At 41.3% G+C, this 136,286-nt stretch overlaps 7 protein-coding genes, 2 long non-coding RNA genes and 2 pseudogenes across 13 annotated transcripts; 5 read left to right on the top strand and 6 right to left on the bottom strand.

Moving 5' to 3' along the window:
• The first annotated feature begins 23,860 nt into the window (after positions 1 to 23,860).
• Positions 23,861 to 24,927, top strand: LOC116928396. The gene is made up of 3 exons (XM_032935474.2): positions 23,861 to 24,244; positions 24,306 to 24,518; positions 24,605 to 24,927. Exons 1-3 carry the CDS (start codon positions 23,907 to 23,909, stop codon positions 24,750 to 24,752), a joined length of 699 nt encoding a protein of 232 aa, XP_032791365.1. The 5' UTR covers positions 23,861 to 23,906; the 3' UTR covers positions 24,753 to 24,927.
• Positions 24,928 to 25,526: 599 nt separating this feature from the next.
• Positions 25,527 to 26,650, bottom strand: LOC123475235. Its single transcript, XM_045177649.1, has 3 exons — positions 26,207 to 26,650; positions 25,933 to 26,145; positions 25,527 to 25,846 (listed from the first exon to the last, which is right to left on the bottom strand). Exons 1-3 carry the CDS (start codon positions 26,542 to 26,544, stop codon positions 25,699 to 25,701), a joined length of 699 nt encoding a protein of 232 aa, XP_045033584.1. The 5' UTR covers positions 26,545 to 26,650; the 3' UTR covers positions 25,527 to 25,698.
• A 19,463-nt stretch (positions 26,651 to 46,113) lies between these two features.
• LOC116929664 lies at positions 46,114 to 47,671 on the top strand. 2 transcript variants are annotated; one of them, XM_045177617.1, is made up of 4 exons: positions 46,114 to 46,453; positions 46,518 to 46,947; positions 47,010 to 47,223; positions 47,300 to 47,671. In XM_045177617.1, exons 1-4 carry the CDS (start codon positions 46,361 to 46,363, stop codon positions 47,553 to 47,555), a joined length of 993 nt encoding a protein of 330 aa, XP_045033552.1. In that variant the 5' UTR covers positions 46,114 to 46,360; the 3' UTR covers positions 47,556 to 47,671. The 2 variants fall into 2 exon arrangements, with proteins under 2 accessions (XP_045033552.1, XP_045033554.1); XM_045177619.1 differs by having other exon boundaries at positions 47,295 to 47,671.
• A 16,723-nt stretch (positions 47,672 to 64,394) lies between these two features.
• Positions 64,395 to 65,283, top strand: LOC123475256. 2 transcript variants are annotated; one of them, XM_045177687.1, is made up of 3 exons: positions 64,395 to 64,559; positions 64,622 to 64,835; positions 64,912 to 65,283. In XM_045177687.1, exons 1-3 carry the CDS (start codon positions 64,487 to 64,489, stop codon positions 65,165 to 65,167), a joined length of 543 nt encoding a protein of 180 aa, XP_045033622.1. In that variant the 5' UTR covers positions 64,395 to 64,486; the 3' UTR covers positions 65,168 to 65,283. The 2 variants fall into 2 exon arrangements, with proteins under 2 accessions (XP_045033622.1, XP_045033623.1); XM_045177688.1 differs by having other exon boundaries at positions 64,907 to 65,283.
• Positions 65,284 to 71,758: 6,475 nt separating this feature from the next.
• Positions 71,759 to 75,251, bottom strand: LOC116929665 (NADH-ubiquinone oxidoreductase 49 kDa subunit). 2 transcript variants are annotated; one of them, XM_045177538.1, is made up of 9 exons: positions 75,200 to 75,251; positions 74,120 to 74,372; positions 73,720 to 73,945; positions 73,453 to 73,654; positions 73,184 to 73,371; positions 72,840 to 73,123; positions 72,422 to 72,648; positions 71,975 to 72,115; positions 71,759 to 71,915 (listed from the first exon to the last, which is right to left on the bottom strand). In XM_045177538.1, exons 1-9 carry the CDS (start codon positions 75,234 to 75,236, stop codon positions 71,878 to 71,880), a joined length of 1,596 nt encoding a protein of 531 aa, XP_045033473.1. In that variant the 5' UTR covers positions 75,237 to 75,251; the 3' UTR covers positions 71,759 to 71,877. The 2 variants fall into 2 exon arrangements, with proteins under 2 accessions (XP_045033473.1, XP_045033474.1); XM_045177539.1 differs by having other exon boundaries at positions 74,120 to 74,318.
• A 17,754-nt stretch (positions 75,252 to 93,005) lies between these two features.
• Positions 93,006 to 94,591, bottom strand: LOC116928711 (annotated as a pseudogene).
• Positions 94,592 to 101,514: 6,923 nt separating this feature from the next.
• LOC116928712 lies at positions 101,515 to 103,232 on the bottom strand (annotated as a pseudogene).
• An 8,206-nt stretch (positions 103,233 to 111,438) lies between these two features.
• On the top strand, positions 111,439 to 113,726 carry LOC116929405 (galactoside alpha-(1,2)-fucosyltransferase 2). The gene is made up of 4 exons (XM_032936620.2): positions 111,439 to 112,169; positions 112,237 to 113,008; positions 113,078 to 113,102; positions 113,169 to 113,726. Exons 2-4 carry the CDS (start codon positions 112,250 to 112,252, stop codon positions 113,561 to 113,563), a joined length of 1,179 nt encoding a protein of 392 aa, XP_032792511.1. The 5' UTR covers positions 111,439 to 112,169; positions 112,237 to 112,249; the 3' UTR covers positions 113,564 to 113,726.
• Positions 113,727 to 114,149: 423 nt separating this feature from the next.
• LOC116929404 (spondin-2) lies at positions 114,150 to 118,090 on the bottom strand. Its single transcript, XM_032936619.2, has 6 exons — positions 117,694 to 118,090; positions 116,751 to 116,962; positions 116,553 to 116,657; positions 116,240 to 116,419; positions 115,355 to 115,706; positions 114,150 to 114,989 (listed from the first exon to the last, which is right to left on the bottom strand). Exons 1-6 carry the CDS (start codon positions 117,947 to 117,949, stop codon positions 114,793 to 114,795), a joined length of 1,302 nt encoding a protein of 433 aa, XP_032792510.1. The 5' UTR covers positions 117,950 to 118,090; the 3' UTR covers positions 114,150 to 114,792.
• A 3,507-nt stretch (positions 118,091 to 121,597) lies between these two features.
• On the bottom strand, positions 121,598 to 126,865 carry LOC116928502. Of its 2 annotated transcripts, none has more exons than XR_006650284.1 (4): positions 124,337 to 126,865; positions 122,622 to 124,252; positions 122,212 to 122,360; positions 121,598 to 122,155 (listed from the first exon to the last, which is right to left on the bottom strand). It is a non-coding gene; the product is annotated as an uncharacterized LOC116928502 (long non-coding RNA). The 2 variants fall into 2 exon arrangements; XR_006650283.1 differs by having other exon boundaries at positions 121,605 to 122,155; positions 122,622 to 124,843; positions 124,931 to 126,865.
• A 5,312-nt stretch (positions 126,866 to 132,177) lies between these two features.
• Positions 132,178 to 132,702, top strand: LOC123475319. Its single transcript, XR_006650362.1, has 2 exons — positions 132,178 to 132,474; positions 132,541 to 132,702. It is a non-coding gene; the product is annotated as an uncharacterized LOC123475319 (long non-coding RNA).
• Positions 132,703 to 136,286: the final 3,584 nt, after the last annotated feature.

Here is a 136,286-nt window from a genome sequence, read left to right as displayed (position 1 = left end):
TGCCGAGTTCGTTTTCCAGATACCCCTCACAGCGAACGCTTGCAGCACTTGCATCTCCACCATGTAACAGATTCACTGGACAAAAAGGATTTATTCAGTCATAGACAGCTTACACGACACACACACACAGCATTACACAGTGACAGCACTAACAGCAATAACCACTAGTCTGAATCACTACATTGGACTGCCCCTCTGGCCGGCCATAGATGGGCTTTTGAGTCCTCTGGCATCCGGCCAGAGTGGCAAAGTCCATTGACATCGAACATTTGCATCTCTTAGCACCCACGCTCTTCAATCCACATATCGTAGGGTATACACCAATAAGGTCTATGGAATTTGAAAAACTTAATAGTTCAGTAGGAGGAAACTGTTATACTTTAAGTGATTCCACCAAATTAATCAATAAGTGTATACCGATGGCAAGTTCCTACTGGTATTCCTCGGAAGTCTTGTGTTCAATATTGTAGTAATGTTCAAAAACTTTTTTCTCAGTGTCATCGTGTATTACCTTGTGATAAGTTATGAAAAATATAAAGTGTATTAGTTTATGTGAAACAAATAAACAGAATGATGTACAAAAAGTTAACACGTGTTTATCTTACCAGTCCTCCAAAAACGAAAACCAAATGAAATTTTTTGTCTCCCCTGGGTGTTGTGGGAAAGCCTTCAGTTCTTCGACCCCAGTTGCTTAAACCACACCATTGACCATTGGTTGTATGTGACATCCTCCCCTGTTGCTTAGTTTCTTGGATTAGGATGGGATTGGTTGTTGGAATTTTCAGTTTCTGTATTAATTATAATCTTGGTTGGGGTCAGTATTAGTCAAACCGTGTGATTGGCTGCGGGGGGCGGCGACTACGAAAAATAGGGTTTAAACCCCCTCGGCTCAGTTAACGTCTTTTTTCCTAACCCCTTTTTTCCGCACTCCCAGTGGATAAAACTGTATATTGTGGCTACTGGAAGGCTAAACAGTGTATGAGGGGATAGCAGCCGACGGGCTACAATATAAGCTGGATCAAAAGACATACACTGAGAGTTGGCTGTCTGACAGAGGTAGCAAGCTAGGCGACGAGCTGACGGGCTAACCGGTAGAGATAGGTTGAGGGTCTATGGGCAAAGAAAGCTTGGATTTTGAAGGAAAGGAACTGTATTGAAGTTGACGAAAGAAATAGCTGGTGGGTCGACTGGCAGATACAGCTTGGGTTTTGGCGGACAGTTTGCGACGCCGGACAAATACAAATAGGTGGTTGACGGGCGAAGATGGTGAGCGATTTGGCAGAGTCAGAGTGGGAGTGACGGGCAGAGATAGTATTGGAACCGACGGACATTTGTACAAAGAGATAATCCGCCATCCTTTAAGCAGTTTTTCGGCTCCTCCACGTTTTTGGCTCCGGTCCTGGATGGGAACAATCCTACTAGTTTAGCCCGTAAAAAACACTCTTTGCCACCTTCCTTCCGACAATGCATGGACCTAAGCTTATAAGTGTTTCTTTATAAATTATTAAAATGACATGTGGTTCACGAATAGTTACTTAAATTGTTTAAAGGCAATTACTGTTGCATTGTTTCTCATGACAAACAAGACCCAAGCACTGTACGAATGCTGCCTCTGTCGCTTATTGGAGGTTTGCCAACAGGACACTGGAAGAGTTCCAGAGCCTACCCTTCTCATCAGCGATTATGAGCTAGCAATTCTGCAATCCTTGTCGGCCGTGTTTCCAACTGGAAGGGCGCGTGGCTGCTACCACCATTCCTGGATGGTAAGTCCTAAAATGAATCTTACATATAGTAACGAAGTCACAACAATTCCAAATGAAGTTAACATGTCAAAAGAATCTTGTTGAATAAGATATTTTCCGTTCCGTCCTATTATTAGCTGCCTCTCAATATTATAAACTTGTCACTTATTTCATCTTATGGCTTGATAATGATGCATAGACAACTTAATTATGAACATTTACCTGAATTTAAACAAAAAAACCAGATGCAATGAAATTCACAATCATTGGGCAAACATTTTTTAAATTCCACTTCCTACTAATTTTTTAAGCACTTCCACATTTCTTTCAATTTAAGTCCAAATATAGATATGCCTGTTACCTAGGGATAGCACAAGCATACAGGACGAACGAGTAGATCAAATGCCTGGTAAAAATGGCGATTGCACTTGCCCTTCTCCCCTCTAATGAAGCCTTGAATGGCTATTAGGTGGTAGCTATAATTCCTTCGATTTCAAACTATAAGACTAATGATTCTTGGAGAATCGACCCGCCTTACCCTTTTTTAAAGTCTGGATCGAAAAAATAGGTGAAGGTGAACGAATAAGTTATAGCCATGGTCGTCTCTGGTGCGAGCGTTAGCGCAGTCCGATTGAGCGTTGTGCGTAAGTTTTTAAATCCAAGCCGCAAGACGAAGAAAACAAAGCTCAGAGACGTCGACAGTTAGGTAGTACGCGTTGAGGGATGTTTGCCACTTAGCGTGAAATGGGGTGGTAAACTTGTAAAAATTAGTCGTGTAATTGTCTGTCGTCTCAGAGAGTGAGGACGTTTCAGAATTTGGTGCAACTTTACTCTCAGAGGATCATTTTTCCAAGCTTGCTCAACAAATCCAAATAGGGGAGAAACTCAGCCGTAACGAGCGCGTAAAACTCGTTGAGTTGCTTGAGCGTCGACTAAAGTGTTTTCCGGCGTAATAAAGAGCCATTGGACTCACGACCGATGTCGTACACCACATTGACACGGGGGATGCTCGCCCGATCAAATCTGTGCCATACCGACTGTCCGCTTTTGAACGTCAAATTATTGCCGACAAGGTCGAAGAAATGTAAGAAGACGGGATTATTGAAGAATCGTATAGTCCGTGGATTTCACCAGTGGTGTTGATTCGGAAGGCGAAATCTGGAGACTATCGATTTTGTGTCGATTTTCGTCGCTTGAACGCAGTGACAAAACGTGATGTTTATCCGTTGCCACGGATCGACGATGTTTTAGACCGATTGGTGGTGCTCAGTTTTTTTCGTGTCTTGATTTGGCCAGCGGATATTGGCAGATATTGTTAGCAGTAGAAGACCGTGAGAAAACCGCTTTCGTGACGCAAATTTGACTATGAATGTCGATAAATGCGTTTTTAGCGCCACTATGGTGTCTCATTTGGGACATGTAACTGATGCGGAAGGTATTCGCCCGGAGACTGAAAAGGTGCGTGCCCTTACAACAATGCCGAAAACCAATCTGAAATCCTTACGTGGCTTTTTTGGCCTTGCATCGTATTACCGACGTTTTATTCCAGATTTTGCACCACTAGCGCACCCTTTACACTTACTCTTGAAAAAAAAACGCTGGGTGGAAATCGACAGAACGTCAAGAAGGCGCAAAGAACAGGATAATCGAGCGTTTGACCTCGGCTCCCGTTCTGGCTCATCTCGACGACGCTCTGAAAGTTACCATTCAGACGAACGCAAGTCAAATCAGCCTCGTGGGAGTTTTGTCACAGAATTTTGGTGAGGGGCATAGTACTGTCTCTTTTATTAGCCGGAAGTTGAGCGATACGGAGACGCGCTATCACGCAAATAAGCTGGAGTGCTTGGCAGTCGTGTGGGTGCTTAAGAAATTCCGTACTTACATTTATGGTCGGCATTTTGTTGTAAAGACGGATAGTTCCTCCATGAAGGGAAATGGTGGGGAAAAAAAGAATTGAAGGGCAAATTTTCCAGGTGGGTGCTTGATCTCCAAGAATTTAATTTCACTATTGAGCACGTGAAAGGAGTGGATAATTAAGTGGCAGACGCCTTGTCTCGGAATCCTGCCGAAGCGAGGGCTGAAAGTCGCGATTCACTGACAAAGGAAACGTGCTGTGTTGCCTTAAATTTGCCTGAAACAGGCTTTGAATCAAATGAGATCGCCCTCTTGCAACAACAAGACGGCCCACTCCAACCAATTTTTGTATCTTTGAATTCCCCAGTCCCAAACAATATGTCTTTACGATTTGTCATTGAGGGTAAAGTTTTGTATAAAAAAAAGCATTCGAGTAGAAAATTTCTTTTAGTTGTTCCCTCCATCCTCCGTCGTAAAGTCCTTGAATCGTGCCATGATTTTTCCTCATCTGGGCACCAGGGAGTAGAGAAAACTTTATATAGGGTAAAAAGTAGATTTTGGTGGCCACGGCTGGGCAGAAGTGTAAAAGTGTTCGTTCAATCTTGTCTCTTTTGTCAAAAACACAAGCATGCTATTGGTCACGTGGTTGGTAAGCTCCTCCCCATTGAGCCACCGTCATCTCCATTTCATCTCATTGGCGTCGACCATTTAGGCCCATTTAAGATGACTTCTACAGGATTTCACTACATCATCGTCGCGTTCGACTACTTAATGAAGTGAATCGAGGTACAGCCTATTCCGGATCCGTCATCTAAATTTGCCACTGCTTTCTTGGAGCTAAACGTGCTCTTCCGCCATGGAACACCTCAGCGCCTAATACACGTCGGCACGGGCACGGCATTCACGTCGAACTTGTTTTCCTATTGGACCAAAAGATGGAACATAGACCACTTGTTTGCGACTGCAGAGCATCCGGAAACTAATGGGCTGGTTGAACGGGTGAACAGGACTTTGACACTTGCCTTTTGTGCCTTTATTAATATGACCTATGATGACTGGGACTCTCTCCGCATCTCTCCGCAGCCGCTTTTGCCATTAACACTGCTAGACAAGCCACGACTGAAATAACTCCATTTGAACTGGTGCACGGTCTTACCCCGGTCCTGTTTATTGAGAACCTGTTTCCCTGGCGTGTTGAAGAAAAGGAATCGCATTCTCGATTTTTGACGCATGTCGAGGGTTTAAGGATGGCAGCGCGTATACAGATCTTTAGGAAGCAGCGCATAGCAAAAGAACGCGTCCATAAACGAAGGAAAGTGGACACTGAGCTCCTCCCGGGCGATCTTGTTCTTGTTCGCCGAAAGCTCCATAAAAAGAACCTTACAAAAAAGTTGTTGCCGAATTTTATCGGACCGCTCCAAGTGGTTAAAAAGGTGTGTCTGACAACATATTTGGTGGAAGATCTGCCCGCGCTCCGGAAGAAAAATTCACAATGGTGGTTTAACGCGCACGTGTGTCAGATTCGACGTTTTCATGGCCGGTCGGATCTTGAGTGGGATTACTCGAAAGACGTGGTGGTAGACGAATCTTAGTCATCTTCGTCTTCATCGAGTGAAGTAAATTCATCCGAATCGGAGGATGAGCCAACGGAAATCCCACAAATAGTTACGCTTTTGCCCGTTACGAGAGATGGACGACCAACAAGACAGCCGGTGTGGATGAGGTACTATTGCAAATGACCTTACACGCACTTCTTTCACTATTCATTTTATTGTTTTTATTTATTGTTTTCATTATTGTTTGTTTTTTATTATTATTATTTAGCTGTGTTTTGTTTTGCCGTGTCTGGTTTCCTTTTGTTTTTGTTGTTCTCTTTCTCTTCATACGTGTGCGTGTAACTAGCTAGTATAATTAAATTTTTTTTTCTTCTTTTCGGAGGAGGGGTGGTAATTTTAGGGATGCGACCCGAGAGAGGGTATAGTATTTTGAATGGATAGAAAAGAGGGAAATTTCGAAGTTCTTTGTTTGTTTTTTTTTATGTCAGCTGGGTTCATCTGTTTTTCGTCTTTTTTTTGTTTGTTTTGCTTGGCTTGTTTGGCGAACTTCGGGTCAGGAAGGGCTGAATGTTACGCGTATAACCTTTTATGTGTGCTACTCGGTAGATGTCAGGTCGATAGGTAGCCGGGATTCACCTGTCTGGCAGTAATGCTGGGCAGTTATTTCATGGATCTGGCTACCGAGTAGACCTAAAGAAGAAGCTTCGCTAATAGCCGGCTACTCTTCGCGTATTGTAAACTCGCCCCTATTGCGTTTCTGGAATAAATTGTCCTCTGGGGCTCACATTCGTGCGAATCCCGGCTTATTCGGCTCAACAAGTGCAACAAAGGTGTGCGATTACGCAAAAATACAGTCTTTTGTTTTTTCTTAAAATTATTATGGTGTTTCTTTCTCAGAAACAATATTGCCTTGGGATATCCCACTAAAATTGTTATTTAGACAAATTTTTCAGATCACCAGTGAAACTCCACAACAAAAATGGCTGCCAAGAGGTTAAATCAAGCAACGTTGGCGGTAACCATAGAAGTTTTGGAGAAAAAACTTCAAAAAAGGCCTGAAAAATTATGAAGACGCAGCTTCTGGAAACAGATTGCAGGAAGCTGAAACTGCATTTGAACTAGCCGATGACAGAATGAAAAGGCTCATCAAGAATTACGAAACAATCATCCCTATATTGGATGTCCGCAAAGATCAACAGAAGTACAGTATCCTGCACAAAAAGGTGAACACCGATTTATTTTGAAAAAGCCATCTGTGGGTAGAAAATATTAATAGTTTACCTTTTTAAGGAGAGGTAGGGTGGTTTTGGCGCAAAATCATCATAAAGGGGGTTGGGTAATGTCAGTCCAGACATTTTTTTTTGCCCTAGGTATTAAATGTCTGGAAAAAAGTGTAGACTGTATCATCGGTAGACTCCCCTACCCCCCGGCTAAGTAGAAAAATTTTTGCAATACAAAATAGAGTTTTTTCGTTACTCGTTATTGTCATTATCGGGTCGGGTAATCGGGTAGCATATGGAAACACATAATTATTTTTATAAGTATGCTAACTATTTATTATTATATTGTTAGTGGTTTATTGGATACGTTTCCGTCGGTGAAGTGGGAGTTCCGCGTTCAATGCTTGCTTGCGTTAATAGTATTCAGAGCAAATCTTACTAATGAATATAATTAAATAGAATTAGGATGAGATACTATAATATTTAAAATTTTGAAAAAAGTATTTATATACGTTTAATGATTATTTAATTCGTAAACAATTACCCTTTTTTCATGAACGCAACAAATTTATAAACATTTATCTCATCTAAGTCTAGAACGCGGATCTCCCGCGTCGCCGAGGGAAACGTATCCAACTAGCCACTAACAATTTGATAACTAACAGCTAGCATACTGATAAAATAATTTTGTGTTTCCATATGCTACCCGATTACCCGACCCGATAATGACAATAACAAGTAATGGAAAGACTCTATTTTGTATTGCAAAACTAGTTCTACTTAGCCGGGGGGTAAGGGAGTCTACCGATGATACAGTCTACACTTTTCCAGACATTTAATACCTAGGACAAAAAAAAGGTGTCTGGACTGATATTAACCAACCCCCCTTATAATGATTTTGCGCCAAAATTGCCCTACCTCTCCTTAAAAAGGCAAATTATTAATATTTTCTACCCACAGATAGCTTTTTCGAAACAAATCGGTGTTCACCTTTTTGTGCAGGATACTCTACCTGGTGCAGCATGAAGAGTTCGCTGACCATTTCCACAAAATAAGCATCGACTGGAAGAAAAAGAAACCAGTAGACAAAAAAACAAGTATGGGAAACCCCAAACTTCAAGTTGCAGCTCCAAGTGAAAGCAATACACCTCCAAGTACTACCGTTACTCCACCGATGAATACGATGCAACTACAAATACCTTTCAAGCCCGATGAACATTGCACATCTGTTACCACGGATAGAAATCACCAAATTTGATGGGGATCTCTACCAAGTGGAACGATTGGTGGGCAATTTTTCGCACACTGATCCACGAGAATCCGTCAATGAGACCGATTGAGAAGTTTAGCATACTGAAGTTGCATTTAACGGAGGACACGGCTGGTGCGATATCGTACTTGGAACTGACAGATAACAAATATAACAAGGCAATAGATATTTTGACTGGGAAGTACAACAAGCCGAGATCGGTAAAAGCAGAAAATTATATTGCCATAACAGAACTTCCAAGAGTAGAACGTCAAGACGACTTAAAAGGACTACGGAAACTACATGACAAGGCAGTGGGCCATGCTTTGAACCTCGGCAGTTTAGACCAACCCACAGCTCAGAATGAAGCAATTATTGAGATCTTGACAAGAAAACTCCAATTGAACTATTGACCAATTGAACTAAAATCCCGATGGCATGGAGAAACAAGGCAGTTCCACAAGACATTAAGAGATTTTTTTACCTTCATCGACTCAATAGCTGAAGATTGGGAGTATGCTTACTCAACCGAGAAGCAAGAAAAGAAGAAATCAAAACCAGAAAAAAGCGAAAAGACGCAAAGAGTAACATTTTCCACCACACCTACGGCAGCTGAACGAGCAGTCACAGGCACTGCTACAGAATATCCTAAAGACAGGAAACAGAATACTGCGGTCAAAAGAAGATGTTTATTCTGCAATGATAAACATTCCCCGGCAAAATGTGATATCACCCTAGAGAAGAAACTTGAGCAAATCAAGAAAGAAAAAGGTGTTGGAAATGGCTGGGGCAAAATCATCAGGTGAGAGAGTGTTGGAGTACAAGCAAGTGCTACAAGTGAGGACAAGGTCACCACACTTCTATCTGCAACAAGGCAGTTAAGCCGAAATCGGTGACAGCAACTGTGGCAGCGTCTTCAATGTTAAAAGTAGCAGATGGCCCTCCTCTCTCAATCGAAGCACGTCTATTTGGTGGCGTATAGGGGAGACCGGATCCACCTTAGACGCCGTACCAGGTAAGACGGCGTTAAATATGCAGGTCAACGTAGAAAAAAAAATATTTCGACACATATATATTGTGAAGAATTTAATTCTGTAATTAACTGTTAAATTTTAAATCATGACATTTCACATTTTCATAGATTTTTTTGGGAAATAAAAAAACGTCCCAAAAATGCGTAACTTTTTTCCTCGTTGTTTTTGATTTTTTCCCGAAATCTTTAGCCCCCTAAAAAGTTTTCTCTAATGAAATCATAGCTAATTCATCCTTTTATAAGACTAAAAAAAACGAAATATTTTTAAATTTTAAAATTAGCGATGCAATACGTAAAAATATGAAATCCCTTTTAGGGGGGTGAATCTGAACATGGACGTTGGGTGATGTTGGACGAAAAGGGGGCGTATCAAGGGTGCAGCCTATTTTTGGCACGAAAAACTCAAACTTGAAACCGAAAGGTCACCCGTAGTTTCTCTTGTAGTTCTTATTCAAGTAATTACGATAAGACAGAATTTAGGTTTAATTCTTTAATAACCAGATCACAAATCTTTGTTTTAACATTTACCATTACGGTAACTCACAAGGTAACATTACATTTCCGTGAAAAACTCAGTTTTAACATTTCAATAAAATAGAACATTGACTGGATTAGAATTGAGGTAGATTTGAGGGAAACTACACTTTTTAAAGAGAGACCCGCACACGTGGGCTAAACAAGAGAATTCTACCTACGTCTCTGAGAAATGAATTAAATTATCACGAAGGTACGTTTGATTCCAAAATGTTTTGAGAAATTTTTAATTTAAGCATTGTTTATTATTTTTCGACGAATAATGCGGCCAGCTCTAGTGCGACAAGGAGGAGTAGTTGGCAGATGTTGTCCATTTACTTCCTCCTCCTCATCCACCAGCCGAACCGTTTCCACATCAAAACCTGCGACACTCTCTCTCTCTGTAGTGGAGTTCTCTTTCTCAGAAGTTTTCTTTTTTTTTCTTGCTTTCATTTTTCCTGGGGCATTTAAAGAACGTTTCGCCAGCATCTTTTCCTGTTTTTCCTTCTTTTTCATTTCTTGATCTTTCTATTTTTGGTGCTCTAGTTCAATCTTGTTTTTTTCTGGTGTGTCGGTGAGAACTTTTGCGCTGCCGGCGCGACTATTTCTTTTTGGCCGAGACAAATTTTGAATATACTGCGACACTTGCGGCAATGGCCTTATATCAACTGGACTAACATGAGATTTAATTACCCCATCAGTGGTTGAAGTCGAAGTTGTTGAAGTCAGTGAAGTTCCGCTGTTTTCTTTCACTAGTGGAGAAATTGCATAAATTGATTCAATCAAATCCGCGATTGTTGAACTGAAAAAAAGATTTTTAACATTTTCTGTAACATTCACACTTCCAGCTTCATCAGTTGGTGGACACGAAATAACAACGTCTGCAGAAAGTGGAGTGTTCGACAGCAAGGTGTCCATAGTATTTTCCGTTGCTTGATCATTTTCTGGTAACGAATTATCCAAAGTGATTGGGTCTATATTAAACAAATTAAATAGTTTGTTAAACAACAGTGACCAAAAATTTAAATTTACTTGGCCGTTCTGTAACAAATGAAGGAGCATATCTTGCTTCTTTAATTGCATTTCTGTTCATGGGGAAAATACCAGTTGCTTGGAATCCGGAAATTATGTTACTTGGAGTAAAAGTAGAAACAAATGGGCAACTGGCTAGTTTTGCAACCTCCTTATTTGAAATTCATCCACCGGGATTGGAATGCAACCATTCATTTTCGGCTTTTTCCAAATGCTTTTTTATACGGACCAAATACAGTGACATCGAGTGGCTGCAGAGCGTGCAAGCAATGGGGAGGAAAGGTGAATAAAACAATACCGTTTTCCTTAGCCTGGTATCAAGATGACTGCAGTGATTGACTAACGTCAGCAAAATGGGGTTCTCCTTTGAGCACTTAACAAAACTATGAAAGTGTTGAAGGCACTTTAAAAAATTCGATCCGGTCATCCAGCCAGAATCGTGGGCGAACCTGAGACATCCTGTAGGGCCATCCTCATACAAAGAACGAACTAACTTCTTCCTAGGAAAAATGGAAACTGGTGGCACCATACCACCGGCAGCATTTATAAAGGCCAACATGGTAACATTTACCACTCTTTCTGCTGAGACCGTTTGTTGAACCTGAAGTACAACTTTTTTTGTTATTTCTTGTAAAAAGAAACTATAACACGAACTGTTACCTGTTTAGTCCCCTTTTCAGCGATAATATTAGGCGGTTGCATCACCGTCAGGTAGCTGGTTTCGTCACAGTTCCAAACTTGATGTGCAGAGAATTTGTACCTGGTCATCACATCTGACAACTTGGCGTAGTAAGAAGAAACTACTGGTTTTGTTAACGACAGAAGTCGTTAGGAATTAATGTTAATTTAATTTTCGTTTTGTATGTCTGTGTGTGTATGTGCGTGTGTGTGTAATATCGTGTCATTGCTGAGGGGCAGACAAGTCTGAACTTGTCTGACCTTGGCTAAACTAATACCCTTTGGTTTTGCTATAGGTTACCCTCCCTTACACTTCCGCCACCCCATTTACACCTAAAGCTAAATGTTCGCACGCCCTTCTTTTGTTTTACCCTTTTTCTGCATTTCCGCCGTAGTCGAAGACGGGGGGAGATGCGGCAACGAGGTCACTCTGATTCGTTTTCGTCGTCACTGCAGTCGCAACCTGTCGCTCCAATTTTCGGTGTTGTAACTACGTTCGTGTTTAATACATTCGCAGCGTGGCCCTTTTGGCCACTGAGTTAACCACATTTTCGTCTCGCTTATTTCGGTGGTTAACATTTTGGTGCATCGACCGGAAAACTTCATTGTTCGTGTTTATCTTCGCCATAGCCTGTCCATCCACGTGTTCATTCATCCCTGGGTATCCCAGCTCATCATTTTGAACACTTCAATCAGGACGTAAGCATTGTTAGCTGGCATAGTTTTGTCCGATCTATAGTGGTTTGTCAATTCTTGTCAGTATTTGCATACTTCGTCCTATTTACCATCGTCGATACCTTTACAGGGCCGTCGATTGTTCATTCCGTTTTCGCCCGTCTTTAATATTTTCAATCGTCGATACCTTTACAGGGCCGTCGATTGTTAATTCCGTTTTCGTCCGTCATATTTTGAATCGTCGAAACCTTTACAGGGCCGTCGAATGTTAATTCCGTTGTTGTCCGTCATATTTTCAATCGTCGATACCTTTACATGGCCGTCGATTGTTAATTCTGTTTTCGCCCGTCTTTAATATTTTCAATCGTCGATACCTTTACAGGGCCGTCGATTGTTAATTCCGTCTCCGCCCGTCTTCCATATTTTCAATCGTCGATACCTTTACAGGGCCGTCGATTGTTATTTTTCATCCGTCATATTTTTCAATCGTAAATACATTTACAGGGCCGTCGATTGTTCATTTCGTTTTCGTCTGTCTCTTGCCTATACAATCGTCGATACCTTAACAGGGCCGTCGATTGTTCATTTCGTTTTTCGTTTGTGCACATTTACAATCGTCGATACCTTTACAGGGCTGCCGATTGTTCATTTCGTTTTCGCTTGTGCACATTCACAATCGTCGATACCTTTACAGGGCCGTCGATTGTTCGTTCCGTTTTCGTCCGTCTCTCTAATTTTCAATCGTCGAAACCTTTACAGGGCCGTCGATTGTTAATTTTATTTCGCCCGTCATTCTTATTTTCAATCGTCGATACCTTTACAGGGCCATCGATTGTCAATTAAATCTTCGTCCGTCGTTTTTATTTTAATCGTCGATACCTTTACAGGGCCGTCGATTGTTAATTACCTTTTCGTCCGTCTCGTATCGACGATACCTTTACAGGGCCGTCGATTGTTACTTATTGACTCTCTATTGGTATACAATCAGTAAAACAGCTTCATCATTCCGCGAAAGAAGAACACTCCGGCAGCTAAGCTAAGGAGAAAGCTGACCCGTAAAGGTTTTCGGCAGAAACCATACCGTTTCCAGCATATCAAGGATTTGGAACCTGCATATCGAGAGACTGCAAGCGAGACAACTGCAAGACTCATCGCCCAACGGAGACCAACAGAAGACATGCAAGCTGTTATTCTTCCTGCTCCGCGTAACTAAACTTTAAGGTTTATTTATATACAGTTTTTCCTGGCAACTTTAGTTGTTTAGAGTGGTCCACACCGGACCTGCTTCCTCGGATTCAAACTGCACAGAAAGTAGCGGAATTTATTCTAAACTTACCGTCAGTTTCAGACAGCCAGCCCAGTCAATTACGTCCGCCACTGGAGCCGATCTCACAGCCACAAGCTATAGATCCTACTCCACGTCGCATACGGCTGGATTATTTTCGTTCCGCAGGTGGAATAGATACTGTCACACCACCACAACCACCGGAGGCTTTGAGAGCTGCTTTAGTTAAATCTGCTCAGTCACGCCGGAAGACTCGACCACGGCTAGCGGATTTTGTTTCTCCGCCGTCGCCAAAGAAACCTCGTTTCTATCGGCCATACAGTCAACGACCAGTCGAGCAGCTTCCGGATCCACCTACTCCTCCAGGAATTCCAGAGTCTGAGCCGGACGATTTCGTCCCTAATCTTGCCGATTGTGAAGTAAGAAGCGTAGTTGGCGAAATTGAGGTAGAACCTGCGCATGTTAAACCAGAACAACCTGCTAAGAGTTGGAGAATCCGAAACACAAGGGCCCAGATCGTACGTACCGTAACCTCAAGTAAGCTTTTCGGGAATTCTGCCCAACAGCCTCAAAGGAAATAATTCATTTGAATATTTTATGTTAATTCCCGTGCCGGTTTAACAATATAAAAGTGAAATTGAATTCCATCGCTTCAACTTGTCTTATTATAACGAATAAAGCGAGATCGTCAATTAGAAGAAACTTTAAGTTTACAGCAAGCTTATTTACCTAGCGAAATGGCTCAACCACGGACACGTGATAGCAGTACAGCTAGTATGCCCAATATTGGTATTCCGTGCCGTCGGAACAACAACGATACAGGAGTTGGAAGCAAAAGTGGCTCAACAGAATCCAGCAATCTAGTATCCCTTACACCACAAGAACGACTTCGAGCAATTGAGGTGGCACGTGTCGAACGAGACACATTAGTCGTTTTCCTTGAGCAACAGTGTCGTGAGATAGAGCAGCTGATTAGTAACCATGGCGCCGTTCCATACTAAACCATCTTAAGACACAGATCCATATTCGTTTGGATCATGTGTGAGATGCTCATTTCTTGTACAATGAAAGATTATGGGAAGCCAAGAATCCGATGACAGATGCCTATAATTATATTATAGGTATAGAGATTCGTGTCCGAGGAGTATCACAACAGGTAGATCATTACCTTGATGATCGACGTAACTCGCCAGCTTCTACTGCCAGTCGTGCTACTCGGAGCCAAGCTGATGAAGAATCTTTCTTCACAATGGATGAATATCGTTACAATTCACGGCCGCAAACGCCTGATCCGATGTTAAGGCAATCAATGGATAGAAATAACGATCGATACAGATTCGATACCTCTCGACCTGTATCAACGATTGGGAGCCCGCCCACGTCTGAGTATAATCCTAGACCCTTAGAGCAATCGGGGAGAGGTGGTCCACCACCTCCTTTAATGCCATCATTCAGCAGCGATGATTGGATTAACAGGCGTACACCGCCACCAAGGGGAGCTTCAGCGGGACTCAGCCCAAATTGGCTAATGAATGCGTTGCCGCAGATAAAGATAACGCCATTCAATGGCGATCCAAAGGAATGGCCAACCTTTATCTCTTCGTTTAGGGACATGATCCATAATGTGGTACCATCAGACGCTCAACGCTATGCTTTCTTAAAGCAGTTGCTCACTACAGAAGTTCGTTCCTACATAGCCGAATACTTGGACAATCCATCCACTTATTATGATGCCTTAGTAGAACTGAAGAAGCGATATGGTCAACCACAAGTGGTTGCTCGGAGCCATTTGATGGCTCTTATGAATCTTCCATCGATCCGAGATGATGATTCAGAGGCACTAGCCAAGCTCAATCAAACTCTTCATGGAGCCATGCATGCCCTGAGGACCGGTGGATATGAGCAAGACTTGGAATCGGGATTGACTCTGGAACACGTCGTGTCCCGTTTACCTCCGTGAATGAGAAGTAGCTGGGGCGTGAAAGTGTATCGGATGACTCCAACACGAGCTACTCTCAAGGATCTAGCAAAAAGGATAGACGAGATGGTGATGGGTGAATTGATGACCAGGCCGTATACTCATAGATCACCAGCTCCACAGAAGGAAAAGAAAGCGGGAAGTGCTAAGCCTTCCACCAAACCAACTCCTCTCTTTGGTAAAGGTCCTGTTGTTTTTCACACCTCCACATCTCCACCAGTCAAGAAACCGCAGCAAAACCCTCCCTCTGAGAATTCATTCGTCATCACTGAAGAAAGGCGTTATTAAGAAGTGCATTTATTGTTATAACGCCCATTCGATAAAAACCTGTTCCACATTCAAAGATCTAGATGTTACAGCTAGAGTGGAGTGGGTAAAAGAGAAACGAACATGTTTTAGGTGTCTGATTGGAACACATCGGGGAACTTAGTGTCCCACCGAAATCATCTGCAACATTGGGAACTGTGGTTAACGACACCACCCTCTATTGCACGGAGCGCCTCGAGTTTATCCCGCGAATGCTTCAACAACTAAAAGCCATCAGCAAAATTGTCTGATGGTCGCGCAATGACCATTAAAAACAGGGATACGGCTATCAACACTTCCCTAGCTATCGTTCCGGTGCTACTGCAAGCTAACGGGATGGAAATAGAAACTTTCGCTTTTCTAGATCCAGGAGCGACCGTTAACTTAATTCAAGAGGATGTAGCTAAACAGCTCAAATGCAAAGGGAATGCAAAGAATGTATCCTTTGGCGCGTTTCACGGCCAAGACCCACAGTTTCAATCAACTACGGTTAGTCTTGTTGAGATTCGATAAACACAAGTATCTCTCAGAGTGACCGCTAGATGGCTGGGACAGACTTCGCCCCATACCTTTTTCTTATGGAGACGACAGTATATTCGACTACCCGTACAGGCCACCATATCTGAATAATGTGCGATATGTATTGTGTGACTATTTGAATCAGTGTTATACCTGTCATTCTTTGCATATCTCCACATGTTGGAATGAAGTTTGTTTGCCTGTTCTCAATATAGAAGCCTTGCCCACGGTACTGATTATCCTTGTATTTTCAACAAGTCTGACTGTTAAGGCTCGGGATAGATCTTTCGAAGCGGATTTAAAACAGGTTTATACTGTGCCGACTCGACTAAAGTTACCATGCCCACCGAAGGAGTTAATGGAGATCCGAAGTCATTACCCTCATCTCAAAGACGTAAAACTGGTTGATGTTGGAGAACCAACCATCCTTGTTGGAGCGGGAAACCAATGACTGCACTTACGTCTCGATGAAAGGCTACCTCCTGTTGGAACCGACGCTCCCTTTGGTTTATTGACGCCATTTGGTTGGACTTGCGTTGGCGATCTAACATTAGGAACGCAGCAACATGATTCAACGGTTTGTCGTTCAAACAAACCCTTACTGACGGTGCAAAAACTCTGCTACCATGTACAAGAATCACCGACGGAAGCATTACTTTTGCGCCAAGTTGAGGAATTGTGGGAAACGGAAAGCGTTCCAATTGTAACTCCAGCTCAACCGCTAGAATCAACCGAGGATAAACTAGCGAGGAAGAAATTCAATGCAACTATTCAATTCGACGGAACTAGGTATGAAGTAGGTCTACCATGGGTTTCAGATGATATCGCATTACCCGAAAATTACAATAGTGTATTGCGTCGACTTTTCTCTATCGAAAACAAATTCGTTCACAATTCTAATTTTGCTGAGAGATACAAAGCCGTAATCGATGACTATGTGGCAAAGGAATTCGCTCGGCCTCTCAAAGAAAGTGAATTGAAGGGCATCTTTGGGAGATATTGTTACCTTCCCCATCATGTAGTCGTAAATCCTCGAAAACCCGAAAAGGTTAGGGTGGTCTTCGACGCTTCGGCAAAGTTTCAAGGAGTTGCACTCAACGAAGTATTGTAAAAGGGTCCCAATCTCATCAATAACATAGGTGCTACCCTTCTACTCTTCAGAGAAAAGCCGGTGTCCCCATCTGGGGATATTCAACAAATGTTTCTTCAAGTTGGCGTGAAGAAAGAAGATTGTTCCGCCCTACGATTTCTATGGCATCCACCTGGCTTTCGAAAAAGACCCACCGTATATGAAATGCAGCAACAAATCTTTGGATCAGTTTCATCCCCTTTCATCTGCTCCCAAGTCCTATGACAAATCGCTGACCTACATCGTGAAGAATTTTCTGAAGCCGCTGAACGAGTCTACAAGAACTTCTATGTAGATAACCTTCTGGATTCTTTTTACACCAAAGAGGAGGCTAGTCGAGCGGTCAAAGATTCTACACTTTCTACAGCATTGCTAAAAAAGGGAGGATTCCATCTGAACCAATGGCTCTCTTCATCTCGACGGGTATTGTCACGTTTACCAGAAGATGATCGTAATCAGCCTCGCCTGAATTTGGATCTAGAGGATTTGCCCACGGAGAGAACCTTAGGTGTTTTATATGACAGCGAAAGTGACAGCTTCATCTTTGATGTTAAAACCGACGTCGAAGTGAGTACTAAGTGTCGGATCTTGAGTGCTGTGTCTACCTTGTATTACCCACTGGGGTTTTTATCCCCAGTGATCCTTAGCGCCAAAAGAATTCTACAAGAATTGTGGCTTGTCGGTGTTGACTGGGATGACCAAGTTCCCGAAGTAATTCAACACCAGTGGAACAAGTGGACTACTAATCTTAGCCAGCTCGAAGCGTTCAAGATCCCACGAGCTTTAACTTCGTCTAGTGACATCCAAGACATTCAGCTGCATGCCTTTTGCGATGCATCCACCGTTGGGTTGGGCTCTGTGGTATATCTACGAGTAACCTATCGCAATAATATTGTCGCTGTAAATTTCGTTACGTCAAAGTCCCGCGTGGCACCCCTTTGTCCGCTGACCGTTCCGAAATTAGAACTCCAAGGAGCAGTTGTGGCACTACGCCTTGTGAAGTTCGTCCAATCGACCCTTCGTATTCCAATCAATCAAATCATCTATTGGTCTGACTCAAAAACTGTCCTTCAGTGGATAGCCTCAAAGACATGTCGCTTTCAGACGTTCGTCGCTAATCGAATATCCCAAATCTTAGAGCATTCTCAACCAACTGAATGGAGACATGTCCCAGGTATCGAAAATCCGGCTGATGAGTGCAGCAGGGGACTTTTTCCTGATGAGATGATGGAGAATTACCGTTGGGTTAATGGCTTTGGTACAAAGCTTTTGGACAAAACGAAGGCCCTTGCCACCTACAATCCTGCCCGTGAGGGCAGCACTGTAAGTGACACTGAATGCAAATTTAAAGCTTTGGCTGAGTATAACACGTAAAAATTTTATGCATTTCATTAATCCTAAATAAAATTCGTTAAATGGCAAGAAATTCATTAATACTACCTATCAAATAATAATATATTCTTACTTCTGTTCTAATGTAAAATTTGTTTCGTTGTTCTAAAAGAAATGAAATACAGAATTTTTTTTTTCACTAAAAAACTTTATTCTTTTTAAACATATATATAGATTTTAAAAATACAAACACAAATACAACCCACTTTAAACCCAAATCAAAAGAAAAAAACAAAAAAAATAAATGTAAATAATGACAACATAGCTAAAAAATCACACAAAATTGGAACGCCCGCCACGGAGACTATGTTGAACGGAAACGAATCGGAATGAGCCATACGCAGAGTGTTCGGAAACAATTCCGTTCCCCACCACTTGGAGGATCCGTTTTTGACCGACAATGGACAATCTAAACGGATCTGTTTCCGTGGACAGATGAAAACTGTGTTGTCATAAACCATCTTGTTCACAACTATCACAAGTCAATTTGAACCTGCTTGACCGTTGACCTGTCAAGGATGAGGATCTATTTTATACTTACACTTTGACGTTCGTCAGAAGATAGGATCTCTAAATTTGGAAGGCCCGTTATTTAACGGCCTATGAATTTTGCTGTAATTGTAAAATTCGTGTAGGCCGCCAGGGGCGCTGCCAAGCAGAGCCTTCTTGGTGGCCGATATCGGCAATAGCCGTTGTTCGAATTTTTTCCCCTGTAGAAGCAGACGCCATTATTGTGTCAAAGTCAGTTCAATAAATCAGTGATAGAACCTGCCTAAGTTTAACCTTCAAAAGTATTTAATCACAGGTATTAACGTAATTATTGTTACAGATTAATATTAATATTTTTCATTTTTTTAGGTAAGTTTTTAATTAAACTTTATCTATATTGTCGCGGGGGAAAAGGGAGATTGGTTATCTCTTCGCAGAGATGAGTCATCCTCTCCTTGGACAACGCTGCGATCGTGGTGAAGAAATTATCGGGAGAAGACCACTCTAAGAAAGATACGCAGATACGCAGTCCGGGAGGGGAGTAATTCGGGCGACGGTATAAAACGCTGCCCCGAATCTGCGTTAGATGAGTCTCCATCGTTATGAGCTCCTGGAGCTGGGCTCCGTTAGAGGAGTTCCCTGGTTTCCCTAGAGTTCTTCAGACGCTTCTCCAATTTTTGGTAATGGTTATCCCCTTTTTGTTCGAGTAAAACCATTGTTTAGATTTAAGTCATCACTTGTTGTTTTCATTTGTGTTTGTTTAAATACAACCAGTGTGACAATATTTCATAAAAAAGTAAGGTTTCCGTCTTTAAGGTTGTCTTCAAGAGTTTGCACAGGAAGCTGATTACAGGTATCTAGCCTTACGAGATGGAACTCCTGTTAGAGATAGAAGACGTCGAGAGTATATTACGCAAGACAGAGAGATAAGGACTCTGCAGATCAATCAACAAAATGGACGGATAACCATCAGAAAGTTACTAATCGCAGCAACCTTCCGCTTCGAGCCCGTCGAAATAGAATTCAGGAGCAAAACGGAGAAGAACTTAACCACCCATTGGACGAATTACGTGCGGCATTCGAGGCTTTGCTGCATATTCCACTTGCAGTCATTAAAGTCCCGGATGTCGGCGTCCAAGAAGATCAAATGGTGGAAATCGAAGTAGTGCTTGCTGCGTAAAAACGTTTGGAAATCGCTGCTGTCGAAGATCCTGTGGTAAATGTTGCAAGGGGTCGTGGAAGAGGATGGCCGCGTGGAAGAGGGCGACCGCAAGTTCGGGGAGCACCAAGACGGGAGGCGAATGAGCAACTGGACATTGTCAATCCTGCAGTAGAGAATAGGCGTGGAAGAAGGGAACTACCCCGTTGGCATCAAGATAGAGCAACCGTACCACGTCAAGGAGCAGCAGTTGAAGGAGGCCCAATGGGTAATCCTGATGCTCTGCTGAATGATAGAGACGTTGCCGGAACACGGCGACAACGGGTTGCACTACCTTATCCACATTTGGAATCCAAAAACTCAGCGGATGAAGACATCATCGTCAGGATTGAAAGATTTTTCGAAGTTGAAAACGCAAATTTCTTGCAACGAAGGGCTAATGTAATGGCAAAGTTAGCTCAATTGCAACAATTAGAACAATTAGAGCCTGCACAACAATTGGAAGAAATCAACGAAGACTTGCCCGTAGTGGATGTTCTGCAACTTCTTGAGAATAATACATTTGAGAATCAAGCATAGTGAATACATATCAATAAAAGAACTATGGCAAAGATAAATTGCAAGAAAAGCACACCGGTTGCTGGCATTTCACGTACTCAAGGCAACTCAGGGCAACTCCTTCAACGTATTCTCGGGGTCATTGTCACAATCCACAAAGAGCACTTAAGCAAACTGACCATGAATCGATAAAAACCGATCTTCGGCCTTATACCGTACAACATGAGATACTCCTAGAAATAGATAGCTCTTGATAAGGGCTATCCATTTCCGTAAAATTTATTTGTTCTGGACCTAAAGTTTGTCCGCAAAATATTATTTAAATTTTATGTATTTCAGGGAGATGGGGACTCCCTGATTCCCCTTCGAACCGCACCGACCTACACACAAAATTGCGAATCGGTTAACTACTGGAGTAACTATTTTTAAAGCAATAATTTTGCACAAATGGGTTGATCTTGTCAAGAGCTATCCACATCTGATATTTCGTTCAATTTAGAATTAATAGTTTACTGATTGTAATAAATTTAATTTCACGACCCGTCAAACCATACCGACAAAATATATCTAATGGGTTTTACTACTTAAGTAACTACTTTTTAAGCAAAAATATTTGTATCGGACTAATGATTTTCCTTATAGAAGCTATTCGAATTGCGTGTACTGGGACAAGGGGAATACCCTATACACGATAAACCGCACCGACCTACCTACCTGAATAATGACCGATCGATTATAACTCAGGTAGGTGGTTATCAAGCGGTTCCCTTCAGTTCAAAATACCCAATGTAAACCATAAGGCCTTGCCCAAACTCGAAAAAGTGTGAGCGAGTGAAGGAAATCAATAAAAATAGTAAATTACAATGTAATACACGAAACGGGTGCAAACAGGGTACAAAATTATTTAATTGGGTTGTGGAAACGGTTACACCCCGTCGGTGTCAATTTAAAATTAACATTAATTTAAATGAAAGCATACCGTTAAGCTATCTAAAAAGTAAAAACAAAATTATAAGGGAAAAAACCATTGTATTGCACGAATAAAAAACAAAGAAAAAAACAATTAACATAAGTAAACGAAACAAATAAAGGCCCCAACCTGCTTCAATCATTCGGCAGCGGCAGTGCTGGTAGATAGGGGAGGGACCATGTTGCACCAATGACGGCCACGCCTAGCTTATGGTTAGAGGGGCCGGAACTCTACCAGGACTTTCTGTCGTACTTTGTCTAGTAGATTTCAGGCACCTGAACGAGATGGAGTTGGTTTTGTTTAGAGGAGGAAAGATGCGCAGCTTCACGATGTAAATAATTCCCCTAGTGTCGTCGAAGCGAATCCTACCACTAGGTATCGGCCCCGATAAGCCATAATCGGGTTAACCGCCCTGCCCCGGAAAAAGGCAATCGGGCTGAATCAGGGTGCCATTTCGTCAGCCGGGGCGGGGCGGGGAAAAAATCGAGGTTAACCCGTTTGCCCCGACGCCATTTGCAAAAATGGCGCCTGAATTCAAACTACGAATTTTGGGTCGTGTTTTTATCGGGGCAACCGGGGCAAACTCCCCGATTTTCATCATTCGATTCCATCGATTATGTTTTTACGTCGATCGATTGATTGCAATCGGGGTTCCATCCCCAATAAGGCACCCCGATACAACCCCGATTGGGATCGGGGTTAAAAATTTTCACCCCGAGCCCTGAACGCCCCTCTTTGAGTCACGAACTTCAAAACCGAATTGGCAAGATGTGCCCCGATTAGGGTCAGGGCCGATTCCTACCTACCACCTTTCTGTGTACCCATGAAAGACGGTAGGGTTCACCCCGACGACCGAGATCAAGTTGTCATAAAGGCCCGTTCACACTAGAGGTTTTTCGGCTAGCCAAAAGACGAAAGACGAAAAAAAGAGCCGAAAAGTGTAAGGAAGGCCTACAAATACATTTAATTAGGATACGCACATTCTTATTATATTATGTTTACTTTCCCTTGGCATATAATTATGTCTATATTTTACTCTCTCGCATCTACTCTTCTTTTGCATATTATTCGAATATTGTAGTTCGCATAGTAACCATTTGTCATAGACATCTTAGCGTTGACCCAATTGAACACCTGCTGTCTGACTCACACGTGCGACGCACATCACGCCACTAAACAAACATCCGTGATTGGTCACACGTGCGATGCATATCACGCCATTAAATAAACATCCGTTTGATTGGTCGCACGCACGACGCCAATCAAGCCATTAAACAAACACCTTCTGATTGGCTGTACGCACGACATAGCGATGCATCAACAGCATTACGCCTCTTTGACGAGATGCGAGGTTTCATGGTGAACCCACAAATCCAAGAAAGATCAGACAACTTGCAGCTCGCTAATCGTTCAGTTGCCTTCAACAACACTAGTTCGACACCTAACTTGCATTGGTGTTTTCTCTTACAAGTGTATCTCCGCCTACCTGTTTCCGTTAGTACCTATCTGAATTGTATTTCCAATCGTCTCCATTTCGTGTCTGAATTCGCCGTATCGCTCGCGCTACTACGGTAAGATCAATTTACGTTGTCTCCATTTACACTTTGTTTCCCTTTAGTTTCTCGTATTCTGATGCGTGTAGTCTCCCTTATATTTTATGGCCTAGTCTAGTAATACACTGCCATTATTGTGGGTAAACGCCTCCGAGTTCCATGTTAGTATATATTTGTCTTAATCCGTAAAGTCATTCACCCGAGAGGGAGGATGCTTTACAAAAGCGAGCCGAAAAGAAAAAAAAAATCGTCTTTCCAAAGTTGAAATTTTCTTAACTTTTCGGCACTGAAAATCGACGGAAAGACGAAAGCTGAAAACTGAACAGCCAATCAGAGCTAGGGCTCGGCCCAGGTTCTTGAAAACCCGGTTTACCCGCGGTTCGTCGACAAAAAAGTCGCCCATGAGCGATCCGGGTAGTCTATTTGCCAAAGTGGGTAGGCTGGGTGGATTTGATGGGCAAACCGGGTATACCCACCGCCATCTTGGAAAATGGCGGCTTGCAAAGCCCCAAGTTAAATTAAAAGGGAGGGTAGCAAACAAAAAATTTTTCTGGCGGGAAATTCAAAGGGCGTCACTTGATTTCAGGGAAAAACTCGGGTAATCGGGTAGAAAATCGGGGATAACCGGGTTTTGAACCCGGGTAATGGAAACGGTTTTCAAAATTGTGTTACCCACATGGTACCCGGGTAGGTAGTGGGCACAAATTCTTAGGAACCGTTACCCACCGGATCAAATTTTTTGCCGAGAAGACCTACCCATTCGCCCAAATACCTACCCATTGGACACGGGGCCGAGCCCTAGTCCTACCCGGATCGCTCATGGGCGACTTTTTTTGAAACAAACCGCGGATAAACCAGGTTTTCGAGAACCGGGGCCGAGCCCATAAAACAAAAGTTAAAATATTTGGCAACTCGCAGTGTTGTTGAAGCAGCCGAAAATATTGGCGGGAGCAAGAGCAAGCGAAGGAAGCCAAACCGATTATTGTTTGGCCAATAAAGTTTTTTTACTGAAAGATATGAACAAATCAATTGATAAAATTGGGGAAGCCATTCATTTGGCGGCTCAGGAAGACTTAGATTCCATGAAAGACGACAGTGATGTGAAAAAGTTTGAGGAACTGATTCAGAAACTCGAGTTGCAACGACGGCTAGTACTAGAAGGCGAGGTGCGAAAACGAAAGCTTGCTAATTTCAAATTGAATGAGAATGTCAATAGTCCTCAAGAATTGGTGGAAAAAACTCAACTCGCTACGGTAAAAAGTGAAGAAAATATGCAGTTGTACATGATTTGTCAAAAGGCTGTTGAAACCTCCCAGTTTAGCCTGACACTTCAGTCAGCTGAAACTCGTGATCTGTGAGTCTCCCTCTTTTTCATTAGTTGGTTTTTTTTAATTTGTATGTACTGTTTGTTATAGGGCTGATGACTATGCTGATGAAGAAATAGCGGGATTATCAGCTGAATACATAAACCTCTGTTTGAGTAACTTGGCAGAATCTCACAAGAATGAAAGACTAGACGAAGAGATAAAGCAAGCTCAAGAAAATATCAATCAACTTAAACCATACATCTTTCCAGGAGAAGCCAACGAAGAAGTTCAGCCTGGATCAAGGGCTAAGGAAATAGCTAAGTACATGAAAATTCTTATTTTGCTCTAGTGCTAAAAGGAAATTTTCACATTTGTTTTATTTTTATTTTTAAATTCTGCATTTGTAGGGTGAAGGCGCGATTGGTTAAGTTGCGTGGCAGGTATAATTTTACCAGATATATCTTACAGCTCCTTTTACTAGCTTCCGAGCAAGATCTTGTCAGTAATCCGAAGTTATTCGATATGTTTGTCAAATGCGGTGAACCATATGACTAATAGTAAATTTAAACATGTTCTAATGTTTTTATAGATATGTAAAACTAAAACTGCTGTGGCTCCCATATCAACTCGTACCCCACCAATTTCACGTGTTTGCCCTTTATACCCACATACTTAACCGCCTTTTCAAAGAAATTGCAACTTGTGAAATACATTTTTTTCGGTGACATTACTAAAGGCTAAAATTTGATACCTTTGGCTTGGGTCATAGATTACACGATTTGAGTACTTCGTGGTAAACGCGTGTAAATAGGCCACGCCCCACGTTACTTTTCGCGAACCTCGCTCCCTCCGAAAGTGCTGCACCAAGCGGATTTTGACTGGGAAGGATACCCTTTTGCATCAGGTCTCCGCTGTCTGAGGGAGAGAGCCTATGCTCACCGTGTAAAATTTCGAGTTCGCGAAAAGTGACGCCAGAAACCAGGAGTAGTCAGACCATGTTATCTATGACTCTGCCTTTGGCTTATCGAGTGTATCTTCCCATATCTCTTTTCAACGACTAGAAGACTACAGTATAAGATTGGCTTAGGTGAGTCGCCCAAAGCCGCCTCAAAAATTTTGGGCCAGTCCGCAGGTGAAAGTCCGCAGTTTCTCCTGTCCGCAGTCCGCGGTCCGCGTCCGCATTTTATCCTGGCCCGATGCAAAAGGGTATCCTTCCCAGTCAAAATCCGCTTGGTGCAGCACTTTCGGAGGGAGCGAGGTTCGCGAAAAGTAACGTGGGGCGTGGCCTATTTACACGCGTTTACCACGAAGTACTCAAATCGTGTAATCTATGACCCAAAAAAATGTATTTCACAAGTTGCAATTTCTTTGAAAAGGCGGTTAAGTATGTGGGTATAAAGGGCAAACACGTGAAATTGGTGGGGTACGAGTTGATATGGGAGCCACAGCAGTTTTAGTTTTACATATCTATAAAAACATTAGAACATGTTTAAATTTACTATTAGTCATATGGTTCACCGCATTTGACAAACATATCGAATAACTTCGGATTACTGACAAGATCTTGCTCGGAAGCTAGTAAAAGGAGCTGTAAGATATATCTGGTAAAATTATACCTGCCACGCAACTTAACCAATCGCGCCTTCACCCTACAAATGCAGAATTTAAAAATAAAAATAAAACAAATGTGAAAATTTCCTTTTAGCACTAGAGCAAAATAAGAATTTTCATGTACTTAGCTATTTCCTTAGCCCTTGATCCAGGCTGAACTTCTTCGTTGGCTTCTCCTGGAAAGATGTATGGTTTAAGTTGATTGATATTTTCTTGAGCTTGCTTTATCTCTTCGTCTAGTCTTTCATTCTTGTGAGATTCTGCCAAGTTACTCAAACAGAGGTTTATGTATTCAGCTGATAATCCCGCTATTTCTTCATCAGCATAGTCATCAGCCCTATAACAAACAGTACATACAAATTAAAAAAAACCAACTAATGAAAAAGAGGGAGACTCACAGATCACGAGTTTCAGCTGACTGAAGTGTCAGGCTAAACTGGGAGGTTTCAACAGCCTTTTGACAAATCATGTACAACTGCATATTTTCTTCACTTTTTACCGTAGCGAGTTGAGTTTTTTCCACCAATTCTTGAGGACTATTGACATTCTCATTCAATTTGAAATTAGCAAGCTTTCGTTTTCGCACCTCGCCTTCTAGTACTAGCCGTCGTTGCAACTCGAGTTTCTGAATCAGTTCCTCAAACTTTTTCACATCACTGTCGTCTTTCATGGAATCTAAGTCTTCCTGAGCCGCCAAATGAATGGCTTCCCCAATTTTATCAATTGATTTGTTCATATCTTTCAGTAAAAAAAACTTTATTGGCCAAACAATAATCGGTTTGGCTTCCTTCGCTTGCTCTTGCTCCCGCCAATATTTTCGGCTGCTTCAACAACACTGCGAGTTGCCAAATATTTTAACTTTTGTTTTATGGGCTCGGCCCCGGTTCTCGAAAACCTGGTTTATCCGCGGTTTGTTTCCAAAAAAAGTCGCCCATGAGCGATCCGGGTAGGACTAGGGCTCGGCCCCGTGTCCAATGGGTAGGTATTTGGGCGAATGGGTAGGTCTTCTCGGCAAAAAAATTTGATCCGGTGGGTAACGGTTCCTAAGAATTTGTGCCCACTACCTACCCGGGTACCATGTGGGTAACACAATTTTGAAAACCGTTTCCATTACCCGGGTTCAAAACCCGGTTATCCCCGATTTTCTACCCGATTACCCGAGTTTTTCCCTGAAATCAAGTGACGCCCTTTGAATTTCCCGCCAGAAAAATTTTTTGTTTGCTACCCTCCCTTTTAATTTAACTTGGGGCTTTGCAAGCCGCCATTTTCCAAGATGGCGGTGGGTATACCCGGTTTGCCCATCAAATCCACCCAGCCTACCCACTTTGGCAAATAGACTACCCGGATCGCTCATGGGCGACTTTTTTTGTCGACGAACCGCGGGTAAACCGGGTTTTCAAGAACCTGGGCCGAGCCCTAGCTCTGATTGGCTGTTCAGTTTTCAGCTTTCGTCTTTCCGTCGATTTTCAGTGCCGAAAAGTTAAGAAAATTTCAACTTTGGAAAGACGATTTTTTTTTTCTTTTCGGCTCGCTTTTGTAAAGCATCCTCCCTCTCGGGTGAATGACTTTACGGATTAAGACAAATATATACTAACATGGAACTCGGAGGCGTTTACCCACAATAATGGCAGTGTATTACTAGACTAGGCCATAAAATATAAGGGAGACTACACGCATCAGAATACGAGAAACTAAAGGGAAACAAAGTGTAAATGGAGACAACGTAAATTGATCTTACCGTAGTAGCGCGAGCGATACGGCCAATTCAGACACGAAATGGAGACGATTGGAAATACAATTCAGATAGGTACTAACGGAAACAGGTAGGCGGAGATACACTTGTAAGAGAAAACACCAATGCAAGTTAGGTGTCGAACTAGTGTTGTTGAAGGCAACTGAACGATTAGCGAGCTGCAAGTTGTCTGATCTTTCTTGGATTTGTGGGTTCACCATGAAACCTCGCATCTCGTCAAAGAGGCGTAATGCTGTTGATGCATCGCTATGTCGTGCGTACAGCCAATCAGAAGGTGTTTGTTTAATGGCTTGATTGGCGTCGTGCGTGCGACCAATCAAACGGATGTTTATTTAATGGCGTGATATGCATCGCACGTGTGACCAATCACGGATGTTTGTTTAGTGGCGTGATGTGCGTCGCACGTGTGAGTCAGACAGCAGGTGTTCAATTGGGTCAACGCTAAGATGTCTATGACAAATGGTTACTATGCGAACTACAATATTCGAATAATATGCAAAAGAAGAGTAGATGCGAGAGAGTAAAATATAGACATAATTATATGCCAAGGGAAAGTAAACATAATATAATAAGAATGTGCGTATCCTAATTAAATGTATTTGTAGGCCTTCCTTACACTTTTCGGCTCTTTTTTTCGTCTTTCGTCTTTCGGCTAGCCGAAAAACCTCTAGTGTGAACGGGCCTTTATGACAACTTGATCTCGGTCGTCGGGGTGAACCCTACCGTCTTTCATGGGTACACAGAAAGGTGGTAGGTAGGAATCGGCCCTGACCCTAATCGGGGCACATCTTGCCAATTCGGTTTTGAAGTTCGTGACTCAAAGAGGGGCGTTCAGGGCTCGGGGTGAAAATTTTTAACCCCGATCCCAATCGGGGTTGTATCGGGGTGCCTTATTGGGGATGGAACCCTGATTGCAATCAATCGATCGACGTAAAAACATAATCGATGGAATCGAATGATGAAAATCGGGGAGTTTGCCCCGGTTGCCCCGATAAAAACACGACCCAAAATTCGTAGTTTGAATTCAGGCGCCATTTTTGCAAATGGCGTCGGGGCAAACGGGTTAACCTCGATTTTTTCCCCGCCCCGCCCCGGCTGACGAAATGGCACCCTGATTCAGCCCGATTGCCTTTTTCCGGGGCAGGGCGGTTAACCCGATTATGGCTTATCGGGGCCGATACCTAGTGGTAGGATTCGCTTCGACGACACTAGGGGGAATTATTTACATCGTGAAGCTGCGCATCTTTCCTCCTCTAAACAAAACCAACTCCATCTCGTTCAGGTGCCTGAAATCTACTAGACAAAGTACGACAGAAAGTCCTGGTAGAGTTCCGGCCCCTCTAACCATAAGCTAGGCGTGGCCGTCATTGGTGCAACATGGTCCCTCCCCTATCTACCAGCACTGCCGCTGCCGAATGATTGAAGCAGGTTGGGGCCTTTATTTGTTTCGTTTACTTATGTTAATTGTTTTTTTTCTTTGTTTTTTATTCGTGCAATACAATGGTTTTTTCCCTTATAATTTTGTTTTTACTTTTTAGATAGCTTAACGGTATGCTTTCATTTAAATTAATGTTAATTTTAAATTGACACCGACGGGGTGTAACCGTTTCCACAACCCAATTAAATAATTTTGTACCCTGTTTGCACCCGTTTCGTGTATTACATTGTAATTTACTATTTTTATTGATTTCCCTTCACTCGCTCACACTTTTTCGAGTTTGGGCAAGGCCTTATGGTTTACATTGGGTATTTTGAACTGAAGGGAACCGCTTGATAACCACCTACCTGAGTTATAATCGATCGGTCATTATTCAGGTAGGTAGGTCGGTGCGGTTTATCGTGTATAGGGTATTCCCCTTGTCCCAGTACACGCAATTCGAATAGCTTCTATAAGGAAAATCATTAGTCCGATACAAATATTTTTGCTTAAAAAGTAGTTACTTAAGTAGTAAAACCCATTAGATATATTTTGTCGGTATGGTTTGACGGGTCGTGAAATTAAATTTATTACAATCAGTAAACTATTAATTCTAAATTGAACGAAATATCAGATGTGGATAGCTCTTGACAAGATCAACCCATTTGTGCAAAATTATTGCTTTAAAAATAGTTACTCCAGTAGTTAACCGATTCGCAATTTTGTGTGTAGGTCGGTGCGGTTCGAAGGGGAATCAGGGAGTCCCCATCTCCCTGAAATACATAAAATTTAAATAATATTTTGCGGACAAACTTTAGGTCCAGAACAAATAAATTTTACGGAAATGGATAGCCCTTATCAAGAGCTATCTATTTCTAGGAGTATCTCATGTTGTACGGTATAAGGCCGAAGATCGGTTTTTATCGATTCATGGTCAGTTTGCTTAAGTGCTCTTTGTGGATTGTGACAATGACCCCGAGAATACGTTGAAGGAGTTGCCCTGAGTTGCCTTGAGTACGTGAAATGCCAGCAACCGGTGTGCTTTTCTTGCAATTTATCTTTGCCATAGTTCTTTTATTGATATGTATTCACTATGCTTGATTCTCAAATGTATTATTCTCAAGAAATTGCAGAACATCCACTACGGGCAAGTCTTCGTTGATTTCTTCCAATTGTTGTGCAGGCTCTAATTGTTCTAATTGTTGCAATTGAGCTAACTTTGCCATTACATTAGCCCTTCGTTGCAAGAAATTTGCGTTTTCAACTTCGAAAAATCTTTCAATCCTGACGATGATGTCTTCATCCGCTGAGTTTTTGGATTCCAAATGTGGATAAGGTAGTGCAACCCGTTGTCGCCGTGTTCCGGCAACGTCTCTATCATTCAGCAGAGCATCAGGATTACCCATTGGGCCTCCTTCAACTGCTGCTCCTTGACGTGGTACGGTTGCTCTATCTTGATGCCAACGGGGTAGTTCCCTTCTTCCACGCCTATTCTCTACTGCAGGATTGACAATGTCCAGTTGCTCATTCGCCTCCCGTCTTGGTGCTCCCCGAACTTGCGGTCGCCCTCTTCCACGCGGCCATCCTCTTCCACGACCCCTTGCAACATTTACCACAGGATCTTCGACAGCAGCGATTTCCAAACGTTTTTACGCAGCAAGGACTACTTCGATTTCCACCATTTGATCTTCTTGGACGCCGACATCCGGGACATTAATGACTGCAAGTGGAATATGCAGCAAAGCCTCGAATGCCGCACGTAATTCGTCCAATGGGTGGTTAAGTTCTTCTCCGTTTTGCTCCTGAATTCTATTTCGACGGGCTCGAAGCGGAAGGTTGCTGCGATTAGTAACTTTCTGATGGTTATCCGTCCATTTTGTTGATTGATCTGCAGAGTCCTTATCTCTCTGTCTTGCGTAATATACTCTCGACGTCTTCTATCTCTAACAGGAGTTCCATCTCGTAAGGCTAGATACCTGTAATCAGCTTCCTGTGCAAACTCTTGAAGACGGAAACCTTACTTTTTTATGAAATATTGTCACACTGGTTGTATTTAAACAAACACAAATGAAAACAACAAGTGATGACTTAAATCTAAACAATGGTTTTACTCGAACAAAAAGGGGATAACCATTACCAAAAATTGGAGAAGCGTCTGAAGAACTCTAGGGAAACCAGGGAACTCCTCTAACGGAGCCCAGCTCCAGGAGCTCATAACGATGGAGACTCATCTAACGCAGATTCGGGGCAGCGTTTTATACCGTCGCCCGAATTACTCCCCTCCCGGACTGCGTATCTGCGTATCTTTCTAAGAGTGGTCTTCTCCCGATAATTTCTTCACCACGATCGCAGCGTTGTCCAAGGAGCGGATGACTCATCTCTGCGAAGAGATAACCAATCTCCCTTTTCCCCCGCGACAATATAGATAAAGTTTAATTAAAAACTTACCTAAAAAAATGAAAAATATTAATATTAATCTGTAACAATAATTACGTTAATACCTGTGATTAAATACTTTTGAAGGTTAAACTTAGGCAGGTTCTATCACTGATTTATTGAACTGACTTTGACACAATAATGGCGTCTGCTTCTACAGGGGAAAAAATTCGAACAACGGCTATTGCCGATATCGGCCACCAAGAAGGCTCTGCTTGGCAGCGCCCCTGGCGGCCTACACGAATTTTACAATTACAGCAAAATTCATAGGCCGTTAAATAACGGGCCTTCCAAATTTAGAGATCCTATCTTCTGACGAACGTCAAAGTGTAAGTATAAAATAGATCCTCATCCTTGACAGGTCAACGGTCAAGCAGGTTCAAATTGACTTGTGATAGTTGTGAACAAGATGGTTTATGACAACACAGTTTTCATCTGTCCACGGAAACAGATCCGTTTAGATTGTCCATTGTCGGTCAAAAACGGATCCTCCAAGTGGTGGGGAACGGAATTGTTTCCGATCACTCTGCGTACGGCTCATTCCGATTCGTTTCCGTTCAACATAGTCTCCGTGGCGGGCGTTCCAATTTTGTGTGATTTTTTAGCTATGTTGTCATTATTTACATTTATTTTTGTTGTTTTTTTCTTTTGATTTGGGTTTAAAGTGGGTTATAATTGTGTTTGTATTTTTAAAATCTATATATATGTTTAAAAAGAATAAAGTTTTTTAGTGAAAAAAAAATGCTGTATTTCATTTCTTTTAGAACAACGAAACAAATTTTACATTAGAACAGAAGTAAGAATATATTATTATTTGATAGGTAGTATTAATGAATTTCTTGCCATTTAACGAATTTTATTTAGGATTAATGAAATGCATAAAATTTTTACGTGTTATACTCAGCCAAAGTTTTAAATTTGCATTCAGTGTCACTTACAGTGCTGCCCTCACGGGCAGGATTGTAGGTGGCAAGGGCCTTCGTTTTGTGTTTATGTTGGAAGTGGCCCTTGCCCCCTTTGTTCAGTATCCATTAAGTAGTAAAGTATCGAGGTAACAAAGTACCCCCAGTCTCTCTCTCTCTCTGTCCCACGTTAGTGGAAATTGTATCTCCCTCATTTCTTCAACACAGAAATAAAGCCGTGTGTTTTTCCCTCAAGTCATTTTCATCCTCATTACATCATCCTCCTCATCTCATTTTCTGTTACAACGTCTCCACTGCACGTGAGCGTTAGTAACATTCAGTGTGTTGGCTGCGTTTTCCATCCACGTTGGGAAGTACACTTTTTTATTAAGAAGGTAATCTATTGTGGCATTGTAAAAAAAATTAACACACTTATCAAACAGGTAACTTATTTCAAAAAATATTAATGTTATAGCCCTGACATCACTCTTTTATTTTCCCTTTTCCAGGTATCGGAATCCCACTAGGTTGACCGGGACAACAACCAACAATTGAATAGTCAATTAGAAAGCAACCTTCTAAGCCTACCATCAATAACTAAGAATAAACCATTAAAGCTAATTAGGTATTTTTCAATAAACAAATGTAATTAAATAATGAAATAATCAAAACAATTCGTTCGTGTCACTCTTCACTCATTGTATTTGCTTTATGTGGTTTCTGAATAAAACACTTGCTGCTTACTCTTTAAAACACATTGAGTTTTTCTTTTAAATGTACTTGTGTTTACATACATTCTTGGTAATTTAAAACGTTGGAATGATAATAAATAAAAGTTAGAATTCAAATTTGAATTACGCGCGTCATCAAAATGGCCGCCGCAATGGATGCCGGAAAGGGGCAAAGAAGGGTAAATTTTATTGGAAATTGTGGTTCTTAAACTATAAAAATCGAAGTAAAATGTCATATCAAAACATGCTAGAGATCATAAAGAATCTAAATAATATATTTTCTGTTTATTTTGTTGTATATTAGTAACCAAACAACGTACCCAAAAATGTCTGTTTTTGGCCCCCCCTCCCCTAAAATGTCATAAAATAAAATAATTCATTACGTTACAAGTTTCAACCTATTTTGGTAAGTTTTACGGCAATCGATAGGTATTTAAAAGGGCTATCTATTTAGTTAATTTAATGAAAAAATATTGAAAATGAAAAAAGTTCTAAGTGAATCAATTTTTTTTCATTTAATCGATCAAGCGCAATATTGGACCTAATTCTTGGCTATACCTAACGGCAAGTATTCCCAGCACACACTGATGTAAGGATGCGAGCTAACTAATAGTTGTCTCGTTTCCATGGCAATTTCTTACATGGTTTTTTCTACATTTTACCATGTGCTTCAATTTGGCCTAAAACTCGATGAAATTGTGCTGTTTGACAATAGGGGGCATTTTTATTTGAAAAGGGTAGTCGGATTTTTTTGGAACATACTGTACATGGAGAGCTTGCCCGATCCGAACACCGTGCGGTGTTCGGATATTTGATGAGTAGCATGCTAGTCACCAAATTTTGTAGGTAAAAAATTTCAAAAAATTTTACTGGATAGCTAATTTTTTTTTAACACTAGAAAATTTTTGTAGTTTTATTTAAATTTTTACTACCCCATTTCCCTATCCGCGCTACACACCATTCGCCATAGGACGCTGGGTTAAATGGCCTTAGCGTTCGGATACTAAGGGCGGGTACTGTAATTCGACACCTACGACGTGGAAATGATCAAGTTAACCATTAGGTATGCCACGTCATCACTCCATTCAGCCAGTTCCTTTGGGACGTCAACTTCAGACATCATGATCAGCAGCACAACTTTGTCGCAAAAAAGGTCTACCCCTTCCGCGATGACCGGCCCTTCCGGACAAGTAAGCCAGCGAGACATATAAATCCAGAAAGAGATGCTGGAGCTGGAAACAAACAAAGATTCATATGGAAGCTAACGCAATGTCAGTCACGGAAACGTTAAGTAAAGCTTTAAAGGTATGGGTGAAAAGCTAAGCAAACTCATTGATAGCTCAAAAACTACGTCTCTTAAAATCGCTGCTATTACTCATCTGGATCGAGACTCATGTTGAACGTTACAGGACATGGATCAAAAGAGCGAAACGGTTAAGTTGAACTTAAACACTCAGATCGAAAGTATTCGAACGGAAATGGGAGTCAGCAAGATTCACCTGAGACAGGAAAAATTCATCGAACAAGAGACACGCATTCCTGTTCGACCACAGACTCCATCAGCTAGACAAGACGTATCCATCCGGTCTGCCTTGGAGTCGCTCCAGGCCAAGGTACTGTATCGGAGAACTCTACTCGATATCGCCACGTCTCCACGGGAGCAGCCTTCGCGACCATTGTCAATCATGCCCTCAGTTTGCGGTCCTTCTCCTGGGGACGATACGTCTTCGGACACGTCCCCTGAGCATCCACCTGCTACCATAGTGCCAATAATTATCCACATTGTGGCTGCTCTAGTCATCCATGTACCCCGAACTTCAAGATACAGCCTTTCGATGAAAATCAAAAGAACTACACTAATTTAAGGCTAAGTTTTAGGCCTTATCCGAGAACGGATACAACGGTTCTCTCACCCTCTTGTTTATGTTGGAGGCGAAGAGAATGAAGAGCTATTGTCAAAGGCATTACGGAGCGTTTTTGATGAATATCTTGCTGATGGACCATGTACTCCGTAGTTTGGGATCGTCTTGACGCAGTCTACGGCCACACCGAAGTCATGGACCAGACCTACCTTGACGACTTACTGCAAATTCCTTCTTTGAAGAGCCAGGATATTGCTAGCCTCAAGATCTTCACTAACCGGTTAAACGGAGCAGCGGTGACGTTTTCCAATCAAGATACGTGCATGAATTTTACAGCCGTACCACACTGATGGCATAGAAGCCGACTCTCACCCGGAGAGTCAAGTTTCACATTAGTGACAGTGAAATTCGAAACCCGAACCTCCGCTAGACACTTAAATTTTTCTATATTTTTCCGGCACCCCAGACAGCACCATCTTAAATTTTTTCACAAATTGCCAAATATTTGTTAATTTTTTTCCAATAAGCGCCACTGCTAAGGGAAATTATAATTTATTACCCTAAAAAAGTAGATGGATAATTTTACAAAAGTATTTCGAAGCGCTGAGAAAATATTTACAGGATTCACAACCAAAACTAAAGCAACCAGAAAAAATCAGAGACATAATTAGTTTTTTCTCAGATACAGCCACAAATTGTCCCAGATAACGAATCCCCTAGCAACATCAACCTACTAACGGACAACGAAGAAGAAGAACAAAAGTACACAACCTCGTTGCTCAGTGGGATAGAATTAGGGAAGAAGAAACAAGGCAGCTAGAAAGCGGCCAATACGAAACACCCCCTTTGGAGATTCTAAGACAAGCTCAAGCACTTATCGCAGAAGATCGGGGCCAGCTGGGAATAGAAAACGAAGCTACAAAACTTTTCTTCGACGAGAATCCTTCAATACTAAAAAGAGACACAACGGGCACACCAAGCTTTAACAAACGATACGCCGATTTACAACTTGAAAACCTACAGTACCCACCAAACGATTAGGTACAAACCCGTTTTTTTAGTGCATTCTTATGGCGCTACGGGTCTTAGGAAAACTTAAATATCTTTTTACCGCTAAGGACTAATTTTTTTTTCCTTTTTCCTCCATCAGAAGAGAAAGTGTTCTTAAAGTTATCTTTACATGAATAAATTGTAGGAGTTGCACCCAGGGCGTTAAACTATCGCTCATATGATTAGGTACACCACCTTTGCCCCCATAAGCGCCATGTTAATACCGGCGTTTCCCAAAATGTAAACAAAATACTTCAAAACTTCTTGTTTTGCAGAGAAAATCATTATTTGTGCCTGCGACATCAGGGGCGCTGGGGTCAATTTCAAGGGCTTAGATTTTTTTCTTTAAACACAGCTAGAGTTTTCGAATGGAAAAATAAAATAAAAAATTATTGTTTATTTTTATCATAAGCAAAATGAATTGATTCTGTTTTGATTCTTGCCGTAATGTATGACAACAATTAAAAGAATGTCTGTGAATTTGTTGGACAGTTGGAGACAGTTGGACAAGTCGTGTTGATTCACGACGACTCCGTCAAAAGAACCAGATGGAAGACCAGGAGAGTAGTGAAACTAAACCCCGGCACAGACGGAAAAGTCAGACGAGTGAATCTGCTGATAGCAGACAAATACATAGGCGTTGGATCGATAGTGATATCAAGGAATTTGAAGTGTTTGTAACCACTCGAATTGCACGCAGGGTAAATCGACAGAGACCACCAAAATATCGGTTCATTTACGACAGGTGAGCTTCCACATGATCAGTTGGATGAGAGTTCAACGGGGAGAGTGTCGGATATTCCGACGAGTGAAGCTCACCGATCGGAAATGGTCGATCAAGACCAAGACATGGAGGAACGGCGTAGATCAAGTGAACAGCCGTAGAAGGGAAATAAGAATCCTACGACCCAGAGAAAAAGTATTAGGCCGATAGGGAGGAAAGAGAAGTCCAATGACGGAAGAATAAAATAACTAACCGAACAAAGATGGACGGAGTCGGTTAGCGTGATATTAGAACTACCAGGCAGATTTTTCATATATGGAAACACCTGTGGAGGCGAACAGAAACGACGAGGAATTGGAGCTGAAACCAAACGGAAGGAGGAGTTCAGCCCGACAGATAGTCAGAAAATTCCGGCCGGACAATCGAAACTCAATTGTCAATTGTTGCCGTTTCAACAACGGTCTACGCAGGTGCCCCCTATACATAAACAATAATTCCGCAGGATGAATTATTGTATCATGACCACGGTGTTGGTTTTCATGTACAAAACAGGACGGTCGTCCTTCGCAATACACGCATTTTCTCACCGAGTATTGTGTCGAGCTGTTGCTTCATCTCTACAGGGTCAGCATGAAAGGGTGGCCACCGTTGAAAGCTATCGTACCACGATTGCAGCTGCTCTACCACACCAGTAAGTGACAGCAGCTGCATAGGCAATAACCCTTCTTCCAACAGGTGGAACTGACCAGTGGGCGACCTTACACCTTGCCCGTGTAAAGCCCGAGACATCCAGGCACCTTCTTACACACGCAGCCGGGCAGTCCACGGGTATCTCTTCTGAGCCAGCAGTAACTCGCACTTCGGAGACAGAAATCCGAAAATAGCCGCTCAACAAAGCTAAATGACTTCAAGCATGCACCAGCCACAGCCTTACTACGGACACCGCCAATCAATGATCAGCGAACTTGACATACAAGTGTTGCAAGTACTACCCTCTATTGTCGCATTTTATAACTATAAATGTTTCCCCTTCTGTATAATTTGTATTACCACCCCTAGATGACTGGTCGATCTGGAGTCAACCATAAGTCTCTCTGAAACTTAGAGAGGGGAGTCGGGATTTGGCCCGATGTCCGACAGGACGTTAAGAGGTGGCTTTGCTTGTAGCTGGCTAGCCTCGCGTAAATCCTTAAGAAGGAGCCTTGTGTAAACTGGCTACCCTGCGCGTATTCTGTTTGTAAATAGTAGTTAAGTATTATTTGGTATGAATGTTTGTTGTAAGCTTTGTGCCAGAGCTTGTGCCAATAAAGAAACTGAAACACAAGCAACACGGCTGCTTACACAAATTAGCGTATTCTCCACAACGGGAAACAACACCGACTTCAACTCTTGGCTAAGGCATTTCGAGAATACCTTAGACATTGGCGATTTCGAAGAATAAAAAAAAAATTTAATGTCTCCGATCTAAACAAGCGGATCCAGCCGGATACTTCATTGAACAGTACCAACTCGATCACACAGTCCAAGCAACCTGCTATAAAACCCTCAATCGAGCTCTCAAAGAACGTTTCATGGGAAAAAACATGAAACACAAATACCGATCCTCTTTCAACAGCTGCAAAAGGGAACCTAGAGAATTCATCAGGAACTTCACACACTGAATCAAAAAACTTGCAAGAAGAGGCTACCCGAACGTAAGCCACGAAGTCATCGAACAATTGGGCAGAGATAAATTCATGAACGGACTAGCTCCTCAGCTTCATGACCGACTGTTCGGCAAGGATTTCCCTTCATTCGACCAGATGATCCAGACAGCAGAATGACACGACTTAGCTCCGGAACTCATAAATTCAAGAGAAAATCCAGGCGCAGGAGACGCATCAGGGCTCCTAGCGAAGAAAGAAGACGGAGCAAAAGACATATCCGACCTCATAAGGGAAGTAATAAGATCAGAACTCACCAAGAATGCCGAGACAAGGAAACCAGAGAGAAGGGGGCAAACGACACGTCCGAAAAATTCTGTACGTACCACAACATGTACGGACACGACACCAATAACTGTGCAGTGGGGCAATATTAGATGAGGCTAGTGTGTGAAATGTACGGAAAAGATATGCGGGGACACAGCCGCAATTCCTGTCGTGCTCCCAGAAACCAACCGCCAGTAGGCCAGCAACCTCCAAACAATCCATTAAACAAACACCGCAATACCCACCACCCCCTGCCAACAATCCTCCAACAAATAACGCCGTTACCGGACAGTTAAACGAGTAGCCACCGATAGACATGTCGGGCCAAACGGTGGAAACGCTCCTAAGCCCCGCCAATACTTGAAAAGTGTGCAAAAGAAAGTCGGACCTCCAAGAATAACTCTAAATGCAGGGGAAGTAACATTCGAAGCCTTTTTCGACAGTGATGCAGAAAGACCTTACTAAACAACAATTTATACTCGGAACTTGGTGAAAACGTAGTTAATTTCTCTTCAGAAGTAGCGGTAGACTTATTCTATATAAATAACAGGCGCTTAAAATCTCAGGGTACAGTAACACTTCAATTTTAATTGTGGACGAAAGTCCCGATCTCCTAATTCAATCGTTCATCGTAGTGGACGGTATTACCGAGAACTGCGTACTAGGTTTAGACGCACTCTACGGTCACAAGTTCATTTTCGACGGCAGTGAGCGGACGATTTATCGGATGAGAATACTGGATCAGCCTACTCACGAGCCCGTTATGATAACTCCGCGCAAAATCACTATTCCTCCATACACAGCCCAAGTGGTGGAGAGCGAACGGGGGGAGGAAGAGCTACCCCCGAACATCGCCTGTTCAGTTATACCCGCTCCAGAACTCCCGAAGGGAGTCCACCTTGACCCCTTTGTTTCGAAGAAACAGGGAAATGGACTATTTCGCATCGTCATCATCAACGAGACAGACACACAAATCACGATACCAGCCTTTCGAGTATTAGGTACAGTAGTCTTCACCGAAGAAAAAACACAACACACAGTTGCTTCCTGCTCATACCAAAACACGTTTGCTTTTAAAACAGAAGATCTTGGAAAGACAGGACTAGTCAAGCACACGATCAACACGCAAGGCAAAGAACCTATCCGCTTGCGGCCCTATCGGAACTCCCCACGACAAAAAGAAGTTGCGAAGGAAATCCTCCAGGAACTACTCAGACACAACATTATACGGTTATCTGTTTCTCCATGGGCAACACCCATAGTTTTGGTACGAAAAAAATCGGGAGAAAAGAGACTGTGCATCGACTGCAGGAAACTAAATGCCAACATTAAAAAAGACTCATTCCCGCTGCCAAAAATCGACGACGTATTAGACCTCCTCCAAGGACAGAAACTATTCTCCACCTTGGATCTCACTTTAGGATACTGGCAAATAGTGATGGATGAACAATCCAAGGAAAAAACTGCTTTTATTGTGGACAATAATTTGTACGAATGGAATAGATTAACATTTGGGCTAACAAACGCCCGAGGAACATTTCAAGTTTTGAGGAATTTTGTGTTAACAAGCGTCCTCGGTAAAAGTTGCCTCGTTTACTTAGACGATATTATATTATTTTCCAAAACCATTGAAGAACACGTTCTACACCTGCGAGAAATTCTCGGACTTTTGGAGAAAGCTAACTTAAAACGAAGTTATCAAAATGCAAATTCTTGCATGATAAGGTACATTATCTTGCCCACATCATATCGACCAAAGGAGTCGCCCCCGATCCAACAATAATTGAAGCGATAGCCAATTAAAAACGCCCACGCACCGTGAGAGAAGTCCAATCATTCCTAGGACTAGCCTCATACTAAGGTTCATCGAAAAATTTTCAACCATTGCACACACCCTGTTATTGCAGTCAAAAGGGAAACCCAAAGATGAGATCAAATGGGGGTCGGAGGAGGAAAAAGCTCTTGAAGTCCTCAGGAAGAGCCTGATAACGCAACCAGTGCTGTCGTACCCGGATTTTGGCAAAAAGTTCATCATCTTCACGAACGATCATGGACTCGGAGCCGTACTATCTCAAGATATCGACGGTAAAGACCATCCAATTGCGTACGACAGCAGACATCTTAAGGACCGTGAAAAAAAAATACTCACGGTAGAAAAAGTAGCAGCAGCCCTGATATTTGGTATAAACGTTTCAAATATTACCTACAAAACAAGCCTTTAGTGATAGTGAGCGACTGCCGGTCACTGCAATGGCTTCAGACCTTCAAGGATGAAACAGGGAGACTAGGCAGATGGGTGGTAATGCTCGGGAACCTAAAATACACGGTACGATATCGCCCAGGACGGGTAAATGAAAACGCAGACTTCATATCACGGATACCAGTGGCAGCCGTACAGCCCAAAGACGCCGATAGTATCATACAAGAACAGAGGAGCGAATCCTTGTGCCAAGACATCCGGTCGTATCGAGAAAACGGGCTTTTATGGGAAGAAAATCGACGACAAATGCCAACGTGAGAAAGATAAATCGAACTATTCAACGTCGAGGATGGCATAATATGCAGTTCGTACATCCCTCACTCCGAAAACAGGCGACCATTTGTTCAAGTAGTGGTACCATTATCCCTACGACAGGCGCTAGTGGAAGAATATCATGACTCGCCACTTTCTAGCCCCCTCGCTTACCAAAGAACCTGCCAGAGGTTACGTGACAAATATTATTGGCTAAGCATGCTGGAAGACGTTAAGGAATCCTGCCAGAAATGTGAAAAAATCGCCCGACAATGACGATCCCACAACAGACCGCTTCTACACTCGCTCCAACCAGCCCAAGCACCTTTTGAAACATCGGGACTAGATTTCCTAGAACCTATTAACCCTACATCCTTCGAAGGAAACAACCTCATACTTGTGATAACGGATTACTTCACCAAGTTGGTGGAAGTCGTGGCGCTTCCAGACCAAACTGCAGCAACAACATTTAAGGCCCTAGTGGAAAAAGTCATTAACTACCATGGCTGTCCTCGGGTAATCATCTCAGATCATGGTACGAATTTTACATCGGAGCTATTCAACGAACTCTGCAAGGCATATCAAACACTTCACCACAACCAAGTATCATCGACAAACCAATGGATTAACCGAACGTTTCAATAAAACCGTCGTGGAAATGCTAAGAAAATACGCCGTATTATATTATATAAGAAACGCCGTATTACCTGAATCATGGGCGAGACGCAGTCATGCCTATCGACCGATGGTTACAGACAACTCCCTCCGATCCTATTACACCGCAAGACTACAAGAGCGGAACCATGAAGCGCCTCTTCAAGGCTTTCTACCTCGTGAAGGAAAACCTAGAAAAAGCAAGAGCACAGCAAAAGGAGCAATACAACAAACGAGTAATGTTCGAATACCAAATAGGGGATAAAGTACTTTGATGTACGAACCGTTAAAACCCGGGACCAGCCGTAAACTAAATCCAAGATACCAAGGCCCCTACCGAGTGACCAAAATTTATCCAAACCACACAGTGGAGATCCAGGCAACACCAGGGACGGCCCGCAGTTTTTAGTTAACACCAACCGAATCAAACAATTGCTGGAAGCTAATCTGGAAGAACGATCCCTGTACCGACTTTGAAAACCTCCGACTAAATCCGGCAAGACAAGTAATTGAAGAAGAAGAGGAAGAGGAGCTCACAACGGTAGAAGACGACATAGTCGAGACTCCTGACTCTCGGGAGGCGTTCTCCCTAGACCTCCCGATAGATGAAAACAAAATGAACATCTCGAACTCATTTTTCGGATTCACGTCGCCAGACCGGGGCGACGACGAGGTGGCACAGCCAGCCAGACCGGAAAGACGCACAGGGCTACGACCATGGTCGTCAAGAAGAAAGCCAAAAATGTATACATGTATACATGTGTAGCATGCCGGAGAAAGAACTGTTAATCATAATCATACAACATGATACTCTCCACCTTACAGTGCTTTTCAGACCCTCGTGTTAGCCGCTTTTTGTGGAATGAGGTTAGCGTTCAACGCTACGACCTGCAATTGCGACAAGGCCATCCATAAAAGATTCCTTCAGTTTAACGACGAAGGCTGCAAACCTAAAATCACTTCAGCGGCCACTGTTAAAGTTTATTGTAGCGTGTTTTCTACACTTCCGGTCACGCAGAGATTTTTAGGACACACATGTACCATGTGGAAGATGAATAAAACGTTTATCACGACTTTTTACAGTGGGACCACGTGAAAGAACACCGCACGCAAATAGACGTTACCGCTGCCGAATGCTGAAGATTGCGTGACTCACGACTGTGTGACAGGCAAGCTATGAACAATTAAGGGTCCAACAAATGGTCCTTGGAAGGCTCGCCCCATGTGCAAGGTTGTTGGCTGCAAACCAGCACGGACTACCTGATAAACTGCAAATAAGAAGAGGTGGTTCTCGAAACAGAATGGTCGGACTGTGTTATCAGCTCTCCTGAGCTGATACATCGAGCGGAGACATTCCTGAATCCGCCAACGGTTCCTTCGTTCACAATCTCGTAACCATAATTTGGGACAATTCGTTGAAATAATCTCAAAAAAGACAAGCCAAGCAAGTTGAAGAAGGACTGGCAATGCTCTACGAAGCAACAGACCCCAAAGTTTTCGAATCCATGATTCTAACAAACAACTAGATTTGGCAGTGAAAAAGGTCAGCGTCGGACTTTGCAAGCCGTATGGATCACGTAGTCTTGGATTTTCACGAACAACTCCAAAAGCCGATGCCAAAATAAGCAATAAAAATATGAACATCTCGACTGTGTTACGTGCCAAAATAGACGCCGTAGAACACATGCAGTACATTCAAGATATTACAGTGGAAATGTCAAATGGACTAACAGAAGAAATTGGAGTACTCTAGTGTAAAATCCACGAGACTGCGCATAAAAATGCTATTACAATGGCTCAGTACAACGGCTTACTAGCCGCCAGTAATCTTAACCTTCCCAATTGCACGAAACTTCAACCAACTGGTACAGACGTTGCAGTGCTTCAGTGCACACCCCAGGTAGTCACCTTTTCAACAGCCATCACCGACTGCGGCCTACAGCCAAAAGTAGGAAACTCTACCATCAGCGTGGAAGGATGGAAGCTAACGGCGCACAGGGATTCCGATTTCGTCAACTTTAACGGCCGCACTCACAGCTACAAGAATGGGACTTGGGAACCCATAGTGCCCTTTGTAGCAATCAAAGGCACCAAACTAATCAACGCCTTATCGTTCGAAGTGGATAATACGCTTGGTATAGTACTCCAACTACATTCCGCGTTAAAATAGAACCCTCTGAGCCCAGCCGAAGCCATGGTTGACATTTTAGCAACGGTCCACGAACACAGCACCAATGACATAAGACTCACTCACCGAGTTAGCAATGTCATACTTAACGCTTACGGCGCACCGCACGTCTCCTTTATGGCAATAGTCGGAAATAGGCCTAGACCCTTCGGCTCCTTAACCGGAATAGGCATCGTCCTAGCCCTAGGATTTCGATTCTGCAGACTAGGGTCCATTCTTTCAAGATTCTTTCCATGCCTGCCCTGTTTATCGACATGCAACCCCTTAGCTGGCTGGCAAGAAAGCCCCAAGAGAAGCGGATATAGAAACCGACGGCCATAGTGCCGCAAACAGTACACCATCGGTTCCAATAAACATCATCAACGTTCCTTCTGCAGTGCAGCGAAGCAACAATTCTGAGACGTCCCGGCCGATAAATAGGACATCAGATAAAAGAGCAGGAACATCAAACCGTCAAGCCGCCCTTCTACTTCAGTGACAATAAACGAGCAACCAAACAAGTAACAAACGAACAAGCAAGAAAAAATCCCCTGTGCAACAGAAAGTTCGGGAAGGAAAAAGACCGTTCTACTGTCCAATACCAGGACAGGTGGCACTAACTGCAGTAGCGGCCATCAGCCACCAGGTGGTGGCACTAGACATTCCAAATACACTAACAAATTTTTTGCTCAACTCGAACTAACAGAAATTTTTTTCATTCAAACTCTAATGTAGGTCTTGCCATTGTTTCCCTTTCCAGGATAGCGCAAAATCATGTAATTCTAGGAATAATTCCGCAATATGTGTTCCCACTTTTCCACCTGTAAGAAGTTCCAATCCGCTCCCTGCGATTTACCCACTCCATATTTGCGACCTATTCCCACGGTGGTAACCTTTTTCCCACGGACGATCTTACCTGGCCATAATCCTCTTCCACCTTACCTTTTTCCCAAGGTGGACCTTCCTTGGCCCTTTTTTCTCACGATCAGCAATTGGCACAGTTTGCAATCGCCCACCCGTTTACCTAACCCCATTCACCCGTTAGCGTTATTTAAACCCCGACCTGTTGTTGGAAAACTCAGTCTAAACCAACCCGAAGCCGCAAGAGGAACCATGGCCAACGCCTACGAAACCTGTCCCGTCTGCAGTAATAATCATATGATTCCTGCCCGTGGTGCCAACCCACCGTATCCAGTTATCAACCCGAGAAGAAAATTTCATATCATCGGACTACCCTCGGCTGGCGCACTCATCAAAAGTTTCGGAACTGCCCGGGCGCCACCCTCGTCTGCATCCGGTTTCACGAAGGTATCACGGAGACGATCATCAAACTTCCACCGGCAAGCGTAATTTATAATCGCCCACGCTAAACGACAGCATCGAACGCCACCACAGCAAGAAAAGGAAGGCGTTAAGCATAGAAAAAGATAAAAATTCGTGGCGCGTTACGGTCACTCCAGAGGCACTTCATCGCCGGCGACGACGACTATCGTGTACAAGAATACGTGCCCACCCGTTACCATGTCAACACTGACTACGCAAAAGAAAACGCCTATGAAGACCGTCTTCCCAGGTACTCCACCCCGTCGCCCGAAGGATACGATCACGCCGACCCTCTGGAAGAATCCATCTGGGAGCCTCCATCATCTCCCATCCAGGCACAAGAAGATGCCCCAGCGCACAACGAGATATAAGTCATCAATATATCTGACTCCCCGAGCGAAACTTGGGGTTATCACTGGCTCGACAGGGACTCCACTCTTCCCCTTAGGCCTGCAACATGATTGCGGACGCAATCTTCCACGGCCGTAAGGTATGTAAGGAATGACCAGCCGCGAACCGCAGCCGATTTCACACCTCCGATGCGCGACCTTGGTTCCCACGGAGAACTTTAACCCGAAAGCCCTCACCTAGTACCTTTTCACACCTTAGTGTTAAATTTACACTAAAATATTTTCTACTTTCCCTTGTGTGTTAAATTCAGTGTTGCCACTTTGCAGGTTTTAACCTGTTCTGCAGGTTTTTTAGGGTCTGGACAAGTTTTCTTTTTAAATCTTGCAGGTTTGCAAGTTTTGGTAGGTTTTGATCACTTTTGCAGGTTTTTCACGGTGTTTTTCAGTTATTTTGTGTCTTTTTTGGAAATTTTTTCAGTTTTTAAGAAAAAAGCGGTGTAAATTAGATGAGTTCACAACGCCACATATAAAAAATTGGAATTAGCCACGTTTACGCCTTGTCGTTTTCGTCTAATCGTCTGCTCTGCTGAACGAAAAAGAAAAAACCATGCTCAAAGCCTCAGATCCTTTATATTTTTTTTAACTATTACTTCGTTTTTGCTCACAATTTTGGTGTTAAACAAAGTAGTTGGCCCCAATTCATGTCTTCTTCGTCCACATCAGATAAGAAATCAGAATCGGAATCCGATGTTCAAGTGGTTGGGAATGGGAGTGGATCAGTCAAGAGAAAACTTGTAAGTCTTATATTTCTACTTATATATTGACATTATTTTCATGATAAATATTTTTTTGATGTAGGTCAAATCTGCCAAATCACGTAAGAAACGAAAGCCCCCTACATTTTTCTTCTCATGGCTGAAGTTGAGAGAGTTCCAGCCATGGCTTGATCACAAATTCAATTCTAGAAAGAAGATTGTGACAGCATATTGCAAGGCGTGTAACAAACACATTCAAAAACACAGTGAACGAGAATCCCATAAAGCTGCAACCCTAGTTTTCTTAGCTGGGGAAGGTGAGAGAGAGAGAGCAAAGCAATTTTTTGGGAAGAGCGAAAGTAAAAAAGTCCTGATCCTCACAGTAAGAATTTGTGCTTATATAGCTGAAAATGATTTTCCCTTGTCCCTTGTTGACAGCTTCCTTGCGTTGTTGAAAAGTATGTTTCCTGATGACAAAGTTTTGTCAAAAGTCAATTTGGGACGTACAAAATGTTCAAACATCATAAGATATGGTAAATATTATGAAAAGTATGCTTTATTTTACCATTCATGTATTAATTTTTGTTCCTCTTAGGCTTTGGAACATATCTAACTGATGCCCTTAAAAAGAGACTATCGGAAACATTTTGGTCATTAGTCATCGATGAAACAACAGACGTTTCAACTGTCAGCCAGCTTGCTGTCATGGTTCATTACTGGGACAAGTGCAAGAAGCGTTTCATCGTTGAACCTTTTGATCTTATTGACTTGATAGATGGTACAGCTAAGGGGATTATTTCTACTCTGATGTAGGCTTTTGAGGAAGCAAATTTTGAAGTTATTTGAAGTTCCTGAACACGTCTTCCTATCTCCTGGTCAGACTAGATGGCTAGCCCTGGAGTATGCCGTTAGCAGAGTTCTCGAACGAATAGACCCTCTACTGGAGTACTACAAAGAAGAAAACAAGAAGGACCCGACAGTATTTTATGATCTCATGATTACAGCAGCAGAAGATCCCTTCACCAAAGTGTATCTTGAGTTCCTTGTGTACGCACTGAATTTTTTCAACGAATTCAACATAACTTTTCAATCGGAGGTTCCACAAGTACATACTTTGAAACAAAATCTTCATGGAAGATAGCTATGTTAATGAGTGTGATCCTATGCAGCTCGATCCTTTTCTCGAAGACCAATTTCTTCCTCTTTCGGATGTTTATTTGGGTAATAAAGTTAGCTTGAAGCATTTGGCTGATTAAATAGGCTATTATTTAATTATATCAATTGGTATTATTATGACCCATGACAACAACGAGTATCTTAGAAATGAAAACAGCATCTCAAGTGAGTAGCCAGCAACGCCAGCAACGCCAACCTGCCCAGTCACCGGTTAATCATCGCCCGGAAAGTCAATCAAACTCTTCTTCTCAAGGAAATTCTCGTTCCAATGGTCCTGGGTCTGCTGGCCTCTTTCGAAATCGAGCCCCTTTAATTCAAGTGAATAATCAACCTGCCACCGCTATAAACAGGTCTGAAATCTTAAGCGTTGACGAGAAAATTTCTACTGTGCAGCGTCGTTGTCGTTTTTTTCGACAGCGATTAAACAGATGCAATCTAGATTCAATTTCGATGATGAAGTTTATGATATCGCAGAGTTTTTTTATCCTGTCAATGCGAGGTCTTGCAAACCTCCTAGTCTCGCATTTTTACGCTTCCCTTTTCTGCGCGACTCCTGTGATATAATTAAAGCCGATGCCGAATGGCGAACTCAAAGGTCCCTTTCTAATAACTTGTTTGGAGCAGAAAGTAACGACGAAATAAAAATCTTACGGTACAAAAGTACTGGGACGTAGTACTAGAAGTCAAAATAGTCCTCGGCGAAGTAAGATTTCCTGAACTAACCAAAGTCATTTCTCTTATCTTTTGTTTGCCAGCCAGCAATCCAACCGCAGAGCGTTTTTTCAGCAGCATGAAAGAAACGAAAAGTTACCGACGAGGTAGAATGAAAAATGACACACTCGTGAGTTGATTGCATATTAAAAAATTGGTTTTTTAATGAAGGAAAAAGCGCACAATTATACATCACACATCACACATCACAATTATATCTTTCCTGACGAACTACTTGAAGTAGTATCAAAAGTCAAATCTAATGCAGTTGTCGATCCTGGTGAAAGAGATGGAGTCAAATAGAAGTCCTTCTCTTCTATCAGAGAATTTCTCTGATAATTTTTCCAATGAAAATTGAAAGTTTTCGTGATGCACAATGTGATTCTCGTTCCATAATATTTAATCAAGTTAACGTTTTCTGTTTGTATTATTCTTATTGATCTCCTATGTTCAACTGTTTCAAAAATTGAAGTACAGATAAAGACTTTAAAAGGTCATTTTCATGAAAATATTACAAATTTTCAGCAAGTTTACAGGTTTAAAAAAAAATCTAGTTTTTAGTAGGGTTTTTAGAAAAATGTGCAAGTTTCCAGCAGGTTTACAGTGATGTGGCAATCAGGTTTTTCAGGTCTTTTGTAAAAAATTCCGAGTTTTCCCAATTTTCGAAGTGGCACCACTGGTTAAATTAACCTGACCTTGTTTTCCCGTATAAAACGTCCCTACAAAACTATACCGGTCTGGTACAATCCCCCCCGCCCGGCCAGAAGGGGGGTCGGGCGGGGGGGATTGCGCGTACCCATGGGAGAGGGGACAGTGAAGGGGGGTTTACCTGAGCCACACCATACGGCCCCATATTTTCCCATTGCCTCGCATGTCAACGGTGGTTTAATGGTTAGCCGGATAGCCGGTGATGCGAAAGTTCCGATGTTCGAATCTCGATCAATTTTAAAATGTACCTAACAGAAAGCTTTCGAATTCTCTCGGCATCCCAAAAGGAGATCATCATTCGATCTTTTCAGTTTATGATTTGCTCGGCGAAAAACAGAAGAAGGATTATAGTTGGACTTGGACTCTGTAAGTCCAGTCATAATCCGCGTAATCAATGATGTCATCAAGTTATAATCTTAATGTATTTAACATAACACCCCTTTCACACTCCCCTCTCCCACGGGAGCTTTTGGCAAGCGCAGTCCCCCGTCCCCTTAACAGTGAGTCATCAACAAAGAAGTTGAGGTACACTTTTCAATCAATTTTTCCGAAATATTCATCTAGACTTTACCGAGATTCGAACCTCGGATCTTTCGCATCACCGGCTATCCGGCTAACCGTTACACCACCGTTGACATGCGAGGCAATGGGAAAATATGGGGCCGTATGGTGTGGCTCAGGTAAACCCCCTTCACTGTCCCCTCTCCCATGGGTACGCGCAATCCCCCCCGCCCGACCCCCCTTCTGGCCGGCTTGGGCAGCGCGTCAGTTCCGTAAAACTTGAAACTTTGTACGCGTTTTACGGACACTCCCGCTCATTTGCCCACCCTAAACCCTATATTAAAAATGATCAGCGTAAAAAGATCTACAACCCTGTATTAATCGTTTTTGGATTAGAGAAAACTTGTCTTGCTAGGGAAGAGCCCCGGTCTTTTTCTGGTGCTCAACTCGGCAAGTCATCTTACATTTTTTAAAGTGTAAGTGTTTGTGTGTTGAATAAACTGTTTTGTTCCCTGACTCGTCGTGTTCTACTCTACCGCCGCTAGTTGTCATTATGCGCACGCTGTAAGTTAAACTAAATCCCTATCTCCAGCTTGTTTATTCTGGAAGCTGACTCTCACCCGGAGAGTCAAGCTTCACAAAATGATGACGTCATTAACCCTCTGTATCAAACGCGTTCAAGAATTGGCAATCGCAGAATAAATCTATGCCCAAAAGAAGAACCTGGAACTACCTTTGAAGTCTAATCTGCGCATTTTCAGGCCATTTCTGGACGAAGTAAGAAAGCTACGCGTAGGCGGACGTATACTGCACGCTCCCGTTGATGACGCAACAAAACATTCCATTCTACTACCAGCCGATCAACTCATGACACATCGGATAGTATGGGATCACCACATGCAGAATCTTAACATCAAAGCGGAAAGATTGTTGACGGACCTACGTACACATTACTGGAGAATTTCTAGACGTAAATCATCAAATCAGTCATCAACAACTGCTGGCCGTGTAAGCGTAGATCATCGAAGCCCATCCCTTCACTCATGGCGTCGTTACCAGTCCATCGGCTAATTCCATATCTTCCAGCTTTCACGTACACGGGAGTCGATTTCTTCGGCCCTCTAACAGTTTGAGTACGTTGAAGAGGACGTAGACATGATAAGCGTCGGTATGCCTGTTCACGTGCTTGACAACGAGAACCGTTCATCTAGAAGTAGCCGAAGGTCTCAGCTTTGAAGAATTTCTTCTCTGTTTTGCTTGATTTGGGAGTCTACCAGGAAAGCCAACGGTTGTTTATAGCGACAACCTAACCAACCTTGTCGCAGGTGAGCAAGAACTTTGCCAGGCTTTAGAAGAATTGATCAACCAGCATCAAGAAATTCAAGCAAAAATGTCCTGCCAGCAAATCGAGTGGCATTTTTCTCCCCCGCATAGACCACATTTTGGTGGAATGTGGAAGAGAATCGTGGAATCTTGTAAAAAATGCTATGAAAATAAGTGTGAGAAATCGTCTAGTCACCGATCAAGTCCTCAGAGCAGTAATTGCCGATGTAGTAGCCCTGTTAAATGGCCAGCCGTTAACGCATCTCAGTATGGATCCTGAAGACCCTGACCGGCTGACACCGAACCAGTTTCTACATGGATGAGCTCGCCCGTATGTTCCCTTAAAACTGGTATAGATGCCGAGAACCTAGACATAACAGCTAAGCAATTTCTTCAAAGTCAAGCAATCCTCGAGCATTTTTGAAACAGATGGCATCGAACCGAATACTTTACGTTGACAGTGGCCATTGGGCAAAGTGATCGAAGTTATCCTAGCGAGTCGAATAATGTTGTTCGAGTGGTAAAAGGCAAGATCAGCAAACACAAAATCCCATTTATTCATCCAGTGACAAAGCTGTGTGTTATGGCTACGGCAAAAGAGCAGGACGTTTACGTGAAAGATGAAAATATTGGGTCGTCGGAGGCATATTCGGTGTTGTAAAGTCATAAAATGTAGTATAAATAGTAAAACCCTGGTATAATTAGTAAAATTGACGTAAAAATCAGTCAGAATAGTAGAATGTAAAATTGGTAAATAGTTAAATGTGAACTTGTACAAAATATGTAAATTCAAAATCATAATGTAAATGTCGTAGAGGTGCGCAGCATGATATTGCAGTATTTGATGCTATTGTATTTTTCAATTTTCAATCAATTTTTCTGAAATATTCATCTATACTTTACCGAGATTCGAACCTCGGATCTTTCTCATCACCGGCTACCTACCTAACCATTGCACCACCGTTAACATGCGAGGAAAAGGGAAAACATGGGGCCCTATGGTGTGGCTGAGGTAAACCCCCCTTCACTGTCCCCTCTCCCATGGGTACGCGCAATCCCCCCCACCCGACCCTTCTTCTGGCCGGCTTGGGCAGCATGTCAGTTCCGTAAAACTCGAAACTTTGTACGCGTTTTACGGACACTCCCGCTCATTTGCACACCCTAAACCGTATATTAAAAATGATCAGCGTAAAAAGATCTACAACCCTGTATTAATCGTTTTTGGATTAGAGAAAACTTGTCTTGCTAGGTAAGTGCCGTGAATAAGGGTGCCAACGGTTTTAACAAACTGAAATTTTCCAGCACCGTACTGAACCGTGGACCGAGGTCAACAGATCCGGAACCGAACCGATCCGCTCAACACGGTAATGGCGGGGTTTAACGGATTGAACAAACGTTCTTTTGTTGAATTCGTGAAACCCGTACCGTGAATCCGTGTTCCGTTTCGCACCGTACCGTTGAAAATTGATGGGAAGGGGTTAAATAGTATAAGCATACATTATTGTTGGCTGCTGGCAGTGTGCATATTGCAGTTTTACAAAAACGACAGTGATAGTGACTTTTTCCCAAGATGCTAAAAGAGAGTTTAGCGAAAACTAAGAAATCGTGTGCGGCTAATTCTATTACCTACAATTTGCCTCGAAAGGCAAAAGGGAAGTCTAGTGAAAAGAAAGTCCTATACTGACAATATTTTGCTGCTTATTTTATTTTATTTTTTATCACCAGTGTTGAACCAATAATACCAGATATTTCTGAGGCAACTGTTGAAGCTACCTGTAGTGTAAATTTTGTTCACGATGGTGTCGAGTCAGTACCAGAAAATATTTCTACTGAAGCCGTTAACCAGATAATTGCCAACGAACCTACGTCTAATTTTGGCTTTCACTCTGGTGATTCGGCGAATACTCCTAGCCCTAATGCTGAAATAGAAGCAGTTATAGACCAGGTAGCTGCTAACTGAGATGAATTTAACACCGAAAACCGGAATGCTATTAGGAATAAACCTGATACATTCGTTTCAGAAGTATCGGACACAGACCTATCGGAATCGGAATCGGTTGCAATCGTTGGCCCGGTTAAAAAAAGTTCAGGTATTAGATTTTCCCAATAGAATGGTTAAAAAAACTAATCCAAGTCTGTTTTTTAATGTAGAAAACGCGGCTGCTTGTTTTTCAAATTACAGAAAAAGGTTCTCTTGGGTGTGGAATTTCAATTTAATTATTTCAAATTTTACGAGCTGGCAAATAAGAACATTTGCCAGCTTTGTTTATTTTAATTTAGGCCTATTAAAATACATGCCTTGCGTGCTAACGTTCCATGATTTTTTAAAAATCAAGCTCCAAACACGATGCAAGTAAAAGCCAAGGCAGTACCACTGCCACGGAGAAACACCTGACTGGAACACGAGGGGCCCATAGTATTCCAAAATGATCGAAAACTTCATTAAAAGGATTTGATTCTACTTTAAGAGCTATATTGGTAATGGTATTATTTTTATTACATTCTGTTAGCTCGGCTTTTATAAAGTGACTTCAAAGCCTTATAGCCAGAGCAATTTAAGGCGATGCATAGCTCATTGGATAGCTATGTCTGAGACTCTTTTTTCGGAAATCGAAAACCATTTTTTCCAGCAAATGATTATGTGTGCCGCAGATCAAAAATTCCGGCTTTTATTTTCCCGCACATCGGTACACTCAGACATCAGCGCACTCCATATATTTAAAAAAAATTGGATAAAAAGAGAAATTCAGGTAGAAACCGCCTTATGAAATTATTCCTGAAAACTAACTAGATTTTTCCTGTCCCAGAAAATTCCGGCTAAACTTTCTTTCACCATGTCTCTTCTAAGTATCAGATGTTTCCTTTCTTGGGAATTACGATACATTGGATCCAGTACGGAAAGATGAATGATCTATGTCTTAGTTTGACTCATTTGAAAGGGCCTCATTAGGGAAAAAATCTTTTCGAAATTTTTTTTGAAGTAGTTGAAAATGATTTTGGTTTGCTGCATAAGGTAAACAGTTTCACGGATTTCAACAGTTCTAATACTCAATGGTTTGATTATTATTGAACTACAGATTATGTCCGTAACCACTGATTCCGCTTCGTCAAACTTTTCTTTTATGCGTCTTCTGAGCGATTATTGGGTTTCCAAGAACATTCATCATATAAATCGTACAGGGTCGCGTATCAGTTGTTTTGCGCATGTACTGGATCTGGCCGTGCAATCCTTTTTAAAAGCAGCCAATACAGAACTTTCAGCAACAGCTGAAGGTTTTGATTTAGAACTAGAAGATGACGCAGAGTTTGTAAATGAGGATATGGTCGCGTCCAAAAATATCATCAGAAAGGTACCTTTTTAACGATTACCAATTCTAAGTCATATATTAAATTCATTAAATTGAACAGCTTCGCAGACTTGTGAATTCTATTAAAAGTTCTGGTCAGCGAAGGGAGCTTTTTGAAGCCAGTTGTGAAGATGTAAATGTCGATCCATTACAATTAATCATCGACTGCCCTACAAGGTGGAATTCGACCTGCACTTTGATGAAAAGAGCCCTAAAGATGAAGCAGGTTTCTTGTGGATAACAGTGTTCCACTAGATTTCGTTCAAATACTTTCCGTTTCTCAGGCAATAAATAGCTTCGTTCAGAAGTCCAATGAGAGTTCCATCAAGAAACTTTCACTTTTAAACCCGGGAATGGGAATTTTTAGCTTGTGTGCATGAATTTTTGAAGGTAACTTCAAATCAAAAACAAATTCCGAGCACAGTTGGCTCGTGATAAAACAACTATAGTTATAATATGCTTTATTTTACAAGGATTACAAAACCACTAGCGAAGCCATGGGAAATACTAGATAACCAACCATTTCCCAAGTTTTGCCGTTTTTTCATCTATTAATTCACAAACATAATGCTTATTTAGGCTGCAAAGCAACGGAAAATCCAAATTTAATTACCCTTGAATCGTCCTTGAAACCTAAAATCCTAATTGAAGCGGTTTTTGAAGCGCGTAAGAAGCTTATGAATTATTTTCACATGGCAAAAAGTTCGGATTCGCTTCATTATGTTTCAAAAAGTATTTATATCCAAAATTAAACAGCAAACCGTTAATGTATTGACGCAGTTATTGTTATCCAATTGTGTAAAATGCAGTCTTAGACCCGAGGTTTAAGCAAGAGTATTTCCGACAGGCAGGATGGACGACAAGAAAAATTTATGAAATGCGTGAGAAGGCTCACAGTCTCTGGCTGTCAGTATACAAACCAATACCTCAAAGAAGCACATATTTAGCAAAATACACCGTGAAAGAATCAAGTATTGCAGATCTTCTCTAGTCTGTTTACTCGTCTGAGGTAATGTCAGATCACTGATTTGGTTGTACTACTCAATTAATTATGTCCTCTTTATTAGACATTTTTGCCGTTACATGATGAGGAAAACAAAAACTCCGATGAGTTCCAATTATACTTAAAAGAGCCAATTGTTCAAGCCCGTGGGTTTACGGACATTATTAATTGGTGGCAGGTTCGTTTGTTAAATCTATCATTTGGGAATCTTTTGTAACATTAAACATTCTAGTCCCAAAACCTGAAGTACCGAAACTTATCAGAAATGGCAATGGACATCTTAGCTATACCTGCAACGTCCGTACCTGTCGAAAGGGAATTTTCCTGCTTAGCCGACATAATAACTCCTAATCGCGCAAATTTAAATCCTGCGACAATCGAGACTTTACATGAGATCAAAGGATATCTGCAATTTGGTAGCGAAAAACTCTTAAAACTTACGTTAATGGATTGATAAAACGAAGGTGTTCGATTGTTTCAATAAAATCCAAACCAAAAATGAGGTTTGCTATTTCTTTGTTTGCTTATTTTTAGGTTATAACTTTCTAATCTTTTTTGATGTCATCATTAGAAATATAAAGAACTACATGTATACTAGCGACCATTTTTTTTTTAGTTAAGTCTCGGTTTGGTTCCGGTTCGGTTCCGGTTCGGTTCGTGTCGCGACGGTTAACTTTAATTTTACAGCCAAACGACCGTGCCGATCGAGTTTCGTTTCATGGTTGAACTGAACTGATGACGGTTCGGTACGGATTGTTTCGTTCCGAACCGTTGGCACCCTTGGTCGTGAAGCTGAGGATTCGGACGCCCTTGCAAGAAATGGTTGGTTGTCAACGCATCGACCTCGGTTGGGTCACTACTGACGGAAGTAAGAGGGCGCGCATTCAGCAGCGATTCTACGCTGGTTATGCCCGTGAAAAGAACTTCAGGAGTGACAATACGCTCGTTCAAGACGGTGCGGATTGCCAGCTTGGCCGACTTTATCATTCGCTCCCACGATCCTCCAAAATGAGGAGAAGCTGGTGGACTGAAACGCCATTCAATGTTGTGTTCAGCCATTCTATTAGCGAGGGCTTCAGGTTTGCATTGGGCTATGGAATCTCGGTTCTCTTGTTCTCCTGCCACTAAGTTGTTCCCGTTGTCACTATAACAAGCGAGCGGGATTCCCCGGTGGTCAGTAAAACGTAAGAATACCATCATAAATGAGTCCAGGTCCATGGAGTCGGTGATTTCGAGGTGCACAGCTCTACAGTCTAAGCAGGTAAACATTACTCCATAACGCTTGAGGATTCGGCGAAACATAGAGACTGGAAGCGGGCCGAAATACAGTGGGTACCGAAAGTATCCGTACGGCTGAGAGGATCAGTAGGGAAAACGCGTTTTTCAAAACGCTCCCATAAATAGAATTCTCGGTGGAATTCAATAAAAAAATTTCGTAAGGTTAATATTAGGGTGGGGTTTCATGTGATTTTTTTTAAAGAATTTTTCAACAATGCGATATGTGGTTTGTATCGCGTTCCAAAAGTATCCGTACGGCCGAGAGGCCTAGTAGGGAATGGGCTTACTTTGGAAGCCTGTTATTCGGTATCTACCTAATATTATAGGGTGGGAAAGTTCTTAAAAAAAAGAGCTGCATTAGCTCTATATGTGATTATCAGAACATATTTTTTGAGTTTCATTTATAGTAATGAAATTCAATATGAAAACACGGATTATAATTTTTCCGTTTTTTCTCCCTCGATTCCCCCTCACCAGTGTTGCCATATCCCAAAATCATTACCCTTTCTCTTTTTTCCTTCCGACGGAAAAAAGATTGCCGTCCCCCCATGAATGCTCGCTAGAGGCGCTACGGAACAGTTTTCTATTGTTAGCAGACTACGAAACTAAAACTTGACGTACGAGTCGTAGACACGTTATTATTTAGCTTTTAGTTCACTTTGTTTTGTTTCGTATTTGTTAACAATTAACATGGCAAGTTTCGTTCCTGTGTTGGACATAGAAACGAAAAGACAGAGGAAAATATTTGCCACAAAGTATCTGCAAATTTACAATGGCAATATGTTGACCAACGCAATGTTTGGCGACGAGCAGCGTTTCGTGTAAGTTTGTTATCTGTTAAATTCTCATCTATTGCTAGTTATGCTTATATTTTGTTCTTTTTGCTTAGCTTCAATGACAGTGGAGAAATTTCTTTGCATTTTGGTTCCCATCGCTCCAACATTTCCAATAGTGTAGCTGTGTGGGGATGTCTTTCATCAGTTTCCAACAACGGACAAAATGTCTTGAAGAAAATTGATGGAAGACTGGACACTAAACAGTACAAGGATATGTTGGATCATTATGTTGTCGAATATTGCAAGAATTACCCGTACATCCATGACCATTTTCCTGTTCACACTTCCCTGACAATCAAGCAGTTCATCTCGTCTAAATCTATTTATGTGTTATGTGATTGGCCAAAACAGTCAGGGGATCTCATGCTCCTCGAAAACGTTTGGATTCATATGGCACAGACATTCAAGGACCGTGATATTGTTGCATTCGATACCGATTCGTTATGGATTGAGTTATCTGCATTGTGGAAGAAACTTTGCGTTGATGGCTACTTCTCAGATGTAATTCAAGGTATGCCACAACGTTTACGTGAAGTAATTGTAAAAGACGGAAATTGGATTCGTAACTATTAGCTCTACGAAGGCAATATTAGTATTTTTCGAGCACATTTTTCCCCGTAAAGTTATTATTGAAAAACAAACTGTTACCTCATACGTTAAAAAGAAAAAGGAAATGTAAGATAGAGTTACAGAAGAATATTTATTGCTTTAGTAAGATGTGTGGCCACCTTTTGCATGAATAACAGCTTTACATCTGTTTTTCATTGAATAAATGTATTTGCGTAGAATTTTTTTTGGAATACTATCCCATGTAGCTTCTAGATTTAACCACATTTTATCTTGGGAATTCCGCTCCGTTTTATTTAGTCTAGTGTCCACGTAATCCCACATTGATTCAATGGGGTTCAAATCGGGACTTTGTGGAGGCCACACCATTCTCACCACATCTCCTACAATTAAGGAAGACAATTTTGAAAATTTATATTATCGAAACTGTCTCAAATGGAACAAAAAAATCTATATAAATTAAATTAATTACACTACCAGATTTCTCTTTTGAGGCCAAGTAGTTCCGACAGAAAAGAGAGGAATGTTTTGGATCGTTGTCTTCTTGGAAAAAAGCCTTTTCCAAGAAGCTTTTTACCTTCTGGAAGAGCTCTATGAACCAAAATGGAGTGGTACACCTTCTTATCCATAATACCCTCAATTCTCTTTAGACGTGTCACCCCATTGACGCAAATGCCGCCCCATATCATAACATTACCACCTCCATGTTTCACGGTTGGGATAAGACAGTTTGATTCGAAGCGTTCATTTTTAAAACGACGTACGTATGTTCGTCTTTTACTTCCAAACAGGTCGAATTTGGATTCGTCAGTAAATAACACTTTCGCCCACTGTTTTTTCTTCCATTTCACATGTTCCTTGGCAAAAAGTAGTCGTTTTTTAATGTTGCGTGGGCTGAGCAAGGGTTTGCGGCACGCTACACGGCCAAGCGTTCCCCATGAATGTAACGCACGATTAACAACAGAACGACTAGCGCTTATTTAGTGGCCGATATTGAATTCCTCTGTTATAACAGACAATGTCTTCCGACGAGATCTTATGGAACATAGTTTCAAGTAACGACTATCCGAAATGTTAATTTTCGTTGGGCGACCACTTCTTTTTAAATTTGCAACACTATTGGTATTTTTATATCGTTTCACTGTATCAGCGACGGTTGATAGTAGTCTTCGAACAAGTGCAGTAATTTTCCGCAACGAATTTTTTTGCTTATGAAGGACTACAATCTCAATTCTTTCTTCCGATGTAAGTTCCCTTTGCTTAGAAGGGAACATTCTGACACTACACCATAAGACACAAAAAACGAATGACACGAAAACCTATTATAGGCCTACCGTATTTCCTTTTCTTGTTTCAAAAAACCAAACCAAAAGAATAACATGAAAATTATTTAAATTAGCAGAAATCAGGATGCTTTCCTATAGAAAAACAAAATTCAAACCTAGCCTCCAAAAAAAATCGATCCGCAGCGCCTCTAGCGAGCATTCATGGGGGGACGGCAATCTTTTTTCCGTCGGAAGGAAAAAAGAGAAAGGGTAATGATTTTGGGATATGGCAACACTGGTGAGGGGGAGTCGAGGGAGAAAAAACGGAAAAATTATAATCCGTGTTTTCATATTGAATTTCATTACTATAAATGAAACTCAAAAAATATGTTCTGATAATCACATATAGAGCTAATGCACCTCTTTTTTTTAAGAACTTTCCCACCCTATAATATTAGGTAGTTACCGAATAACAGGCTTCCAAAGTAAGCCCATTCCCTACTAGGCCTCTCGGCCGTACGGATACTTTTGGAACGCGATACAAACCACATATCGCGTTGTTGAAAAATTCTTTTAAAAAATCACATGAAACCCCACCCTAATATTAACCTTACGAAATTTTTTTATTGAATTCCACCGAGAATTCTATTTATGGGAGCGTTTTGAAAAACGCGTTTTCCCTACTGATCTTCTCAGCCGTACGGATACTTTCGGTACCCACTGTAGTTGATTCCGACGTTAGTGAAAGGCCATTGGTGCGTTTTGAGACGGCTGGCAGGTAGGGGTCCCATCAAAGGAAATTCAGCTGCTACGTCGTCTGCATGAGAAAAATAACCGATGACTCTCCTGATAGTCGCTCTTGGTTGCAGTATATGATAAGTGGCTCTGAGTGAATGCAAGTGACGTTCGGTTTGTTCATGTGTGAGCCGAATATGCAAATCATGAATGATCATAGCGGCCAATTTACTATCTGATGATAAAACAATGGGTGTTTCATGTTCTCGGGGAGCGACGCGTGTTGAATCCGCCCTCCTACACGAATGAAACCTGAAGTGTCGATGAATGAAACTATAAGGTTGAATAAGAGAAAAAATGCGATGGGTTATACGAACACGGAGTGATCTTATCCATTTGGCTTGGGATACTTCTGGGTCATCATCGGGCGGTTCTGGAATTCCGAGAGGCGGTGGCCATGCCAATTCAGGCATCAGCAAGAAGTCGGGACCACGGAACCAACAATGTTGCGGAGTGAAAAATGCTGCTGAAATTCCCCGGGACCCATCATCAGCTGGGTTGAGTTCGCCCGGTATGTGACGCCATTGACCAGCCGAACTAATATCCAAAATTTTAGTTACTCGATGTGCGACGAAGGCGTGATGCTTGAAAGTTTTAGAGTAAAGTTACTGCAACACTGTTTGTGAGTCGCACCAATAAAAGACGGCAGATGCGATGGGACCCAGTTCTTTCACGACAAAGGCACATAGTTGAGCACCGAGCAGGGCGCCAGGAAATTCAAGCCGTGGGATAGATAGTTGCCGAAGTGGGGCGACTCTTGATTTTGCTAAAACTAGCCTAAGACCAAAATGGGAGTGGCCGTACGTAGCACGGAGATACACACAGGCAGCAAAACCAACTTCGGATGCATCAGTGAACACATTAAACTGGAAACTCGTTGGCTTAGATGCTCGGCGAAAACATCGGGGTATTCGTAAGGGTGATAAAGAGGCCAGATCCGAGACCCAAGTTTTCCAAGTAAATAGCAAGGGAGCTGGAAGCGAAGCATCCCAGTCCATTCCGGAACGCCAAATGTCTTGCATTAGTATTTTCGCCACCATGATGATGGGAACTAAAAAACCCATGGGATCAAAAATGGATGCCATTTCTTGCAAGACTTCTCTCTTGGTTTTGACATCTGACCGGGTCGTGTATGTAAAAAGTAAGGTGTCAGTTTGACAATCCCAAAGTAGGCCTAATGTATGCTCAATTGGAAGCGGATCCGCGTTTAGATCTAGTGCTCTTGCGCGATCAGGCTGCTCCACGGATGCGAAAACTGGCCGAGACGACGACAACCATTGTACCATGTTTAATCCCCCATATTTCAACAGATTTGTCACGTCTTGTCGTTGGATGATCGCGTCAGACTCAGTTTCAGCTGAGTCAAGATAGTTGTCCACATATTTTTAAGACCCGGTCCCGGCATTAGGGTATTTTTCTCCAAAATCTTCTGCTGTGCTGGTGGGGTGGACACAGCACCAAACACATGGACCCTCATCTGGAATGTCTGGGGGCTCCCCCCACTGCCGGGTTCTTTCCATAAGAAGCGCAAAAAGGCTTGCTGAGGTTCTGGAACCTGTACCTGGTTGTACATTTTTTTTATGTCTCCCGAAATCGTGATTGGGAACCGCCGCAAACGCAACAACACTCCTATGAGGGGAGTAAGCATGTCTGGCCCTTTGAATAATGGCTCCTTCAATGAGGTGCCACGAAAACAGGCGGACGGATTAAACACAACCCGCACCTTTCCAGGTTTGCTCGCTCTAGTAACGCCATGATGTGGAAGATACCAAGTCGATCCTTCGGATGTAAGTGCTTCTGTTTCCATTGGTTTGGCGTGACCGTCTGAAATATATTCGTTGACAATGGCTGCGTAACTTTTAGTGAACGCTGGGTCCTTCTTGAAGCGTCGTTCTAGCGATAAAAATTGACGAAACGTCACTTCTGCATTTGTTGGGCAATTTCACTTCTGGATGTCTGAACATTAGGCCGATTTCATATCGCTCACCGGTGTGCCTGATAGTATCCTGGAGAATACGGAGAGCCTTTTGAACATCGAGGGATAACTTAGGTACTTGTGATGAGCCGACGCCAAAAGATTCTGTTAACTAGAACCGTTGCACAGCTTCGCTGAGAATTTCGTCGGATTGCTGGCGGGAAATGTGTCCTACAGAGAGTTGAGGTGAAACTTGTGGCTTCAAAAGTGATACTGTGACCGGTCCTGCTATGCTCTATCCAAAGTGAGTGAGTATTCCATCCGGGGCGTGCATACCGTCGGGTGGAATGCGCTGATCTATGACGTCATGAACTCTCATCACGTCTCTTCCAATGAGCGTTGTAACTTTGCTGGCGTCAATAAATGAAATTGGAAACTGGCAACTCCACACCTGAAAGACAATTCCACTGCCACTTTTTTATGGGCCACTCGATCTGCTGCGTGTTGATATTTAAGTCGGGCACGGAAAAGGCGTTGTTGACGGGAAACGAGCGACTCCCGTTTCGAGGCTGAATGTTGAACTTTACTTTCTTTACTTTGATGACCGGGTCTTGTCCATGAAACGTTCCTAGTCTTGTTGTTTCTTCGTTGCCTTTCAAGCCCAGTTGCTCTGCAGCGTTATTTAGTATTAACGATGCTTGGATCCCTGGATCAAGAAAACCGTACGTGTCTAACGTCTTTCCATCGGCTTCGAGTGTGATTGGCACTATTTGTAGCACAGTGCAACTTTGGTCACCTTCGATTGAAACTGTTCCTACGTTTAAGGGAAGCTTGAGTGATTTGAACGGTTGCTTCAGTATAGGCTTCTTTTCTGTAGGTGTCTCGTGGTCCAGTGTTGATACGAGGCATGGTTACTCATGTAATAAGGAATGGTGCGTCTGAGAACAGTTGTTTACTGCACATTTCTTCTTACTTGTGCAATCTCGGCTCATATGTCCTCTGCTTAAGCAGAGCACCTTAAGCAGCACCTTAGGCAGCACCCCTGCTCCCTTACTAAACCGATTCTTTCTTCGGGCGACTTGTCAGCAAACACTTTGCATTGCGCAAGGCGATTATCTTCCTTACAAAGAAGGCAAATGAGTTTTTTTCCTACTCCATGTCCTCGTTTGGCAAGGTGGTTTTCTAGATTCATTGCGCTGACGGCAGCTCCGTGAGGGACTGCGTTGATGGTTGGTGAAAAACCAAATTTGCTGTCTGTCTGCCGGCCCGGTTTCAATCCACTTTTACTCTTAATTGGCGGAATTTGCGTCATATACATCTGGCTGTGCTTGGCCATCATTTCACCTCTGACAAATTTGTTGAGCCACGTTGCGAAGTCTTACAGAGAGAGACAGACGGGGTGCTTCTTCACGATTTGCCACCCCCACCTGCTTTGTACCTCAGATGGTAATTGGTTACGATGAGATCTAAAAGACCGGATGATGCTAATTGATGGTGATAGCCACCGCTCCTGAGTGACGCAACTGCACCGTTTACCGTTTGAGAAAATTTCAACAATGCTATATAGTCGTTGTTGCTGACTCGTGACAGTTGAATAAGAGACTGTATGTACATTCGAGACACAATCTGTGGATGACCATAAGTTGACTCTAGCTCCTGTAAGGCCTGCTGGTACAAAGCCGGATTTGACAAAGAATCACCCAGTCCGTCACGAACTTCTACTGTTAAACAGCGTTTCAACCAGTGTTGCCACTTTGCAGGTTTTAACCTGTTCTGCAGGTTTTTTAGGGTCTGGACAAGTTTTCTTTTAAAATCTTGCAGGTTTGCAAGTTTTGGTAGGTTTTGATCACTTTTGCAGGTTTTTCACAGTGTTTTTCAGTTATTTTGTGTCTTTTTTGGAAATTTTTTCAGTTTTTAAGAAAAAAGCGGTGTAAATTAGATGAGTTCACAACGCCACATATAAAAAATTGGAATTAGCCACGTTTACGCCTTGTCGTTTTCGTCTAATCGTCTGCTCTGCTGAACGAAAAAGAAAAAACCATGCTCAAAGCCTCAGATCCTTTATATTTTTTTTAACTATTACTTCGTTTTTGCTCACAATTTTGGTGTTAAACAAAGTAGTTGGCCCCAATTCATGTCTTCTTCGTCCACATCAGATAAGAAATCAGAATCGGAATCCGATGTTCAAGTGGTTGGGAATGGGAGTGGATCAGTCAAGAGAAAACTTGTAAGTCTTATATTTCTACTTATATATTGACATTATTTTCATGATAAATATTTTTGTGATGTAGGTCAAATCTGCCAAATCACGTAAGAAACGAAAGCCCCCTACATTTTTCTTCTCATGGCTGAAGTTGAGAGAGTTCCAGCCATGGCTTGATCACAAATTCAATTCTAGAAAGAAGATTGTGACAGCATATTGCAAGGCGTGTAACAAACACATTCAAAAACACAGTGAACGAGAATCCCATAAAGCTGCAACCCTAGTTTTCTTAGCTGGGGAAGGTGAGAGAGAGAGAGCAAAGCAATTTTTTGGGAAGAGCGAAAGTAAAAAGTCCTGATCCTCACAGTAAGAATTTGTGCTTATATAGCTGAAAATGATTTTCCCTTGTCCCTTGTTGACAGCTTCCTTGCGTTGTTGAAAAGTATGTTTCCTGATGACAAAGTTTTGTCAAAAGTCAATTTGGGACGTACAAAATGTTCAAACATCATAAGATATGGTAAATATTATGAAAAGTATGCTTTATTTTACCATTCATGTATTAATTTTTGTTCCTCTTAGGCTTTGGAACATATCTAACTGATGCCCTTAAAAAGAGACTATCGGAAACATTTTGGTCATTAGTCATCGATGAAACAACAGACGTTTCAACTGTCAGCCAGCTTGCTGTCATGGTTCATTACTGGGACAAGTGCAAGAAGCGTTTCATCGTTGAACCTTTTGATCTTATTGACTTGATAGATGGTACAGCTAAGGGGATTATTTCTACTCTGATGTAGGCTTTTGAGGAAGCAAATTTTGAAGTTATTTGAAGTTCCTGAACACGTCTTCCTATCTCCTGGTCAGACTAGATGGCTAGCCCTGGAGTATGCCGTTAGCAGAGTTCTCGAACGAATAGACCCTCTACTGGAGTACTACAAAGAAGAAAACAAGAAGGACCCGACAGTATTTTATGATCTCATGATTACAGCAGCAGAAGATCCCTTCACCAAAGTGTATCTTGAGTTCCTTGTGTACGCACTGAATTTTTTCAACGAATTCAACATAACTTTTCAATCGGAGGTTCCACATGTACATACTTTGAAACAAAATCTTCATGGAAGATAGCTATGTTAATGAGTGTGATCCTATGCAGCTCGATCCTTTTCTCGAAGACCAATTTCTTCCTCTTTCGGATGTTTATTTGGGTAATAAAGTTAGCTTGAAGCATTTGGCTGATTAAATAGGCTATTATTTAATTATATCAATTGGTATTATTATGACCCATGACAACAACGAGTATCTTAGAAATGAAAACAGCATCTCAAGTGAGTAGCCAGCAACGCCAGCAACGCCAACCTGCCCAGTCACCGGTTAATCATCGCCCGGAAAGTCAATCAAACTCTTCTTCTCAAGGAAATTCTCGTTCCAATGGTCCTGGGTCTGCTGGCCTCTTTCGAAATCGAGCCCCTTTAATTCAAGTGAATAATCAACCTGCCACCGCTATAAACAGGTCTGAAATCTTAAGCGTTGACGAGAAAATTTCTACTGTGCAGCGTCGTTGTCGTTTTTTTCGACAGCGATTAAACAGATGCAATCTAGATTCAATTTCGATGATGAAGTTTATGATATCGCAGAGTTTTTTTATCCTGTCAATGCGAGGTCTTGCAAACCTCCTAGTCTCGCATTTTTACGCTTCCCTTTTCTGCGCGACTCCTGTGATATAATTAAAGCCGATGCCGAATGGCGAACTCAAAGGTCCCTTTCTAATAACTTGTTTGGAGCAGAAAGTAACGACGAAATAAAAATCTTACGGTACAAAAGTACTGGGACGTAGTACTAGAAGTCAAAATAGTCCTCGGCGAAGTAAGATTTCCTGAACTAACCAAAGTCATTTCTCTTATCTTTTGTTTGCCAGCCAGCAATCCAACCGCAGAGCGTTTTTTCAGCAGCATGAAAGAAACGAAAAGTTACCGACGAGGTAGAATGAAAAATGACACACTCGTGAGTTGATTGCATATTAAAAAATTGGTTTTTTAATGAAGGAAAAAGCGCACAATTATACATCACACATCACACATCACAATTATATCTTTCCTGACGAACTACTTGAAGTAGTATCAAAAGTCAAATCTAATGCAGTTGTCGATCCTGGTGAAAGAGATGGAGTCAAATAGAAGTCCTTCTCTTCTATCAGAGAATTTCTCTGATAATTTTTCCAATGAAAATTGAAAGTTTTCGTGATGCACAATGTGATTCTCGTTCCATAATATTTAATCAAGTTAACGTTTTCTGTTTGTATTATTCTTATTGATCTCCTATGTTCAACTGTTTCAAAAATTGAAGTACAGATAAAGACTTTAAAAGGTCATTTTCATGAAAATATTACAAATTTTCAGCAAGTTTACAGGTTTAAAAAAAAATCTAGTTTTTAGTAGGGTTTTTAGAAAAATGTGCAAGTTTCCAGCAGGTTTACAGTGATGTGGCAATCAGGTTTTTCAGGTCTTTTGTAAAAAATTCCAAGTTTTCCCAATTTTCGAAGTGGCACCACTGGTTTCAACACTGCCATTTTCTGTGTTGTGGTTAGGTCAGCGTTGTGGTGAACTAAATAACGAAAAATAGCAATGAAGTCTTGCCAATTTTTGGGGTCACCGTCAAACGGCTTGAGGTCCATTTTGGGTAATCGAAAAATGGATTGCCACTTTCCGTCATGACTTGATATCTGCATTTGATTGTCTTCATTGTGGCTGAACGACCATTTAGTAGAGTCGATCGCTTTTTCTACTTATAGTACCCACCAAACGATTAGGTACACCCCCGTTTTTTTTTGTGAATTCTTATGGCACTACGGGTCTTAGGAAAACTTGAATATCTTTTTACTGATAAGGAATAAATTTCTTTTTCTTTTTTCCTCTATCAGAAGAGAAAGTGCTCTAAAAGTTATCTCAGCATAAAAAAATTGTAGAAGTTACACCCATAGCGCTAAAGTATCGTTCACATGATTAGGTACACCACTTTTCTCCCCATAAACGCCATGTCCCTGAGGGTATATATGTATATATACTGAAGGACTATAAAAATTTTAGGGTTTGGGGTGTAGGGGGTAGGGTAGTAGTAGTAGATCTCAGAAGGTTTAATGTCCATTATGTATTTCCATATATGTTTCTTCCCTGAATGACCAATCATCCCCAAATTTTGTACAAAATTCTGTCAAAATTTGATACGTGGTATAGTGGTTTTTTCATTTGATTCTATTACAGTTTAAAAAAATTAATTTGCGTAATTGTTACCTAGCTGGTTGCCGAATCCTAGACAGTCAATTCGCTTTTGTTTGCGTAACCTTACAACTGTCAATGCATTGCAGTCAGTGCAGAAGGCTGTATAACAGTCACTAAACAGTAAGTTTTTTCTTTAACAAAATGTTTTAAACAGTAGATTTTTATATATTTTTTTATATTGCAAATTTAAATATATTTAAATATATTTATTTATTTATTATATTAAAAATATTTAAATATAAAAATATGTAAATTAGTTTTTTATAGTTGAATGCCAATTACTCTCTAATTCAAAACTAGTTTATTGGTCCAATAATTGACGCCAATAATTGACGCTTCTGCGAAAAAGCCTAAGTTGAAAGACTTGGCTTGTTATTACCGATTATTTTAATAACGGTGACGTCATGACTCGTAAGTGTGAAAGAAGACAAGACGGAGAACGAAGCAAACACTATTAATTGATTGAAATTTAGAAATCTTGGATCCAAAATCTGTTTATCTTTGGCCCACGTTACATGTCTATAGACAATTTTTTTCAAAAAAATTGCCCGAAGGACATTACCGAAGGAATCTTGTTAATACCGGCGTTTCCAAAAATATAAATAAAATATTTCATAACATGTGAATAGTTCTAGTATCCGACTCTGGATTCCTGGATATAGCTGATGGTGGCCGGTTTATGGTTCTGATGTATTCGTCGATGCGTCCATACATTGTTGCAGTAATGTTTTAAAGTTGAATAATCCAGTCTTCGGATGGCGTCTCGGTCAAATCTTTCGATGAACAGTACATGTTATGAGCTCTCGTGCATTCCTCGAGTTGGTTTGCCAGCTCCTTCCTTAGGAATTTCAGCTGGGTTCTGCTATTTCCTTCGTTCATATAATTCTCAATACGCTTGACGAGTAGCGTAAATCTATTTTTTCCGTATGTGCGGGCTTGCTTTCTGGTTCTTGCCTCAAAAAGAGGTGGGAACTCTTCGTTGTGTTCGGTTTGTATGTCAGAATTCCTACTTGATGGTCTCGCTTCGGCCATGATGTTGAAGGGTTACAGAAGGCTTGTACAATGGGAGGCAGAAACCAGTCCTTGGTGCCGGACCAATGAACTTTTCAGTTTAGGACCATGCACTTTGGACTGTTTGATGTCGGGATAACCTTACCGCAAATGATACCCACCGAATGCTAGAACGACCGTTTCAGAACAGTTCAGACGGATCAGTTTCAAGTTCAACCACGAACTCGTCTTCTTGGTCAGAAGAGACAACGATATTCACCAATTGTTTTGTGTTAGTGATTAGAGCTTTACTGCTTTCAGTTGAAGAGGGACTCAAACAATTCTCTACGGCACTTTTAGTTTTCTGTTGGTTTTTTGCCTGTAAACGAGCTTGAATTTCCCTTCGTTCTTTCAGCTGGGCTTGTCTTAACGCGTCTCTTCTCTGTTTATGTTCTGCGGCCTTTATCGCCCTTCTGGAGAAAAAAAAGAGAAAAAAAAAGAAAAATAGGGATAGGTAAGGCTGACTGTGGTACGGGTAACCACGCGATTTAGTCTGAACACGTCTAGACCTGTTTCAAGTTACATGATGCGCAAAAATCTGTCGATTGTTAGCTAATCAGGGGACACAACGCGACCGCAATACTTGCAACTTCTGTCAGTGAGCGAGAACAACTTTTTTTGTCTAGTTTTTCAAATGCTAAATTAAGTTGACTGTGTGTGGAACACCGCGACAGACATTAATTTCACGGGGGACCACGAGACTGATGACTACCGAACGTGTTACGGTGAGCGTCAACGTCGTCGTTTCCCAAATACTAGAACAATCAAGAAGACAAACAAATGATGTCGCGTGAGACAACACAAATTCAGAACACAACGTGTTCAGCAGAATTACCTAACATCAGCTAAGATGCTCTCGATATCTACGGATATGAGCCGGTTTGCCTAGCTGAACAATGACTGTGACCTAGCCTTTTTTTTTTTATTTTATTTTGCTTTATGGGTTCGTATGCAAGGTCGTTGCACCAAATGTTCGACGCACAATGCGCACGTCGCTAGAGTTTAGATAGATTGCGTACGATCACGTCAACTAGGTTTAATTTTTGATTGTATTTTTGTCGACAAGACAGTAAATTACACTTAGCGAAAAAACATCTTGTTGCCAGCCAGGTGATCTGTAATACACTGTGCCAAAAAAGGGCGACAAAGTAAGTAAGACGGGGAGGTGAGAAGAGAGGACACACTATGGAAGCTTGTTCTGTCACCGAGATGGGAGGTAAGCGATCAGTCACAGATGGGATATTCCGCTTGGTCCAAAAAAGACATAGCAGTGATATCCCTATGACGGCAGAATGCTACCTACATAACACAATGCAGTCCGTCGGATATCCGACAGATGTCGAGGTTGGATGTTGAGTACATCTTTTTTATATCCGCCGGACAGCCCGACATCCGATTTGGATGTTCTACGGATGTAATTTTTAGTGTTTTTGACCGCCCTAAACAGCGCCAAGGTACATTTTAAGGATATCGGAACGTGCTTTCAATTGGCTAAAAATACGACATGTATTGGATCTCTATTCTTGAAAAAAACATTAGGCTATGTCTGGATTCAAACTCGGGTCTCCAGCACTGCAAACGATTATTATTCCACTGCGCCAATCTACAGATATGCTAAATATCATTTTCGAACAATCCAATCGAATAGTTGTAAAACAATTTAGTTTTTTTTTCGATAACAAACCACCAACAAGATTTTAAAAGTCAAGATAATGTTGAACTTAAGGTTAAACGAGAAGTGTATAAATTACAATTCAACAAGTTACGCTAAATATTTTTTAAATTTTAATCTTCAGCCTAATTTATTAAGTTTAAAGTAGTTTTTCATTATTTGAAATTAAAATCCTATCATAAGTATGCTTGCTTAAAATATTATTAAATGCCGAATAATATATATTTTCTTTGCTTCATTACTTTATAGGTTAAGTTAATTTCCAATGGCTTGGTTCCCGTAAGCAAAACGGCAAGCCTGTGCAAACAAACTCACGACTTACATATATTTTATTCGTTATTTTGCAAGAAATTTGAAAATAAACCATTCCGGTAAATAGATAACTACCCCCTTAATTTTTTAACATTTCCCGTAGTAAATACTGGACTTAAAATAAAAATACGTTCTAGGGCAAAATTTGAACACGGTTAAGTCCCCCCCTTATGGAACCAAATTAATTTCGACAATCAATAATGAAACTTTCATAGTCTTATATTTGGTGTATTTTAAAAAATAATAAAGAAGACACGTAGTGCCATAAGAGAGCACGGCGGAAAAACTCGCGTTCGGATACTTGTGCACTGATATGCCGGCCAGCGGCTACAAGTCATAAAAATTTAAAAAAAATTTGTTTAGATACCTTTATCTATTATTAGTTCACAAAATTATTTTCATTGACTTAGGTGGATATTTTAACCCTCTTTTTCTCAATCGCGCTAAGCGCGCTCCGTCATTTGAACCCATGCTAAAATGGTCCGAAAACGCGAAGTGTTCGGATACTTTTGGCACCTACTGTACTTTGACCATCTTGAAAAGACTTTGATTTCTGTCCCAGACGAAAACAAGATTAATGTTGATGAAAGTAATCTAAGTGATCCGGGGAAGAAAAAATGCATTGTTAGAAGAGAGGTAAAATACCCGAATCACATAAAGGACTTTAGCAAATCACACATTTCCGTCATGGTTGCCGGCACAGAAACCAGAGAGCTGTTGCCTGCTTTCGTTCGCTATAAAGAAGACAAAGGCAATATTTTTTTTTTTTTTTCATTTCCCAAGCGTAGCTAGTGACATTTATGTCATCTCATCGTAGTATATTCTGAAAGGGCTGCCCCAACCTATCAAACGCGAAGGTTTTTGTTTTCGTCCTCATTTGAGTGTTTTCAGGGCATAAACATAAATTCAGTCCGAAATTTCTGCATCAACGCATCAGTCGCGTAGCTGGTAACACAAATACAAAAAAAAATCGGAAATCTGTAACGGATTTGTGAGTTATCAGTGTTTTTTCGTCAAAACCGTAATATTTTTGAAGGTCGCATCAACTCAGTATTGCGCTGATTTTTTTTATGAGAGGAATAGTGGCGTGTCAAAGTAGCTACTGTAAAAAAATCTTTGGAAAATTCCTAAACATCATCGACTTATTGAGCAGTTTTATTTTACTCCCAATTCTCATAAGGAATGCACTACTGTGTAAAATAGCCCCATACGGGTTAAACTTTACACACCGATTTTCACATGCTTACAGCTGCAGCCCGGTATCGAGATTGGACAAATGCAGGCGAATTCTTCATCTCTTTTTCTTTAAACCCTTTTTTCCGCTTTACTTCTATTAGAGCAATAAGGGAGTTATGGTAATAAAATACTGCCAAAAATTGGCCTTTTTTCTGTAAAGTAGCCCCACTCAACGGTATTTGGCTTTCCTCATTCCAGCCACTGTGTGTATTACAAACACCTAATTTAACTCGAACTTACATGTACAAGCCCACCCCACAGTTCATCCACTGCACAGGGACAGAAAACATTTAACGATCAATTTCTCCGAAAACCACATCCAATGTTCCTAAAATAAATAGTCAGTAATTAGAAATAAAAGGAACGGTCAGATGTATAAGCACCTACCAATTATAGCAACGATGTCAGCAAGCATGTGATTCCGACCAATTTTTTCTAATGCAGCAAGGTGGGCAAAACCTGGCGCCTTGATTTTACAGCGGTAGGGCCGTGACGAACCGTCAGAAACCAAATACACTCCAAATTCACCTTTAAAAAACAGTTAAATAAATAAACAATAAATTGGGAGTAAGTAAAAAGAAACACGTCGTATGTGTATCGTATGAGAGGATTTACGAATCGCTGAAAAGTTGGTAGGGGGCTGGAAACAGCATATTGGGGAGATCAAAGCTTCATCGCTTTTAACTACAATCCTGTCACAACACGTTTTTCTACCTCTTATTTATAGTTCATAAAAAGACAAATTGGTGGTGCATTTTTATGGTAAATACATCAAGCAGGACAGAATCGTAAAATATTTGGTGTGTGGTTACATCAAAATAAAAGACAAGATACCTTTAGGATTCTCTACAGCTGTGTAAGTTACGCCAGGCGGAACATTGTAGCCCTGAGTAAACAACTTGAAGTGGTGAATAAGGGCTTCCATTGAAGTTTTCATTTCGGAACGTTTCGGTGCCATGATTTTGGCATCATCAACACGGACTTCACCTGCAGGCATTTGATTCAGGCACTGCTCAATTATACGGAGGGATTCCCGCATCTCTTCTACTCTGCACAAGTACCTACGAAAAAGATAAATCAGTTGCCTCTTACAAACTCAGTGATTCTTATTTTTAACTACAGTTAGACCGGCTAGTCTAGTACTAGAACATGCTGGGGTTAGCTACACATTTTTTTAAAGTACGAAATCCAATTAAAGATTTAATGACGTAAGCGACCAATGGAATGGCAGTAATGACTCTTTCAAAATTACCTGTCATAGCAATCCCCTTTGACTCCTACTGGTACGTCGAATTCGACCAAATCGTATGCATCATATGGTTGAGTTTTCCTCAGATCCCATTTTATGCCAGAGCCACGCAACATTACTCCACTAAAACCATAATTCAGGGCGTCTTCGGCGGAAACGATACCAATATCGACTGTCCGCTGTTTCCAAATACGATTGGCAGTCAAAACATCTTCCATTTCATCTATGCGCTCACCGAATTTACTGGAGAATTGGTAAATGTCATCCATTAGACCTAAGGGAAGATCCTGCCGGCATCAAATGATTACATTACTATAATGAATTGTCAGTTTAAAAAACAAATCTACCAGAGAAACACCTCCTGGTCGAATGTATGCAGCATGCATGCGTGCACCAGAGACACGTTCGTAGAATTCCATCATCTTCTCTCGTTCTTCAAACAACCAAAAGAAGGGGGTCAAAGCCCCGATATCCAAGGCATGAGTCCCGATTTGCATCAAGTGATTTAGAATACGCGTTATCTCAGCAAAGAGCACTAAAACGTTAACGTACATTTTTTAAAATCTCCTGGCAATAGTCATAAGAGCTTGATTACATAATTTAAATGCTTGCTTACCTCGGATGTATTTGGCTCTTAAGGGGATTTCAATGTTTAACAATTTCTCAACAGCAAGGGAATAGCATTGTTCATTGCCCATCATAGAAACATAATCCAAGCGATCAAAGTAAGGGAGAGCCTGAGTGTATGTTTTGTACTCAATCAACTTTTCTGTCCCTCTGTGCAGCAAGCCAATATGAGGATCAGCCCTGACTACAGTCTTTCATATAAAATCAACAGTGTGATTAATGATCACATAACCTTTGTTTCACTTGAAAGAATTACTTCTCCATCAAGTTCCAAGACTAAGCGAAGAACACCATGAGCAGCTGGGTGTTGCGGCCCAAAATTGAGGTTGATATTGGTAACTGATTTCTCCACAGGGGGCTCATAGTGATTCATTGGTGGCATTTTCCATGCATTCTTATTCGTATGAGGAATCAAAACTGGTACATCATATTGTTTGTAATATTCCATATCAGGACTCCAAGTTGCTCCATGTCGCCGCTGGCTGCAAAAGAAATTTTACCAATCAATACATATCAGTCATACAACTTTTTAAACTATATGAATGGCATAAAATAGACTGAAATGCATGAAATAATCCTTGAGCACCGACAATGTCTACTAGCACTCGGGAATAATACCAATAGATATTTTGGAAAGATAAAATACTTAGTCATACTTCGCAAAGATTGCAGGAGGACCATGTGGTAAAAAAGACTTCGGAGTAGAAGTAATTAAAGAAACAGTTCCCCTTTTCAGACCTAGTCCAATCGCTGCCGCCATGTTTACTCCGTGTTTATGACGAGGAAGGCAGGAAGGATGAGTTCGACGGGTTAACTGGTTAATCCGTATAATAGTCTCACCATTCTTACGGTTAACTGAAAACGGCAGTTTCGCAGTTAATACATGGACTAAAGCGTGTCGGGTGGGCTCTTTTCACGAATAAAATAAAATATATATCATCAATGCAGATTTAAAAGGCGATTTTAAAAATATAATTTTTTTCTTTATGAAACGTAAATTTAAGGAGATATTTCGAGTTTAATTGTAGAAGAAGGGGAAAAAAAGGGCGGGCCGCCATCTATCAACCAAAAATGCTAAGTGTTCATTGACGAACTGAACTAGAAATTATCGAATGCCATCTATCAACCAAATTTTTTAATTCTTTTAATTACAAAAATGTATAGCTTCCATTTATGTAAATTTTTTTTATTTTAGTGTTAGGGTGCGTTTTATCGTCAACCTGTAGTTGAGCTGCTCAACTTTTTTCGTTGACCATAAAACGGTTTTTACGTTGGTTGAGTAGAACTTTTTGGTTGAACTACGCAGTTAACCATAAAACGAAAATGGATCTCAACATGTGGAAAGCTCCTCCTCCTTTCCCACCCCTTTCAGAAATGCTTAATTGTAAATTTGATAGAAATTTAAAAAAATAGTTGCTTTAGGAAATAACGGTGTCTATAAATTTTTCAAAAATATTTATAATAGTATTACGTCGTTTATTGAAACTTGCTAAAATTTTTAAATATATTGATTAGTGTGGAGTAGCAGACGTAAAACGTCAACATGAAACATTTTTAACAACAAAATGCAGGTGACCCAATTTCTTCAATGTCTATTCAGTAGTTATTTACTTATCTTTAATCTCAAACTTCTGGAATGGTAATAAATGTTAATGAGGAATTATTCCAAAGTTTAACATATTTTTATTTTATATTTTTTTATTTTATATATTTTTATTTTTTATTTAATATTTTACCTCTTGGCCGTAAAACACCATCACACTTTCTATTCATTATGATAAAAAAAAAATTTACAAACGTGTACCACGACCCACGTGCCACGTCCCTATCTAAAGAAAGCCGTCTGCTGTGATGGCTTGAACAAAAAAAAGGTTGCCAGATTAAAGAAAATAAGAATTATTATAAAGTGGGAGGGTCAACCAACTTGAATTTAGTTCAACCACAGTCTGGACTGTGGTTGAACCTTTGTGGTTGAGCTCGCAAAATTTGATCGAGCACAACCTTGGTTGAACTTTTTGTTAACCATAAAACGGAAATCAAGCTCAACTGTGACGAATTGGTTAACGAAAAAATACGGATTGAGCTCAATTTAGGTTCGGGTTGAGCCAAAAAATTGACGATAAAACGCACCCTTACAGTGCCGGCCCAGTTATAGAACCGGCCTGTGCGCGGTTCTATAACTGAATGGTTCTATAACCAAGCACCCGATCTTAGTGCCACCTATCGTTGGTTCTTTCATCCCTCAAACTTTGACGGTCTTAGAAAAGAAGGGCACATAGCAGAGTGGTAATGCTGTTCGCCATGGATCTATAGTCCCGTGTTCGAACCGCTGCAATGACTAACCTAAAAAGATTTTTAATATATGTGTAATATAGTCTATGGCTATGAATGGTGAGATACTAGTGTATCTTCATTGGTGGGGGACCATCCACAGAGGAAGTGGTTTGATGAACTAGAAGAACTGTTGTCATACCAGAAGGAAAAAGAAATTAGAGTTGGTAGAAGGACTGGAATGGAACAAGGTGCTAGAAGATAAGAATGAATAGTGGAAGCCATTGTATTCTGTTGTATTTGGTATGAATAACTTTACCGCCTATTATTATTGTATTCAGTATGAATAACTTTACCGCCTATTACTATTAGTTGGGTCATTGAACCAATGTACAACATTGCCTTAAAAGATAAAACCCATTACAGTACTATTTTTTTGCATGTTTTAAAAGGCAAAAACCATTCATTCCCGCCATAGAAAATCGATATAGTACATAATACGGCCAACGGTGGCGCTGAAACACGACAAAGAAAAATCGGTTCGATAACCGAGCCGGTTCCATAGCTAGGCGGTTCTATAACTGGACCGGCCCTGTATAGTTTTCCCGCAAAAAAATTTTTACTTTTTTTTTTTTACTGGGAGATGGGGAGACCCGCTAAATCGCACCGAACTACACGGTAAATGGCGAATCGGTTTACAACTCCATTAAGTATTTTTTAAGCAATTTTTAAAAAGAAATGGGGATATTTTATCGAAACATAACAATTTCGATGATTATAAAAAATTTGAGGCTTTTAGTTTTTCCGTTTATAATTAATTTCCCATATTGTTGGGGCAGGAAATTCTACGAGACCCGTTAAACCACACCGAAAAAAAAAAGCCAATCGGTTTGCTACTCGATTAGGCATTTTTCAAGCGATAATTTAGCTGTAAACTTCTGTAAAATTAGTTTTTTCAGACATATATTTTTACCAGAAATATTGTTTCAATTTCATGTACTGAATGTAATGAAAGGGGATGACCCATGGGCCCTAGGACACTTGGGTGACAATACACAGTAAATTAATGAAAACATACCTATGCGTAAAAAACTTCTATTCTATCAAATGAAAAAATAAACTATTCCATTTGAAATGTTCCATTGAGCATAACAATTTCATCAACAATTGCCAACTCCATCTCGTTCAGGGACCTGAACCCTGTCAGGCGAAACATGACGACAACTCCTGGTAGGGTTCATGTCCCTGGCCTCAATTTGCAGCAAGAGATAGGCAGCTCAATTCGCTATAGACCAGTTTCGGATGCTGCGTTGCAAAATTTAAAAAAATCCAGGGGGGTTTCGATTGCAGGGGGAGATAGGAAAAAAGGGGGTTTTTGATTTATTTACCCTAGTAATACTTTTCCAATTCAGGAAATGTTCTAAAATACTACAAGACATTCTGTGTCTTCTCCAGTCTTTCTAAATAATTAATCATCCCTAGTTTATCCATGAAAATTAATTCAAGTAAAAGGCTAGGTAGTAATACTTTTCCAATTCAGGAAATGTTCTAGAATACTACACTTTAAGACATTCTGCGTCTTCTCCAGTCTTTATAAATAATTAATCATCCCTAGTTTATCCATGAAAATTAATTCAAGTAAAAGGCTAGGGATGCTGTTTAGTATTTTTTGCGTTTCTAGTGTCAAGAAAATATGTAAACATGGGTGATTCAAATGTGGATATGGGGATAATGGATAAACTAGGGATGATTAATTATTTATAAAGACTGGAGAAGACGCAGAATGTCTTAAAGTGTAGTATTCTAGAACATTTCCTGAATTGGAAAAGTATTACTAGGGTAAATAAATCAAAAACCCCCTTTTTTCCTATCTCCCCCTGCAATCGTAACCCCCCTGGATTTTTTTAAATTTTGCAACGCAGCATCCGAAACTGGTCTATACTAGCGCAACTTGCCTTACGCATGCAGTTGCAACTCCATCTCATTCAGGGACCTGAACCCTGTCAGGCAGAAACACAAAACCCCCCGAGCCGTTATTTTTTTGTTTTGTGTTTGTGATTATTTATGTTTATTGTTTATTTTTCTTTCTGTTTCCTTTCCGTAATACAATGCCTTTTAACTTTATAATTTATTTTTCATTTATTGGAATATTACTTAATTAAGCAACGGTATAATTTCATTAAAATTACTGTAATAATTGTTAATTTCCACTCATGGGCATTCGGGTAGTGGAACCGGTTCCAAAACCCGATATCATTACTGTGTACCCTATTTGACTTATTTTATGCAATACATTATAGTTTTATTTATATTACTTCACTTGCCCACCCTTTTTTAAGTTAAGGCTGGGCCATATCTGCTGGCTATTGATATCTGTAAAATGTATTTAATTTGGACTTATAGTGTTTCCGCAAAAAATTTTTTAAGTTTTACATAAATCAGGGAGGTGGGGGTTATCCGATACCTGTGAAACCGCACCGACTTTAACAAAAAAATTGTAAACCGGTTTACTACCTTAGTAAAAAATTTTTAATGTAATAATTTTGAACAAATGGAGAGATCTTATCAAGAGCTATCCATTCCTGCAATTTTTTTAAAAATATAGAGCTTATAGTTTACCGATTATGACTCATTTAGTTTCACGATCCATCAAACCACACCGAAAAAAATATCCAATCGGTTTACTACTCGGTTAGGTATTTGTTAAGCAAAAATTTAACGGAAGTGGATAGCCCCCATCATCGGCTATCCATTTCTGTAAAAACGCAATTAACGAATATAAAATATATTGATTTCTTGTTGATTGATTGGCATTTTTCTATTAAAATCCCTTCACTGATTTCTGCTCGTTTTTTTTGTCACCTTTCAGCACACTAGCGCCCATAGTGACTGAAGGCGAAGTTAAGATATTATCTCTCGAAGTGTATAGGGAGTATAAACTTCAAGGGATAGGAAAGGGTTCCAAATAAAAACATTTTTAATAAAATAAGAAAATTATGCTATTAAATAAAGAACGCCGCATTTTTGGTGCAAAAAATAATAATTTCGCGTTGTTCAAAAAATGTTATTTTCCTTGGTGAAAAACGCGATTTTAACACAGCGCTTGTTGGGGGAAAGCTCGTGTTTTTAATCGATGAACGAGTGTGTAGGGGCGTGGGGGTTGTTCCTACAAAAAAGTCAAGTGTGAATGATTTGAAGATTTATTCTTCTTCTGATCAGCAAAAAAAAAATAATCTCTAGCTGTTAAATAGTAATTTGAGTTTTAGTGACACACGTAGCGCCATAAGAATACATGGATATAGAGGGGGGTGTTCTTAATCATTTGGTGGATACTGTAACTATAGGGAAACCTCTGGTAATATCCCTTATTCAAGAGGGGTTATTATACGGGGTTCGCTTTGGTCACAAGCAGCACCCCCTGGGAAAAAAATAAAATTTTTATTTATTTTTTTTTGCATTCTCTTTCCCTCCTTCACCTCATTTTTAATTTGTAAAAAGTATAGTTGTTATATGGGAAAAAGGATCATTTTGAAATATTGGATCACCCCCAACATGTGCTGAATTCGTTGTCCCTACCCGCGGCTATGCCGTCGGGTAACTTGGTTGTAACTTGGGTCCCTTTCTCACCCCTCGACCCTCTCCCATACCCGACTGCACGGAAATTATTCGTCTCTATTTTCTCTCTCTCATACTTTCTCATATTGGATATAATTCCCGACTGTAAGTCTCTTTCTTCTTCTGTGTGTTTATGTCCTCACTCCCGTGTTTGACACTATTATTATTCTAACCAGGATATTGCATTTGAGCTGTATCGAGCATTTCGCCCTCGCTGTGACGAGACGGCACTGATAGGCCCTCTAATCTATCAAGAGACGGTAAAATGAATACAAATACTATGTTGCCCTAATGAAGGCTAATCCCTTGTTTGTGTTAATTATAATAAACAGGTTATGGGCCCGGATACCCTAACGTGCTGCATAGCATAACACAACGAGATGGATTCAATATCCTCAAGAGAAGGCAGCGTTCAAACTGTAAAGTTTAACGGCAAGAACTTCAACATGTGGAAGTACAGTCTGTTCATCAGACTACGAGAACATGATCTCGTTCCCATTGTAGAAGGAACAAGACCAAGACCAGCAGTGGTCAGAGTAGCTGGAGAAGTCACCAATCAAGCTCAGATAGACGCATGGACAAAGGATGATAACTTAGCCATCCATTATCTTTTTAATACATGCCTCGAAGAACAATAAAGTTCATTGCTGACCTGTGAAACTTCCAACGCTATATGGACCTCAATCACAAGCCAATACCAGCGAAACTCTATTGACAGGAGGCATGCTATCCAACAGCAATTTCTGAACCTTACCTTTAACGCTGAGCACGGTGTAAGAGCTCACGTGGAAAGAATAAAACTTCTCTTAAAGGAATTGACAGATGCAGGGTGCCCAACAGACGAGGGAAGCATCTGCAACAAGATTCTTACATCCCTGCCAGACGCTTTTGTCGGTTTCTTCACCGCTTGGGAAAGCACTACAGCCACTGACAGAACTTTGGCAAATTTAACGACAAGGCTACCCATATAGCACATTTCTGCCGTCGGATGTCCGAATCATGGCCGAACATCCGTTAGATATCTAAGCTAAGTTTAACCTAAGTTCGACATCATCTTAACTTCTTAAAAATCCTGTATATGATTTGTTATCGAAAAAGCTCAAGTGTTTTACAACAATTCGATTGTATTGTTCGAAAATGGTAATCTGTATATGTATAAACACAGGTATAAGGCAGGTATAGGTATAAGGCACAGTGGAATAATATTCGACTGTGGTGCGGGAGACCCGAGTACGAATCCTGATATACACTAATGATTTTTCAAGATTATAGGTCCAATACTTGTCATATTTATAGCCAAATGAAAGCCCGTTCGGATATTCTTAGAATGTCCGACGGCGCTGTTGAGGGCGGTCAAAACCTTAAAAAATTACATCCATAGGACATCCAAATCGGATATCGGGCTGTCCGGAGGATATCAAAAAGATGTACTCAACATCCGACCCCGACATCTGTCGGACATCCGACGGACTGCCTTGTGTTATGTGGGCTATTTAACGAAGAAGAAAGAAACAAACGACGACGTTGAAACGATAGTAGCAGCTCAGATAACCAAGCATTCTGGGGCGGACCACCAAACTCATCACAATCTTTTGCTCCCGGTCCCTCTAACCGAAGCTCCTCAAATACCAACTCGAGACCCTACCCACCACAAGGAGGACGGCAAAGACACAGAGGAGGAAGGAAAGGATCTGGTGGTCGAAACAATCGCTTCGAGTCGTCGAATCAAGGAAACCCGAGGAGAAATGGTAATTGCAACTACTGCGACATTTACGGCCACTGGGAAAAAGAATGTCGTTTCAAGAAGCTAGATGACGCCACGCGAGCAAATACTCAAGCCAACTCAGCTTTATATGAGAAGAGAGACCCGACCGCAAATTTCGTTCAACTAGATCTCACCGGCCCGAACGTCGGTCTCATCGCTCACTCAGCATGTTTATCATCTCACGTTCCCCCGAACAGCGATTTTTATCTGGACTCAGGTGCCACCCAACACATGTCCCATCAACGCTCACTATTCACTAATTTTCAACCCATCCAACCGGGACTAAGATGGATAAGCGGAATTGGACAAAGTCGTGTCGAGATCCTCGGGACAGGAAACATCATGATCACGTCGTTGGCGGAAGGAGCTCATCAAACCATCACTCTTATCGACGCTCTATACGCTCCCAGTCTCGGAATTAACCTAGTCTCCGTTGGATCTATCACAGCCAAAGGAGGAGAGATACGTTTTACCAAATCTCACGTAAACGTCGTTCGAGATGGAAACCTGCTACTTACTGGCAAACGCGTCGGCGAAACTCTATACCGACTCAATATTTCTAATACGAATACCAGAGATGCCAACCCACATCCAGTCGTCGCATCACTCTCAGCTCTCACGAAATCATCTCCTAATTCCATTCAAGAGTGGCACCAACGCCTTGCACATCTAAACTACCAAACCATTATCAAAATGGCACACAGCGACGCAGTAGTCGGGCTCGACCTCCCAACCGGAGCTCACCTCCCAACAGAGAGCTGTCATGATTGTGCCGCGGGTAAACTGAAGTGGAAATCGTTCAACCTAAGCTCCACACCCAAATCCTCCCGCATTGGTCAATTAATCTCTTGTGACATTTGGGCCCTGCCCAAGTATCGGAGGAGCTTTGTACTGCTCCAATTTTCGAGACGACTGCAGTGACTATCGAGCCACATATTTCCTCAAGGCAAAATCGGAGGTTGCCGCATCGGTCAGAGATTTTATCAATCTACTTCACACACAGACTCGGGAGCTGGTATCATGCATCCGAACCGACGGCGGAACGGAATACGGGTCAAACGAACTCGAGTCGTCGCTTCGAAAGAAAGGAATCAGACACGAGACCACCATCCACCACGCACCGCAGCAGAATGGACTAGCAGAGAGTGATAACCGCACTATATTTGAAGGTGTCAGAACACTCCTCGCCTCCAACAAATCTCTGCCCATCAACCTTTGGGCGGAAGCTGCCAACCACAAGATTTACATCCTAAACCGGTCGCTATCCAGCACCTGCCCCACTATGACTCCACACGACGCCTAGTATAATGTAAAACCCGATCTGTCAATTCTGCGTATATTCGGCTCCGAATTCTACGTGCTGGTCCCAAAACAAATCAGAGAAGGTAAACTCGAAAACGTCGGACTTCTTGTGTATTTCGTAGGTAACTCTGAAACACAAAAAGGTGAACGTTACTATGACCCGTCATCAAAAAAGGTAAACAAAAGCCGCAATACCACGTCAATTCATAGTCACTACCAGCCCCGTCTATCTTCTTCCGATCCAACGACCGTGCAAAGCAACGTGGAAGTTTTTCCCCAGAATGGCGCATGCACCCCTGATTTGGCGCATCCAGAAACTGAATCATCGACTCTTTCTCAGAAAAATTATGCAATATGTGATCTCGAAGATGCCGCGAACCACAGGCAAGCAACGGACGTCAACCTCGTCAGACCATCGCCATCACTCCCATATCGAGACGCACAACAAACTACGCCGACCACACCGCCAGCAAAGATGCGGAGATCAAAGCGTATTCAAACCATCGAGGAAGAATCTCAAGTGATTGGCAATTCCCCACTTCCAATCCTTCGTCGCTCCTCCCGCGAGCCACAACCAAAGCGCAGCATCAGCATGCACGCAGCTTTCACAGTCGGTACTGCTCTCACTCTGGAGGAAGAGCCGGACCAGTACCAGGATGCAATGACCAGCAACAAGGCTTCAGAATGGAAGGCAGCCACCCAGAGGGAATACGATTCGCTAATAAAAAATCATACATGGGACCTCGTGTCGCTTCCCACCAATCGCTCGCTGATACGGGCTCGGTGGACCTTTAAGATCAAGCCGTGCTTCTTCAAGAATTCGAAACCTTATTATATTCCAAGAAATGGAATGAAGTAGTTGGCGAAACAGTAAATTTAGTAAGTGAAGATTTTAGGCTTAAACAATGGAACGATTTATTGTCAAGTGCCGAAGATTTTTGCAAATATGATAATACTTACTATGACGTAGATTCTTCTTATATTTGGCTTCGTAAGATTTTGGAATTTATTAATATTGATCAGGACCAATTTTTTAATAGTATTGTAACGAGTTATCGCCGATGGGTTCGGTGAATCAATAAGGTGTATTCAATCACTTCAACACTTAAGCACTACACAAAGTAAACGTAACTGTTCTATCTAACTACTGGCACCAAAGGTCTACACTACAGTCCCATTTATAGTCTTACAGGCGTGGGAAAGGGTCAGTCGATGAATCCAAATGCATCAGCAATCGGATGACACTCGAATGACACTTCCGTCGGTCGTTTGTCTATCCGTTACAGTTATAACGGATGGCGAGAGTTCTCTTACAACGATGCGTGAACGCTACATCCCCCCCTTCAGCCTGCGACTCGTCCCGATCGCACTATTACGACGAAAAACAAGGAGAAAAATAAACATAAACCCCAAAACATAAGAGACACGAGCAATTTTCGGCCAAAAAAAAAAAAAAAAATCAGTGCAAAGAACCAATTTTTAGCCAAAAGTTAGTGAAAACAAATGAATGCAAAATTCAATGTAAACAAAGTCACAACAAATGCTAGAAGGGTTACTGGTAGAACCAATGGACATTAATGCAAAACATTAAAAAAAAATCAAATTACCAACAAAACAAGCATGAAACAAAATAACAGCTACAAATAGCTATTGAGAAGAAAAAGAAAAGTTACACAAGAAACACCAAAATAATTTCAGCAATTCGAATAATTCCTTACAGAATAGGGGAGACAGAGAGAGAAAAACAAAAACAAATACAACGGGTCGAGTAACGGTTATAAACGCTCTTCCACCTCGGCCTCATGAATAGTCAATCGACCTTCCAATTCGACTATGCGTTGAGTCAAGGCTTTTATGGTTGCCCCGGTTTGACGTAAATAAACGAACAGACTTGCTCCCAAACCAAAGAATAAAATCGCTATAACTGCTACCAATTCGAACGGGTACCGAACTGTTTCGGGTTGCCCCGCGCCCCGTCTAGCTTTCTCTTCTTCCTCAATGATACGCAGATGTTCCCCCATGAGGGCTACGCGACCTTGAATCATCGCACGGCGCGTCAGTATCGGCTGGCTTTTCTGGGTTCTTGTCCCCCCCCTCCCTTTCTAGTATAGTCTCACTAGCCTCAGGCGCTTTCAAAACTTGCCCTACTTTTTCAAGCTCAGTGAGTGACGGCAGTGACGCGTTGTTCAGTGTATACTTGACATTCTTCCTGAAGCTTGCCTGAAAAATCCAATTATCCAGGTGTGCAGTACACGACATTGGAACTTCAAAGACATCAAAAGGTTTTCTTCTAATTAAAGTGTTAACCTTTTCACGACTTTGCGGGCAAGTTATTGTTATTGTTGTATCTTCAGTAGTTGAATAACCCCACCTCCTATGGCCTAGATATACAGTTTGTTGGCCAAGCCAAGGTGACACATGAGTCGTGCACTGGGTGCGACTACGGGCCTCGTCCTTAACAAACAAAGACATTGCACACCCGGGTTCCCTGTGTTTCCGATTAATAGCGCTACTTATCGGACAAATTAAAGCCGGTGACATTAAACAACGAAATGCATCGTCTGCTGATAACTCTACAAAGGCTTGTCTATCAGTTGCTACGGCAAGAAATGGTGGAAGAGGATAAAATTGTGCACCTTGTGTGGCATTTTCTATAGGGCGCGGCAAACTGATTACTTTATAGAGTGTAAAACGAAAAGGAAACTCAAAAACAGGTAAATGAATAAAAATTCTAAGACCATTATTAACCGCAGCCACGACTACTTTAGCTTCAGTGTACACTTTCCAGACATCGCCCTTCTGGATGGATGGACTCAAGGACCATCCTGACGGCAGCACAGATTTAATTTCTTTCAGGGCGGCTTGAACTTGCAGCGGGGGAAAAAGGGTAGCTGGTAGACGTTCCATAGCCATAACAGCCAATCCAACGGCAAAGTTATCCAACACCTCTTCGATCCATCCCACGGCGGACCCAATTTGACGGAACGCATCTCCAACTTTCGTGGTAGCAATCCATTGCCTTTCGATCTCTTTCACCACCCCGTCCATTTTGTTGTCCATTTTCCAGGCCTCTCGTTCAATTTTTGCAAAAGCAATCTGTAGCTCGGCTACGGCATCGCCACTTGCCTTAGTCTCCCACAGCGTCTCGTTAATGAGAGAAGCATGAACTTCCAGGGCATGCACAATGGATGTTGTCTCCGTCGAAAGCTTATTGATCCGGCCGTTCACGTGTTCGAGATCTTCTTGGGTAGAGACCCCGAAAAGCCAGTTAAGAAGTCGACCTCCTCCATCCACTAGGCCACGTTTCACTCTGGAGTCTTGCACACCGACGGCTGTTTTTAGTTCATTCCAGCGCTGATGAACCTTCCGCAATTTCAACAATTCTTCTTGTGCCCGTTCTTTCACATGTTGTTGCAATGCCTGTTTAAACTGTGATTTAACTCCGGCGTAGTGATCGGACATGGCATTCACTCGAATGTCTAACCACTCGTATAACGATTTTACCACTTGGTCCACTGGATCAAACGTAAAATCTGTCACTACGACCCACTCCGAGTCGGAAAAGGCTAAGTCTCCTTCCGACTTGAAGATCACCCCTTGATAGGCGACGATCTCGCTGGCAGCTACCGGACCCGGACCAGACATTACGGTAAGCAAAAACATCAACGGGAAAGCAAGTAAGAATGTTTTCCTCGGTGCCCGTATTCTCGTAGAGCGTCGAAGGCCGACGCCTTCGGGCGCGATGGCTGTAGCATGTGACGGCCCATCACGTGCAGCTGGAGGGTCAGCCGGAGAGTTCCGGTTTACTCCTCTCGGTTCAGGTCCACGGACTCCTGATGAGTTCCCAACGGCAGCTTCTCGTTCCGGCGGCGGAATGCTAACGCAATCGACGAACGGTTTCATACGTTCCACATGAACGATTTCAGTTTTAACCGTTCGTCCCAGCCGCAGCTCGTAGTTACTAGGAGTGGTCTGTCGTACGACCGTGTACGGTCCCAACCAACGATGCAAAAGCTTCTCAGATTTTCCTACCTTTCTGATAGGCTTGTAGATCAGTACCTCTTCTCCAGGTAGATATGTCGTAGCCTCCCTCCGGCCCTCGTCGTAAACCTTTTTCTGCTTCCGCTGCACAGCAGCAGCGCGAGCCTGCACTTCCAATCGGGCCTGTTGAAGCCGTTCCACCGCCCACTCGGACGGATCCCGGTTAGGTGGAGGTACCAAATTCGGATCCGCGTTCAGAGCGCCATCGATGGGGAGAACAGCTTCTCTTCCGTACACCAGGTAGAATGGAGTTCGTCCCGTACTTTCATGACGGCTGGTGTTGTAAGCGAACGTTACGAAAGGTAACGACTCGTCCCAATCCTTATGGTCGGAGCTGACATACATGGATAGCATGTCAGCTAGGGTGTGGTTCAACCTTTCCACCAAACCATTTGCCTGGGGACGATAAGCCGTTGTCGTACGATGGTTCGTCTCCAGGGCCTGCAACACCTTTTGAGTTACCTCAGCGGTGAAGCAACGTCCCTGGTCGGTCGTCAACTGGCGTGGAGCTCCATGTCTTAACAACACAAATTTCACCAAGAAATCTGCTACCTCCGACGCATCTGCTGAAGGTAGAGCTCGAGTCTCCGCCCACTTGGTGACGTAATCTACGGCTACCACAATACTTTTATTCCCACTCTTGGACAGTGGAAAAGGTCCCAGAATATCCATTCCCAGTCTCTCGAATGGACGTTCACTTCTTTGAATTTCCATAAACCCCGCTGGCCGCTGGTAGACTGGTTTTCGGGACTGGCACTCCCGACACGCCCGCACAAAATTACGCACATCCTCGGCCAAGGCCCACCAGTAGTATCTACCCCTCACTTTGTCAAGAGTACGAGTGACACCTAGGTGGCCGGCGGTAATGTCATGATGGCAAGAGCGCATTACCTCGTTTTTAAAGGATTGAGGCACACATAGCCTTAGTAGGAGGCCGTCGTCAACGACCTTGGTCTGGAACAGCAGACCGTCCTTAAGGCGATACTGGCTGTATTTTCTTCCTTTCTCCAGACCCGCGAAGACTTGGTCCCACTCCACTTGCTGCGCTTGCTGAAACTCACTCTTACTTTCAGTGTCAATACTGAAGGCAGCTAGAGTACAATACAGCTGTTCGTCGAGCTCCTGTGGTGCGTCGACCGGATAGCGGGAAAACGCATCTGCATCCGTATGAAGTCTTCCATTTCGGTGTATGATCCGTAGTAGGAATTCCTGTAGCTGTAGACTCCAGCGAGCTAAACGTCCGGCTAGATCCTTCTTGGTGAGTAGCCAACACAGAGCGTGATGATCAGTCACCACCAAAGTATCCATTCCCCATATGTAAGACCGAAACTTCTTCACGGCCCAAACCAAAGCGAGACACTCTTTCTCCGTGATCGAGTAATTCGACTCACTTGGAGACAAGAGGCGACTCGCGTAGGCCAGGGGCCTCTCAATGTTATTTACGCGTTGTAGTAACACCGCTCCTAAACCGTAGTCACAGGCGTCAGGGTGTATCTCGAACGGCCTTGTAAAATCGGGATAGGCCAAAGTGGCCGCACTCACTAGCGCCTGCTTCATCAGCTCAAAGCTGACTTCTTGAGACTCTTCCCACCCGAAGCAACCACCCTTTTTAAACATGTCCGTCAGGGGTTTCGCTGTGTGTGCAAACTGAGGAATGAACCGGCGATAATACGAGCAAAGCCCCACAAAGCTACGTACGCACTTCAACTGTTCACTTGGCTTACACAGGGTCGACGGAGAAGGGAAGTTTGCGACCGCATTAAGTTTTTCTGGGTCAGGCCTAACTCCATCCCCACTAATGACGTGGCCTAAAGCCTTTACTTCGCTGGCTCCAAACTGACACTTCACCAACTTAATTTTCAACCCGGCCTTCCGCAGGGCGGTCAACACTTGTCGCACTCGCACCAAGTGTTCCTCTGCATCAGCCGCGTAGATGATGATGTCGTCCAGGTAAACGAGACAAATCGTCCATCTCAGACCAGTTAAAACCAAATCCATCATGCGTTGGAATGTCCCCGGTGCGGAGGCCAACCCGAAGGGCATAACAAGAAACTGATAAAGTCCGTCGGGGGTGACAAACGCCGTCTTGACTTTATCCTCTTCGTTTAGTGGTACCTGCCAGTACCCACTCTCCAGATCCAGCGTCGAGAAGATGCTAGCGTTCCCCATCCGAGACAGCGTCTCTTCGATCCTCGGCAACGGGTAAACATCTTTTACGGATATGGCGTTGAGGCGGCGATAGTCCACACAAAAACGCCAACTTCCATCCTTTTTCTTCACTAAGACCACAGGTGATGCCCACGGGCTAGTTGAACGCTCAATTACACTTCTGCTCAGCATTTCGTCCACTTGTTTCTGCACAATAGCCCTCTCTTTCCAAGCACTCTTGTAGGGAGACTGATGTACCGGCGTAGCAGTACCAGTATTTATGCGATGCTCTGCAATCTTGCACACCCCCAGTTCTCCCTCCTTCAACACAAAACTAGTGTCAAATTCCTCGAGTAGCTCAACCATCTTCTCCACATCAGCAGGGGGAAGCGTCGATGCTACTTGAGCCCGAAAAGCTTGACTCGGAATAGAGGTCATTCTCGGCATAGAATCTGAGTCGCTTATGGACTCAGCTGAGTCCTCCCCAACATCGTCGCCCAGTGAATCTGGCGTTTCCCCCTCATCCACTGCGACAATGGAGGGTTCCACAGCCTCCATCTGCCCCAAAACGGTTCCCTCTCTTAGATAGGCGCGCCGATTGGTTAAATTAACCATCAACACTTGTCCTAACGGTTGATCCGAAGACACCAGCACTTTACCCGCCGTCAGCCCCTTGGTTTGAGCCAGATGTTCCGAAGGTTCAATCATCCACGTTGCTTCATTGAGAGTCGTGGTTTCTATCTCCACCGGAACAATGGCTCTGGGCGGAAGCATTCTACCCGTCTTCGTGACCAATCTAGGTGCTTTCACGGTCTCCTGTTCTTCGATTACGTTCACGGGTAACTCTCCGAGCAATAATTCAGCGCCATTTGGGACGTAATTTATTTGGAGCCGCTTGAACTGGCTCAAAAAATCGTTACCGAGCAGTAACTCGATCCCTCTCATTTCCAATAGAATTACTTTTCCACTGGCCTTCATTCCTCTATGCTCGATTTCTAGCTCGAGGGCTCCTAGCGGGGGAGCTCTCTGGCCGTTTACCATGACTACAGACGGTCCGTCCCATCCCAATCGACGAGCTCCTAATTTCTCTTGCAAGCTCGGAGACGCCACCGACACCACCGCTCCGGTGTCAATCACGGCCTTGATCCTTATTCCTCGGCACACTACCTCTTCGGTTATCAGGCGGGAAGAGTCGATAAGCAGTACAGCCGTCTCCCCTGAGTCGTCTTCGTCGGCCGACACCATGCCCACGGTATTCCGGTCATCTTCTTCGGAATCCCGTCGCCTAGCCTGCCAGGCCTTTCCATCTTCCTTGCGCCGATCGTTTTTCCATCTGTTTTCTCCCTCGTCTCGACGATCACTCCGCTGACCGCCCTTCCCCTCTTCTTTCGGGGCCGTACTTTTCTGGTCTTGGCCCTTCTCCGCTCTACAGAAACGAGCAATGTGCCCCGCTTTGGCACAATTATGACAGATAGGCTTCCCATCCGAAGTCCGAGATGCGAATGACACATTATTTTGAGGTCACCCCGAGTTTCCCCGTCCGCCCTCCGGCCTGGGAGATTTTGACACGCGCTTTAACTCGGCGATCTCAGCTTTCAGTTCTAACACCAGGTCTCTCAATTCGGTCCCAGCTTCCTCCTTTGGAGGAGGTAACCCCTTCATTGGTCCTAACACGCTCACAGCCCATTCTGGTCGAATAGCTAACTCCGACGCTTCCGTGTGCAGCTGCACCGCAGTCAAGAATTCCGCCGTAGTTCTCGGGCTAGTCACCCAGATCTTCTCGACAAGGGTAGGCTTCAAACCACGAAACAGATAATCCACTTTTGCCTCTTCCAACATCCCTGGGTCTACCCTCCGACACAAATCAATGACGTCGTAGAAGTATTCTACCCCTGATTCGTCTATCCCCTGCTTCCGCTGTCGTAACTTTGCCTCTTGATAGCGGCCATAATGTTGTGGCTGAAAGGCGCGAAGAAATCTCGTTCGTAGTCCGTCCACCCCAGGCACAGCCACCACCCCCGGTGCTGCTGCCACTGCCGGTGTATCCCGCCACACCGCCGGCGCTCCCAAGCAGAGAAACCATTTCCTAGCTGCTCCATCCAGCTGCATCCCAAAATTCTCGGCCATTTCAGCTGCTCCCCAACGGTTATAGAGAGCCGTACTCTCATAACGCTCTAGCCAATCCACTGCATCCTCATCCTTCCTCCCGTAGAAGATCGGAGGAGCCCGGTACTTCAATTGGGGGGCAGGTGGTCGTTGGGCCATGACTACTGGTGACGCGGCCCGAGAACCGGCTGAACTGCCTGACGACTCACTCGCAAGCTCCTCTTCGTCTACCGACTCACTCGCAAGTGATGACTCTCTCGAGGATATGGGTTGGCTTCTCCAACCGTGCCAATCCGAGCCCTCCTGACTGGTGCCCTCTTCCGGCTCGGAAGTCGCTCTGAGCTCTACCGCGTCCTCTCGTAGGTCGCCGGAATCCCACTGCAGTGACTCCGTGTAATAGGCCCCTTCTATCCCCGCTTCCACCAAGTTAAGCCTACTCTCGGCCCTACTTCCTGGCGGGGGTGGATAGGTAGCGGATCGCTCCCTTGCGCCCGCCTCTTCTCCTGAGTCGTCTGGATCTACGACCGTCCGTTCTCCTAGACCGCTGTCTCTCGGTCTCCGCTGTAGCAAGAACTTCCGATAATTGCACCCCCGATTCGACCTCTCTCCAGAACTCCCAACCAGATTCCCTGATTCAGCTCCGAGGCTCGGGGCGGGTTGACTAATCGCTAGAGAGGTTTGCGTCCCAGTACTAACACAAACTTTGGTCGTAACTTCCGTTTGAGCTTCCGTTACGTTGGCCCCCCTACGTTCCCTTACTTCGCCCTCGGGTGACGCTGCAATCCCCCTTAACCGTTTACTTTGCCGCAGTGGACCAGTACTCATCTACACCCGATCATTCAGGATCGGCGAACCCCCCGGTAGACCTATTTTAACCCGCGTAAAACAAGACAAGATCTGCTCTCTTACCCAAGTTGTGGACGTTCAAACGAATAAGAAGCTCGGCCAGGCCTGTGGTCCTATACCCAAGCAATTTAAGGTACCAATACCCGCTGGTCACACCTTCCAAGGACCTCTCAACAGCACCTGCCTCCTAGTTTCTTACTCTCTCACTTCGTCCCCTAACAACTCAGAATCAAGCACAATGATCTTACCTTATTTTACCAGGAAGGTCTACCCTGCATCTCCACCATGTAACGAGTTATCGCCGATGGGTTCGGTGAATCAATAAGGTGTATTCAATCACTTCAACACTTAAGCACTACACAAAGTAAACGTAACTGTTCTATCTAACTACTGGCACCAAAGGTCTACACTACAGTCCCATTTATAGTCTTACAGGCGTGGGAAAGGGTCAGTCGATGAATCCAAATGCATCAGCAATCGGATGACACTCGAATGACACTTCCGTCGGTCGTTTGTCTATCCGTTACAGTTATAACGGATGGCGAGAGTTCTCTTACAACGATGCGTGAACGCTACAGTATTAAGAACGTAATAGATAAATCAGAAATGAAAATTAATTCTGTCTGGCTTTATGGACCAAGTAATGCAGGGAAAAGTCTTATTGCTAATTCTGTTGTGGAATCTTGTAGATTTTTTGCTAATATTATGGATTTTGATGAAAGGACTTCGGTTCCATTAAATGATGCTCCGGGTAAACGTGTATTATTAATTAATGAACCTGATATTGGAGAGCGTAGAATTGAATCAGTTAAAAATATTATGGAATGGCAAGAAGTTGCAATTAATGTTAAGAATCAAAGGGGAATTTCTTTACCACGTACACCATTAAGAATTTGTTCTAATAAAACATTGGGGCATTTTTGTATTTCTGGAGCTACTGCTATTTTGAATAGATGCTATAAATTTGAATTTAAGACTATGTCTGAACTGTTAAATTGTAAGAAAAAACTTAATCCGTAAATGTGGCAAAAAAATTTTATTCTTTCGTTCCTGATTTAAGTAAACAAGTTTTCAACACTTATTAAGTATTCATCGTAATATGGAATCTGAATTTTTTGGGTGGTGTCCAAGAATTGAAAAATTATGCAATGAAAATCATGAAATTCTTTTTAGCTCTGCTAACACTATTCATTTATCTTTTGAACCTTCATGTAGACTTTGTCAACTTTCCACTTCTTTAATAGAAATAGCCGATCCAGTTAGTAATGTTAGTGAATGTATTGTCTGTGGTTCTCCAACTCAATATGTATTTTGTTCTGGATGCATCAATACAATTTATTAACCAATAGTCAACACATCATTTGTACCATATACAATATCAATTGCTGCATTGAAATCTTTATCGCTTTTTTTCAACATTGATGATTTAATAAACTGCCTAGCTCCGGTTAACCATTGAGCTCTATTACTTTTAAATCCATCTTAACCATAAACCCCGAAGGGACATATATACTAGCATCAACTGTATCATTCCATACTTTACCTAATGCTTGATTGGCATACAAATGCACACTATCTTTTGGTGCAGTGAAATCTAATTCAAATGTACCACTTATGCATAAATCAGTGTGAAGTGCTTCCGATGTTGTTGTACTATCATATAATGGAAGTGGTGGTATGTGAATCATTCCACAATGTGAAGAAGTATTAGTTCCAGCTTTTGAACCAATATAAGTACCCGTTTTCCATTTTCCTGCGCCTTATGTGTTATCGAATGTATATGATCCAGCAGAATCTAGTAAACCGATTGTGTTTGCTCTTTTTTCTCTAAATTTATTTGCAAATTCTGCCATAGTTGGGTAATTTAAACCAACAAAGGATATATTTGGAATTTCCGAAGTAACGGGATATGTAGTATTATTAACCTTATAGTCATTTAATGAATGAATAATTCCATTATTCCTAACATAATAAGGCCATCCCATTATTGGAAAGGTTAATGGCCCGTCCGATAATGCGTGATCAGTCATCGATTCATATAATCGATCTCCACTGCTATCTTCATTACTTGGTTGTTCTCCTATTTCCAATTTTACAAGTTGGGGAAAAGATCTTCTAGCACCATATCCATTCCAAGAAGTTGCTGTTTGTCCCAATCTTGCCTTTCTGTTTTCGTCCGAACTTTCAATTAAAGATGAAATGGATGTGGGTCCAATTGTATTTCTAGTTGTTGCTGTATCTAGACTTGCAGCTTGTGTAGAGGCATCAAATATCCAATTATAATCTCTTTCGCGGTCATACATTTTCAACATTAATTTTCTGTCCACATTATTTAATGAAGGTCTGCCATCTATATATGTCTGTCTTGTTGTGTTTATTAATTGATTTTCTTTGTGTCTTGGTCCATGAAATGACATTGATCAACATAGAAATTTTATTCGATTCAATGGCATATTGGCTATTTCCCATTTAGCTTTATTATCTAAACGCATCGACGGAATATCTAATGGAATGCACTGAGCAGCGACACGTTTAGAATATTTAAACCGATCTATTATATTGTAAGCAAAATCAGTTTGTGCTGCTGCTGGGTTTTTCTTCCCGTAATACCCATGTGTCTCCTTCAAATTTAGATGAACCATATGCGTAATCAAGCAAATGGAAATCTCTAATGATGACCTCACAATTAAATGCAGTTTTTTTTCAATTGAATTAGTGATCTAGGAGGACCTAAACCAATTGTTACGCCTCCAACCAACTCTGTTCCTGATCCTTCAAATCGTCCCCTTTTCTTAGCAATTTCATTTGCATGAAATTTTCCAGTTTCCTTTTGCTCTTTGGTTAATCCATTCATTTCTTCAGATTCAATATTTTCTTTATTCACTTCTGATGATCTAGGTGTATCTCTGGCATTAGCTAGAGCCTCCTCACCGACACGTCTAGCTGTGTTGGGACTTGCCGGACGAATAACTTGTTCCTCTTCGGTTTCTTCTATTTCTAATGTAGCAGACGGCCCATTTATCCCCTTACCCATTCCTCTCAGTTCCCTGTTTGTACCCCGAGGCCCTTGCGTAGCCTCACTAGAGGGCGCAAGCGGCCCAAAAGGATGGTCTCTCAAGGGTGTGTGGTAGTAGTTGTGTGTACTGACGTGTAGCTGAACGTCATCTCGTTTCACGTGTGTGAGATCGAAACCTAAGGAAGGGTTGCGGCGTATGCCTGGCCACTTCCGCGTAAGTGTCAATATATTTTGTCCTTAGTCATTTTTGTAGTCTTTTATTATTTAGCTTAGCATAAGTCCCTTTTCCACATTCGGCTTGTTTAACTGAAACCGCTCGCCAGTCGACGAGCCGCTCCATTTACCATCAGAGAGGGACTGATTGCAACATTTGGTGTCAGGAGTTGGGCACGGGCCATTGAATAGTTCTCTTTTCTTTTTTTTTCATAATCTCTTTGTTTCGTAAAATCATTATTTTTCTGTGAGAACTGCCCGTGCAATATTCACGTCATTTTCTTTTTTTTGTAACGCCCCTCGTCTCTTTCATTGACAATCGGTTATTTCGTTCATTTTTTGTGGTTTTTGTGTCTTGTGTATGACACATGAGAATTTTTCTTTTTGAGAAAATTCGCGCCCACCCAACCCCCCTCTTCTTTTCGCGCGTAAAACCTCGTGGCTAGACGAAAGTCTTCTCCTTTGTTTTTGTGTGTGGCGTATTAAATCTGTGTGATAGTCGCCATTTTTTTTTTTCTTTTCGTGCGTTCGACCACGTCGTTGTGTGTCGTTAATATCACCTAAATTTGATTGAAGTTTGTTTATTAATATTTTTTTTTGTTTTGTGTTCCGTAAATCTGGTTGGTCATATCGATAGTTTTTTTTTTTTTTTTATGCCACCTAAACGTGGAGAATCTACAGTGCCATTTCAGATAAGAACGCGTTCAAACACCAAAACCACAGTCACACCAGTGACACGTGCAAGAGTAGTAGTGCCAACTACACACGTACCGTCACCATCCTTGCGTGGTGGCTCAAGTAGGCTAACATTTAATTTACCAGTTTCAGCAACTGCAGTTTCAGGGGTACCAGACATGGCGCTGCCCCAGGATCTAATTGATGCGCTGAGAAATCTCACGACGGCAATGGGCCAAGATCGACTAGCTGCCTAAAATCAGGCGGCAGATCTTTTGAACGCGTTGGACCAACAGCGTCAACAGTCGGCGAACTTGGTGCAACAGCTGGCCAACAATGCAGCAGCCGGACAGAACCAGCAGCAACAGCAAAATCTTCCCCAAGCTCCAGTTTTACCCATTCCACGTATAGCAAATGCGGCTGTCGACTCCATTCCATGTTTTGAAGGTAAATTAATGGATTTCCCGCAAGATTTTGTAGATTTTGTAGACAGAGTTGCTGTGGCGGAAGGATGGACAGACGCACAGCGTATTCAAGTAGCAGCAAGGCGTCTGTTGAAAACAGCGTTGGATTGGCATATTCACACAGGCCATACGCATGCAACCTGGGCTGACTGGTCTGGAGCGTTCACCACGAATTTTTCCCCACGTTTACATGTTGGTGAATGGCTCAGGTTGGTAGAAGAGAGACGACAGAAAGTCGATGAATCAGGTATTGAGTACGCTTTAGATAAGCATAAATTGTTACGTGTTGCCCCAATCCCCCTTAACGAAGAGAAGATGGTAGCTTTTCTAATAGATGGCCTGGCCAGTTGGCAACATGTGGCCGCCATGACAGCGAACCGCCCAGCCAACGTCGCGGAATTTATCCAGCGGATTCGTGCTTTGGAGACCCTCGGTGTTGCATCACGTGTCTTCCCCCCATCAGTAGCGCCACCAGTAGCTCCACCAATAGCTCAGCCAGCAGCTACACCCGGAACAACGACTACACCTACTGTTCCTGATCTAAACGCGACTCTAGCAGCATTTGGCAACCAGCTAGTTAACCAACTGACTGCACAGTTCAGCAAGATGGCTATTGGAAATCGTGGTGCCGGGCGTGGAGGAGGCGGAAGTGATCGTGGTGGAGGAAGTGGAACTGGACGTGGCGGAGGAGGATGGGTTGATCCAAGCAAAAGAAAATGCTACAACTGTGGAGTGATTGGTCATATCGCTCGCCATTGTCCAACAGCATCGGGAAAAGGTACAGCCGGAAGCTAGGAGCAGGGACCGTGCTCACCGGCTACGCATATATACCCTGTCGACCCCTACTTCCGCTTGTAAAGGTATTTATTGAGAATATTGGTGAAGTAATTGCACTCGTTGATTCCGGTGCAAGTATGTCTGCTATTAGGATAAGCGTAGTAAGAAAGATGCTCCCCTCAAATAGGATTAAGTTATCGTTAAAATTAACTGGTGTTGATAATAGAAGAGTAGTTGTTGATTCTTTGTTGCCTTTAAAAATAAAGTGGAGCAATCGGGTAGTAGAATTAAAAGAAGTTGCAGTTGTAAAATCGTGCCCATTTGCGACGATCCTCGGGTCAGATTGGATTATTAAAAGCAAAACAAATTTAATAGTAGAAAATGATAAAATTGTGATGAAGTCCAGCTATTCTTGTTCGTCGGGAATTAAGAAAGTTCGTTTTGCTGGTATCGAAGAAGTGAATTTTGTTTGTAATGAGGAAGAAAATCCTATGTTTGTGTCTGATGAGTTAATTGAATCGCTGAAACAAGAGAATCAACCGGGTAGGCGCTCAACAGGCAAAACAGTGAAAGTAGTTCAGTCAACAATTATACCACCCGAATCACTTTGTTTTGTACGCGCTAGGATGGCAAGAAATTTTTCAGGTAGTGCGATGATCAGAGCAAATTTGTGTGCCCAGCCGGGTAGTGAATGGGTTATCCCATGTTGTGTTGTTAAAGTAGAAGCCGGAAAACTTAAAGTTCCTGTTCTTAATCTGCAAACTTGTTCTCTCAATCTACAACGTAAAGATTTTTTAGCATTTATAGACAGCATCGAAGTCGATCCGGATAAAACTTTCATCGTTCAAGAGGATCAGCCGGATATGCTAGCCTGTTCACTTATACATCTGGAGGAAGCGAATGTATGGAAAAATGCGCGTGTTGGCGAAAACTTGTCAGCGGCGGAGAGAGATGCGGTGTTCAAGCTTTTGGCGCGACGTCGACGGTGCTTTCCACCAGCAGATGGCAATTTGGGATCGACAGACATGACGGAACATGCCATCGACACCGGCGATGCTCGACCAATAAGCTGCGTGCCGTACCGCGTTTCTGCTGTTGAAAGAAGAATCATCACGGAGAAAATAGCTGAAATGCTCAAACAGCACATCATTCGTCCTTCTTTTAGCCCTTGGGCTGCTCCGGTGGTATTAGTTAAGAAGAAATCAGGTGACTATAGGTTTTGTGTAGACTATCGGCGTCTGAATGCTGTTACTAAGAGAGATGTATACCCTCTACCCCGCATGGACGATGTATTTGACCGTATCGCCGGTGCAAAATATTTTTCAAGTCTAGATTTAATGTCTGGGTACTGGCAAGTACCTGTAGCAGAGGCTGACACATGTAAAACTGCTTTTGTAACACCAGACGGCCTGTATGAATTCGTTCGTTTGCCTTTTGGATTGAACAATGCGCCGTCTACCTTTCAAAGGCTAATGGATCGCGTCCTGGCCCGTCTAAAGTGGCAAATGTGCCTCGTATATCTAGATGATACTCTAGTATTTGGAAAGTCTTTTGAGGAACATCAAGAGCGGTTAGACTGTGTGTTGAAAGCTCTAGAAAAGGCTGGATTAACGTTGAACGTTTCAAAATGTATTTTCGCAACTAATATTATTTTTCATTTAGGCCATATCATCGACGAAAAAGGCATACGGCCCGACCCAGCGAAAATCAGTTCCCTCGTCAACTTTAAAGTCAACAACATCAAGTCACTGAGAGCATTTCTTGGCCTCGCATCATTCTACCGTCGGTTCGTCCCGGAATTCGCGTCGATGGCGCATCCATTACACGGCTTGTTGAAGAAAAATGCCGTATGGAGATGGACTGACGCACAAGAAGCCGCCAAGGAGAAACTCGTGAAAATATTGGTATCATCGCCTGTGCTGGCTCATTTCGATGAGAACATCGATGTAATTGTGCAGACGGATGCAAGCCTGGTAGGCCTTGGAGCCGTCGTGATGCAGGACGGAGGTGAAGGACTACGGCCTATTGCTTACGCCAGCCGGAGACTGACCGATGCCGAAATGAAGTATCACGCAAACGAGTTGGAATGTTTGGCTATTGTTTGGGCTTTAAAAAAGTTTAGATGGTATGTATACGGTCGACGGTTTTCAGTGTTGACGGACAGCTCAGCTGTTCGATGGTTGTGGTCAAAAAAAGAAGTCAATGGGAAATTCGCTAGATGGATTCTTGCTATGCAGGAATTTGATTTTGAAATACGCCACGTTAAAGGAATAGATAATTTGGTGGCCGATGCCCTATCTCGAAACCCTGATGAATCCTGTATTGGACCCAGTGGCTCCGAGATCGGTCATGTAGTATGTATTCTGGATAGTAGAAAGCCTACGGGCATGAATAGCGCTGAGTTGGCGTTCCAACAACAATTGGATAGCCAACTGCGTCCCATTATTAATTGGTTGAAATCAAATACCCCTGGTAAAGTGTCAGAAAACTTCAAACTCTGTCGTAAAGTATTATATAAGAAAAATCCCTCCCAAGGTCGTAAATTTCTTTTGTGTGTCCCGTCCATTTTACGTAGAGAAATTATTGAATTCTGCCATGATGACCCTTCTTCTAGTCACATGGGCATAGATAAGACAATCGCTCGTGTATCTGAACGCTATTGGTGGCCAAAGTTTCGCAAAAGTGTAAGAAAATTTGTGTTATCATGTAATTACTGTCAATTCCATAAGTGTATCCCTGGTTTTCCTGCTGGACAGCTGCAACCTATTCCCCCACCTGATCGTCCGTTTCATACTGTCGGGATGGATCATCTTGGTCCCTTTAAAACTACCACTGGAGGAAAGAAACATATTTTAATGTGTATCGACTACTTAACTAAATATGTGGAAGCGGCGTCCGTAGCAGACACTACCACCGCACTTGTGGTCGAGTTCGTGAGAGAAAACATTAATTTCCGTCACGGTGTGACCACTAGAATTATAAGTGATCAAGGCACCGCATTCTCTTCCCATCTTATGGAGGATAACGTCAAGGAGTGGGGAACGCATCACGTGTTTGCTACAGCAGAACATCCTCAAACATCTGGATTGGTCGAACGAGTCAACAAGACGATGACGCAAGCTCTGGCAGCGTACGTCAACACGGATCACGATGATTGGGATCGCCATCTGCCGGCAGCAGTGTTTGCAATCAACACAGCTCGACAAAGTACGGTCGAAATTTCACCATTTCAGCTCGTGTATGGCCGACTTCCCTTCACAACATTGGAGAATCATTTCCCGTGGCCGAAAGAACGACCGGAACCTTTCGACATTTTTCTTGCTCGTGTCGGAGAACTACGAGAAGCCGCACGTCTCAACATCATCAGAAAACAGGAGAAGTCAAAACGCCTGGTTGACCAACGGCGCAGAATTGTTCGAGACCTCCGACCTGGTGAGCTGGTGCTCGTTAGAAGAAAATTGAAGAAGAAAAACAAGACCAAAAAGTTCCTGCCTAAGTATGTTGGTCCATTTCAAATCGTGAAAAAGATCTGCCCAACAACGTATTTGGTGGAGGATTTGCCAGCGAAACGTCAGAAGAAGCGCTTCCGTCGCTTTAATGTTCATGTCGTCCAAATCCGAATGTTCCACCCAAGAGAAGACGTCGAGTGGGACGATTGGCCGGATGAGCCGGATGAAAACGCGGTTCAGCAACCAACCGAAAATGTGATAGCTGCACCACCCGTCCGTCCCGTACTTCAACCAATCGATCCGCCAGAAGCAGTAGAAACTCCTCCTCCTCCAACAAGAACAAGATCAGGAAGAACAGTAATCCCCCCGAAAAGATATAGAGATTGATATGTATGTGTGTATGTCTCTTTAATATCCCTTTCCCTTTTCTCTTCTCTTCTCTTTTTTTTTTTTTTTTTCTTTTCGATGTGATTCCTCTGTCTGTGTGTTTATCTTAATTCAAATCGAGTCAGGAAAGGCCGAATGTAGCAGACGGCCCATTTATCCCCTTACCCATTCCTCTCAGTTCCCTGTTTGTACCCCGAGGCCCTTGCGTAGCCTCACTAGAGGGCGCAAGCGGCCCAAAAGGATGGTCTCTCAAGGGTGTGTGGTAGTAGTTGTGTGTACTGACGTGTAGCTGAACGTCATTTCGTTTCACGTGTGTGAGATCGAAACCTAAGGAAGGGTTGCGGCGTATGCCTGGCCACTTCCGCGTAAGTGTCAATATATTTTGTCCCTAGTCATTTTTGTAGTCTTTTATTATTTAGCTTAGCATAAGTCCCTTTTCCACATTCGGCTTGTTTAACTGAAACCGCTCGCCAGTCGACGAGCCGCTCCATTTACCATCAGAGAGGGACTGATTGCAACACTAATTTGGGATGTTTATTTTCGCCATGCTCTTCTACGTCGTCTTCTCTATCTCGTTTTTCTCCTGGTCCATCTTTTAATTGAGATTTTTTAACTAATTTTTTTGCGGCTACTTCTGCTTCTTCTATAGTTTGAAATGTTTCAAAGATTTTTCGATGTCCTGGTGATTCAGCAAATTATCTAGATGGATCTGCTAATGTAAACAAAGTAGCATATGTAGGTTCCCAATTAACACCTTTAATTTTTACATCTTTAGATTCATGCCATTTATGAATAGCATATGGAATTTTCTGCGTAGAATATGGAGATTGAATTCATGCAGATGGATTTTGACTCCATGACCATAGTATTGTTGGTATTCTACCGTCTCAAACGAAATTAATTGGGTAAATTTTACCATCTGGTGAATTATAATTCATAATAATTTTATCTGATTCAGGTATATATTGAAACTTTATCATTCCATTTGCCAATCTTTCAACGTGATCCGTGTTTTCAAATTCATGAAAATTTTTGAAGGCTATTGCCCTACTTTCTGGAGCTCTTACTGATTGAAAATTCCACCAATTTTTAACATCTTCCATTTCATTGAAAGCGTCGTTTAATGCTTGATATGCTGGATCTCCTCTATGTTTTCATATACTCATAAAAGAGTTATCTTACATTTTGTCCATAGAGACTAACGGACTATCTTTTACTCTCGATAATTTTAGATATTCATCCCTCCAATTATCTTTTATGTGTAGTTTGTAGTCTGTAAAAAAATGGTTTTAACAATGATGGCATTAAAGCTTTTGTCCATGGACTTTCGCTACCAACAGCATCTTTCATTGCAAATATTGTCTCGATTAATGGAATTACTCTATTTCTTTCAGAATGAGTAGGCCCAGTCCATCCATTTCCAGCATTAGCTTGTGCCCAATTATCAATCATAAATTCAAATTCTTTTTTGTCATCTCTTTCTAGTGAATTTGGTCTATTTCGATATACAGTAACCGTCATTCACTTTGAACGCTTGTGCGTTTTACCATAAGCGCCCGTGTTAAAAGCGCACGACTCCGACCCGCTTATTCTGGTCAAACGTATAAGCTATTTCTTAAACATTTATATCGCTTTAGTACCACCCTCTTCTTTGTACTTACAAGCGCGCGCTGAACAAAGGTTCAGCGGGTGGTACTGGGAGTATGCCAGAGGGGGGACACCGCGCCGATTCGCTTAAAATTACACGTGTGTCGACAAAAAATTAATTCAGGGAATTCATATCATAAGTTAGTACCAGGGGATTTCTAGCATCTACAGAAGAACGAAATCCGTATCAATGCCAACAAACGGCATGCAAATGGTTCAAGCCGTTTGTGTACAAATAAATAAATAAAAACACCCTTTCTCCATAAGCTAACATGTAAGAAACACCATGTTCAAAGATAGCTGGGTTTTACTTTGACGGAAAAACAAGCAATCAAAAAATTTTTTCAATCTCACCGCTAAATAGAAAATTGTCTTAGCTATTAAGCGATATAAATGTATAAGAAATAGCTTATATGTTAGAGTAGAATAAGCGGGTCGGAGTCATGCGCATTTAACACGGGCGCTTATGGTAAAACGCAAAAGCGTTCAAAGTGAATGACGGTTACTGTACTAAGTCATGATATTGACATATAGCATCTAACATAGTTGTAGGAACAAATTCCACCGAATTTTTTGGTCCACAGAAGTTATATCCCGGTAGAGTGTATCCATGTGATCTTACAGGAGCACGTTCTGTTCTTTGCCTTTCATGTTTTTGTTTTACCCATTGAGAAAATTCTTTCCCAGTTCTTGCATTTTTAAATAGATAGCCATACTCTGATTCCATATAAGTCCAGAACCAATGTAAATCAGCATCACTATATGGTGTAGTATATTCTTCAAATGAAAACTTTTTTTCTGGAGAAATTTTTAGCCGATATCTTAAATTTTCACCAAACATTAGTTTTTGACTTCTTCTAATTGTTTTCTACCAGGATAATGTTTCCCTTCCGCTATATAGAAATAAGGAGCAATTTTGGGAATTATATCAAGATATTCTTGGTCTGCGTCTGCAATACCCCAATATCTTTTATTTGCATAAAATAATCCTAGAATAACATCCATTACCGCAGAATGGTTTCTGTTATCTCCACTGTTGCGCTCCATCGTGAAGGTCAACGTGATGGTTAGAAGAGGGGAGAAAGTTTCACTCTTAAGGAGGACAAGGTCAACTAACGGTAAATACTCTTAACATCTGTTTATATCTCATAACATCTATGAGATTCTTAACATCTTTGAGACTCTTAACATCTATAGATCTCTTAACATCTGTTTGAGAACCGTTACGACCCTGCCGGGAGGTTCCGAGAGCCGCAGGCGATAGGCTAAAGCAGGGGAGAAAAAGAAAAGAAACTCTGAACTAAATTTTCCTACTGTAACATCCACAATCAGGTTGACCCCCCTCACACGGACCAGGAACTTGGACGTGACAGTAGGAAAATAATAATAAAGATTTGAACATGGCCGTAGTTCCACACAGAGGTGTGCGAAATTAACCTTACCCATAGTTAACGGAAAGTTAACGCGCTAATTCTCCAAGTAATTTTCACCAAATTTGATCTGTCAGTTAACGATAGCTAACTAACATTTCATTAAATTTGGTAACATTTTTAACGCGTAAAAGGTGATGATGATAATTCAACCAAAAAGGACGAAAACAAAATTACTTAAAATTGATTCTGGTAGGACTCGGCCCCAATTACCCTTCACACACGACTGATTACCGGAAGGTACTGGTGCGACACATATCAAATGTGTTTTTGTTTTGCGCCAATATCTTTCGGTTGTAAGCCATTTCTCGGGTAATCGGGGATGAGCTCTAATGTGTTGAACAATAAAAATTCCACAGGAGCTCGGCAAGGATGTTTAATTGTTGGACGCCAGCAAGAAGAGAAATGCACAAGGAATACAAATAGTTACCCATATAGCACATTTCTGCCGTCGGATGTCCGAATCATGGCCGAACATCCGTTAGATATCTATGTACTCAATGGGTAGTTCCAGGGATGTCCGTCGGCTAGTCACTTTGGAAGTGCAATGGATGTGCGAAAATTATATTCTACGGACCTCCTTCCAACAGCCAAGAAGATTTTCAATTGTTTCATTTAAGGATCGGCCTCGAGCCAATCGGGGCGCTTTTTTGCAAATCGGGTTTCTCATTTCGGGCCATCGAGGCGTGGCTCAGGGTGGAAAATTCTTCTCCCCGAATTCAATTGGGGTTTGCAATCAATTGGATTACAATCAATCGAATCATCAATGCAAAAAACATTATCGATTGACTGTTTCACCCGATCTATCCGATAACAACCCCGATAATAGCTCGTTCTACACGCTTGCCCCGATTTTTACTCTGAAACCGAAAGAACGGCGTTTTTTTTTTAATTGCTTCGGGGCAACGGGTTAACCTCAAATTTTTCCCCGCACCGCCCCGGTTGAAAAAGTGGCCCCTCAATTCAACCCTGAATGCACTTTATCGGTGCGGGGCGGGTAACTCGATTAGAACTAATTGGGGCCGATCACTAACTTTCATTATTAATTGTCAAAATTTCTTTGTTTCCAAAAGGGGAAAACTTAACCGTGTTCAAATTTTACCCTTGAACATATTTTTATTTTAAGTCCAGCATTTAATATGAAAAATTGAAAAAATAAAGGAGTAATTATCTATTTGCCGGATGGTTTATTTTTAAATTTATTACAAAACATGAATAAATTATATGTAAGTCGTGAGTTTGTTTGCACAGGCTTTCCATTTAGCTTACGGGAACCAAGCCATTGGAAATTAAATTACAGAAAATAAATATTATTCGGCATCTAATAATATTCAAAGCAAGTATACTTGTGATAGGATTTTAATTTCAAATAATAAAAAACTACTTTAAACTTAATAAATCATGCTGAAGTTTAAAATTCAAAAAATATTTAGCATAAATTGTTTAATTTCAATATATACAGTCTGGTTTAACCTAAGTTTGATATCATCTTGACTTCTTAAAAATCCTGTATGTGATTTGTTATTGAAAAATCTCAAGTATTTTACAACCATTCGATTGGATTGTTCGAAAATGACATCTAATATGTGCATAGATTGGCACAGTGGAACAATATTCGACTGTGGTGTGGGAGACCCGAGTTCGTATCCTGATATAGCCTAATGTTTTTTCAAGATTAGAGGTCCAATACATGTCACATTTATAGCCATATTGTCACACGAGTTGTATTATAACAAGAACAAGCGAATACAACAAGTGATGACTTCAATTCTAAACAATGGTTTAACTCAAACAAAAGGGATAACCATTACCAAAAATTGGAGAAGCGTATGAAGACCTCTTGGGAAACCAGGGAACTCCTCTTACGGAGCCCAGCTCCGGGAGCTCACCTGATGGAGACTCATCTAACGCAGATTCGGGGTAGCGTTTTATACCGTCGCGCGAATTACTCCCCTTCCGGACTGCGTATCTGCGTATCTTTCTTAGAGCGAACTTCTCCCGATAATTTCTTCACCACGATCGCAGCGTTGTCCAAGGAGCGGATGACTCATCTCTGCGAAGAGATAACCAATCTCCCTTTTCACCCGCGACAGGTCCCCCTTCTTCAAGACAGGCGACCCGGCTGTACTAATCTTCTGCGATCCACGAAGGTTGATGAGACTAAACAAAATCAGCTTGCGTCCTCTTGGCAAATAAGGGACTTTTACTCCTTCGTTTTTCTTCTTTCCGGTTGCGCTTACTTGTTTAAGTGTTTTTTGTATTTCCCGGATAGTCTTAAGGATTTTCCTTTTTTTTTTTTTTTTTTTATTTTTATTTAAACCCCCTGCCTTCGGCCACGGAAGAGGCGCTGCAATCGCATATCTTCCGGCCGTTTGAGATTTACCATTCACTCGTTCGGGAGCCTTGCACAATTGAACCAGCTCCTGGCGGCGTCATCAAAATACTTTTCAAAAAAAATTTTTTTCCCATTATCACCCCATCTGTTGTGGGTAGAATGTTATTCAAAGCGCTCCATCCATTGGTGCGCATCTTCTTCTGAATTTTTTCAGAAGATTGGCGGGCTAATAAATTTTCTGACAGCTTCCATAGCTTGTCTTTGCGGCTGCTCAATATGCCTTGATGGCACTACAAATTGTTGTCCCCCGACCGGAACAACTGGACTCGTTGCCGCTCTCAAATCAACCTCGGTTTCTGGATCCGACTATAAGCCTCTTGAAGTCTCGACTGATTCACCCTGACTGTCAGCTTCTTCGGTCAAATGGTCCTTTGGAATAGGACCTTCAAAATTTAGGGCTTCACCAACAAAGGAAGTTCCACTCTCCAACGATGAGGCTGGGGTAGGTGAAGTTTCTACCGGAACGCTTGACAGTTCTCGAAGCGGATGTAATCGTCGGCTGGGGTCTCTTAGGCAACTAGGTAGCCGTTGGTTTGTCCTCTTCGGCATCGGCAAACAATGACTGCAGCACGACTTCGTTTACTCTCAGGCAACGAGCTGCGTGGGTAACGAGCAAAAGTTGGAGAAGCGTCTGAAGACCTCTTGGGAAACCAGGGAACTCCTCTTACGGAGCCCAGCTCCGGGAGCTCACCCGATGGAGACTCATCTAACGCAGATTCGGGGTAGCGTTTTATACCGTTGCGCGAATTACTCCCCTTACGGACTGCGTATCTGCGTATCTTTCTTAGAGCGATTTTCTCCCGATAATTTCTTCATCACGATCGCAGCGTTGTCCAAAGAGCGGATGACTCATCTCTGCGAAGAGATAACCAATCTCCCTTTTCACCCGCGACAATAGGAAAGCCCGTTCGGACATCCTTAGAATGTCCGACGGCACTGTTGAGGGCGGTCAAAACCTAAAAAAAATACATCCATAGGACATCCAAATCGGATATCGGGCTGTCCGGAGGATATAAAAAAGATGTGCTCAACATCCGACCCCGAAATCTGTCGGACATCCGACGGACTGCCTTGTGTTATGTGGGTACACGGGTTTACAGTTTACGGATAGATACTAAGAGTAGCAAAAGAGGCGTGTGGACGATTGCCCCCTTTAACTAATGCCCCCCTCCCCGTGTGGTCGACTATAGCCCCCTCGACTGTTGCCCCCTCCCCCCGGACTAGAGCCCCCCCCAAACGTAACACTAACAAATGCCTCTTTTTTAATAACGTCGCCATTCCATGTAAAGGCATTTCAGCAATCAATAAAGCGCTTTTCAAGTGAGATGTAATTGTTTTGTAATTCAGTGTAGAGCTACAGTATACACTAGTTTATTTGAATTCACGGTAATTATGAAACAAACCACCGGCCTTGTGGCCAGAAAGAGCAATACGGTACGGAAGAACACTATGGTCCCTGGAGACTCAGTGTTTACAGTCGAAAAAAAAGACGGCAGAAGAAAGGAATACCGATCGAGTGGGATCACTCCCGGGGGTCCTGCTTCCGCATTATATCCGTTTGATTTTTATTGGATGGCGACATCTGAGATAAGATTTTTCAAAAAGGTATAAATAAGAAATGGAAATGACAGAAAGCAATTCATTCTTCTCTTGCACATCTATGTGATCTGTCGTCTATCTCTCGGACCGAGATCAACATGCTGTTTGAAGAGGACGAGTACCCTACCGTGGAGCCATTTAAAGGAGTGAAGTATAACGGAACTCGCTACAACTCCGAAAAGGGCTTCATTGATCACCTGCAGAAGAGGACGTAAGAATTATTTTCATCAGCTAGTAAGAAAAAATTTTATATTTTAATCGTATTTGTATGCATTTATTTGTAGATCAGCTTTCGTTATATATCAATGCAAATACCATAAGAAGGAAAATGGTGGTTGCAAGGCCCGAATCAAATCAAAAATGGAATCTGGAATGTTAAGCCGGCATGGAACCAATCATCATAATCATCCCCCAGAAACAGAAGAACAGAAATTGCTTACTGTAGTCAACGCTTGCGTTAACGCTGTTGGAGTTGATCGCACACGACCGAAAATAGTTTTTGGTGCCGTTTGTCGAGAGTAAGTCACTCACTAGCTTTCCTCAAAGAAGCCGAGAATTCTTAAGCTCGGGACTTTGAGGCCAAATTAGCAGACAGGCGATCTACGCGGCCTAAACGACTTCGACAGCGGAAAAGAGACGAATTCATAGGGAAAAAAATGAGCGCGACTTCATCGAGGGAACTATCAGTTAGCGGGAGTTTCTTAGAATCTCTAGAAATCTTACGGAACCTGATGTAAATATAATCATAAAGTTCATCCATGTATACGTGAATTAACGCCTCCTTAATATTTGTTTGATAGCATGATGCTCGTAGTCGCATGGATCTTGATGACTCTTCCAATAATGGTACTCCCGATCAAGAACGACCGGCGGTCCGACCTAGGCGCCGATTTTTGGCTGGATCAGTCAGGGCAGTTCTGCCTACTCCCCCTGCTGCTGAGGTTCGTCAACCCGCTGCCGAGGTTCGTCAACCCACTGCCGAGGTTCAGCAGCCCAATGCCGAGGTTCAGCAGCCCGCTGCCGAGGTTCAGACCCGGACTGTCTGACGACGCAATCCACCTCGGGTCACTCGCGTGCCCCATCATCTGTCAGATGATGGGGATTCTCCAATTACAAGACCTACTCGCCGACCTCCTCTTAATCCCCAACCTTAAACTTAAAGTGTTCTTTTGTGTGTGCTTAGTTTGGTTGTTGTCAAAATTTTTTGTGTCGTGATAGTAGTTACGTTGTCGTTTTTTGTTTATCTCTTTTTTACTTGATTTATTACACGGAATCAAGTTTTATTTCAAAATATAATTAATTCAATAAGGGGGCTATCGTTTGTTTTTGGAGGGGGCATTTCCCACATAACACAAGGCAGTCCGTCGGATGTCCGACAGATGTCGGGTTCGGATGTTGAGTACATCTTTTTGATATCCTCCGGACAGCCCGATATCCGATTTGGATGTCATATGGATGTAATTTTTTTTGGTTTTGACCGGCCTCAACAGCGCCGTCGGACATTCTAAGGATATCCGAATGGGCTTTCATTTGGCTATAAATATGACATGTATTGGACCTCTAATCTTGAATGAGTATTGGACTTCCAGTACACAAGAGCTAGAAACAATATTACCATCAGTTGAATTTGGAGATGTTTGGAACTATCTAGTCTACAGAAAACAGTTTTATACAGCTAACAATATGAATAATTATAAGAGCTGCAAGTCTTATGAGATAATTTTTGGAGATGGGCTGTTTTTTTAGTTCAAGGCATTAAAACTTACAAATAATACTCATTTTCTATGACGTAAGGACAGTCAGACTGTACTTCATTACCTTAAGCAACATATCTTTCTTTAGCATCGTTTGGCAAAGTTGAAGAATAATCAGATAAGTCAAATAATTCAATAACTGAATCATGTAAAAGATTTTCTGCATCCTCAGAAGACATTTACATTCCTAATTATACCAAGAAATTTAAGTTTTATAAGAAAATTACACATTTTTTAAAGTTACCATTTGTTGTTGACTGTTTGTTATTGTTTCAAATGTTGATAGCCCTTCACTGTAACGAAGATTTCAAGTACTAGTTGTAGCGAATTCTTGAAAATTTGGCACTTGAAATGTTGGCAATATCCTGACGTACAACGTGCCACAATAATTTTGTTTCTGGTAGCAAAATTAATGGGAGAAATCAGTCCTCAAAGTCGTTAGCCTATGTTAAATCCACCTAAACAAGGCTGAGTAAGACTACAAATGTCGGCTTGCAGGGTTGCCGGACTACATGAATACTGCTTTTCGCAACGTGAAAATGGTCTATAGATAATTACTCCTTTATTTTTTCAATTTTTCGTATTAAATGCTGGACTTAAAATAAAAATACGTTCAAGGGAAAAATTTTAACACGGTTAAGTTTTCCCCTTTTGGAAACAAAGAAATTTTGACAATTAATAATGAAAGTTAGTGATCGGCCCCAATTAGTTCTAATCGAGTTAACCGCCCCGCACCGATAAAGTGCATTCGGGGTTGAATTGAGGTGCCACTTTTTCAACCGGGGCGGTGCGGGGAAAATTTGAGGTTAACCCGTTGCCCCGAAGCAATAAAAAAAAATGCCGTTCTTTCGGTTTCAGAGTAAAAATCGGGGCAAGCAGGTAGAACGAGCTATTATCGGAGTTGTTATCGGATAGATCGGGTGAAACAGTCAATCGATAGTGTTTTTTGCATTGATGAATCGATTGATTGTAATCCAATTGATTGCAAACCCCAATTGAATTCGGGGAGAAGAATTTTCCACCCTGAGCCACGCCTCGATGGCCCGAAATGAGAAACCCGATTTGCAAAAAAGCGCCCCGATTGGCTCGAGGCCTATCCTTAAATGAAACCATTGAAAATCTTCTTGGCTGTTGGAAGAAGGTCTGTAGAATATAATTTTCGCACATCCATTGCTCTTCCAAGGTGACTAGCCGACGGACATCCCTGGAACTACCGATTGTGTACATAGATATCTAACGGATGTTCGGCCATGATTCGGACATCCGACGGCAGAAATGTGCTATATGGGTTGTAAGTATTAGTTTGGGGGCAACAGTCAAGGGGGGATATAGTCGACCACATGGGGGGGGGGCATTAGTTAAAGAGGGCAATCGTCGCAAAGCCGCAAAAGAGATAGTGAGCAACCACAAACAAAAAAAAGGCTAGAACAACCCGGGGTTAAAATATTTTGGGGGAATAGCTTATTCTTTTGCCACAAAAAGTGTATTAAAATATTTACGATGCGATTACTACAACAAAAGTAATCGCGAAAAAAACGTGGGTACATTTTCTCATAAGGGGCCATGGAAAAACGCGTGGAAAACCACCACGCGTTTCCAAACTTTGTGCCGGTAGTGTACATTTTTCGTTATTGGCAGTTTAGAAAATTTCCTTTTTTGGTGACGCTGACTGTTCAGTTTGGCTATATTTTCCTCTTTTTTTCTTTTTGCTTGGAACCGATAACGAGTTTTAATGAATTCGTAAATAATCTTTGGACCAAGATTTTTCCTGTTCGTAGAGTAAAAAATTTTGTGCAGAGAAAAGTGTAGAGGTTTTTTCATCTACTTTTTCGAGTGAATCCCGAATGTAAAAACTATTATATCCTTAAAATTATTAATTAATATTGTAGCGCCAATGTACTTTGTCGCTTAGCGCCGGATGCTAAGAGATGCAAATGTGCGATGTCAATGGACTTTGCCACTCTGGCCGGATGCCAGAGGACTCAAAAGTCCGTCTATGACCGGCCAGAGGGGCAGTACAATGTAGTGATTCAGACTAGTTTTTAGTGCTGTCAGTGCTGTCTCTGTGTAATGCTGTGTGTGTGGGTCGTGTAAGCTGTCTATGACTGAATACATCCCTTAAACCCAGTGAATCTGTTACAATATTGCTTCCAAAAAAAACAACATAGAACATGTTCGATGTAACCTTTTGAAGATTGCCTTTGTCCCGAAGTACAGTTAATTTGTTTAGACAATTCGAATAATCAAAAAGCGCTTCATCGGTTTCCAGAGTATCCCAATATTCACCACATGAACCCACCATTTTACGCCTTGCGTAAAACAGATATTCAGACAGATTCCGAAAGATGGAATTTTTTTTCAGTGTTGCTCTTATAGCAACTGGTGCACCGAACAACGAAGCACTTTACCATATTGCCCACCACTTAACAAATGAAAAAAATTTCAAAAATTTTAGTATTGCTTAAAAGAATATATGTTTTAAAAATAAATTTAAGTCAGGGGATCCACTAACAGCAGTAGACAATATTTCAATTTCAAAGCAAGGGCAACTAAACAGTGGCGTTCCTAACGGAATTATGATGAACCAAAAATGAAATTAGGTTACATTTTGGTTCTCTCGCCGTTGTGTACCTCTCCAGTTCTCTCCTGTTTGACCATGATTTAACTATACAGACAAGAATAATACCATACAGCATACACCCATAAGACCACAGATATCGTGTAAAGAGAAGGAGGCGTTGCAGAAGATAATCAGAATGATTTGAATTTCCTGTCTCTTATTTGGCTGTTTTCGTACAAAAATGAGGTAAAACATACCTTAAACCTCACCGTTTCATTATAAAGTTTGTTACAAACCAAGTTGCTTATTTCAGGTAGCCTTGATTTATGGCCAACGACCAATATATCTATAGAAAAAAGTATGGTAACACAGATGGAAGAAGAATGCCTAGATGCAATGTAAAGCGCACAGTGCTTTTCCTTCTTGTTGTTGGATTCACCTGCTTTGTTATACATTCTTGTCGATCAAGTGATTGGCTAACACACGATCCATGGAAATTAAAAGAGAAGGAAGTAAAACTAGTTGTCCCACTTAGACAAATCCCAAATAATCAATCATTCCATTTGAAGCCAGCCATTAAGTTCTCCTATCCAAATATTTTAACTTTAAATCAGGGTAACCCTAGCCTTATTCACCAATTGCGCTTTCAGAATTCTACTTTCATTTGTAGAAACAGAGGGATCTTGACGGTCAAATCTGGAGGCCGACTGGGAAATCTTATGGGGGAATATGCAACTCTATGGGCACTTGCAAAGAGAGATGGCTTTTTCCCTGTCTTGCAACATCGGACTTACATCACACTGACTAAATATTTTCTTGGCACTTCAATTCCCACTGTTACCAACTTAAATTGTTCATTAAAATGGAATTCAATGAACCTTCATGTATACAATAAGCTGCACAAGGAGGAACGTAACAAAATTGCGGAAGAAGGGATTTTCATTGATGGTTATCCAACATCTGTGTCTCTTTTTCACCGTCACCGAAATGATATTATAAAAGAATTCCGCTTCAAAAAACACTACGTCGAGAGGGCACAAGCGGAATTACATCGGCTTCGGGAAAATCGCCAAGATGTTGTTTTCGTAAGTAAATTTTTCTAACAGTATGAATTTCATGACTTGAAATATTTTAGTATTTCTTTTAAATGGAAGGTCGGTGTCCATGTTCGCCGAACAGGTAAATCTTTATTTTCCATTAAAATTTTACTATATCAAAGTTGACAAGTTCTCTTGTTCTGCAAAGACTACAGCCAGTTCCTACAGGGTCGTTTCCAAGCGCAGCTGGTTGGAGAGACTTATTTCACACGTGCCATGAATTATTTTCGGAAGAAATTTCCTTCAAGCTTGTTTGTAGTAGCCAGTGATGATATGGACTGGTGCCGAAGCCACCTGAAGCCACAAAACAATGATATTGTTTACGCGGGGAATCGGAACATTGAAAGTCCAGCGGAAGACATGGCATTGCTGGCAGCTTGCAACCACACTATCATATCGTATGGAAACTACGGATTCTGGAGTGCGTATCTAAGTGGCGGAGAAGTCATACTAGCGGGCAATATATCCAGAATGCCGACTGAACTCCAACATTCTATCCGTTCCGCTAATATATCTCACTGGCAATTCTTTTCTGGATTCTAGTTCCACGGGAATCATAACAAATAGATATGATTATTGGCCTGTGCTCGTTTTTAAGACTGTTCTTTTCATTAATATATCTATCGAGATCACTGTTCAATACTCGAATGGCCTTTTAAATCGGACAAAGCTGTATTAAATTCGTATACACAGTTGAGATTCGTAATTTCACATTGTTTTCTAATATTTATTTATTGTTTCATTATTATTATTATTATTTTTTTATTTGGAAATCTGCGCAAGATGCTATAGTTTTAGATGAATTACGTAGACGTTATACTACCGTAGTATAATAAACTCAAAGTGCTATTTGGGCATTCTATTCCTTGATGAAACAATTCAAGCGAAAAGTGATGGAAGTTAACTTATTAGTCTACCCGTAGCCGATCGAAATTTCCCATCTGGAATTATCCCTCAAAGTGGTCCATAGCTTTTAGCAGCTGTGTGTTTCAACAACGCTTCATTTTCGGTAAATGTAGTTTCAATTTTCGTAGCATACGTAAATCGTTCAATTAGTGTACGAGAGCGAGTTGGAAGTGGGGAAAAAAGAACAATTTTGGCATGCATCAAAAACTAATGTAGAGGTGAATTTGGTACAAGTATATATTTATGGACGTTTGTGGTTAGTCATACAGTGCAATTTTTTGACGAACAACGTAGAACTCGAACAAGGACAAAAATATTCGCTTAATCAAATATTATGGCAGTGAAATGGCCACGTCCGCATTACATTGGAAACCTTCGGATATGTTGCAGTCATTTTGTGATTCCGAAACATTTCGAACTGCGATAAACCCCATCAGGCGTGGATAGCAGATCGACTTTTCGTCTGTTGCGTTTTTGTAATGGGTTTAGCTAACTTGCTTCACACAAGTGAATTTTTTAATAATGTTCATTCCAAAAATGAAGGGACGTGCACTATCAAAGAAGGTAACGACTATTCACAAGATTCAACGGATTGCAGCTGATGGCCGTAGGAAATTGTAGGTTGAGTTCGTTGAACGCGATTACTTTGCTAATAAACGAGTCTCATAAATACAACACAAGCAGCAAGTTATAAAAGATTAGATAGTAGTTATCGTACACGTCCATTTTCCTTAAATAATTTCACACCCAATTATTCCGAAGATTCTGCTATCCGTTTTCTTTTGTTAACAAGAAAGAGACTCGCACAGTTCTTGGGATTTACGTTTTCAAGATTCAGCTTTAAAATAGAAAAATAATAGTCCTCACTACCAATCAAAATAAGCGTGTGAACAATCACGAGACGACCCGCACCATTTGTTTTCCTCTAAAGGAGGGCATGGGTTTCCACCTCGACGGGCGTGTGTCAAAACTTTTCGAGTGCGTGTAGATTCCCCGATTCCACAGCTTTTCGAACAGGCGGACCAAGGTCCCCACTCACTGACCATGCAATGCCGTGGCCCACCTGGTTATAAAATATAAAGGGAAAAAAAGAAACAACATAATGACAGTGCTGGTATGAGTATTTTGATTCAACTGTAAATGATAAATGCTCTTGTAATACACAAGGACACGAGCGGGACAAAAAAGCCGGTTTCAAGCGTTACATTTAATTTCACCCATCAATTTAAATTTATATTAAAAGTGAACATGTACTGTACGTCTAATGTTCAAATGTTTGACAAGTTGCTGTATCTGTGAAACGAACTGAAAGCAAATCAAAAGAAAGACAAAACCAAAACAATTCTTAATCGGTGAAAGCATAACAGCAAAAGACTGAATCTACTAAACAACCAGTTATTTTTTAGACTGGCTTAGAATTCGACTCACTTAAATTGGTCCACTTCCGTCCACGTCTGTTCTTTTTTGCTCTTTCATCCCGACTGTACTCTGTCACCAATGACTTAAGTAACGAAGACTTTTTAGTTGATTCGCCTTTGGATTTGGCACCGGCTTTCTTTGATTTCTTCCGAAGAGTTTCATTGTTTTGTTCTTCTATGTCTTCGATTTCGTCTCTGTCAGGCTGTTCTATGTATTTCTCGGAGGGAACTGACGACGACGTTGTGGAACTTGGCGTTTCTGCTCCTTGAACAAGGGTGTCTTCTAAAATTGGTGTTTGAGTTTCGCTAGCGGGGGCCATCGTTACAGCATCGAATATTTCAGCCAGAGCATACTCCTTCACCTAAAGAATTACGTTCAAATTTCGTCATTATTGCATTGAGCTTCAATTACGAGACAATCAACTTGCGTTGATACCGCTTGCCAATACATAACACATTCTAGAACTCTACCCTTAATTACGTGTAGGAATCGTATAACAAGTAACCGCCATTCGGAATTGTCTGCCAGAGTTGCCCAAAACCGCCTCAGTCTTTGCTGCAAAAGACTACCTCTTCCAACTTTCCTACACTTTCTCCGCCCCTGCAGCCAAAATCATACCACTATGCAATTCGTAATCAAACTTGAAAGGATCACGAACATTATGTGTCACGATATTCACGTCACTTTAACCTTTCTAATGCGTCTCGTCATTGTCGTCGATAAATTATGCGTAATGCTAATAGCAATCGTTAAGCCGATCGTACGCTCTTGCTGTGCCCAGTCTAACAGTTTGCGGGCGCAAGGTCTTTGACCAGATCTTTTTTTTTTCTTTTTCGGTGAACGATTTCAGGTAATCAACAAATTTCTTCCTTTTCGCAATGCTTCTAGCATTACCTTGACGAAGAAAAACGTTGCTATAGGTGGTAGATCGTTAAGATCTGGATAGTAAAACGAATTAGCGGGATGGTTCGGCATATTCGACGTGATACGAAAGATTTTCTCAGTCGGATCGGATGGCCAATTGGGAGATGTGAAAGTGAATCCATTGTCAGTTCCACCATCCATCGGTCCAACCTAGAAAAATTAAAACCAGTCAATAATTTTTTCATCGATAAACATTTCTTAATGTGATTCGATGTCAGCGATAGTTCCAGGCCCTTAAATAACATTAAATGAAATTGATGCAGCGAAATCTTTTCGTCCATACCTTGATTGCAACACTGTCAACCCACTGGCCATCAATACACAAATTGAAACTGTCAAGTCCCACGAACCAATCTGGCGAAGGAACAATCCGCGATGCTAGGGAGACCTGAATGACAACAATCAAACAGAAAATGAGGAATAGGGAAAACTTAGAAATTAAGTTGTTTTGCTTTGTTTTGTTTTTTTTGTTTTTTCTTACCCTAGAATGATTGCTATCTACAAAAAATTCGGCTTCAGTCTTCCCCTCGCCAGCAGTAACGGGAGGGGCGTTGAACTCATCAAAAATGCCTCCTTCTCCTTGCGACTGCGCATCTAAAGTGTCGCTTCTGCCAGTCTCGGTAAACTCCTTAAATCCTTCACTTGAAGATTGGCTGATGCGGAAGAGTGTGTAGCTTGGATCATGAGAGCGACCTGTTATTTTGTGGTCGATGAATTAAGTAAAAAGAAAAAGGCCAACATTTAATAACGTTTGTTCTCGGAATAAAAAAAAAAATGAATCAAAGTTGTGGCTGCCGCTTAATCAAATCAAGCATCAAGCGATGCAGAGGAGCTCTTGAATAAACACATGAATCATCGGGTGTTGTGAGATGTAATCACTTAAAGGTACCATATTATAGAAAGTAGAACTCTGTGGCGCAGACGTCAAATACGTACATTGCAAGCCAATTTACAAGAGGAAGCTTTCAAAATCAAAGGAGCGGCAAGCCGACCTCATTATCTTGCCTAACCTCCTTGATTAGTTTTCCAGATGTAGAAGGTGTCCTTGAATGAAGCGACCTTGCATCGTAACTTCACCAAGTAAATATCGAGCAACTAAAGTTTAACAAACTTCCCGTCTGCGATGTGAGTAAAGGTTTAGCCCAAAATCTGTTTTCCTTATACGCATATTGATTTTAAACGGGATAGCCATCGCTGTGTATGTGCATACAGTGATTTCTCTTTTACTGCGGCCAAAACAAAAGTTCGTGTCAAATTCGTTCTGTTTTTACGAGTGAATTAGAAAGCGACAATTCGTAGAGCAAAGCGCATTTTGCGTGCGATATTTTTTTTCTAAAAGTGGAACTGGTTCAAGGCCGAAACGAACTTGACATTGATAACACATCTAAACTGTTAAAGGGTTGTGATCGGAAAAGCAGACTTACCGATAACTTTAGACCATTGAGCAGGGGGTCGCCATTCCGGGTATTGCTTGGGGAACAACGTCCGGGACCAATGGGTTGCGAGCGTCACTTTGTATACCATTAACTTGTCAGGATCGCAAAGGAAAGGATTTCTTTCTTTCGACGAAAATGAAGGAGATCTTTTGCTAGAGCGTGGCTTAGCCATGGCGACGCTGACGACCAGCAAAATCACCAGGAATGTAAGCACAAGGCTTGTTGTTCTGACAACATACCACATTATAGAATACGTTAAAAGACGGATGATCTTTCAATAGAGTTGGCCCTAGTTGGTAAACCCTTGCAGGCTGACACGGTTAGAAGAGAAGGAGGAGAAAGTATAAGTGACTTGCAAGCCGTCTGGCTAGCGACTGAGCTCGAATAGTGGCCACACAACCCATTAAAAGAGCTGTGGTTCACGACGGGACAAGGCGTTGGATACCTAGTCACGCTATTTTCACACATCCTTCATTTCCGTGCCAAAGGCGAGTTCATTGAAGAGGCTTGACGAATAGAATCTGTTTTTTTTTTCCCCATTCTGATTAGCATTACTTGAAAATTCTTTCTTATGTTCGCTATAGCTTTTGTGACAAAAACTTTTATTTTTTATTTTTTACACTTCCATATAAGAACTGACGAAATGATTATGTTTTTCTTTTCTTAATGCAGCACGTAGCATAATTCTCGAATCTTCAATTTTAAAGGGCAGGCCTACACGAATGTAGGCACAAAGTCCACAGACTGCGTTGCGCCCTTTTTTTCCCCTTCTATTCATACTACAATAGCCGTATCGTTGAACGATCTAACCAACCAAAAAAAAAAAAAAAGAAAAAGAAAAAAATAAATAAATCTGACGTAGGCAAGGGCTTGGCCCGAGCTTCGTCATTTCCCCTCAGCACACGTACCATCTATCATTTCTATTCCACTTACCCTATCTGTCTTTGTACGCCTTTTCGCCGTATGTAATCTGCTGTTATAATACAGTCATCCGTCAGCGAACATAATCGAAAAAAGAGTCAGATTAAATCGATAGCCGATCGTACCGGAAATGGAGGTAAAACTAACAAATCTAACGACTGGATTGAAAAAAGCAAATTATAATAATAATGAATAATGAATAATAATAATAATAATAATAATAATAATATGTAGTTGAATCATATGAAATCATATATAGCCGTCTGGTAGATGCAAAAGAAGGTATGCCATTGCCTCGTCTATAGTCGTAAAAAATCAGACTGCTGACAAGCATTTCAGCAACGCTTCGGTTACGTCTCAGTATCACGTCTAGTCTTTCACCATTGCGTTGCGCCATATCCGTAACACTTCATTGTATACCTTCCTACATCTGGGTGCGACTGCTTACAGACATAAACCAGTCTTGATAATATAAATTTTGAACTTAGGCTGGAAATAACTGAAGGCAGGGAAAAAGTGCGATTGTCAACTCAAAAAGGTTTTAATCCCTACGGCTGCTCTGTTGCTAGACAGCTTGGCGCCTCTGATTTAGGCAAAGAATGACACCTAAAAAAGAACATGAGAGGGAGAAAAAAAAAAAAAACTGGAAAAGAGAAAATGAAAACGAAAAAAAAAACAAAAAAAAAACAAAACCAAAAAAATAAAAAAACAAAAAAAAAAAAAAATTCAAATAACGTCATGGCCTGCGGAAGACTAACAAAATTGTGTCGAGACCAGCAAGAAAACTGGCATCAGTCCAAGGGAACTTTCTACACGGCAAACGCAGTTCAAAGTTTGTCGCCACAAGAAATTCGTCCGCTGTTCAAGCTATGATAATCCAGTGACGCAGGCATAATTAGATGTGGTTGCTTCTTCTTTTCTTCGTGCGTACACATTGCAAAACTTTGATGACCAAGTTAACAAGCCGGCACAAAAGCAGCACCTGGGAAACTACCCACGCACGAGGAAGATTCATACGAAGGGGAACTTTCTAAAGGTTCTAGTTATAAGAAAAAAAAAAAAAAAAGGAGAGATGAAAACACTCGTAATGGGCTTTAGGTTTTCATTGAAATTCTAAGCAGGTTGGGTGCAGCAAATCGCATACTAATACTAGCGCAGGTGTTACGCATCACGACACGACGAAACAACACAAATCAAACTTGTGACATGATGGATGCGCACTAAGTGCCGCTTACACCACTCTTCCTTTAAAAAAAAAAAGGAGTGAAGCTTATTCAGATAATTTCATTTCATTTTACCTATTACCGTATGTAAACTCGTAAATACTAGTTTCGTTGTGTTGGTGTTAAATGCCCCGAGAAAAATGTGTGAGTGATTTTCGTTTGTAAATAATAATAATAAAAAAATAATAATTTACTTGTGGTTGGGGTACTAATCGTTATCGTGCCATCTATTGTGCTCTATCCAGAAATTGGAAAGAGGATTGAGTGCCTGTGCGATAAGACGTTTTTGCCTCATCTTCTTTTGACTTATCGTTATGCAAATAAAGAAACTCAATGCGCGACCGAATCTCCCACACTTTCTGTGAGAGTACGGCGTGAGGAAACGGTGATGTAGTTATTGGAACTAAATAAACACATTAATCATGGGATTGCTATACGCGAAATAATAAGTTGACAAGGGAAGAGACCATGACCGACTGTCATTGTAGACATCCCATCCGCATATTATAATAATGACCTTCTTACAACTTACCTTAACCTCTAGTTGATTCTTTATTCCGCCAATTCGTCAGCCTTGGTTCCAATTCTACCGCAGTCTTGTTTGCCTTGCGAACAGAACAACGATGTTGGTAAACGAATGCGATTGTTGTTAAGGTTGAAATAAACATGAGATTTTTTTTTTGCAGGACGCCTTCACTGTATCGCAGATGCCATCAACCTTTCACTGCAACCAAATGCCTTATTAACCATGTTGGATGTTTTAAATGACGCACCGGCCATCCGTGTCGTATACACAAGTCTAGGAGAAATCTGGCGATGCGCTGACTCATGTCCCACACTGTGCATGTGTTTTTTCTTGCTTGAAAATAGTATCCGACCTTGATAGTGACTTGGCGAGGGAACATTTCATTGACTGGGCTTGAGACCCACCTCACTTTTTTTGGCTAGCCTAGCACAAGAGTCGACTTACTTCCGGTACCGCACCATGTATAGAAAACAAGAGATATCAAAACCACGAAAAACAATTTCAGCGCTTTTATGTGTGCATACGCGAAGACTTTTCGCGATTAGACCTTTCAGTGGGTGAGTAGTAAAAACATGATTTTTCCGTTTTTTTTTTTGTTTTTTTTGTTTTTTTTTAAAGGAGGATTTAAGAGGATAAGGAGATTGAAAGCATTGATTTGGGATCCCTAAATGGGAGACCACCGCAACGGACAGGAAGACGGACATCCACCAAAAATAAAGCACATTAGCCTTGTGGGACACGACCACTTACGCAGCTAGTAATACGGAAATACAACAGTTTAGCTTGCAAAATTTTCAGTCACGCGAAACAAAAGGATGCATATTTTTAGAGCGCGCTCCCGCAATGTTAATTGACGTGTGAACATTTGACAATGGATTTGAAATATTTCATTTCAAACATTTGTGAGTTGAACACGTTTAATAAATGACGATGCATGTCCATTGAGGTTTCAGCAGCAAGGTTATCGCGATGAAAAGCGTGAAACTATTGTTTTGCTGATTCTGTAAACTCCCATGCGACCTCTACTTCCAAGGTTAACTGTCTCGAGAAGGAGGCCTTGAATAAATGTAAGGATCGGCCCATATTGCGTCGATTAGTCAGGACGTCGGCGGCATTTCTGCCTTTTTTGGCGAGTGAGATTTTTAATTCCTCTATCTCAATTGAGGTCAGCAGGAACCACTTCTTCAACATTAAATTAAACGCACTGTCTTCATCTGGTACCTTACCGTATCCATCTTAACCCATCGTGCTTTCATTTTCATCCTGTCCATTCGTATCAGTTTTGAACCATCTCTTTCTTGTACTTGTTTAACGAAGCCTTAAAAACGCCATCATTTAGCTTTGCTGAATCTGAAAATCGTTCATGATCTTATGTGGAAAAAGAAGCGCACCCGATGTTATAGCTGTGTTTTACATTACGGCCTTGGGATGAAAGACCAATCAATTATGCTATTAAGAACATGTAAACAAACACAAGCCAATGTTTTGTAATCGTCATACCGCAGAGGATTGTAACAAGAAAGAAATAGAATGTTGCGCACCAGAAGGAAAAAAGATAGTGGCGAAAATTTACTGTAAGGAGGAGCGCTTCAATTAGTAGGTCAATGCCGAAATACCCACGGATGCGCCTTCCTCTTTCGCTGTATCCACAAACATTGCGTTTCCAGTACGCGAATTGATGTTTGAACTTCGCAACTGTGCTTATGCAGACTCATAACTTTTGAATCGCGTAAAATATTCGCTGCACCATGCGGTGTATGGAGCTTTAACAAAAAACGAGCTAAAGAGTGTTTTTAATAAGAAATTTACTCATGTCGCTCGATTATTTTTACATACGGGTTGCGGTGATCAGTGACAGTCCTTTTCTCAAAAGGCCATAAAAACTTGTTGGTCAAACCGATTTTGGATCGTTTCGGGAAACCCAGGTGTTCAACACGTTTCTGAGGAAGATAACGCAGCCAAAGTATACATCTTACCGTTAGATCCTACATACGAGATTTCAATGAAAAAAGAAAGAAAAAGTAATACATAAATAAATAAATAAATAAATAAATAAATAAATAAAAAAAAAAAAAAAAGATGAAAAAAAAAAGTGAAAAAGATTTTCTGAATTAAACGAGAGGGGTGTATCGTAAAATTACGCACCTTGACACACAGTCTCAAAAAAAGAAAGCCATATATAATCGATTTGATAAGACAGATGGAAATGATGCTTTTTTACTGATAAACCATGCGAAAAACCCTACCAATAATTTATGTAGCTTTACAACCATATAGCAGTCCAGGAAGACTCATGCTCAAGGAAAATCAATGTTGTTGTAGAAATAAAGAAACTTGATCTTGACAACCTCATCGAGGTAATATGTTGCAGAACATAACACAGGCACCACATAAACAGCCAGGAAGGAATGTTCTGACAAGTTGCAAAACCGACTGCAAAGTGGGTCAATGTCGCACCAAATGGTACGTTCTGCCCAAAAAGTACCGCATTTATATGATCTGCGTCCACGTTACGAGGACCACGTGCGAATTCGGTTGATTTTAGACTTTTTTAGAAATAGCAAAATGAGGCCATAGGGCTTCTCTTTAAAAACGTTAGTGAACTGCCCCGAGGTGCTTCCGAGGCCACATGCAAAATTGGGAAGCTTCAAGGAAAGGAAAACTGTATTTACAGTAATACCTACATGGCTGCAAACAGACGTAAGAAATAAAATAATGCAATGATGTCATTATACAACGATGTATGTCTTATGTCTACCATTTGGCTTCTTTCCGCTAGGCTCATATTTGGTTTTGGCACATCCTCGCCTATCAAGCCATTACTTCGGTGCTGTCCTCTTCTCTTCTTTGCTTTTCCTCTATTTTGTTTACATGTTGAAGGTGGCGCAAAGAAAGAAAAACAAATGGAAGTGGGTCAAGCTAAGAGTCAACTCTTTCCCCTTCGCTTGGTTTTTCGGTTCCTGTGTTCCCGTCTCATCAGTTGCAATAACTATTGGTTACGATTTCGGAACTGGTGAAAGGATTTACGATGACCGCCAACCTCAGACAGGGATATGTTCAAATCGCCTCTTATCACTGACGGAATATTCGAGGCCATTAGTATACCATCGTGTGCAATCTTTTCCCTCCATACAATGAAGTCTTAAATAAAAAACGTGTCATCACATAATTGGCTTTTCTTCCCTTTATCGTTTCGGGTTATTGTTATTGTACTTAAATGACGTCATAGTACAAGTCCTAATAAATACAAGCAATGCGTTAACATGCTCTTGGGTGACTAAGGCGTTCTCCTTTAACTAGCCCACCAGCCAATGAAATTGAGCTGTGATTTTTATGGCCCTTTAAATCCATTTTTTCAACTTACCTATCCTATAGGCACTCCTTGTAAAGCTCTAGATGCCAAGAGCGTAGTTAAGTGTTACAGCTTTTCAACTGGTCACCAAGATTATAGGGCTGCTTTATTTTTCCCGCACAATTTCAGGCAAGCTGTCACTTCAATTGATAGTGTTAAAGGCAAACGTAAAAAACAAATCTTTATTTACTAATGAGGTGTGCATTTGTGGCTCTCTAAAGAGTAAGGTGATTTTGGTTGACAAACCTCGCTCTTGATCGTGGCCCTTAAAAGGTATCTCGCAGGAGCGCATTTCCAGCCGATAACGCGTCACAGTACTAATACTAAATGAGTGCAACAAATCCGAGATGGAATATTCACGTTCATTTTAATTCCTGTCGGGAATGTTCCAATGTCAATAGAGGAATAGCAGCATAAGAAACAACTCCTGCAGGCAATACATCTGATTCTAAGAGGGTTTAGATATCATGAATGCTCTACACGGGCTATTATTCGTTGTGGACTACTTGGCATATGTTTGAAGACCTAAGTGGATGAATTTGCGAACTTGATTGGCCAAGCTCGAATTTAAATTTGAAGAGAATCTCTCCGAAAGTTGTTGACGCTTACCGCAAAGATTGTGCTTGAGCCGGAGTATAGCAGCCAAAACATGGCTAATTAACTGTCGAATATACTATCCGGGAACACCTAACAAAATTCAGACTTCACAAATTCCCTTTAGTACATTGTATGAAAAGAAGAATGAGATCAACTGTAAGAAACAAAAACAAAACCAAAATGAAACTCAATAAATTAATTAAGAAACAAAAAATAAGTAAATGCGATTAAGGTTCAAACTGTCAATAGAAGATCCCGAGAATTAAAATTCCACGACACAGAAACGCAATTAACAATGACTTCTATAGACAATACCATTTCGGAAAATGTTCAGCTGGTGCGGGGTTTAAGCTAAGGTGACTCACTTGCTTAGGGAGTACCTATGGAAAAAGAAACTGAGAAAACAGCACTAATTAGGGAATTTCTTTTCTGTCGACGAAAATAGATCCACTGCTTTGGTTTTAAGAATGCAGGCCAGATGCTTCGTAATGATAGTCAGACGTCAAGAATTTAAATTCTCTAGGAAAAGACATTTGAAAAAACTGTCAAAGGATGGGCAAAAAATCAACAAAAAACAAACAAACAAAAAAGCTTCCTGTTACTTACAAGATTGCCGCCCAAATTTAATTTTCAGTAGAACTGCGAGATTCGGATTCAAGTAAAATTAGTGATACACATCACCTTTTTAACGTGCTCATTAACAAAAGGTGGTACTGTAGAAAACTTTGAAAAACAAAGCAACCCCGCCCAGAAGACCAGTTTAGAACCGTTTCTAAAACTATGTAAGGCTCTCCGACGAAAGCTTCATATGACGAAAATGGCTGCAGAAAATAATCACCGTGCAAGTATCGCTACTGCCGGCTGCTGCACGGTAACAGTCGTAAAAACGTCAAAATTCGCAGGCGAAACTATGCATTTCCACCTACATCGCAGTATTTACGGTCATCGTATAATCCAGGTCTTCTTCTTCATACTATACCAACAGCTATTTCCGCCATTATTTCTATGACGAGCTCGAAACAACGAAATGGTGCTAAAGCTTTTACAGTGGCTATTATGCGGAGAACAGAATGTAATACAGAGCCACGCACTGACGAAACTTTCAGTCAGGCTCAAATGTTGAGTATATACCTAACACTCCTTGTTGATAAATTATTCCAACATTTCCCGTGAAGTCGAAAGGCCACGTGATTAATTAATGACTAGAGGCCTTTTAAGTTTTAAGACCAGCTTTCCCTCGAAAAGTTGTGGCTCCAGATTTTATGCCTGAGAACTAAACAGAAAGATTCAAATATAGCCAGGCATCTATGCTTTTTTTAGACCTAACTAAAGTGTTGACTCAATCTGGTTGACCAGACTTCTATTCAAGCTGACACCTAGGAATAGGTGTGGCAAAACCAGCTTGTGAACTCTTCAATAGTTGTAAAAGACAACATCACTTGCTACAATGCGGAATATTACTTAAATTTTTTACATCACTACGGAAGCTTCTCAACATCGCAAACGCGGTAGCTGTAATTGCGAATGAATGGAAAATACCAGCACATCCAGATAAAGGAGTTTTAAGGAAATATGGATCGGACACATGCTTCCCACAGAGTAGTTCGCATGTATAGCATTCTGACGGCCAACCATAATTTAGGTATTTGTAGTTAACGAATAACGTTTCATTCTCTAAATTTGCATCTTCAATGGTATATTTGATGGATTTGTTATGTGTGCATGGAGAGTACCAACCATAAAAAATGAAGACCATCCACCACATGAAAGTTCACTTTTAGAATGTATCCTGTCCTGCATGTTGCACGGCTGAAATGGAAGTAGTGTTGTGGGCTGTAGCCCATGTAATTACAACCACTATAACTTCTAGATTTATAAAATGAACTATACAGGAACATGATTTAGAAATACCAATTTTAAACTAATCAAAAAGTAGATGAGCTGAAAGTTTTGCCTTGTGAGGAATACAAATATTTTGAAAACTGGATTTGTGTACACTTTCTTTCCAAGTCTATGTTCGACAAAAACACAAATCAATTTAACATTCATTTTAATAGAATAATGAAGAGTCTCCACTTTGCACATATGTGAGCACAGACACAAACAAGTCTGCAAATCAGTGTATGAAAACTGAACAGCTTTTACATAAAAATCATGAAATAAATCTTTACATGCCTTTGGTAGTACTAATTAGCAGTGCATGTAATCCCCTATGGGTTTAGCAACGCTGTGTCTAATCAATCCTACAGGCGCCCGTTGGCCCATATGAAGCTCTGGCAAGTTTTATGGCAAAACAAAAATTTGATTTGATATTCAAAAGCATTAAAACGCCATTTAAAAGTATATATTCGAAATACTTGCCATCTCGCATAATGAAAATCTGTTTTCATTTAAACTATTATCACTTTTCCTGGAATTCTAAAAACGCCCCGGATGATTCAGGCATAAGGAACGTAAATAGGGAACGTAAACGTAAGCAATGACCAAAACAAACACAAACTGTGCAATAGCAAGGCCTACCATGGACTACTCTAACTTAAGGACGGGACTCTTCGACATTTCCTATGTAACCCATGTAATTTTTTTAATTTTTTATTTAATTTAATTTTTAAAAATAATTATTGACTTACCAAATGTCCCTATATTGAAAATTAACCCTTAAAGAGATATTAAATATTTTCTATCAGAAAATAGGGAAATTGGGCGGGCCAACAGTGCCATCTAGGAGCCAAAAATCCTAACTCATTGCTTGTTTTCTTTCTACAATTTCAAGTTCAGTTGTCAATCAGCAAGATCATGCGATTTTAGTTGATAGATGGCACCCGACAATTTCGAGTTCAGTTGTCAATCAGCAAGAACTTGCGATTTTTGGTTGATAGATGGCACCGGCGGCCCGCCCAATTCTCCCTCCTACCAAAATTAAAATCGCAATATCTTCTTAAATGATTCGTTTTATAAAGAAAAAAATAGATGGTTACAATAGACCAGTTTCGGATGCTGCGTTGCAAAATTTAAAAAAATCCAGGGGGGTTTCAATTGCAGGGGGAGATAGGAAAAAAGGGGGTTTTTGATTTATTTACCCTAGTAATACTTTTCCAATTCAGGAAATGTTCTAGAATACTACACTTTAAGACATTCTGCGTCTTCTCCAGTCTTTATAAATAATTAATCATCCCTAGTTTATCCATTATCCCCATATCCACATTTGAATCACCCATGTTTACATATTTTCTTGACACTAGAAACGCAAAAAATACTAAACAGCATCCCTAGCCTTTTACTTGAATTAATTTTCATGGATAAACTAGGGATGATTAATTATTTATGAAGACTGGAGAAGACGCAGAATGTCTTAAAGTGTAGTATTCTAGAAAATTTCCTGAATTGGAAAAGTTTTACTACCTAGTCTTTTACTTGAATTAATTTTCATGGATAAACTAGGGATGATTAATTATTTATAAAGACTGGAGAAGACGCAGAATGTCTTAAAGTGTAGTATTCTAGAACATTTCCTGAATTGGAAAAGTATTACTACCTAGCCTTTTACTTGAATTAATTTTCATGGATAAACTAGGGATGATTAATTATTTATAAAGACTGGAGAAGACGCAGAATGTCTTAAAGTGTAGTATTCTAGAACATTTCCTGAATTGGAAAAGTATTACTAGGGTAAATAAATCAAAAACCCCCTTTTTTCCTATCTCCCCCTGCAATCGAAACCCCCCTGGATTTTTTTAAATTTTGCAACGCAGCATCCGAAACTGGTCTATAGAGCAACTCCATCTCGTTCAGGGGCCTGGACGCTGTCAGGCAAAACATGACGACAACTCCTGTTAGGGTTCAGGTCCCTGGCCTCAATTTGCAGCAAGAGATGGGCAGCTCAATTCGCTATACTAGCGCAACTTGCCTTACGCATTCAGTTGCAACTCCATCTCGTTCAGGGACCTGAACCCTGTCAGGCAAAAACATAAAACCCCCGAGCCGTTATTTTTTGTTTTGTTTTGTTATTATTTATGTTTATTGTTTATTTTTCTTTTTTTTTCCTTTCCGTAATACAATGCCTTTTAACTTTATAATTTTTTTTTCATTTATTAGAATATTACTTAATTAAGCAACGGTATAATTTCATTAAAATTACCGTAATAATTGTGAATTTCCACTCATGGGCATTCGGGTAGTGGAACCGGTTTCAAAACGCGATATCATTACTGTGTACCCTATTTGACTTGTTTTTTGCAATACATCATAGTTTTATTTATTTTCCTTCACTTGCACACCCATTTTAAGTTAAGGCTGGGCCACATCTTTTAAAGTGGGTATTTTAAACGAAAGAAAACCGCTTGATAAGCACCTACCCGAGTAATGACCCATCAGCTATTTTTCAGGTAGGTAGGTCGGTGCGGTTTAACGTGTCTCGGGTAATCCCTCTATCCCAGTACACAAAATTAAAATAGCTTTATAGGTAACAATTTTAGGTCTAAATAAACAAATTTTACAGAAATGGATAGCCGATGATGGGGGCTATCCACTTCCGTAAAATTTTTACTTAAAAAATACCTAACCGAGTAGTAAACCGATTGGATATTTTTGTCAGTGTGGTTTAACGGATCGTGAAACTAAATGAATTATAATCAGTAAACTATAAGCTCTATATTTGAAAAAAGTTGCAGGAATGGGTAGCTCTTGATAAGATCAATCCATTTGTTCAAAATTATCGCATTAAAAAATTTTTACTAAGGTAGTAAACCGGTTTACAATTTTTTGTAAAGGTTGGTGTGGTTTTACGGGTATCGGGTAACCCCCAACTCCCTGATTTATGTAAAACTTAAATAATTGTTTGCGGAAAAACTATAAGTCCAAATTAAATAATATTTACAGATGTCAATATTCCTCATCAAGATCTATCTATTTCTATTAAAAATTTTGAAAAAATATTCATAGAAAAAAAAATTTAAAAAGAATTATATTTTTTACTTTTGTCAATAGGGTCGAGTATATCCATAGAGCGCAAAAACTATAAAAAAACGTCTTGTCTCGAGTTTTTTGTTGATGAATATTTTATCATAATTTTACAGAAATGGGTAGCTTTTGATGAGGGCTATCGATATCTGTAAAATTTATTTAATTTGGACTTATAGTTTTTCCGCAAAAAATTATTGAAGTTTTACATGTATCAGGGAGGTGGGGGTTACCCGATACCCGTGAAACCGTACCAACCAAAGGAAAAAATTGTAAATCGGTTTACTACCCTAGTAAAAATTTTTAATGCGATAATTTTGCACAAATGGATTGATCTAATCAAGAGCTATCCATTCCTGTAATATTTTTCAAATATAGAGCTTATGGTTTTCCGATTATAATTCATTTAGTTCACGATCCGTCAAACCACACCGACAAAAATATCCAATCGGTTTACTACTCGGTTAGGTATTTTTTAAGTAAAAATTTTACGGAAGTGGATAGCCCCCATCATCGGCTATCCATTTCTGTAAAATTTGTTTATTTAGACCTAAAATTGTTACCTATAAAGCTATTTTAATTTTGTGTTCTGGGATAGAGGGATTACCCGAGACACGTTAAACCGCACCGACCTACCTACCTGAAAAATAGCTGATGGGTCATTACTCGGGTAGGTGCTTATCAAGCGGTTTTCTTTCGTTTAAAATACCCACTTTAAAAGATGTGGCCCAGCCTTAACTTAAAATGGGTGTGCAAGTGAAGGAAAATAAATAAAACTATGATGTATTGCAAAAAACAAGTCAAATAGGGTACACAGTAATGATATCGGGTTTTGGAACCGGTTCCACTACCCGAATGCCCATGAGTGGAAATTCACAATTATTACAGTAATTTTAATGAAATTATACCGTTGTTTAATTAAGTAATATTCTAATAAATGAAAAAAAAATTATAAAGTTAAAAGGCATTGTATTACGGAAAGGAAACAGAAAGAAAAATAAACAATAAACATAAATAATTACAAACACAAAACAAAAAAATAACGGCTCGGGGGTTTTATGTTTTTGCCTGACAGGGTTCAGGTCCCTGAACGAGATGGAGTTGCAACTGAATGCGTAAGGCAAGTTGCGCTAGTATAGCGAATTGAGCTGCCTATCTCTTGCTGCAAATTGAGGCCAGGGACCTGAACCCTAACAGGAGTTGTCGTCATGTTTTGCCTGACAGCGTTCAGGCCCCTGAACGAGATGGAGTTGCTATAGAGCAGTAAAATATCCTACGTTGCACGTTCTCCACAAATGCAAAAATCTCATTGTGTTGAAGTTGGTCTGCTGCGGCTGCAGCGTCTTATGGAGAAACCAACTTCTTCATGTTAAAAAATAAGTTTTCATAAATATAATTAAGATTTTCCCCCTTATCTTCCTAGCAGTGGGTACCCTATTCATTTTTTCATTTCCCAATTTCTTTTCTAGCCCTAGTTCTATCTGGTTTATTTTTATTTAGCTATTGTTTGTGAATGGTTTGTTTTTCATCCCCTTGTAGCAGACGAATTTCTGGCAGCAAAGTTACAAACAAAAATAAAATAAAAATAAAGTAGATAGAACTGGGGCTAGAAAAAAAAATGGGAAATGAAAAGATGAATAGGGTAACCAATGCTAGGAAGAAAAGGAGGAAATCTAAATTCTAGTTATGAAAACTTAATTTTTAACGTGAAGAAGGTGGTTTCTCCATAGCCCGCTGCAGCCGTAGCAGACCAACTTGGACACAAATGAGATTTTGGTATTTGTAGAAAAACGCGCAACGCAGGATGTTTTACTGCTCCATCTCGCCTTGTTAAAGGGTGTCGGGTGGGCTATTTTCATGAAAAAAATAAAAAAACATCTTTAAATGCAGCTTTAAAAAGCAATGGACCAGTTTCGGATGCTGCGTTGCAAAATTTAAAAAAATCCAAGGGGGTTTCGATTGCAGGGGGAGATAGGAAAAAAGGGGGTTTTTGATTTATTTATCCTAGTAATACTTTTCCAATTCAGGAAATGTTCTAGAATACTACACTTTAAGACATTCTGCGTCTTCTCCAGTCTTTATAAATAATTGATCATCCCTAGTTTATCCATGAAAATTAATTCAAGTGAAAGGCTAGGTAGTAAAACTTTTCCAATTCAGGAAATGTTCTAGAATACTACACTTTAAGACATTCTGCGTCTTCTCCAGTCTTTATAAATAATTAATCATCCCTAGTTTATCCATGAAAATTAATTCAAGTAAAAGGCTAGGGATGCTGTTTAGTATTTTTTGCGTTTCTAGTGTCAAGAAAATATGTAAAAATGGGTGATTCAAATGTGGATATGGGGATAATGGATAAACTAGGGATGATTAATTATTTATAAAGACTAGAGAATACGCAGAATGTCTTAAAGTGTAGTATTCTAGAACATTTCCTGAATTGGAAAAGTATTACTAGGGTAAATAAATCAAAAACCCCCTTTTTTCCTATCTCCCCCTGCAATCGAAACCCCCCTGGATTTTTTTAAATTTTGCAACGCAGCATCCGAAACTGGTCTATAGGGAAAGAATGCCATCCTTAAGTTAGAGTAGTCCATGGGCCTACTTAATGGTTAAGGGGCGTCCCTAAAGTATCGTTCACACGGCAGCTCTTTTCTGCGTATTGCGTACAACGTATTACGTTCTTCGTTTACGTTTTTCCTACGTAAATTTCATTACGTTTTTTACGAACCAAAATTTACGTTAAAATCTTCGTAGTCTGTTCACATACAGCACTCTGCACTTACGTAAGTTGGTTTTTAACGTTAATTCAAACTTTCCCTTTCTACTCATAGATGTAGTGTTTGTCAATTTGAGTCCTTGTTAATAATATCAACATCAAAGAATAGAATAGGGCTCTTCGGGGTTGTGTTTTCTTTCCAAAAAACTTGGCAACGCAGCAGCCAATGTCACAGCGTAAAAGCGTCTCCGTTTGACTTCCAAGACTTTCTACAGTTAAACAACAATGGTTACTCGTCGAGTTTGTTGTGTTGATAAGTGTAAAAATACAAATAGTGGATGTGTAAAGCTATTTGCGTTACCTAAAGATAGTTTACGACGCCAACAATGGTTAGGTAAATTGAAATTAAGGAAGTTGAGGTGTAACACCAAAATAGAAAACGTTCGTGTGTGTTCAATTCATTTTGTAACAGGTAAGATAACGTAAGATACTGTTTGAATTCTTAAGATAATCTTAAATATTAATTATTTGTGTAAAGGAAAACCAGCGTTACCTTATTATCCATCCAATCACATAGATTGGGTTCCAACATGTTTTTTGGACGGCATGCGTGAGAAACTTGGTGATAAATTGTAAACTTGTTGATAAAAGTAATAATGAATCAATCGAGTAACAACAATACAATGTATAACGCTGTTAATTTTCATTACCTTTGCCTTTACCAACACGACACCAGAATGTAACACTAAACAATTAAAGCTTTTTATCCAGCCATCTCTCACTGCCTGTTTTGATTCATAAGCGAGACCCTTGAAGGCCTGGACGGTTTCGCCTGTAATTTCTTTACATTTCGTCTCAATTAGGTAAATAAAAATATCAGATGAGGTTATTTTAGGAACAAATTTGTTGCACTCGTTGCCCTGTTTCCATAGTTCTTTTGGAATTTCGTAAGGGCAGTGTGCACAACTTATTAGTTTCAATTTCTCTAAATATGCATGTCTTTCAGCTGGCTGAAGACCATTTGCATAAGAAGAAAAAGAAGATGACATGGTAACATTTCTAGACTATCTACTTAAACGTCAAGCAATCGCGCTGTGACATTGGCTGCTGCGTTGCCAAGTTTTTTGGAAAGAAAACACAACCCCGAAGAGCCCTATAGAATAGCAGAATTTGAAAATTGAGTTAACAGAAGTAAACAGTGGCGAGATTTAAGGTATAAGAACAGACTATAAACAGCAATAATACTAAAAAAAAAAAAAGAATGAAGACAAGCGTATTAGATTTTGACTACGTAGGGCGTAAAACGTTCAAAAATCTTATGTAAAAATGAGATCAATCTCATTTTAACGTAGTTACGTTTTGACTTCGTTTTCACTCCGTTTTGAGTTAATGAATTACGTACTACGTAGAGCGTTGTGTGTGAACACTTAGCCGTTTCGACAAACGCAATTTGTAACGCAAAAACGCAATACGTATTACGTAAGACTGTACGTAAGACTGTCGTGTGAACGTACCTTAAAACGCGAAAGCGAAACGCGAAACTCAATGCGGAACCAAGATCTTTGTTTCGCGGTTTAGACGATTTAGACCTTTTCGCAACATGTACTAAACTGCAAAACATCGTTGCAGAGAAGTTCCTCCAAACCAGGCGAAACGTTGAATGCCAATTCAGATTCAGATTTCAGAGTCATAGCGGTCAAAGAATGAAAAAATTTGACGTACATAAATAGAAAATCTTATTCTATGACTCTGGCCATTTGTGTTAAATTTACAAATTCTTCATTATTCATAAGATTATTTATTATCCCACCATAGCAACCTAAAAGTCGTGATTTGTGAGTTAATTCAAACAGATAGAAACATAGATTTAAAACAAAATTTATTAACGAAATAAAGAACCATTATTTTTTTTTTCGTTTTCGAATTTGTGTTAATCGGAATGTAATTCACATTTGTCACATGTTAATCAGGAAAAGCTCGGGACCTTTTCTTTTTCATAATTTGATTTTCGTCGCCTAGACGTACGTTTTTTAAATGTGAAAATTAACTGAATATAAATATCTTGCCATGTACTCCATTTCTTCTAATGATTTCATTCAATTAAATGCAAAATTCAATAGCATTTTCAATAAGAGTTTTTGCAAAAACGGTTCGTAGTTTAGACTGCCCTTAGGCGAAATTAGTCGGTTTCGCAGCTCATTGCCTTTGGGATTTCGTAGTTTGAATTCAGGCGCCATTTTTTCAAATGACGTCAGGGCAAGCGGGTTAACCTCGATTTTCGCCCCATTCCGCCCCGGCTGACAAAATGGCACCCTTATTCAGTCCCGATTGCCTTTTCACGGGCTGGGGCGGTTAACCCGATTATGGCTAATCGGGGCCGATCGCTGTATACGGTATGTTTCTGCTTTGAAATAAAAGAACAAAAAGAATTAGGCAACGCATCAAACGGCGCAATTTTTTTAAATAGGGTGAATTTAAAACATAAATAAAAAATTCCTAAATTGCACCGTCATTTTGATTTTAGTCCCAAAAAATCGGGAATGAAAAGGAGCCCTAGTGGATTTACTTTTTTAGCACACGAACTGTTAATAAAAAATTCAAAAAATAAAAAAAGGTGTTTTGCCCTATCACCCATGTAGACGACCGGCCTGCTAGACTAGCGAACCTAGCGGGGAATCCTGGAACCACTTAGTCAACACCCGTCCGTTTGGGATAGGTGATTGTCACTTACAGTGCTGCCCTCACGGGCAGGATTGTAGGTGGCAAGGGCCTTCTTCTTTTTGTGTTTACGTTGGAAGTGGTCCTTGCCCCCTTTTTTTCGGTTGAGTTATTCAGTATAGTGTGTTTGTATTGTATAACAGTCGTGAACGAGGACATCTCGTTTACCTACCCGTAATCCAGTCTCAATTAAGTGTAATACATCCCTTTGGGGAGGTTGAGTACTACAAAGAATTAAATGTTGTTTGGAATAGGAATTTAAGTGAACTCGGAGGCGAATTACCCACAATGATAGACGTGTATTTTACTTGACTAAGGCCATAAGAATTACACGGGAAAGGACATACAATATGACAAGGAAGGGAATAACGAGCCAAACCATAATGACCAACAGAATAAGGACAATTTGGAAGCTTACCGATGTAGCGCGAGCGTTACGGGAGTGCACGTTGGTAAAACGATACGAAGCGGCTCGTGGTAGCGAGAGCGGGACACGGGGGAAACAGACAGTTCAAAAGGGAGAAAAGCACGAGACAAAGTTTAAGAGTAGGGAAAGAGTCAAGTGCACGAATAAACTCAAAGAATTAACACTCAATAATTCGACTACTAAACGTTTCAGAACTGTGAGGAGACTCTAGCAAATTCAAGAATTTGCACCGACAGAGTTTCCGCGTCTAAACGTTGTGGAAGTTGCCGAACGACTCTGTTTGTCGGAAATGTGGGTTCATTACGAAACCTCGCATTTCGGGAGTGGTCACAGACGCTGATGGGCTGTCGCAACTCGGCACGAGCAACCAATCAAGAGATGTTTTATTAATTGATTGATTATGACGTGTAAGCAACCAATCAACTGATTGTTTAGTTATTGTGCGATATGCGCATCAGTTGCAGGTGTTCATCGAGGTCAGCTAAAAGCATCGATGACTTCATCTCCGGATTGACAAACAACGTTTCAAGGAAGTAAACAGGAAATACGATACGAATTGTAAACGTTAACATAAGGAAAAAGGTGGATATCATAAGTGAAAAAGGGAGTAACATAAGATCATAAAACGTGGGCAAGTTGAGTAAATATATTTGTAGGCCTTCGTTACATAAGTTCCCAGTTCTCTCTCTCTCTCCCCCCCCCCCTTTTTTCAACGGAGAATAAAGCCGTTCGTTTTTTCCTAAAAGTCATTTTCTTCATCGTCATTATTTCACCCTCCATCCCTCATCTCTGTTATCACGTTCCATTGCACGTGAACGTGATTAACAAATGGTGCCGAAACCCGGGATTTAACGAACACGTGCATTTCTCTTGTCATCCATAGTAAAACGTGTTAAGATTCAGTAAAATTGTCGGGTATTCCCTGTTGCAAGACTTTGGCATACGTTTACGCCAGCCTGAAGGCAGGTCTACCACGCGTTGCGTATCTGACTGTATCGTCACTGTATCTACGTGAATCATCGACATCCGTTTACGTGTGACTACTTCCTTGTCTTTGAACGTTTCTACGTCATGAGTGAAGCCGTAGCAAAAGCCGAGAGTATTGAGTCGGGCGGCAATATCTCTATAGAAGACGAAAT

The sequence above is a fragment of the Daphnia magna genome, linkage group LG8 (genome assembly GCF_020631705.1).
Source record: "Daphnia magna isolate NIES linkage group LG8, ASM2063170v1.1, whole genome shotgun sequence".
NCBI lineage: Eukaryota > Metazoa > Arthropoda > Branchiopoda > Diplostraca > Daphniidae > Daphnia > Daphnia magna.
The sequence above is the reverse complement of the archived record's forward strand: the minus strand, read 5'-3'. Positions and strand labels throughout refer to the sequence as shown.

Bases quoted from the DNA above. Each gene is read 5' to 3' on its own strand.
- LOC116929405 (XM_032936620.2), top strand. From the start codon at position 112,250: ATGGCCAACGACCAATATATCTATAGAAAAAAGTATGGTAACACAGAT. The intron at 113,009-113,077 runs GTAAGTAAATTT...TTTAAATGGAAG, and splicing joins ATCGCCAAGATGTTGTTTTC to GTCGGTGTCCATGTTCGCCG. The intron at 113,103-113,168 runs GTAAATCTTTAT...TGTTCTGCAAAG, and splicing joins TGTCCATGTTCGCCGAACAG to ACTACAGCCAGTTCCTACAG.
- LOC116929665 (XM_045177538.1), bottom strand. From the start codon at position 75,236: ATGAATAGAAAGTGTGATGGTGTTTTACGGCCAAGAG. The intron at 74,373-75,199 runs GTAAAATATTAA...ATTCGTGAAAAG, and splicing joins TGGTGTTTTACGGCCAAGAG to AGCCCACCCGACACGCTTTA. The intron at 73,372-73,452 runs GTAAGCAAGCAT...TTAACGTTTTAG, and splicing joins AAGAGCCAAATACATCCGAG to TGCTCTTTGCTGAGATAACG.
- LOC123475256 (XM_045177687.1), top strand. From the start codon at position 64,487: ATGTTTCCTGATGACAAAGTTTTGTCAAAAGTCAATTTGGGACGTACA. The intron at 64,560-64,621 runs GTAAATATTATG...TGTTCCTCTTAG, and splicing joins TTCAAACATCATAAGATATG to GCTTTGGAACATATCTAACT. The intron at 64,836-64,911 runs GTAGGCTTTTGA...TGGTCAGACTAG, and splicing joins GGGATTATTTCTACTCTGAT to ATGGCTAGCCCTGGAGTATG.
- LOC123475235 (XM_045177649.1), bottom strand. From the start codon at position 26,544: ATGAACAAATCAATTGATAAAATTGGGGAAGCCATTCATTTGGCGGCT. The intron at 26,146-26,206 runs GTGAGTCTCCCT...TGTTTGTTATAG, and splicing joins TCAGCTGAAACTCGTGATCT to GGCTGATGACTATGCTGATG. The intron at 25,847-25,932 runs GTACATGAAAAT...CTGCATTTGTAG, and splicing joins AGGGCTAAGGAAATAGCTAA to GGTGAAGGCGCGATTGGTTA.
- LOC116928396 (XM_032935474.2), top strand. From the start codon at position 23,907: ATGAACAAATCAATTGATAAAATTGGGGAAGCCATTCATTTGGCGGCT. The intron at 24,245-24,305 runs GTGAGTCTCCCT...TGTTTGTTATAG, and splicing joins TCAGCTGAAACTCGTGATCT to GGCTGATGACTATGCTGATG. The intron at 24,519-24,604 runs GTACATGAAAAT...CTGCATTTGTAG, and splicing joins AGGGCTAAGGAAATAGCTAA to GGTGAAGGCGCGATTGGTTA.
- LOC116929404 (XM_032936619.2), bottom strand. From the start codon at position 117,949: ATGTGGTATGTTGTCAGAACAACAAGCCTTGTGCTTACATTCCTGGTG. The intron at 116,420-116,552 runs GTATGGACGAAA...TAATTTTTCTAG, and splicing joins TTGACAGTGTTGCAATCAAG to GTTGGACCGATGGATGGTGG. The intron at 114,990-115,354 runs GTGAGTCGAATT...TTTTATAACCAG, and splicing joins ACGGAAGTGGACCAATTTAA to GTGGGCCACGGCATTGCATG.
- LOC116929664 (XM_045177617.1), top strand. From the start codon at position 46,361: ATGTCTTCTTCGTCCACATCAGATAAGAAATCAGAATCGGAATCCGAT. The intron at 46,454-46,517 runs GTAAGTCTTATA...TTTTTGATGTAG, and splicing joins GATCAGTCAAGAGAAAACTT to GTCAAATCTGCCAAATCACG. The intron at 46,948-47,009 runs GTAAATATTATG...TGTTCCTCTTAG, and splicing joins TTCAAACATCATAAGATATG to GCTTTGGAACATATCTAACT.